At 39.4% G+C, this 144,179-nt stretch overlaps 1 long non-coding RNA gene across 3 annotated transcripts; it reads left to right on the forward strand.

Annotated features, from left to right (window-relative positions):
* Positions 1-14,028: 14,028 nt before the first annotated feature.
* On the forward strand, positions 14,029-105,286 carry LOC105483198 (uncharacterized). Of its 3 annotated transcripts, none has more exons than XR_011609583.1 (4): positions 14,029-14,223; positions 45,100-45,232; positions 98,990-99,080; positions 104,204-105,286. It is a non-coding gene; the product is annotated as an uncharacterized lncRNA (long non-coding RNA). The 3 variants fall into 3 exon arrangements; XR_988102.2 differs by lacking the exons at positions 98,990-99,080; positions 104,204-105,286 and adding exons at positions 45,381-45,523; positions 89,528-90,025; XR_011609584.1 differs by lacking the exons at positions 98,990-99,080; positions 104,204-105,286 and adding an exon at positions 89,528-90,025.
* Positions 105,287-144,179: the final 38,893 nt, after the last annotated feature.

Consider the following 144,179-nt stretch of genomic DNA (forward strand, 5'->3'; position numbering starts at 1 on the left):
TTGGCCCAGGACAACACCTGGAAATCAAACCGCCTCACTTTGAAATATTGGCTGTTCTGCCTGGCAGCAATACACTTAACTTCTCTGTCTCTCTGTATTTTTATCACTAAGAAGAAGATAAAAAATTGCTTTTAATTTCAAAGGATTTCATGAGGATTAACTGTATTAATAAAATGAAAGGACAGAACAATTCTAGAATATAGTAAATGCTTAATAACGATTAACTCTTATTACTATGACTTGAACTTAATTGGTGCTCATTGAATATCTATTGATGGATTACCACAGCTACTTCTGCCAGCTTTTTATGTGTTAAAAAAAAAATCTTGTTTTTTTGGCATGGTTTAGTTAGATCGTTGCCTGAATTACATACTGCCTTGGTGTATAGTCTTTCTTTCTTAAACAGTTGTGTAGTAGATATGCACAAAATACTTCTGGATGTTAAAAGGCAAAATTAAATAACAAAATGTATTTCACAACTCAGGGTGAAAATAGCCTCTGATTGTTAATTGAAGGCACTGAGAGCATTTTGAAGGGCTGGTCCATACTTCTGATTGCCAAGCAAGTAGGGAGGTGACTGTCTCAAAGCTTCGGACGTTTTGAAGCTGGGGCCTGGCTCCGTAGTCTGTGACAATGCACAGTGGTTGATGAGTTAGTTCTGGAGGCTTCTGAATTTTAATGAGGCTGGAGATGATATTGTGTGTCCTTCAGCTTGTTAGAGTGACACCAGCACTCCATAAATCATAATACCTGTGTATTGTAAAATCAATAGCCAAGTGCTATCTCAGCGCTAACCCTTAATAAGTTTTTCACAGCTCTAACAGCTGAAACTTTGCCGTAATGCCATTGGACCTGTAGGTTAGGATCAGAGCATGCTTAATTTGTTTTGTAATAGAGACTTTTCGCTAATGAAGGACCGATTAGTTAAGCTTTGGTTGCCACTCTGGTGATCACTTGGCAGAACAGCCTCTGCAATTAAACTCGTGTATCTCTGTCCTGAAGCAAAAAAGCAGGCTTAAACAGTCAATAAATGTTAATCCAGTCACAACCTGTCTCTGCCTTTGAAGGCTGCCCATGAGGGTTTTTTTCCCCCCACATCACATTTTTTTCATCTTGTTTTAAATGTGGTGGTCCCCATGGAGTCTGGATGTGGCGTACATGACCTCCCACGGTCCTGTAATAAGATCTGGCATGCTAACAACATTGTCTACAGATCTGTCATCTATAGGACTGTCTGTCCCTCCCCCTCCCTCATCTCCTTATCCAAGGTTGAAGAATAAATGAGCAATTGAAGCACATGGGACCTCTAGATGAAATTGGGTAAATATGTATGCAAAGTGGAGGGTGTGCTTTTGTGTTGCTAGGACATATATTATGGTCTCTCCTTCCCACTTTCACTACACACATATGTGGTCAGGATGGTAAAGGAAAGCTGTTTCCTTATTTGCTTTTATTGAGGGAATGTGGCTTGTAATCATCCCTGATGAGTGCTGGGGAGTGAGAACTCAGTGCAGAGCTGGCAAGCAACGTAGAACTTCAGAATAACTCCTGGTGGGGCAGGGGGTAGCGTGGTGGAGAAAAAAAAGGAAGAAGAAAAAACTGAGATTTAAAAAACTTCAAAACTATTTAATACTCCCCTTGCTTGTTATCTGTGTCCTTAAAATTTCAGATACTTTTCTTTTTCTGTTCTTTTTTCTTTCTTTTCTTGCTCTTTCACTTAAGGAAGAGAAGACTGATGGCCAGACAGGAAAGTGGCTAGCTCAGACTGTGGCCCACAGACCTGTGGGTGAATGAAAGAGAGTGATCTGAAAATTGAAATGTCTTCTGTTGGATCCAGGGTCACATGCTTCGGGAGCCTGATGATATTTGTTTCTTTCCTCCCCATAGGAGTGGAGGGGAGGAAAGGGCATGCATGGGAGTTAGCCTGTGTCCCTGACGACAAGATTTAAGCTGTGGGGAAAGGGGGTGCAAAGGAAAGTGAGTGGGTGCGAAGACTGGGAGTGAGTTGTCCAGGAATCACTGGTCTGCAATGGCAGTGCTGAAAAACCAAGAAAACGCTCATCAAAAGAAGGAGGGTTTAGAATTTAATTTGTGGTGAATCTGGGTTTTGTGAACTGTTGTTTAGTTGGCACTTAATTTAGCATACTAGTGTTTTATTATAACATTTCATCATTTAATGTCAGGTAGCAAATTATTACTCAACAGAGTATTACTGACTTAACACAATTAGGCTTTTGAAGCGTTCTGAAGCTGGAGAGCTCTTTCACATCCGTCTTCGTCCTGGAATGCAAATCTGATAGCTATGGAGCGGGCAGGAATTAACCATGTCCCTCTGAACTCATTTATGTTAGAAGAACCCCCAGGAATTTCTCTGCAACTCATTGGTTTTTCAGAGAAAAAAGTTTTCAAAGCAATGCTATGGAATATATTTGCAAGTATATTAAGCCTGCCTTAGTAAAGGCAGATGTTTTCAATGATCCAATTGCTTATTTAATGAATTTTTATTGTATGCCTACTGTGTGCTCCTCACCTGGGCAGGTGCAGAGGAAACAATGAAAAACGTGACATGCTTGGTCTCTGCCCTTGGTCCTGTGCTCACTGTTGAGAAATTTAATATATGCAAAGAAATACATTTAAAGTAAACAAAAAAACAAACACAAACATATTGATCACGAGCACTGAAGGCAAAAAATAATTAGCATTACTCAAGTAAGTTATGATCCTAATGGGCACTGAGCCATGTGCTGCAGGCCTTAAGTCATTCGGTAACAGAGTCTTTCTGAGCTCTGGTTCTATAAAAAGCACCGTGTCACATACTGTTGGCAATTGTCAAGAAAATTAAAGATATTAAGTCCTTGAACCTTATACTTGTATATTTTTTTCCTCAAGAATGTAAGATGGAATATATATCTCAGAAAAACTGAAATCAGTTTGAGAGATATGATATGTGTATTTAGGCTTCATTTCCTCATTTTGCATTATAGATGTTTTGCTGAGCTGTTGACTGTAAGTGGAATCATTTGAAATGCGTGATTTCTAGGAACCCTGCCGTGATTTCTTTTACTAAGCAGAGGAGAACCTTTTTTAACATGGATAAATTACCGTAAATGTTCTTTCCTCTAAATCTGATTTTGGTAAATTGGGTGTTTCCTGAGCAGGCCTAAATGGACAAATGTGTGCATATGCATGTATAATGTACCTTAGTGAATCTGTGTAATCAGAGGCAGGAATTGTGGGTTGACCTTGCCAGGGAATTTTTAAGCAGAACCGACTGTAGCCAGTGGTCAGTGAGGGCCACTTTCTCCTAGACTTTGCATAGCTCCAAACAGCCATAAGCCAAGGGCAGTCATTCTGAGTAAGCAGGAATGGAGAGAAGGAAATCAATATTATCATCAGTGTTGTTTAACATTTCTTTGTTAAGCTTCACAGTCTAACAAATATTTTACAACTCGTTTGTTCCCTAGTCTGGTTAACCAAGAAAAAATCCGGAAGGAAAGGAGCTCTGTTCTCAAGCTTCTGGGAGAGAACTTACTGTTCTCTTTAACCAGTTAAAGGCCATTAAAAGCATGTGGTTTTCCTTTAAGGCTCTTACTTAAATAGACAAAATTCAGGACATTTTTATTGGAGGTACCCCTTACTTCTTTCATTTATGTGTAGATGGCACAAATATCATACCTGTGGCAAGGGCCGTAGCTGGATAGAAGAATGGTGTGTGTTGAAATGGAAAGGCGGGTTAATAGCTAGGGAGATGTCTCTCGAGCCTCTTGGCCCTTACCTGCAACTCCTTCCCGCACCAGGACAGAGATCAGTGGGGCCAAGAGCAAGTCATCTGGCAGAGCAGGGACTCCCCAGGACACTCCCAGCCATTCTTCCCAGTGTATACATATGAATGGACAAAAGGAGATCGCATGAGACATTGGCCTCCAAAGGTGCAAATGCAGCTTGTTCTATAGAGAGGTACAGCTCAGTGGTAAGTTGCAAAAAAAGCATAAAATAACTCTTTCTTAAGTCAGAGGCCTTGAAGTCAAACATACTGGAAGTAAATGTACCTTAGTAAAGAGAGACCCAGTTTCAACTTCTTGTCTGTAAAAGGGCTCACATGGACTTTTATTTATTTATTTATTTATTTATTTATTTACTTATTTATTTTTGAGAAGGAGTCTCGCTCTGTCGCCCACGTTGGAGTGTAGTGGCACGATTTTGGCTCACTACAACCCCCATCTTCTGGGTTCAAGTGATTCTCCTGCCTCAGACTTCAGTAGCTGGGATTACAGGCATGTGCCACAACCCCGGCTAATTTTTGTATTTTCAGTAGAGACGGGGTTTTACCATGTTGGCCAGGCTGACATGGACTTTTAGATGGCCCTTCTCTGGAGTATTCAATGTTGCGTTTAATTCTCTGTTGAGTGGACCTGAGAATCTTGACAGTTTCCTTGGAAGGAGCACTTTGCATTTCTCTGGAAGAGCCTTTCTGATTCTTCATCTTGTTGGGGTTGCCATGAAAGTAGGGCATACTGGAAATCTAACACTCGGAAATTTAGTTCCACTCTCACCATTTTCTTTAAGACTAGAAAGTTCTACCAACTAGAAGCAAGGGTAATTTAAGAGTTACTGTGGGTAGAAACTGAGGAAACGTACCAGGCAATAGTCTTATAATAAATGAACTTAAGGAAGAGAAAGTCGACTTTACAGTAAATGATAACAGAAACAGTACAGTCTTTAGAATCTGACACACTGACTTTGAATATCTGCTTTGTTGATTAATTTTGTGACCACAGGTAAAGTTATTTAACTTCCCAGGACCTTATTTTCATGAGATTGCTCTGAATTTTTATTGAGAACGCACATATTAAGCACCTAAAACACTGGTAGGCATAAGACTAATTGCTCAAGATATATTGGTTTTCCCATCCTTTACCTTCTTTTTGGTTTTTGGCTAAATTTGAATACTCCTGCTGTTTTAATATTTTAAGATAAAATGTCTATAAAGAAGACACAATTATAATTAGCAAGGATAAAATAAATAAAACTAAAGCTAGGGAGATAATGTTTAATTTTATTTGTACATAAGGGTATATAATAGTAAGTATATGAAAATTGTACTTTACCCATTTCCTGTTGCCAAGATGTATAAAATGGAGTTGTCATTTACAAGCACTAATGGATAATGTAAAACACTAGTGTCATCCTAAAGCTTTGCTTTCAGTAAGCCCTACTAGTATTTAGAATTTTACTCTACAATGTGATGGTGGTTAACATGTGCTAATCATGAGAAACCATTAAAATCCCTATGATTCAACGCATCATACACTCTATTTCCAAATCGATTTGAACTAGGTTAAATCTGAAACAAAAGGTTAAATGTGAAATACAACTAGTGTGTGGCAGGCAATAGTTTCTTCTAAGCCCCAATAACTCAAATATTTTTCATTAAAATATACACCAACCTAAAGAGACCTAGACCTGATGCCTGGAAAATGCATTTATTTTTTCCTTTTTTATTTTTAAACAAAGCAAGGAGTTGAAAATGTCAGAAATAATGAAACCAGCATATTTTTATTGCTCTGTTCTTACAAGAACTTATTTTTAATGAAATTTAGTTTAAAACAAAAAATCTTGTTCCTGGATTGAATTTTTTTTTGCGTGGCACATTCCAGCCTGGGGCTATCTTTTATTGGCTAAGTTATAAACCCCAGAAAAGGGGATTTTATAGTGGAAATGCTGACAGAACCCGCATAGTGCTACTGGGTGCCTCTCTAATTAGTCTGAAATCCTGAAAGCTGAATTCCATCATATGTGGCCTGTACTGTAGCAAGATTACAGTGTGGCCAAACCCCCAAGCTTAACTGGGCATTTCATGTGCAATCAGGGTTTCATATGGACTATGGTGGAGCCTTTTACAGTTGTAAAATGCTAGTACTTTTAAGGGAGAGAAAGCTTTATTGGCCCTCTTACTTATTTGAATGTGAAATAGAGCTGTTTGGATATTTCTTTGATAATCTAGGAATCCCTAGCATGAGTGCCCCACTTTGTAGACCATGAGTTTCCACCTGGGTCTGGACACTCAGATTGCTAGAGATTCATTTTAGCATCCATTTAAACGCCTTCCATAAAACCAAATTTCATTTGTGCTCAAGTGCTTGATACCAGCGTTGACAAAGAGTGAAAGACAGAACATGTAGCTTCTCACACACACACACACACACACACACACACACACACACACACACACACACACACAGCTTTCCTGTTTGGTTTGCCTCCTTTGCCCTGCCCCTAGCCTGATTGCCTGGTCTAGGCCCTCTCTTGCCTAGAATGATTATAGGCTCTCACACTTGCTGGGTGCAGGCCTGATAGGGCTGATGTCTCTTGCAGCTGCAGAGTCCAGTCAAAAGATCACTCAGCTTCAGTGCTGGCCTAGAATTAAGCTGGGCAAGCTGTCTCCTCAGGACCTTACAAGAAGAAAAAAGAAAGAAAAGAAAAGAAAAGAAAAGAAGAGAAAAGAAAAGAAGAGGAGGGGTGGGAAGGGAAGGGGAAGGGGAAAGGGGGAAGGAAAGAAGGAAGGAAGGAAGGAAGGAAGGAAGGAAGGAAGGAAGGAAGGAAGGAAGGAAGGAAGGAAGGAGAGAAAAGAGAAAAATACCAGATTCAGTTTACAAAGGGACCCCACGTCAGACAGGCCCACAGCTTACGAAGCTGCTCTTCCCTTGCTCCACTCTGATATTGATTTCCCTCTTATTTCCCCTTCATCTTTTTGTTGCTTGGTTTGCTTTGGCTGTGGGTTTTAAGAGGTTAGGGACACACATTGAACAACATTTCTAAACTTCCCAATGATTGTCCAAGAAGTTCACATCCCCAAAGTAAAAAACCAGGATAGCAAAATGTCAGAAAGACTAGAAGTTCCCACAAACATCCTGGACTGCAATCCTGGCACCTTTTGGCTGAAACTCCACAGGCGTAGGATTGGTCCCACAGAAACCTGTTGGGGAATATTTTCTTGAAATTGTGGCAACCAGGTTACCTTTTTCCTGGAACTTGTCATTTCTCAGCACAATGTTTCTGGTCCAGAAATTACTGCTTAGCAATTTTCAGGGCAAGTAGTATAAAAAGACAACAGAGATCTGTGCTAAAAATAATCTCCTTGTAATAATAATAGTAACAGCAATAGCAAACATAGTTTCTTCTGGTCTTTTTTGTCTTATTGAAGTATACAGTGAAGTGATTAATATGTTTATACTTAGCTAACATGAGTTACAATATAATTTTTAAAATAAATTACATGCTAGTTATAAATAAATAACTAAAAATAATGTACTATTTGCATGCATTTATAAATTGAACATTTCACAGGAGAAAAACCTTTCAGAGAAAAATCTTGAATTTGATCAGCAAAAAATGAGGTTGCCTTTTTTCCCTCCTTTTTGTTTTTTGTTTCCTTCTTCTGAGAGAGAGCTGCCTTTAACATGACACAATGATTAGTCTTATTAAGGTTTAAATGAACATAATTTGGAAAACAACTCATCTTGGATTTCTCAAGGTCTATTTTCATTACAAATATTCTCCTAATTCTAAGACCATAGGTTAAATCGTGCACTCTGCTTTGGGGTTTGGAAAATACATAATTACTTGGCTCACAATTCAACAAGCTCTTCAGAAAGTAGACGATCATTCTTGAGTGGGGTGTGGGTGTATTGAATATCCATATAGTGGGGAGAAAGAGAGAAAACCAAAGAATAACATCAACATTATTTATGCAGCTATATTTATCGTATTGAAAAGAAACTATTTTACGGAAGAAAGTCCTGAGTAAAAGGAATCATGCGTGATTAGTCAACTCCCTAGGATTTGGTGGATTGAACTTGCAACAAAGTGCCATGCAACGAAGGCCATGAAAGCTGCTGGAGCAATGACACTCTGCTGTCCTCATTTTCTGGGAGTAAACTGTGGGTATAAACAGTTCACCCACTAAAAGGGTGGACAGAAGTTGGAGAGCTGATCCTAAAGTTTGCGTGGAAGAGAATAAAAAATAGTCGAGGCAGATCTGAAGATGATTAAAAGGGGAAAGTCATTTTGGAAGATTTTAAAGTTCTTTATAAAGGTATAGGAATTAAGACGTTTGAGTATTGGTTAAAAGGCAGAACAATAGACCAGTGAAAGAACGGAGAGCCCCAAAACAGACATATGGGCATTGGACACTCTGCAAAGAGAGCATGAGATGTTGGTGGATTCATAATTTAAAAACTATTGTTGGGCCAAATGGGTATCTACGTAAATGTGGAGATTACTTGTCTCATACCGTATGCAAAAGAACGTTTCAGTTGTGTAAAAAAGAAAAATTTTTAAACGTTTAGAATTAAATTTTTTGACTTTTAGAATTTTTTTATATACATTTTAATGTATGTAGAAAATGTCTATATAAAAATGGGAAAGAGAAGGATATGTTAAATAAAAGATACAAACCATATTGGAAAATATTGGTGAATTAGATTAAATTAAATGCAAACTGGGAAACAAGCTGCAGACAGGGAGAAGATATTATATTTGCAATGTATATTAATGATCAAAAATATTAAACTGTGTGTATGTATGTGTGTGTACACACACACATTTATATTAGGGCTGGTAGTATAAATCATCCAACCCCTTTGGAAAAAATCTGGCAATATCTAATATGGTTGAAGTTGAGCCTATCTATAACACAGCAATTCCTAGTCTAGGTGCATATAATAAAGAAACATTTGTTCATGTGTATGAGGAGTCCTGTCTAAAGCTATTCACTGCAGTATTGAAATGGTCAAAATTTGGAAACAACATAAATGTCTGTCAATTATGAAATAGAAATATAAATTGAAAATAATAAAATGTAATAATACTATACAGTGGTTAAAATGAATGAATTAGATCTACATGTATTTCCACAGATATGTTTCAGAAACATGTAGTTGATTAAAAAAGAAAATTTGCAAAATATATACACTATATGCACTTTAAAATAATTAATAATTTTTAAAAATCACTAGACACTCTATTTTGTTGTGGGTACATGTATATGCTGAAAAGTATAACGGTAAAGTGATGAAGAACGTATTACATCTTTCCGATAGTTGTTTCCTTGGAGGAACTAGAAGTAGGAATAGTTAAATCTACATAGATTTCTTTTATTTTATTTTTTTAAAGTTCTGAAGCAAATAAGGCAAAATGCTAACTTTTGTTAAATCTGGATAGTGTTACTGTCATAGTATTTTCTGTGCTTTTCAGTATGTTTGAAATATTTTATTATTAAAAGAGAAAAAGGATCATAAATATTAGCTCTTTTAGATCTTTGCTCTCCAAAATTGAGTGTCCACGTTCTAAGACCATCTGTTGGAAATAAGAAATATAAGAATTTCTATTTGTATTTAAAATCTCCTCTTAATATTTCTATTTTTGTGTGTATAATTTATAATGTGTATAGGTTATTAGTATAGTAGAACACATATTATTAATAAAAAGTATATATGTAGGTATACAAAAGTCTCCCTGGTGAGAGTGTGCAATAAAAAGTTCTCAAAAGACAGTCTAAATCTTTAGAAAATGTCACTCATCTATAGTCCCTCAGTCTCAAGATAATTGCTATTTATATTTTTATAAATATATCCTTCCAACTTTTTTCTATGCAAATTCATATGTATACTTAAAAATTGGAGCATATTATGCAAAATGTTTTTGACATACTTTTTTTCTTATCTATAAACAACTTTCTATCTCAGTAAGTCATTTTCTTCAATATTATTTATTCAACTATAACTCTTTTTTGCTAGACTTTTTGCAATATTATTTTTAATAACATTTCTGATTATAAAATCATAGATATTCATCGTAGAAAATATGAAAAATACAAAGAGAAACTTAAATGACTCATAATCCTGCTACTCAAAGAAAACCGAGATTAATATTTTGGTGTGTTTCCTTCCATTCCTGTATGCCCATTCTTGTCTATTTATAGTATATAGACCATAATTTCAATTTTGTAAAACTGTCAAACACTAGCATATGCAATTTTGTCTTCTTTTAACTTAACGTTTTTCATAAGCATTTCTTCATTTCATTAAATGTTCTTTTAAAACTTTAATTTTAATGTTTGTACAGTTTCCATCAAATGGATTGACCACAAGTCACTTAACCAGGCCTATATTGTTGGACATTGCTGATATTTCTAGTTTATTACTATTGTAATAACACTGTAATAAACAGTCATATTGAAATTTTGGTAAGCCTTGGTGATTATGTCCTTATGATAGATGTTGGGTCAAAGGGCAAGAAGCTTTTTGAGGCTCTTAATACATATTGCCAAGTTGTTTTCCAGAAAGAATACGGCAGTATTTTATACTTACACATAAGTGATATGGGGATATATAAAATACATCAAATGTTTTATTTTCATGTAATTTAAATGGGCATATTAATTCATGGAATGAATCTTTCCTTAAATTTGATAGAATAATCTGTGGTTATGATTTAATTTGCTTTGAAATCCACAGGTAAAAGTAGTTCTTAGAAAGATAAAATCTTTTCATAATTGATATATTAGTCATCTAACTTAAAAAATGTCCTTTTAGGGAACACTGGAAACTAAAAGAAAAAAAAATGAATGATTTTTTTGTGGTTAAAAAAACCCTGTAAATACTATAAATTTACATGTAAATTATTAAGACTGCCTCAAAAAATAGAGAAAAAATATACTTGGAAGAGGAAAAGATTCAATGCTTTTTAAATAATATGGGCCATAATTGGAGCTTATTTATAAAACATTTTCATTATTAAAACCAAAACATATGGTTGTTTTTCATGAGAGTTGGCAAGTGTTTTTATTGCTTTATAAAAAATTATTGAATTATGCTCTATAAATCTAATCGGCATATAGAGTTTTAATGGTATATATTCTCTTTCATTAACTTAGAGCTGTTTTCCATAAATACCGAATAGTGGTTAAAACTCAAAATGAGGGAATATAAGGTTAGAGCTAGATGTTTAAAACTTAGACAAATCTAATTTTGAAATATAATTTTAGAACATGTTCTAGGTCCTTAGGATTTTCAGGGCAGGCTTACTAAGGTAATCTCTAAAGTAATACTTTATCCAAACTTCTACTTTGGGGTATAAATACTACCCATAGAAAAACAAAGACGGGTTATTAAGTAGTTTTTAACTTCAGAAGCCAATAAAAGTCAGAACTCGCTGCCCACAAGAATGAGTTTGTTTACGGTGTGCATTCTTTTTAACACCCAGTAGCTATGAAATTTCACAGATAATTTTTGTCAGTCTCAATCCGTGAAGGCAGAGTTGCATGGAGATAAAGACCAAAACTGTCACAATTGCTCTTTAGAATGTGAAAACAAACCAAAGGTAAAATGTATTTTGTTGAAGTTTGGAAGTCAGTTCCAAATAGCTCAGCCCTAAAGGTTCAGTCCATTAAAATAGCTTTTGTTTGTTTATGCCACTTCCTGCCTTTCATGAATGGGTTCTGAGCACCTCCAGAGACAACTGTCCATCAGATTTCTTTGGGAGATGACTGAGGAGGGAGTACTCACATGCTAGGAAGATGGACAATGAATAGGGAGGCAGGAAGTATGATTGCTCTTCTTGGAGCTCCTTATCCCAGCTGCCATGCCCTAGAAGATCAGTGGGTGCCATGAATGTTCCAAGGGTAAAGTAGAGATATTGTAATTGATTGAATTTAAATCATGATGACTTCTATTGTTGGAGTGGGGTAATGGGAAGAAATAGTTTTATGCAGACCCATTGATAGATCCTTAATTGTTGGATCCAAACCCAAAATATATTGAACAATAGTATAGTATGGGAATAAACTCAGATTTTTCTCTGTGTGTGTGTATATATATTTTAATAGCAAACTATATTTTTGTTTCCTTAGAAACTGAAGATGAACTTGTTAATAAATACATATTTATTGATGATGATGTGTCCAGTTATGTTCAAGTGAGAAAAAGAAGTATGAGCCATGGTTTCCTGCATATAAGGAATCTTTTTTTTGAGATAGAGTTTCACTCTTATTGCCCAGGCTGGAGTGCAATGGTGAGATCTCGGCTCACCGCAACCTCCACCTCCCGGGTTCAAGCGATTCTCCTGCCTCAGCCTCCCAAGCAGCTGGGATTACAGGCATGCACCATCATGCCTGGCTAATTTTATATTTTTAGTAGAGACAGGGTTTCTCCATGTTGGTCAGGCTGGTCTCGAACTCCCGATCTCAGGTGATCCACCCACCTCAGCCTCTCAAAGTGCTGGGATTACAGGTGTGAGCCACCGTGCCCAGCCGGAATCTTAATCTATCTGGCAACATTACAACATGGGGAAAAATGAGACCAAAAGATGATAGCCTTCTTTAGAAACTGACATTGCCGTAGGAATTCACTCAGCTGATGATGTCTATGTGTTCTTAGGGTCACTGGATCTTCTCCTATTGACAATTAAGCCAACTAATTCAGACAGTTACGGATTCAAAAGACACAGCTAACACATTCTCAGCAGAGTCAACTGTGGCCTTCCTACTAGGAAAGAGTGGCAAGGCATATCACGTAATGGTCAAGAGCTTTGGCATTGGAGTTACACTAGACCCAAGCTCAAGTACTTCAGTACTTTCCTCACTATATACCTTGGGCAAGTGCCTTAAATATCCTGAGCCACAGTTTTTCTGTCTGTAAAGTGGGGTATGTATTCCATAGCATTGCTGTAAGAATTTTTTTTTTTTAATTTTAACTTTACTTTTGTGGGTACATAGTAGATGCACGTATTTATGGGGTACATGAGATGCTTTGATACAGGCATGCAATGTGTAATAATCACATCATATAAAAATAGTATCCGTCTTCTCTGTTACATGCTGTAAGAAAGAAAAGAGTTGTGCATAAGAGTGCCTAGGACATAAAGAAACATCAGATTTCCTTGAGTCTAAGATGTCATCAATTGGGCAATATGTCTTTGACCAAATAACAACTTTGGAAAAAAGAAGCATTAGATTAAATACAACCATTGAATAAAACCCGCTAACAGTCTTTATTTTTGTATTTTCTTCTTATCACACTCTAAGTTTGCAACTTAACTTTCTCCATATTGAGAATAAGAGTCCTCTGAATCACTTTTGGTAATCAATAGTTATGTATTTAGCAAGGCTGTGCCATGGGGCTTTCATAGCTGACAGTTTTGATCTTGATCTTGTTAGGACTGAAAATAAAATTTTTGAGGGTTATGGAAGAGAACCAGGTTTTATCTGTATTTCCTGTTTGTATTTATCTGTATTTCCACAATAACATGTGGCATTTTTCTCCTTAGCCAAAGGAAATTAAATAGCTTTTCTTGAAATTCAAGTGGAAATTCCTGACAGACAGATATCTGCTGCTTGAGAGACGATCCCTCATGATGCATGAATCAGTCACATCAGCTTCTCTTCTAAAAATTTGCTAGATTTGGCAAGTTCTGCTGCCTCTAGTCACATTGCCAAGCACAAAACAAGCATTCTTCTATGTTCCCAATAACTTTTTATTTAAATGCTAAATCATAATGTAATATTTTTGAAGATATTTTCAAGACAATTAAGGACACACATTTAAATAAATTTCATCTATTTGTGCTATCAATGCAAATAACTTAATTGAGATGATAATCGGATAAGCAGATACTCCTAAGTAAGGCTGATTTCACATATACTCATGCGATTAACCACTTACTTAGAAGAGAACAGTTTTCTTCTGACATCAACTTTGTAAGATTTTCTCCACCTCAAGAACATGAAAATGTGCCTCTTAAGATGAGGGAAATGATCAGGTAGAGAAGGAGAGAGAGGGCCTCTGAGGTAGACGAGGTGGCTTATGCAGCAGCACAGAGATGGGGATGTGGAGCCTGTTCAGTGCAGGGGAGCATAGAGTGTTGGGAAGAAATCACAATGGATTGGAAGGCCGAACCCATCTGTTAGCTGACTAGTTGCCATGGCATTAATTTGGATTTAAATGTTTGAGAGGCCATGAAAGGCTTATAAGCAAAGAAGTGACACAGTCTGAACTTAGAAAAGGCATTTTCGTGACATTGGGCGGAAGACAGAAATGGAGAAGGGAGCCACGTGGATATGTTGAAGGTGTAGTGAGAGAAAATGCAAGCCTCAATTAAATGAGACATTTAGGAGGGGCAATTCATGATTTGGTGACCTTCTGAATGGGATATTCTACTAATTAGGTATGCTGAGTCATCCAGTAATATCTCTAGAAAGAAAATATTTAACTTCTTGGTGTGAAGCAAAGCAAACCAAAATCTAAAATTGCAACAATAATATCTTGCTTTTTCTAGAGTACATGTTTTCAAGGATGGAGAATATAATTTTTTCCTGGTATATTATTCCTTGCAAGTGAGCAGTATGGTTCTTGGCAAGGTCATGGTGACAAATGGGGATTCTGGGGTCAGATTGACTCAGATGGCTTTTCCACATAGCCAAGGAACCACCAGGGCAATTGTGACAGGTCTGCAGAGAGACAGTCCCTATCTTCTTCCATTCATTTAAGTTTGGCAGGGAAGCTTTAGAAAGTAGGACAGGCAACTTGGAATTAGGAAATTGGTATGTAGACCTTAGGTGGGGTATGTAAACAAATACATTTACAGATGTGAAGTTGTAGCATTTAAGGTAGTGATAAGGCATTTAGGAGTTAAAACTTTCTTTTAGCCTGTATTCTAACTGCTAAGTAGGATGCAAAAATAAGAAATAGAGTGTAGTTTTCTTAATACATAGTATGCACTATAAAAATACCCGAGTGATACGTTTGCTTCTGTGTCTCCACCAAATCTCACCTTGAATTGTAATCCCCATAATCCCCATGTGTCAAGGGCGGGACCAGGTGGAGGTAATTGAATCGTGGAAGTGGTTTTCCCCATGCTGTTCTTGTGATAATGAATAAGTCTCATGAGATCTGATGGTTTTATAAGCATCTGGCATTTCCCCCACTGGCACTCTTTCTGTCTCCTGCCCTCCCTGTGAAGAGGTGCCTTCCACCATGATTGCAACTTTCCTGAGGCGTCCCCAGCAATGCAGAACTGTGAGTCAATTAAACCTCTTTCCTTTATATATTACTGTCTCAGGTATTTCTTCATAGTAGTGTGAGAATGGACTAATACAGTAAATTGGTACTGAGGTAGTGGGGCACTGTTGTAAAGATAACTGAAAATGTGAAGTGACTTTGGAACTGAGTAACAGGCAGAGGTTGGAACAGTTTGGAGGGCTCAGAAGAAGACAGGAAGATGTGGGAAAGTTTGGGACTTTCTAGACACTTGTTGAATGACTTTGACCAAAATGCTGATAGTGATATGTAAAATGAAGACCAGGCTGAGGTGGTCTCAGATGGAGATGAGAACCTTGTTGGGAACTGCGGCAAAGGTCATTCCTGCTGTGCTTCAGCGAAGAGACTGGTGGCATTTTTCCCCGCCCTAGAGATCTGTGGAGCTTTGAACTTGAGAAAGATGATTCAGAGTATCCGGTAGAAGAAATTTCTAAGCGGCATAGTGTTCAACAGGAAGCAGAGCATAAAAGTTTGGAATATTCGCAGCCTGATGATGTGATAGAAGAGAAAAACCCATTTTCTAGGGAGAAAGTCAAGCTAGCTGCAGAAATTTGCATAAGTAATGAGGAGCTGAATGTTAATCACCAAGACAATGGGGAAAATGTTTCCAGGGCATGTCAGAGACCTTTGTGGCAGCCCCTCCCATCAGAGGCCCAGAGGCCTAGGAGGGAAAAATGGTTTCATGGGCCTGGCCCAGGGCCACCCCCACCCCACCCACCTTGCAGCCTTGGTACATGGTGTCCTGCATCCCAGCTGATTCAACTCCAGCCTTGGCTAAAAGGGGGCCAAGGTACAGGTTCAGAGGGTGCAAGCCCAAGCCTTGGCCATTTCCACATGGTGTTGACCCTGTGGAAAGTCAAGAACTGAGCTTTGGGAACCTCTGCCTAGATTTCAGAGGATGTATGGAAATACCTGGATGTCCAGGCAGAAGTCTGATCCAGGGATGGAGCTCTCATGGAGAACCTCTGCTAGGGCAGTGCAGAAGAGAAATGTGGGGTTGGACCCCCACACCAAGTCCCTTCTGGGGCACTGCCTAGTGGAGCTGTGAGAAGAGGGCCACCATCCTCTAAACTCCAGAATGGCAGATCTGCTGACAGCTTGCAACATGCACCTGGAAAAGCCACAGACACTCAATGCCAGTTGTGAAAACAGCAGGGAGGAGGACTGTACCCTGCAAAGCCACAGGGGTGGAGCTGCTCAAGGCCATGGGAGCCCACCTCTTGCATCAGTGTGACTTAGATGTGAGACATGGAGTCAAGGGAGATCAGTTTGGAACTTTAAGGTTTAATGACGGCCCTACTGGATTTCAAACTTGCATGGGGCCTGTAATTTCTTTGTTTTGGCTAGTTTCTCTCATTTGGAATGGATGTATTTCCCCAATGCCTGTAACTCTATTGTATCTAGGAAGTAACTAACTTGCTTTTGATTTTACAGGTTTGTAGGTGGAAGGGACTTGCCTGTCTCAGATGAAACTTTGGACTTTGACTTTTGGGTTAATGCTGGAATAAGACTTTGGGGGACTGTTGGAAGGGCATGATTGTGTTTTAAAATATGAGGACATGAGATTTAGTAGGAGCCAGTGGTGGAATGATATGTTTTGGCTCTGTGTCCCCACCCAAATCTCACCTTGAATTGTAATCCGCATTATCCCCATGTTTCAAGGGCACCACCAGGTGGAGGTAACTGAATCATGGGGGCAGGTTCCCCCATGCTATTGTCATGATAGTGAGTGAGTCTCATGAGATCTAATGGTTTTATAAGTGTCTGGCATTTCCCTGGCTGGCACTCATTTTGTCTCCTACTGCCATGTGAAGAGGTACCTTCTGCCATGATTGTAAGTTTCCTGAGGCCTCCCCAGCAATGCAAAACTGTGAGTCAATTAAACTTCTTTTCTTTATAAATTACCCAGTCTAGGGCAGGCGTAGTGGCTCATGCCTGTAATCCCAGCACTTTGAGAGGCCGAGGTGGGTGAATCTGCCTGAGGTCAGGAGTTCGAGACCAGCCTGGCCAACATGGTGAAATCTCACCTTTACCAAAAACACAAAAAATTAGCTGGGCATGGTGGCAGGTGCCTGTAATCCCAGCTACTCAGGAGGCTGAGGCAGGAGAATCACTGGAACTTGAGGCGGAGGTTACAGTGAGCCAAGATTGTTCCACTGCACTCCAGCCTGGGCAACAAGAGTGAAACACCATTTCAAAAACAAAACAAAACAAAACAAAAAAACAAAACAAAAAAAATACCTAGTCTGGGATATTTCTTCATAGCAGCATGAGAACAGACTAATACACCAAGTTAGGATCCTATAGAGCACAGACGTATCCTAAGTCCTCACTATGACAGAAGCATAAAAGTGCTACCTGTGCCACTATAATCCAACTACCTAGTACAGTGTGCAGAGTGTAATCAGAGTGCCTGGCAAGAAGAAAAGGCCTTTATTGGACTTGCCTTGCTATCTTAACCCCATCTCAATGGTAGAAATGTCTCACCTTCCAATAAAAAGAAAGTCAAATAGAGAGAATTTGTTGCCTGCTACATGGACATGAATGTAGTATGAGGAATCACCAATTTGGTAATTTGGGCAAAGCTCAACTGTGAATGAAGTTTTGGTAAAAAAATAAAAAGATTAAAGTTCAAAATGGGAAAGAGAAGAACATTAATGTAGTTGTTCTGCAAAGATGACAGTGGGTTTAATCACTTACCCTGGAACCCTAGATTCCATGTCAGGAAACTTTTTAGTTCCTTTCCAGGGACAATGACTTTGGAATTAAGCTTTTTGTATATATGAGTTTACAAGCTCACCCAGAGTAGTAACAAGGAGACACAAATTTGTAGCATACTTGGGTTTTTCCTGAGTTTTATACCTCTGGAAACAGAAGAGCTATATTTTGGTGTAGTGTTGAGCTGGGAAACGTGTGTGATATTTAAGCAAATATATAAGTGTAATGAAGTGTGTACATACATATCTTCTGAAATGTATTCATAATGTAAAACCATGATGAGTTCTAATTTTACCCTTTCCTAAGCCATTTGTTCTTTATTCTAAAAATATAAACCAATGACACAATCGTAAATATAGATGCTTTGGTGTAACACCTGAAAGAGCAATGATGAAATTATGATTTGCTATTTGAAGAGGAGACAATGTGATGAAAAACAAATAGGTTAAAGAATAAAACAAGAGACTGTAGGACATCAGAATCTCTTTTTAAAAGTTCAATATGTAGAGATATGCATTTTAAAAAGCATACAGTTCTTAAAAGCATCAGAGTAGAGAATGTTTATGAAAGTGCCCATAAAGCACTATACAAGTATGTGATGATTTATATGATTATTATATTTTAGGATAAGAAAGAGAAAATACTTTATAACTAATGTATCACATACATAGTGTGTTCTATTCACAAGCCATTTAGGATCTGTCATAGAGTGATCCTTTAGTGCTCTAAGGGAACTTTTAATTCTTATTGTTTTGATGGCGGATACATTTTTAATTATTACTACTTCTATCATATATCCCTGAGAAAGAGTAAGAACAGCATAAAGTTATGACATGAAGGTGATATGAGAAACATTTTAAAGATGGAAAGGGAAAAGGAAGTTGGAATATACAGGAGAAAAACAAAATTGAGAACATAAAACTAAAATTCAAAATCATTTATCATTCAATTAATTAAATCAACATATATTTATTGAATTAAATGTCAGTTAAATGCCAAGCATTGCTCAGACTTGGGAATACAGAAATGAAAAAATCAAGGAAATTCAATGTTTACTGTTTTCTAGAGTTCCTTGAAGGAAAATGCTTATCTGAAGGAGAAAAAATTGACTATGACTGGCTTAGAGCATCTTGACTAATACCTTTTCTTGTAGAGGGGATTCTTTCAGCTTCATGCATGACCTCAAGACAGCCAGAGGTACTGTTTTCACACAAGATGTGATATGTTGGGTCACTGGTCAAATGGTTGATCATGTGTCAGTAGCAGTACTTAGGTGTAATTTTGCGGCTTTTTTCTCCATCATGTCAAAAAATACACAGTATTGGGGAATACACAACATCATTTATTTTGAAAAATGGACACCCCTACCCCAGTCAATGAGCTGAAGGAGTGGCATCAGGAGTTTAATAGTGGCTTAGTAGGGGACAAGGAGATACGACAGAAGCCATTCATTTATGGGAGCCACAGAACAAATGGCGAGTGGAAAGATGCTGTCATTGGTCTGAGGTTGTGAAACATGTTTAACACAGCCCAGTTGCATTGATAATAACTGAGGAAAGCTTAACTAGCAATTGATCTATATGTTTGGGAAAGAAGATTTTATTCAGTAAAGATATAAATAATCAAATGTTGCCAAGTTCCTGGGTAGCTGAGTTTCAGAAAAACAACTATATGGGGCAAGGGCCTCATAGCTCTGCAAAATGATACAGAGGGAGTGTGTATTTGCTATGGAATGGTGGCTGGTTGGCTTTTAGTAGGTCTCACAATATGATATTCTTTGCTTTAGTGGATTTACGTGGCCCAGAGACTGATCGTCAGTTTTGCAAGCTTAACAACTTGATTTTTATTGGTACATCATGAGTAGATTCACCTCTCAGGACTGAGCTCATGGTAACCAAGTTCATGTGACCAATGTGTAAAACCATAACTGCCAATTTACTAGTTTTATTGATAGTGAAATACATCTGTCTCTAAGATGAATCTATTCCAAGTCTAGAAGATACACTCAATTTTTTCCTTCTAGGCTATCAAATTGTAATCAGAAGGTGACTTGATAAGAGTTGAATCAAAACAAAAGAAATTCAACTAAACAAATATTTAATGATGTCACATTAATGTAACTTGATGCATAAATTTACAATAAAAATGGACCTCCTCAAGAGTTCTGAAAACCTAAAGTGTCCCTGCCATGGATAGTGTCATCTAATTTTTGTCTTTGACATATTCCATTTTCTTTGCTTCCACTGTTAACCAAACCCCTCTGATTTATAATCAGATGGTGGGACATAAACTAGATTTGGAAATTTGTATGAGAATCAAATACAATGTTCTAGAGGAAAGACATTGAATGCCCTGGAAAACACACAGGAACTATTATGTCTTTTGGAGTGATTGTTAGCACTCCCCAATTCCTTGAATTGTTCTGCACAGGTAGATTATACCGCAACTGGAAAATGGACTAGACAGTCATGGTCTAGATTGATATCAACTTCATTGTTATCAATGAAAATCTCTGAATTGTGTGTCCCAAGTGATCATGCCTTCAGTCAGGAAGACATTTATGTTCAAGTTACCAAAAAATTTGAAGGCACAAACTGAGATGGGAAAAGATCACTGAATGAGGAGAATCTGTAATCATTGGTGAAAGGTCAGGAGCTTAGGTAGAAAAAGTATCTTCCAAAGTAATTTTTTTGGGTGTTTTACTTACGCATTTTTTGAACCCTTTTTATCCTCCTCTACCCCTGCCCCTGCAGTTTAGAATCTAAACACAGTGATAAACATCTAGCCTCCTCCATACTGCTCATCCTATTAACTGGGGGAAGCTGATTTGTAAAATGGCTCTTGAAACAAGAACAATAAGATGGTAGGAGAAAGAATGCAAGGGAAAGATGCTAGACTTTCCAAAAAGCTTTTAGGCCAAAACACTCGAGTTCCAGGAAGAAAGTTTTCATCTTGGAAGGTCTTCCTTCATGTGTGTTCACCCTGAAGCCCTTAAGTAGGTCTTCCAGGCACTGCAAGGACGTTAGCCAGCATATTATATCTAATGAATGCTGGCACAGCACAGCAGCAGAGGAGGAGTAGACTCCAGGAATCAGAGAGCAAGTTAAATTAGACCAAATGCTAAGCAGGCCCTATTGCTATTATGTATATGAAGCTTTGGGCTTTGAAATTTCCCTTCCAGAAACATATTTTATTGCATTATCTCCCCAACAGAGCCCAGTTTTGTTGGTTCTTGGACAGCCTTTCTTCAGAAGCACAAACACGAGGGGCTGCTGCCCCGCAGAATGACATGAATTACAGCATGAATGTAGTCAGGCAATGATTGACTCCTATTTGATTGTCTGTAACCTAATATTAATAGGAACTTAGAGGCGAGAAAAAAATTCTTACTAATTTATAATTAATTTTTCTTCCTTTCTTTGGTGCTAGTCAGGCCCTTAGAAATATTAAATTCAATTTTAACTTCTTAATAAAAACAAGATGTGGAAAATTCAAAGGAAGTTCATGAAAGCCTTGATGCAAAAGTGCCTTCCAAGGTGTACAGGAGGCCTGTGTTTCCCAGATTCTTTACTGATGTCAACAGAGCAGCTATTCTTTCAGAGTGACAAGCCTGGAGTCATTTTCAACCTTGTTTTATTTAGCTTTTAATTTCAATCAGCCTGTCTCCAATTTTAGTGAAACTTCATTTCTTTAATTTGGCCGTTGCTGTTCACTTTCCTCTGTCCTGATTATCCCAACTCTAGAAATTACTACAATGGTAATTGAGTCGTGCAATGGTAACTGCCTCTGGTTTCTATACCTCTATCTTTTACCTGAATCTCAACCTCAAAATCATTTTATTATACCAATTTTCTAAAATAGCTCCTTTTTTGGTCTTTGACAATATACATACATTTCTAAGTGTCTCTGCTAATTAAATATTTCACCTTCTTCAAATTTAATTAATAGACATTCTAACCATTTCAGTCTTTGGAAATCATCCTAAGCAACTCACCCTATAGGGAGAACTGCAAATACACTACCAACAAGACTGGAGCATCTCCTAAAAATATTCCCATTAAAAATGAAATAAAAATAAAGATACAGTCTTTTAGTGTATAGAGAAACACTATACACTATGAGGCAGCATGGTGACATCGGTAACATGGAAAAGGGTAGTTAAGTAGAAAAGACTGATAACAAATCGTGTACCGGATTCTCTGATGGCTGGTATAGGCTGATACATCCTCATCTAGAGCCTGGGACAGGGTAATGTATTTTGGTAAAGGGGTTAAGATATTTCTTGAGGACATTCAGTTCCCTTTGCTCCCATTCTGACTATGCTATATGATTTTATGCTAAATAAAATAATAAGAGGCTCATTGTGAACTGGGAACCAATTTACTGATTTTTAGCTGGCACTATAAAGTTGTTGACCTGGGGAAAGCACCTGTTTTGTGCATGGGCCATCACTTCTCAGTGAGCAGATGTACTCAAAGGGTTAGGGTTACAGTCAGTATGAATTGAGCACTTGCAGATGATCAACTTCAGGTGAAGTAAGAAAATAGCACTTCTGAAACCAAAATGGAAAATATTGATCTCAAGACAAACTCCTGACCCAGGAAGACCACATAACTCTAGGCCTAGCAGTATTTCTGGTACAACTCCTTAAGGATCTTTATGATGATTCTAAGCATTTATGTTAATAAAATTCACCTGGGGGGCTTGATAAGAATGTAGACCTTTTGGCCCAACCCCCAGGGATTCTGAGGTAGGTGGTTCACTGTCTTCACTTTGAGAAACATTGCTTGATTGATATAAATCCTTCAATGTAGTTTAAATTGTTTGGTATTTGTCTGTCTACAACTCACTCATTTCTAAGGCCATAGCTTTGCATGTGAATATACATGAACTTAGTGTATGTAGATCAGGCATGGTACCTGTGAGACAGGTACACTGCAGATCTCTCTTACTGGATCCATGACAGACACTTTGAACTTGATTCTAACACTTTTTCCCACCGAATCCAGGTGTGATCTCAGAATCCATCCCAACACCTGTTCTCAGAAGCTGCTACTCATTGATAGGCTTTGGCATGTGATCAAACCAGTTTGCTTACTTCATTCTAGATCAATGCCTCTCAATCTTGGCTCCTGTGAGAAGGACTTGAGGAGACATGAAGGAACCTTCAGCTCTAACCTTGTACACAGAAGGTGTGTGGCATGGTGCCTGGGACAGAGTAGGTATTTAATATTTCTTCTCTTTCTTTCCACATTAGTTAGGAAAGATTCTCAAGACCTCCTAGTCTCTGGTCCACCACCAAATAAATATCTTGATAAAACACAGTGAAGTCCTTCTGGTGTCCGTCTGTCTATATGATTCTGGCCATCCCCAGATGACAGAGAAGAGGGCTCATCAATCATTCATTCTCTATGTGGTAGGATCATTTCCAGGTCAGAAGGATACCTTTGTTTTTGAGGACATGTTAACCTCAGGCTTTTGACTTATATATAATTGGATATATTAGGTAACACCAGAACTGGGACTCAATTAAGGTGCAAGGTTTTGGAAAAAACCCATAGTCCTAAGTTCTAGATTTTTCTCCTATCATTTCCTTTGAACCCTAGGAAAGTGCCTTTGTGGGCGTTTATTCTTCTTTTTAAGTTGATAATAATTTGGAACCATTAGTAGAGAGGGTGATTTTGGTTTTTGAGATGTTCTCAAAATATAGAGACTTTCTGTGGTTGGGAATGTTGGAATTTAATAAATAATTAAAAACACACACTCATTATTATTTTAGAAAAGTTCCATAGTCTGCTTTATTTGTGCCTTAATGGGTCAAGCTATTTGCATTACTTTTCGATTTCTTGCTGGTCATTTAAGTGCCTGACACAGTGCTGGGACACAAAAGGTAAACCTGGCAAATCTTTCATGATTTGCTCATTGATTTCTAGAGATTTTATGTGTTATGAGCTGTAAAGTGGCCTTATACATCCAACGCAGAGTGAGAGAGATTTCTTTCATGATGAGTTGTGATGAAAAGGCAATGTTCTATCCATTAATACCAAATACCTCTGTATAACAAACACACACACACAAGCTCCAACATTATTTTCATATGACAAAGTAGAAACAAATTTCCCCAAAGAAGTTCAGACAGCGGCTGTATTTCTGGTAGTTTTCTTCCCTACCTACAAAAAATTTTTTGTACACAATGGCCATGATTCCACTTGGAATTAAGAATACTCTTTACTGTCTCTGGTTCAGCCTAATTGAATATCTGTGTTTTGGAAGTTTACCTGGTACCAATTTTTTCCTTTAAAAACTCAAAACAGGCCGGGCATGGTGGCTCACACCTGTAATCCCAGAACTTCGGGAGGCTGAGGTGGGAGGATCACGAGGTTAGGAGATCGAGACCACCCTGGCTAAAACGGTGAAACCCTGTCTCTACTAAAAATACAAAAAATTAGCTGGGTGTGGTGTCACGTGCCTGTAGTCCCAGCTACTCAGGAGGCTGAGGCAGGAGAATAGCTTGAACCCGGGAGGCGGAGGTTGCAGTGAGCTGAGATCAGCAGAGCCAGACTCCATCTCAAAACAAAACAAACAAACAAACAAAACCAAACAAGAAACATCACACCAGCCAGCAAAACAATTTGTTAGTGTCTCATTACTAATTCCTAGCCCTAGTTTGTTCTCAGCCTCATCATGAATTTAAGAGGAACCAAAAATGAGAGGAATCAGTATGTAATTCAAAAAATGTTTTGAAATAAAATTTGATTTGTAGAATCAATGAATTATGACATTTCAGACCACGTAGAGATCTTAGGAATTATCTAATTCAACTCGCTCATGTTGTAGTTGTGAAAACTGAGACTCACATTAAGAAGCTCAACAGATGTGACTGGGTGTGGTGGCTCATGCCTGTAATCGCAGCACTTTGGGAGGCCGAGGTGGGCAGATCACAAGGTCATGAGATCGAGACCAGCCTGACCAACATGGTGAAACCCCATCTCTACTAAAAATACAAAAATTAGCTGGGTGTGGTGGTGCGTGCCTGTAGTCTCAGCTACTCAGGAGGCTGGGGCAGGAGAATTGCTTGAACCCAGGAAGTGGAGGCTGCAGTGAGCCGAGATCGCAGCACTACACTCCAGCCTGGTGACGGAGTGAGACTCTGTCTCAAAAAAAAAAGAAACTTGTCAGATGCTCCACAGCTTGTTAGTGTCATGCTCTGAACCACATGGTCTTTCACCCTTATTCCCTTAACATAATTTAACATAAGTACTTAGAATTCTTTTTTTCGCGTTGTCATTGGTTACACTTCTCCACATCCTTAGGAGGCAGATGGGGAAGCCTCAGTGCCTGTCCTCAACTTAATGGATTCAAACTGGGAATTTCTTGATTTTCAGAATGTATAAAACCACAATTAAATGAGATAACATATGCAAGGCAACCAGGACAGCTCTTGGCAAATAGCAGATGCTCAATAAAGATTTTTTTTCCATTTCTCTTTCCGCCTCAGTTCCCATTCAGACATTTGACATTTAATTATTCTTTTCAGTAATTGTACTTTGAAAACAATGCTATCAGAATGATAGATGTATCTTCCCTTTCTGTATCATATTCTTTTGAAGACCATTTGTATCAGACAAAAACAGGTAGCGGGTAGAGGATGAAGTCTGGGACTCATAAGGTTTTGAGCAAGATTCTCCGAGACCCTGTGGCACAAGGGTGTTAGTTTCTCTTGTAGTTGAGAGACTGGGTTATAATTTGTGTTGAAGCTACATGGGTTTTCAGCAGCAGGTTTTGTACATAACAGGGAGTTTCTGGATCTTGTTAGCTCAGGGCAAAAAGTCATGCTTTGGAGCAGTTACCCCAGCAGGAGGAGAAAAGATGATGGTTGGTAATTACATCAGTTTTGCACTGTTGAGCAGATGTTCTTGCAGATAGATTTTGGCTGGCATTTACAGAGTATCACTGGTGATTCTCATGATAGTGTCAGAGCTGCTACAAATGGAGGGAACTGCAGGTCTATAAAACATTGCAAGAAGGAGAATGAAGGAACCAGAAGTCTAGAAGTTAAAAAGCAAGTTTTAAAGAGGGCTCCACCAAGATTTGCTTAGAGATAGTGGTTTTGCTGAATTGGATAATCAGATCTAATATACATCTGGTAACTTATTTTGTTATTTAACTTTGAAAATAATTTGGTCCTCCATCAGTGTTTTAAAAAAGTAGTTTATTTCTTTTTAAAATAAGGAACAATTTAGAAAATAGATGAGGGAGCTAAATGTTGATTAGGACAGAAAATTAACCAGCAAGATCAACACACATAGTGGGGAATTAAAAAGAATGACTAAAAGCTATGTTGACAGGAAGTGTCAATTTTCTAGTTGGCTAGAAAATTCCAGTTAACTTCGTGTCAGACCAAAATTTGGATGGTCAGCAATGAGATACTCCTGGATAACAAAGTGCCTTTTAGGAAGAGGCAGTTCCAACCTCTTGGCTTAAAAATCCTTCCAAATATATCCTGCTCAGTTTCTTAAAGTCTAGACCTATGTCCTCTTCTCTATATGCTCTGGAATATGTAGGTATACTCCTGGCACTAGGTCTTGAAAACTTCCTTGGTTTTGTCATAAGTAATTGTAAAGTCTTCTTTATATAAGGTGATGAAATTTTTTTTTCATTTACTGGCAGGTAAGAAAAAAGAAACTCTTATACTTTCATAATTGTATTGGAATTCATACTGTTCATTTCCCTGGCCACAGAAACACTGACTTTCAACACTGCCACCTTGTTGTCATGAACTCTTCTGTGTCAATGATTCGAGAGAGAGAGAGAGAGATGAAGTGGAAGTCTTCCATTTTCTAAATGAAACATGACTATTCACCTTACCTGTCTCACTACCTTCAAGAGTGAACGTGGGAAATGCAATACTTAGAGTAGACGAGAAGGTGCAAACATGTAGCATGGCTGGCTCCATAGCTGGTATCTAGGATAAATGGCACATAGAATAGATACTCAATAAATGTCAGTTAGGTGAGTGAATGGGTCAAGAGTAGAGGAACAGAATGCTGTGGAGAGGGAAGGCTTCCAGAAGGAATATCTCAGCATAGTCGTTATCTGTTCAGGTTGTTTGACTGCCTCATCATGTACCACAAAAGGAAATGCAGGTACAAGAGAAGATGACAAAGGAAAAGCAGAATCACATTTAAGGCAACAGTAATAACAATATGCAAATTAAATGTACATCTCACCCCTCGGTCTTTAATCTCTAACGCCATGTGAGAAAAGGCTTTTGGAGAACGGTGACCATAAACCACCAGATTTCACTGTCCTGCATATCTTCTAGTGCTGCGTCTCTGGCCTCAGGCTTCCCTATCATCTCACCCAGGCTTTTACTCCCCACCTTTGTAAATCGTAGTCTTCTCTCTTAGACTCCATGTTGAACAAAGTCAGTTTTGTTGAGAGCTTTCTTTTTCCTCATGAGTGCTCAGCTGCAGCCCCTCAGTCTCCTCATTACCTGCTGGTGAACGCCCTTCCTCTCCTCAGACTTGCCATGGCCTCACCTCTCTGCCTGGTCCTGTCCTTTTTATCTGTCATAGGCCAACTGCCATGTGACCTCCAGAAAGTCCTTGATCACTCCTGTCCACTCGAAGTGCATCCTTCTCAGAGCTTCCTGACTTTTTGTAACTTTATGTTGCCTCCAGTTGTTGCTTAAGTCTTTCACAGAAAACATTCAGGTCTGAAAGGGAGGACTTTCTCATTTTTGTTCTTTCTCTTATTCACTCAGCAACTGCTTATTCAGTGATGTCCATATCTCAGGGGCTGTTCTGGACCCTTGCTAGTAAAAAGTGTGGTCTCCCATCCAGCAACATCAGAAGCACCTGGAGTTTGTCAGAAATCTAGACTCTCAGGCCCCAACCCAGACTTCCTGAATTAAAATCTGCATTTCCCAAGATCCTCAAGACTCCCCTGCCCACTGAAGCTGGAGCAGCAGTGGTCTAGGACAGAGGTTGTCGTGGTGAGAAGGAACAGGGAGTGTCTTGCGCTGGTGATCGGTGATTGTCATAGCATCATGGGTCAGAGCCTGAGTGTGAGTTGGAACCCTGCCTCCTTCAATTACTAGTTGCCTAAGTTTGGGTAAATTATTTAACTTTCTGTGCCTGAGTTTTCCCATTTGTGAAATGAGGCTAATAGTTACATCTACTTTGTAGGAACGTTGTATAGATTACGTGAGTCAAATGCATGTAAAGCACTGACCACAGTGCCTGGCACTTAGTGAACAGACAGAAAATTGTTATTTGTGGGTGAAACAAACATTTATCAGAAAATCACAAATAAATATATTCTGTACCTACCACTGATAGACACGGCTAAGCTAATGCTTCTAAAGGCATTACTAAAGATCCACGAGGTTTTGAGGATGTTTAATGGGGAGAGAGGAACTGAGATCTGAAGGAAGAGAGGGTAAGAAAGGTCAGGAGGTGGGAAGAGGCAGGAGGTTATTGCAACATCTGTGCCAAAGAATGCGGCCCTTGGCCTAAGGTGGAACCATAGAGGTGGGATGAAGTAGGTGAATATGGGAGGGCCTGGTATAGCATGCCACATATAGTAGTGCTTAATAACCACTTGAATGGGCTAATGAATGGGTAAATGAAATGATATGAGCTTCTAGGAATGTCACTTCTGAGCACTTAGTTACCTGTTACAGCATTGCTCAAAGAATTCTCTTACACAGAGACCATACACACCTGGGTGTGTGTGCGTGTACATGCGCTATTGTTTTGTAAAAGAAATATTTGGCTTCCGAGTTGATTTACCATAGCAGGAGAGCCACTTTACGCATCCCTGTGACTCTAAAGTGGGGACCCAGCACTCCTTCCTCACACTGTTTCTTGGTTTACCAACAGCTCACATGTGCCTTTTGTGAATTGTAAGTTACTTTCATCCAGCTAACCATTCAGCAATGTTTATTTTCCTTCTTTTCCAGTATCTCTGTTTCTACTTTTCCACAGAATAGGATCACAGGTTATCGTTGTAATGTAACTGGATTTTTTCAATTAACAAAATATCAAATGCATATTTTCATATATTCAATGTTCTCCAATGCTATTTTAACGGCTACACAGAGCATCCCATTGTATAGACCAAACAAACCATAATTCTTGGGCATTTAAGTGTTTTTTTTTTTTTTAAAGTATTTTGTTATTATAAACTATGCTGTGATGAGCAGCCTGTTAGCTAAATTTTTGTCATATCTCTAATTATTTTCTTAAAATAATTTCACAAAAGTGGAATTATGGGATCAAAAGGTGGGATGAATCTCGAATGGCAGCCTTCAAGCACAATAACAAGTGATGAAGGAGACATCTGGGAAACGTCAGGATTTACTGGTGTCCCCCTATAAATGCCATCGAGCTTAGGGATAATTCTAGGCAGAAACAATAGACTGGGGGTAGGGGAGGAAAAGATTGTTTTTCTTCCCATTGCTTCCAATCTCCCTTTTCTCCTCTTTTTTCTCTCCTCAAAAACTCACTTTATCCTTTTTTCCAAAGAACTCAGTGTTTTTCTAAGTTATAAAGTTATAAAACCTATTATAGGAAAGGATTCAATAAATCTACTTATGGTTAGTTGTAAATGATGACTATGGCATTATTTACAGTGACCTCAGGGACTAATCCTCTGTTTTGGTAAGTCAAAAGGATGAATATCCAAGTATGGGATTGAAACATCCACTGCGCAAAGTGACAAAAAGAACCATCTGAATGCCCTAGCATCACACCTCTCAGGCAGACATTCAGTGTGGACAGAGGCAGCTTTGCACATCTCTTGGCTAGGAGGCCACCCTTTGTATAGGACATGCATGTGTTTGGTATCTGTCCTTAATGACTATCTACATATGATGTTGCTGTATGCATACCACCTGTATGAGTCCATTCTCACGCTACTGTGAAGAACTGCCCGAGACTGAGTAATTTATAAACAAAGGAGGTTTAATTGATTCACAGTTCCACATGACTGAGGGGACCTCAGGAAACTTGCAATCATGGTGGAAAGCAAAGCTAAAGCGGGCACCTTCTTCACAGGGCAGCAAAACGGAGTGAGTGCAAGCAGGGGAAATGCCAGATGCTTGTAAAACCATCAGATCTCGTGAGACTGACCATTATCATGAGAACAGCATGGGAGAAACTGCCTCCATGATTCAATTACCTCCACCTGGTCCTGCCCTTGACACTTGGGGATTATGAGGATTATAATTCAAGGTGAGATTTGGGTGGGGACACAGAGCCAAACCACATCACCACTCGTATAGTAAAGGTTCTCATTTAATTCTGGTTCTTACGAATAGCTTTAGTGCTTAGTAAATATATACTCTTGTCAATAATGACGACTCCTAAAATTGAGCTTTCAAGCCAGCACAGAAAGCTGTTGTTATCTAGGGATAACCATTAATAGAAAAAGGCTACTTGCAGTAAATCTATATAAAATGGGGAATCAAATTTCATGGTAGACATGGAAAACTAGCTTAAAAATAAAACAAAAATTATAAAAAACAAATGTATTTTATCCTAAGTTTGGCCACATTTAGATCATAATTGCAACTGTGTGCCTTGTCTAAAAACAAAGGATTGATGAAGGTTGAATCTTTTTGATATAATTTTTCTGATGACATGGTGACAACATGACTCAGCATTCTTGATGGCATGTTTGACCTTTTCAGTATAAATGTGAAGTTGGCAAGTTTACAAAAAATATTCTAGGGTTTCATCCATTTTCCCAAAGGCCTCTTTTTATTCTTTGATACTTAAATCATTGTCTTTTGAAGTGGTTATTATAGCATCAGTTCTTAGCTGGTCTAACTTGACCAAATCCTCATGTGTCAATGATTTTGCTTCATGATTTGAACAGTGCTGGGCTAGTGTTGAGAGGGCATTTATTTTCTGAGAAGTCAGTTAATTAGTGAATTTTTTTCATGTTTCCATGACTTTTCCTTGTCTGCCTCCCCAATCTTATAACCTTAGAGATTCAAATAATTAATAGTTGGTTAATGAGCAACCCTTGTTCTCAATTTCTTGGTTGATATTAAGCATCAGGATATTTGTGTTAAAGAGCAAAGGGTCATTCATCGCATTCTACAGATATGTAAACTGAGGTTTTGTGGCATCAAGTTACACCTTTAAAATGAAAAAAGGAAATTTGGAACAATGTGGGTTGTCTCTCAATTATGTACCCACCAGCAAACCTGGTTCCATTCCTCTATTTTGTGAGCAGTTCCTCATTTTGGAGTGATGTGGCCGGCAAGTGAAAATTTGACCAGTGTGAAAAATAGTATCTTTGTCTTGGCCTATACCGTAATAAACTGAATGAAAGAAAAACAAATGTCACTTATTAGAACATTGAGGTTTACTGTTCAAGTGATTAACTAAGAATCATTTGTATGATTAAATGCTGGAAAATAATTTGCTTTCCCTATGAACCCTATAGCTTAGATCTCATTACACAGAAGTGCTGCATATTAGTTGAAGCAAATTAACATTCAAACACTTTCTGGAGTGGCTGCTAATCACAGGCTGTTAATTACTGTCATTACATTAGGCTGCTGCAGAGACTACCCAAAGAATCATTCTCATGATCTTGGTATTTGAAAGTGATCTTCACCAATAAAAACACATGTCAGACATACAGAAATTGCAAATTGCTGAAATTGCTGACGGGGTTGAAAATTCCGCTGACTATAAGTACCCATCTAGTGATGGATGCATTCTTGACACAGTTTCAGTGTTTGGACTTGGGAAATAATGAGTATCAATGTCCTGGCAAGGGAATATGCAAAGATGAAAGAGCCCTTTTGTATCCTTAATTAAGGAAAGTGGTAGCAGAACTCGTTCACAGATAAGTGACTGTACATAATAATCATGTATTTATGTAAGGGACTGCTATGCTATATTACTGTAGTGGCAATTAGATTTTCACAAAGTCGTTTTAATAAAAGGCATACTTACATAATAAATAAACAAAACCGCTCATTTTCATGGCAGGCTCTCTAATTATACACTGGCTTAAAATAAAATGTTCTGCAATGCTAAGTTAAACATATGGACTCTAGCTGCCTTCTACAATGTGCCCCAAATCTTTTTTTGCCCCACAGACTCAGTTGCCCCAGGAACTCTGATAAACAGTGAAAGAGTATTTGTGCATTTTGCTTGTTCTGTATAAGGAAGGAATCATTGGAGAATTTAGAGGTCAAGGCTTCTGCTGCCTACTGACTTGACTTCCTTATTGACCAGAAAGTTTGTTGCCCATCCTGTGGCTTCCAGTAATTGGGATCAGCTCAGTGCCAGAATGGTGAGAACTCAGGTGACCAGCACATGTGTCAGATTTTTGGGCAAACTGATTCATTGGCAGTGCTACTATGCTAGGGAGGCCGAAGCCATGAGGCTTTGAAGATCCATTTGTAGGTCTAATTCTAGCTTCTCAGTAATTCATTAATTCATTCAACAAACATGAGTTAAATACCTTCCTTGTGGAGGACATTATACTGTGCACTGTGGAAATGTGAAGATGAATTAGACATGAATTTTGCCTTCAAAAAACTTACAGTTTAGTATGGGGCAATCATCTTATCAATGTAAGCCTCTGGCCCCGGAAGAACTGAGTGAGAGATTTTAAATGGATCTGGGTAAAGCTCTCCCTGATCCTGTAACTGTGGAACACCTAAGGGGACTTGCCCTACTATCTCTGAGTGAGGGAACATCAGTACTAAAGGAATCCCTGTCCCTAAGTATGCAGGTAGGACACTGTTTCCTAAGGACGAATTAAAGACACATCCATAGCTCTTTTTCTCCCCTCCCTCCCTCCCTCCCTCCCTCCCTCCCTCCCTCCCTCCCTTCCTTCCTTCCTTCCTTCCTTCCTTCCTTCCTTCCTTCCTTCCTTCCTTCCTTCCTTCCTTCCTTCCTCCCTTCCTTCCTTCCTCCCTTCCTTCCTTCCTTCCTTCCTTTCTTCCTTCCATACTTACTCAGTGTTTACTGTGTGACAGCTTCTGGGTATTTGAAAAGAAACATGACATGTATAATCCTGCACAGAATTTATAATCTAGCGGGGGATATATTAAGGAGACAGGGACCTTCAGGATACATGTCTTCTGGTTGGGATGTATCTAGTATGCAATGAGAGCGCACGAGAAGGACTCACAGACTTGAAGGGGTAGGTTAACTGGGATTTAAAAGAAGTGTAACAGTGAGCAATAAAATTTTAGGCAAGTTCCAGCACGGTATGTTGGAGGAACCAAAGGTCGGTCTGAATAGTCTATAGAAGGCAAGGGGGTAGGATTAATGAAGACTGATGCTGGAGAACTAGGGCTTATCAATAAAAGGAAAAATTGATTTATCTCCATTATTTCCTAAGGAAAGCTACTGATGTTTTAAAACAGGAAATGGCATGATCACTTTTGTGTTTTAAATAGATCACTCTGAATTTGACTGGAGAATGAATTGGAAAGGGGCCAAACTGGGGGCAGAGAAAGCAGTTAGGATGCTATTGAAGTGGTCTAGATGGCTTGGGTGAGGTGGTAGCAGTGGGCTTGGAGACCATTGAGTAGGAAGTAGAGATAACTGACATGGAGCTCGATTAGATATGTATGTGTTTGCGTGTGTGTGTATGTGCATGTGTGTGTGGGTGGTTGTTCTGAGGGAGAAGAAGTCAAGATGACTCTCAAGTTACTGGACTGATGGTTTTCTCATTCCTAAAGTGAGGGACACAGCAGGTTGTGGGGGCTTTGGTGCTGAGTTTGATTTTGAAAGCTGTCTGTGAAGTCTACTTTAAGGACTTTGAAGTGGAAATGTCCAGTAAATCATTGAATTGGAAGACTGAGGCTCAGAAGAAAGAGCCAATGTGAGGAATAGTCTCTGCCATTGTCCTTTTTTTTTTCTTTTTTCTTTCAGTTGCTTGGTTTCGCTATATGTCATCAATAGAGGCAGAGATTAAAGTCAGTGTTTTACTCAAAAGCGTTTTTCTCCCAGCATGCGTGCATACCTTTTAATTATCTTGCTTTATGTATTATTAAATATAGGAAATTGTGCTCAGATATCACAGGCTTAATTTTAACTGACAGAAGCTAAAGACATTACAAATTAAAGTTGCTATGTTTCTCTTTAATGCCTTTAAAGTTTCCGTTTACTAAAAGGAAATATAAAACAGGAAGTAGTTGTGTTCTTTTCTGGAAAAAGTATTTCTAGAATTTATTTAACCTTGAGGCAAGTTCTTGATATGGTGTCAGAAGGAAATGTATAATATACTTTCATTTGACAGGAGAATCTCAGCCCATTTTGTAGGATTGAGGTGGCATTCCACTCTTTCCTTCCTCACTAACCCCTGGTAATATGTGTGGTAGCCACTGGACATTGCTAAGCCACCAGCCTGCTGAAGGACCAGTTTCCATGAACTCAGAGCCCAGGGAATTCTCCATGCAGGGCTCTTGGGCCACTCTATTGTGTGAACCATTCCCTCAACCCCAAGCATTTTTCTAAATAGAGGTGAAGTCTGTCTGAAATGAATATTAAAATCAGCAGCATTCAACTAAATTCAGATGATGGCTGACCAAGGTCTAGGGGTTATTTGTGGGAGATAGAACTCAGTGCTAGGGTCTGTGGAGGGTTAGGGCTCAATAACACATTGAAGGTGACACCTCCAGGAGTGAGAAGACAAGCATTCCCTTCTCAGATTTTCAGGTATTGGGAAAAGAACTTACAGACAAGCAACTTAAAAATTTGAGAACACTCTGGAGACCACTGGGCAGGCCTGGAGTTGTGGCAGGAGGTGACAAAAACAGAAGATTGTAATGGGAGCAGGGCGTGGGTAGAAAAGTGGGAAGATAAACATTATCTGTAGGTGGCAGGTAGCAACTGTGTTGTTGGTGGATACGGTAGACACATATTTACACAAGTTATAACTCAGAATGAATGTCAGATATGAGGGTCTATTTTAATATTAGGAACCTCCTTGCCTTCCTTTTACCATGCTGTTGTCATCATTACACAGCTCCAAAAAAGCTCTTATTTCCCAGAATCCAACACCCAGATCTATCGCTACCATGTGCATTATCCTAATTGGCTTCAGAACTCACCAACAGAGCTACCCAGTCAAAGATAACCAAAGCAAGCAAAGTCTCATCTCAGGCATAATAAGTTTATTTGTTAATAACAAGTGCCATGTGCCTATTTGAATGACAGGCTTCAGTAGGATGTAAATATTAATATGTCTCTAGTTTCTTCTAAACATTATTGAATAATGAGGCATTTGTACTTCAGCACAATTGAAATAGTTTATTAAATCAGAATTACTCTCTGTTGTACTGAAATGTTACCAACACATAGAAATGATAAATACTCAAGGTGACGGGTATTCCAAATAAAATGACTTGATCATTAAACATTCTATGGATGTAATAAATATTCACTGTACCCCATGAATGTATAAAATCTCTTGTCTCAATTAAAAAAAGAATTAATTTTTGTTGCACAAAATTAGAGTAATTAATGTTTCCTTTTATATGAGTATCAATGTAGGTAAATTTATATAATTTCCCCCAAATTAGGATGCTCCAATATCCTACATGCTGGACTTTAGCTAGAATGGCATTAATTTTCATGTCTTCTCATTTCAATTTGCTGAACACTAGTCCTTCCTTTGCAAGTCTTACCCAGTTTCTCATGAGATGCCTGTGTTATGGCATCTTGTCTCCCAATTCACCTTGTCAGGCATGCTTGCCCAACTTTCCTCCAGGGCACCGCTGTACTCTGGCCTGCTTGCAGACCATTGCCCCTACTCTGGTTAAGAATCTTCTTCAGCATTTCCAGTTCTCAGCCTGTCCTTAGGCTGTGTTCCTGCCACTTCAGCAAGGCAACACCTCTCCCTTCTTTCACTCAGGCCTAAGCATGGACAGGAACCTCCTTCCTTGACACTCTTCCCCTTAACACACAGACACACATGCACACACACATGAAAATGGGCTGAATCATGAAACAAGACTTTTCTGAAGCCTCTGGAATAATGGAAGGAAATCACAACCCTTTACAACTTGTTCCTAGATATGTCCACTCCAAAGCCCACAGACTTTTGCTTAATCTCATAGAATTCCTGTAAAAGCTGCTTCTAAGCTCAACTACAGTGCTTCTTCCCTTCGCAGTTAGAGAGGCACTTCTCTGGCCAACCAAGGCACAATTTCCAAGCCCAGCTCATTTCTGGATGGCTCCTGAGGCAAAAAACATATTATTGCCAACATTTAAGAGTGTTTTTTGTATCTAGGCTCCTGTAGTGGCTAAACCATCTACTCTTTCATACTTAAGGAAGAAACATCTTTTCTTGTCTTAGTTTAGGCTGGCCGTCCTAACTATTTTGTGTCCAAGGATTTTCCTTTTTCCAACATGATTGTTAATGGAAATGATCATTCCCTTATATTTGTAGAAAAGCTGCACAGGCAACAACTTTTCTTACCTCTCACTCTTCCAAACTACAGAAAGAAAATATGGCTCCTTTTAGTTTTGCATTCTCAATATTTGGATTATCCCTTTTAAAATAATAACATGTCATACCAGACCAGGTATGTGTGTGTGTGTGCATATATATATATATATATATATATATATATATATATATTTAGGCAGAGTCTTGCTCTGTCACCCAGGCTAGAGTGCAGTGGTAAGATCTCGGCTCACTGCAACCTCCACCTTCCAGGTTTAAGCGATTCTCCTGCCTCAGCCTCCCGAGTAGCTGGAATTACAGGTGCCTGCCACTGCACCTGGCTACTTTTTTTGTATTTTTAGTAGAGATGGGGTTTCACTATCTTGGGCAGGCTGGTCTCAAACTCCTGACCTCGTGATCCACCCACCTCAGCCTCCCAAAGTGCTGGGATTACAGGTGTGCTCATATTTTATGCTGAGGTTATATCCCAGAAAAATGCAAATTGTAAAGTGAAAACTTATAAAGAAGAAGTAATTCTGTTTTAGCTGATTGTAAAATGTCTAGATATATTCCCCGACCAATTATTCAAAACTGTTGCAAATACATTATGTAACATGCATTTAAAAAATGTAAATGGCACAGTTGGTTATTTATTTTTGTATTACTTTGGGTAGTTTTTATTTTCATATAATTTCAATATTACAGAAAAGTTGGAAGACTAGTACAAAGAACATTCATAGCCAAGCAGAGGGTATACGGATGTTAATGTTTTATTAATGTTTCTATCCGTTTGCTTTATCACTTCTCTCCTCTGTTCTCTCTTCCTCCCAACATTCTTCTCTCCTCTCCCTCCCCCTCTACACTGATTGTTTTTGGAGTCATCTGATGGCAAGTTGGAGACATCATGCCTCCTTACCCGTAACTACTTCAGTATTTATTTCCGAAGAACAATGACAGTCCTTTAAATACCAGAGTACAATTATCAAGATGTGAATATTTAACATTAACATAATACTATTATCTAATCTACAGGCCGTAAGGAAATTTTGCCAGTTACACCCCCCTCCCAAATTCTAATCCAGGATCATAAATTGCATTTTGTTGTCATTTCTAAGCTTAGTTTATTTTAATCTGCAACAGTGCCTTAGTCTTTGTCTTTCACAGCCTTGCATTTTTGAAGAGTATAGACCAGGTATTTTGCAGAATCCCCCTCATTGGGTTTATCTGATGTGCCCTCATGATTAGACTCAAGTTATGCATATGGATACCGCAGAGAAAATATTGTCTCTTTCTTAGTGAATCATATCAAGAGTCACAAGATGCCAATTTTTCCCGATATTAATGATGTAAACTGCAATAATTTGATTATTTGCCTGCTGGGTTTCCCCACTGTACAGTTGCTATTTTTCTCTTGGTAATTTATACACAGTTTCTGGGAAGATACTCTCAGACTATTTAAGTAACATACTGTCTGTCATACTTTCAATCACAAATTTTAGCATTTATAATAATTCTTGCTAAAACCTATTATTACTTATGATAGTTGTAAATGGTGATTTTTAACTGAATTATTCTATGTTTAAAAGTTTGTATTCTTCTGTAAATATGAGATTTTCCTTCTCCCCCATTTACTTATGATTCATTTATTCAAATCAATGTGACATCTAGAATCTCATATATTCTATTATTTATTATTTTGATGCTCAAATTATTCCAGATTTGACCATTTAGAACCCCTTAGAGCTAGCTCCTGTAATTTTTCTGACATGTCTGCATTATATTTTGAGCACTTCCTTACTTTCTGTCCCCTGAAATATTATGGGTTTATCTTGTATTTTTTAAAATCCCAGTCATTTCTCTAAGGAACTCCAACCACTTTTAGTGTAAAATCGTACTCAGTAACTAATATCTAGCATACATAAAATTTTAAGTAAATAAAATAAATAGTAAAGAATGAATGTAACTCTTCACGTAATTTTTCTCACCTAAAAACGTTTTGCTTATTGGAATAATTGTGAGGAATTATAGTAACAGCCATAAATACATGCCCCCAAGATAGAGCCAGTTAGTCAGTAAACCCCATTGTGGGGAGGCTAGATGTGGATAGAGGGTGAAAATTGAACGTTTGAGTATCTTACTGCTTCTTTATCCTTTGAAACAGTCAAAAAAGAAAAAAAATCAATAATTTCTATGTGAACTCACTTTTATTCTTCCCCTGACAGTGAAGTTGCTGAACTTACCAAAAGCTAAGCTTAGATTATCTAACAATAGCACAGAAAAATGTGTTCCATTGACATGAGCAACATAAAGAAGAAAATACACATAAACAGTTGATATGTAAGGCAAAGCTCTGAATTTATTCAGTTTGTAGGTGAAGACATTGAGTTTCATGGGGATTATATCACATGGTGAAAATGAGAGAGCTAACCTGAGAGATGAAATTTCAATTCAGATTAGCCAATTCGAAGGTCTCTTATTATGCTGCCTTGCCCAATTTTCAGCATTAAATTAAGGATTACTTTCTTTATATACATTTCTAAGGGCCCTTTGGATTAGAATTGTCCTTGTACCTTCATTCTTTTGTTGTTTAGCTCTGCAGTCTTTGGAATAATAACAATAGCTAAGATTTCTAGAAAGTTTTCCATGTGTTTATATGTATTATCTTATGAAACCTCCAACAACACTATGAAATGACTATCATCATCATCATCATCATCTTTATCTCCCTTTTTATAAATGAGGGCATTGAGGCTTGGAGCAAGTTAAACAGCTTGTCCACGGAGAAAGTTAGTTAGCGGTGGAACTCAAATTGGAGCCTGGTAGTATGGCTCTAAGCCTTCCTTTTCATCCACTGTGTTCCACTGAAACTTATTAAAATGTGTGTGGGTATTATCAGTGGTCCAGTGGCTCCCCAAGACATGCCAATTGGCTATTTCTAGGCTTTCCTGTGACAGTATGCTTCTATTGCTGAACTGAACCATTTTCTCTTCATGTATAGTCAACTCTCAACTAGCCAGGTAAATTGAAGCAGCAGCAGCAAGGTCGCTTACAAATCATGAATACTAATTTGGCATGTATAATCTTTTTCCTAGTATATACTGCCTCTTAAATCTGTTCCTGACAATAATATTCACTTTTATTGAGGGGAAATAACTTATAAAGTTGTTGGTTGGATGGGACGTAGCAAATTAGTATTAAGATGTTGCAGATAGACTTCCAAGTAGGAAGTGCATTTATAGACAATCCAGAGTGTACCACATTTAAGAAATTTAACAAAGACCAAGTCCTCTGACCATGTCCAGCAGGACTTGGGAGATAGGCTAACATTGTAGTTATAAACATGGGCTCTGGAGTTAGACCACTCATGTCTGAGTCCTGGCTTTGCCAATTTCTTGTTGTGTGGTCTTGAGCAAGTTACTTAATCTTTCCTTGCCCCTGTCTCCTTGACATATTTTTCTTTCCCCTGACCCGGCAGGTCAGGATAGGGGTTTGAATAAGAATCTGGGTAAGAAAAGATTAGAGCATGCAGTATCAAAAAGTTATCTAGGAGTTTATGATACTCCCAGCTCTGTCCACCTTCTTCCCACCACCCTATACCTGGATACAAAACTACTAATCTAAAAAATTGCTTGGAAAAACGGTGTATTAGTTATGATGCTAGCTGCTGTAATCAACACATCTGATAATGTATAATAGTTTACATATGATATATGTCTACTTTTTGTCCCTGTAAAGCCCAAACGAGTGTTTCTAATTGGGAGTGATTCCAGAACCCAGGCTCCTTTTGTACTGTGGCTTCACGATCTTCAGTCTTGACTTCCAAGTTCACAGTGCTTGTCTGCACCAAGCTGGTAGAAGGGAAAAGAACATGGAGGATGTATCTGAGAGGGTTTTATGAGCTAGGTTTGGAAGTGGCTTGCACTACTTCTACTCACATCCTATGGGCTGGAGCTGAGCCACAGGACCATATTTAAGTGCAAATAAGATCGAGAACGTAGTCTGCCCAGGAAGAGGAGAAAGTGGGTTTGGCGAAGAGCTAGCTAGACTCTGCTTCTCTGCTATACGCAACACTAACAAAATTAAGGAAAAAAATTAGAGAAAACAAAACAGAACGAAAAACCAATAAGCAGAGCTTCGGACTTGCACTTTGTATTTGCTTTTTTCTTTTTCGACCCTAGAAAAATGAGAAAGGTTGTATTGTTTTTACAAAGTCAATAACACAGTTCTTTTCCTCTTCTGATTCAAGTCCTACAGGTTGCACTTGCTGATTAGTCAGGCCTGATCTGACTCTTCAATTACTGAAATGAAATTTTGCTATGGACATTTTCATAAAGCAAATGTGACATTGTGTAAACTCTGCAAAAAGTTGATCTAATACTTTCAATGGTATAGATAGTATAGATCAGCACATTAACATAATATTACCATTACCCAGAGTGTGCAGAGGCCATTGTGAAAATGCTACTGCACAAACAGCCCATTGAGAGAAGTTAAATTTTGTATACTCCAGTGAGCATAAAATACATGGTTGCATTTGACTCTAACATGTGTTAATTATGAAAATCAGCTTCAAGCAAAGAAAGCCATAATAATTAAAAACCATCTTTTCATCTTAAAAAAGGCTCTCTCCCCAAAGTATTTATGCACTCTAATGAAACAAATAAATATGGTTATGGCAAAACCTAAATAATAACCTCTACTAAAGGAGTGTATACGCTTCATAATATGTAATTTTGTTGCACTTAAACAGCAACAGACATAAGAACAAATCCCTTTAGTGAAGAGCAACAAAATAGATAGTAGATTATGAATGTTGCTACTTCCTTTATTGTTTCTTTCTACATTCTGGTATATGTAAGTTATAAAAAAGTACCACTCTGGCAAGATTCTCATCGTATCTTATGCATACAAAATTTTCAACAGCTGAGATACTGGTCCCAAGGCATAAAATAGGATTTATTTAATATGCTAATTCCACCCAATTGTAGGGGCTGCTTGAAACAATATATGGAGAACTGTGTAGCTCTGTCCAAACTCACCAGGGAGACAGTGCCATGATCAATTACTGATGTCTGCCTAGGCATACGAATAGGAGCAATAGCATTCTTGTCAAATATTTTCCAAGGAGGGTTACATATTCATTAAATAGACTAGAGATAAAAGGAAAAAGAATATAAGCAAAGGTCAATTTGGGCCCTTGCATTGGGACTGAAGTTTATCTACCTAATTTTAGGAACCAATAGGGTAAAGCAGACAAAACCTAGAAAAAAAAGCAACTAGTGGTGGACGAAATTACTTCAGCTGCTTTAATAAACATTGTTCTTTGTCTTCTAGCTTTGTGCCTTCACATGTACTGAGTCATCATAATGTAGCAATTTTTAACAACTTTGAATTGCATATATTTCATTGTTGGTTTCTGTAAATATATGCAAAAACAACCTTATGTATACTACTCAATATCAAGGAGATTTTAGACATTCAAATATTCATTTGTTTAAAGTGTTGAGAAACTAAAAGGAATTAATATATAAGAAACCTAAAATAAACTTGTAATTCAGAGAAAATATTTTAAAAGTGTGAGTTTTTGCTCTTAATTCATTTAGAATCCAAGTTTCTCTTTCCCTTCCTTTAGAATCTAGGCATTTCTAGGGTAGAGCCAGAGGTGGTTTGAGTGCTTCAGGGATTCAGAGGAGACTTGCACCAAAACTCATCTGGCAGAGGGTCCACTCTCCCTTCATCACTTAGAAGCAAGAAGGCATGTGTTTGCTCTTTATGATTTGCTTGTTGTGTTTGTTTGTTTGTTGTTTCGGAGCACTTTGGATGTAATCTTAAATGACGCACATCTTGAACTCCTCACCTTTCAGCCTCCTTCCTTTCATGAATCACCTTTGCCTCGAAGTAAGCTCTTTGCTACAAAACATTTTGACAAATGGCATTTATTCAGACAGTCTCGTTTCTAATATATCTGCACATCCACTGGGCCTAAGATTTGCCTTTCTAAAACAGGTTTCCTTGGCATGTAGCCCTGTGTATTCACTCTACTACTGATCTCCTATTGCCTTAAAACTAAAGCTATGGAAAGTTAAGTTTCATTAACTTTCTTAGTATTTTCATATTCACCATGCTAACGTATCCTAAACTTTATTTCTTTTTGATATATTTTTATTTCCATTTTTCATTTTTTTAGAGATGGGCTGGAATGCAGTGGTATGATCATAGTTTCCTGTAGCCTCAAACTCCTGGATTCAAATGATCATCCCACCTCAGCCTCAAGTAGCTGGGAATACAAGCACATGCCACTACATCCAGCTAATTTTTTTTTTTTTTTTTTTTTTTTTTTTTTGTAGAGACAGGATCTCACCCTGTTGCCCAGGCTGGTCTTGAACTTTCAGGCTCATGTAATCTTCCTGCCTTGGCCTTCCAAAGCACTGGGATTACAGGTGTGAGCTACTATACCCAGTCCAAGCTTTATTTCTAAAAGGAGAAAGTAATTCTTCTTTCCCTCTCAGTTGAACCTACGTTTTAAGTCATGTTTAAACAAATTAGAACTTTAGAAAACAGACACATAATGGTTTCTACACAACCTACTGAAAAGCGGAGATTTTATTGTCACATATTCCTAAGTTTCACTATTCTTTTTAAAATTATTTTTATTTTTTGTGGATACATAATAGTTGTACATATTTCTGGGGCACATATGATCTTTTGATAAAAGCATACAATGGGTAATGATCAAATCAGGGTAGTTGGGGTATCCATAACCTCAAACATTGATCATTTCTTTGTGTTGGGAACATTCCAAATCTACTTCTATTACTTCAAAATATGAAATAAATTATTGTTAACTCTAGTTTCTCTATTGTGATATCAAACACTGGATCTTTTTCCTTCTATTCAACTGTATTTTTGTGCCCATGAACCAACCCTTCTTTATCTCTCCCTCCTCACTGCCCTTCCCAGCCTCTGGTAACCACCATCCTATTCATTACCTTCATGAGATCAAGTTTCGTAACTCCCACATTTAAGTAGAAGATGTAGTATTTGTCTTACTGTGCCTGGTTTACTTCACTTAATAGAATGTCCTCCAGTTCCATCCGTGCTGTTGCAAATGATAGGATTTCATGCTTTTTGTGGTGGAATAATATTCCATTGTGTATATATATCTCATTCTTATAGCTTCAGGGTGATCTACAGAGCTCAGATTCTGAGTTTTCTCAATCTTGCATAGCAGCTGAGATATTCCTTTTCTGTTTTGGAGGAGATGGCCTATGCTAGATTCCCTTTATTCAGCCCTCCGAAGTGGTTTAAATGAATTTTCAAGTTTATCTTCTTCACATGGACAAGTACAAATGATGGTGCTATGAGGAAAGTTTATTGATGATAATTATTAAGGTAATTGAAAGTTTTTGAAAGTTCTGTGAAACTTAAACCTCATTCATCATCAAAATATCAGCCTTCTCCCCACAGCATGACTACAATTGTCTCTTTTTTTCTGCTGCTGCCAGTCACTCAAAGACCAAAAGATAACCAAGAATTCTCAGACCCCTACTAGAAATTTAAGAGCCTAAACCCAGCCAACATGGAGGAAACAGGACTTATAAGAGATCAGTATAGGAGGCCCATTGCCAACACGCTGGTCAAACCCTGGGCAGGGATTTCTCTTGAATGTCCTGATTTGATTCTACTATATAGAGAGAATAAAATATATATTATCAATTTCAATTCACTGCTGAATAAAGCTCCAATTGCCTTTCCATATCAAACCTTCTTTTGAATAATTGATTTTATTTAACTGCTGATTATTTTCCAGTTTGTTTTTTATTGGTAATTCAATTTGTTACAGGAGTAGGGACTTCTGCAAGGCAGGAGGTAGAACCATCTGTGGAAGTGCTAAAGAGAGACCAATTGAAGAGCCAAGGATAAGGCAGAGACCGAACAGCAAATGGTCAGCAGTGAAACAGACAGGAGGCCTTTATCATCTCCAGGCAGTTTCCAAACATACAAATCAATAACAATTAAAGCAGATTATGAAAAGGCAATACTGGATAGTTAAATCTTTGGACTTGATTTAAACTGGGCTAAATGCTTGCACATGGAAATTTACTTCATGGAGAGGGTTCAATGCTTGCCAGAAAGGATAATTCAGGGCTGCAGACAGGGTAAGGCTTAGAAGCATAGGTAATACTTTCTCACAACCAAAAGCTGTATATATGCACATACTGCACATACATATAGATATATATGTTTGTGTATATTTCCGGCGTATGAGAATTGATAGATATATGTCAATATATATATACACACACACACACGTAATACATGTATATGATATATATATGCTATATGTCACATATATGATATGATGCATATGAGGATTGATACACACACACACACACACACACACACACACACACACACACACACACAGAGTTGTCCCTAGGTATCCATGGAGAATTTGTTCCAGGGTTTCCTGCAGATACCAAAATCCATGGGTGTTCAAGTCCCTGATATAAAATGGTGTAGTATTGCATATAACCTGCATACATTCTCCCTCATACTTTACATCATCTCTAGGTTATTTATAATACAATGTAAATGCTATGGAAATGGTTGTTACACTGTATTGTTTAGGGAATAATGACAAGAAAAAATCTGTACGTGTTCAGTACAGATGCAATGTATTTTTTTCAAATATTTTTGATCTGCAGTTGGTTGAATCCACCGATGCAGAACCGGTGGATATGGAGAGCCAACTGTACATATGTGCCAGAAATCTCTGTAACAAGATGATCTGTGTACTGTTTTTCAGGGTACATCTCCATAACAAGATGAACTCTGTACTGTTTTTCAGGTATGCCCTTTCCTGTCCACCCATATGTGATGGTGATTGCTGGGCCCTTGAAGAATGTTGGAGCTGGAACTCAAAACAAATTGCAGGCCTCACAGAAAGTCTCAGGGAAACTGAAAAACAAAGCGAAACGGAGGTGAGTTACTTACCTGGCATGATGTCCTACGACACAATCTGAGCAGTGTAATAAAGATGCACACTGTCCTAAAATACCTTGGCACAACGCCAGGGCTCTTTCCCAGAGATTATGCACATTCAATTTCCTGATATTGTGTAACTTCCAGATCCATCCAAGGTAGCCAAGGTAGAAGAAAACAAAGGATCTGCTAAATCAGTACCTGGGTTGATGGAGTTTGGAACGCTAAGTGGCAGAAACTGCTTATCAAGAGAAGCCAAAAGATTAGAGAAGACCAAGGCAGTTAAAAAGGTGAAAGGTTCACCAAATTTCATCTAGTCATTCTGCATCCTGTCAGAAACAGGAACTCCCAAGGCCAGAGGCAAGAGGGGCAAAGTGATTGTGCACATCTGGGAGAGGCAGATTGTCTCCAAATAGCTCTGGGCCCAGGAGTCAAGCCAGAGTGGTGGAGGGGAGACTGAGAAGGGAAAGCCTTCACTCCACAATGTTGACACACACAGGACTGGCCCAAGGCAACTTTTTCTTTTCTCTTTCCCATTCACTGCCTCCACCCCAGCCTTCCTTACCTCATCATCCCCATCCCTGCTGCCTCTGCCCTACTTTGAGCCTCCATCATTTTGCTGCACTATGGCCCAATTTCACCCCCTACTTCCAGTTTTACGTCCTCCTCATTTTATCCCACACACTGCTGATTTCATGGTCCCTCTGCAAAGTTCCCCTGGGCAGAGGTAGTCTCTTCTGCCCCTATCCATCTGTGGCTCCCAGTGCTTGTTGATCCCAGAGCCCTTATGATACTGCACCACCATTATTTATGTACACACCTGCTCTGGCCACCCACCGGTGAGCTCCAGAGGGGCAGGGGTCACCTCGTATTCAGCTCTGCATCCCCAACACTGCATGCACTCACCACTGGCTTCAAAGCAGCTGTTCCATCCTCCTGTAATCGTTCCCATTTTGGAAAATGCCAATGTCATCCCTCCAGTTACTTAGGCCAAGAACCCAAGAGTCATTCTAGATTACTTTCTTTTTCTCCCAAGGTCCTTCAGGCTTTGGGACAGAATTCAAGATCATCTAGATCAGCATCATCTAAACCAGTGGTTCTCAACCCTGGCTGCAGATTAGAAACACTTCAGAAATTAAATTAAAAAAAATTTAAAATACTGATGCTCTGACCCACACCAGACCAATTAAATCTGAGGGGTGAGGTGCAAGCATGGGTATTTAAAAATAAAACAAACAAATACAAACCCGCAAAAATGACTTAAAAAGATTCCAATGTGCAGCCAGAGTTGAGGAACCTGAACTCTGGTGCTTTTTTGGGAATGTGATTGTCCCCAGCCTTACCTATATCTAGAGACTGTGCCCCTTATTGCCCATGTACCACCTGACCTGCTGTCAGTTGCATCTTCTGTGCTCTTTCCTCTAGTACCTGTGCCCATCCTCATCTGCTGCTGTTTTTAGGTATAGTTACAGAGTGCTTATTATGAACAAGGTACAATGCAAAGCACTGCATCTCATCAAGTCTCCTCAGGAATCCTATGGGGAGGGACTACTATCATACCCACTAATCAGGCAAGGAAACAAGCTTAGAGAAGTAATAGACCCACAATTAAAAAGCTAGGCATGTAGCCTACCTGGGATTTGAAGTCGGGTTGGTTTCTTTCTTGCAGTCTCTCTTCTTAGGTACTGTGCTAACCCAGTCTGACCCATTTGGGGCTTCTAATTTCCATTCCTGGTAACCTGTCCTTTCCAGATGGTTTGTTTTCTTTATTCAGTTAGCTCCCCAACTATTGCTGCTGACTCCCAATGACTCCTTTAATGTACTTCTGAGTATGCATCAAAATAATCCAGATGAAACCCCATCTCTACAAAAAAACACAAAAAAATAGCCAGGTGTGGTGGCAAGCACCTGTAGTCCCAGGTACTCAGGGGGCTGAGGCAGGAGAATGGTGTGAACCCAGGAGGCGGGGCTTGCAGTGAGCAGAGATCATGCCACTGCACTCCAGCCTGGGCAACAAGAGGGAGACTCCGTCTCAAAAAAAAAAAAAAAAAAAAAGAAAGAAAGAAAAAAAACCCAACATCAGCCTCTACGATTTGTAGCTGTTAATTGCACAAAATGAGATGTTATCTTGGCAGTACCCGCCATGATTTCATAATTACTGAGGTGCTTCAAGTCACTTATCTAGACTTGATCCCCTTTGGAGGCTACTCATGGGCTTCTCAAAAAAGGGGCTCTTGGGATAACCTGTTGAAGATGAATTTGAGAAGGCCAAAATGGTATCTTGTACCTCGTCCCTGAGACAACATCTCTTGAGGTTAGAGAGGGAGGCCTTCCCTAACCTTCAGTTTAAATCAGGTGCTTTATGTAAAAGTGAGTTGTTTGGTGCTAAGAAGAGGATTCCTACAGTTGTCATAGTCTTCACTGTGTCCTGTTGTCTCTTGGTGTCAGTGATGAGCACTAACTGCCCCCACAGCACCATGTGTACACCAGACCATCTTTACCCTTACCTTGGAGCTGCTGTGGCCATGGCTGTCCGAGCGGTATGTTCTTCATGGCCCCAGTTCATTTCTGAGATGAAGCTGCTTTTAGCTTTATTTGTTGCTGGCATTGAAAGAAGGTGAAGTGAAACTGTAGAACTGATCCACAAATAACCAAAGCTTTCTTCCCAGGTTCCCAAGGGCAAAGGAATATCAGAATAAAACCAATGCTGGAGAGTTCAACCCAGGTTCATCCCTTTAAAAGGCTCTGGTGGCTTATTGTGTCACCTTCAGATCTAGAGCTCTCCTCCACCCAGTCCCTTTGCCTTTGTCAGGTGGCCTCAGACTTGCACTTCCCAGCCTGTAGAAGCCTTGCTCCTTCCAGCCCAGGCCCAGCCTCTGCTCCTTCCTTTTTCTCTCTGGAAGACTCCTGTAGGGGAGATGTTTGCTCTGGAGTCTGCAATCTGTGAATAGCGGGCTGTGCTGTGTGTGTTAGGAAGGCTGAGCATAAAAAATGTGTGTAAAAAGTCCTGAGACATGTGAGCTTAGTCATGACACTATGGTCTCACTTTGGGCCCCAGATACAAAAAACAGATGGAACTGGGAACGATGACTGTCAGGGAATGAAAAATGCTAGCAGGCCCTCGTGGCTCATCTCCAGGATAGCGCAACATGTGTCTGATTTAGATGCCCCTTTAAGAGCTTCCATAGCTTCCTGTGCCTCTGCCTGTCACAGCATGCATTTAGGTTGGAGACTGCCAGTTCACCAGTTTAAATCAGGTGCTTTACATAAAAGTGAGTTGTTTGGTACTAAGAAGAGGGTTCCTACAGTTTGTCATAGTCCTCACTGTGTCCTGGTGTCTCTTGGTGTCAATCATGAGCACTAACTGCCCCCACAGCACCATGTGTACACCAGACCATCTTTACCCTGGCCCACTTCTCTCCTGGGCCTCTCCCGCCAAGGGTACTCCTTTAGCACCATGAGGACAGGTACTAAGGTTCTCTTCTTCAGAACTCCACCCCAAAGCTCAGAACAGTGCCTAGCAGGTAGAAAGGGCTTAATTAATATATGCAGGTCGAGTGAATGAATGGCAAAGAAATGAGGAAGATAGGATATAATTCCTCCTGACTTCCCAGGTCCCTAAAATGGCCATATTTTAGTTGCACTGTCAAGAGCCCCCTTGGTTTATCCAACCATATTGCTGTTCCAGGATGGGAGATAAAGTTTCCATTCTGTAATTAGCTGTGAATGGTAGAAAGGCAAATGGTCAGGTCAAGGTAAAACATTAGAAATGGCTGGGCGTGGTGGCTCACGCCTGTAATCCCATCCTGGTCAACATGGTGAAAGCCCGTCTCTACTGAAAATAAAAAAATTAGCTGGGCATAGTGGCAGGCACCTGTAATCCCAAATACTTGGGAGGCTGAGGCAGGAGAATTGCTTGAACCCAGGAGGTGGAGATTGCAGTGAGCTGACATCTTGCCACTGCACTCTAGCCTGGTGACAGAGCAAGACTATCTCAAAAAAAAAAAAAAAAAAAAAAAAAAAAAAAAAAAAATCGAAGTGAATTGACTACAGATAAGTGGAAAGTCAGGTTTTTTTTTTTTCCTATTCTGATTTGAGGAGAGAGTATTAAACAGAAGAAGGCACAGGAGTTCTGGACTTGAGGAAGACATGATAGGGATTTATACACAATGAGGCTGACAATATTCATCTTCACTAATGTACTAAAAACAGGAATTGTGGACAGAGGTATTTTATGGATGTGCTACTGTGAAGGCCTTGATTTGGCGAGAATTATATTCATGACTCACTAAATAACCTGGCCCTTAATTTTTGCTGCTAAAGGATTGTGTAGTAGAAAGATAAACTGGATTTGAAATAAAAACGATCTGGCCTTGAATGCCAGTTCTGTGATTTACTTACAAAGTGTAACAGTGAGCACACCTCAGCTCTATAAGTCTCAGTTTCTGCATCTGTGAAATGGCACATAGAAGATGACTAACAAATGTTGCTCGCCAATTGGCTGACTCACTCAATGAATGGATAAATAAATTAGGTAGTTTCGTATTAGTTCCTCAGGGCCACCATAACACATTGCCTCAAACCTCATGGCTTAAAACAACAGAAATGTTCTCTCTCACGGTTTGGGAGACCAGATGTCTAAAGTGACACTCCTTCTGGGGGTTCCAGGGGAGATTCTGCTCCTGGCCTCTTCAAGGTTCTGCTGTCCCCAGAATTCCTGGCTTCTCCACCTCAGTGTCACCGTGCCTTTTGCTCTTGGTTGCGTCGTCTTTCTCTGCCTCACTCTTATAACGGCACTTGTCATTGGACTTAGGATCTACCTGGATTTTCCAGGATGCTCTCATCTTAAGACCTTCAATACGATTAAATTTACAAAGACCTGTTTCCCAGATTAGGTCTCATTCATAGGTTCTGGAGATTAGGGTGTGGGCATATGTTTTTGGGGACTACTAATCAACCCACCATAGGTTCCAAATGCCATTTTTAAAGTTTTCTGTGAAGCCGGTCCTCCAGAACCATCCTGAGAAAGTCATCTCTAGCAGTGCTTCTCAAACTTTGATGTATGTGTCAACACTAAGGATCTTAGGGGAATGGAAGTGGGTTTTGAGGTCTGAGATTCTGCATTTCTGACAGCACTCAGGTACTGCTAGGCTGCTGGGCAGTGACCACACTTTGAGCAGTACACACCTTTCCTGAACAAGCCTCATCTGATCAAGGAGTTGTCTCCTGGGGAGGCAAAGTTAGGATTTACGGTGCCTGGTGCCTATCTGGTTGCTATTCCTCCAAACTTTGCCAAGTACCTGTGTTGGGTAGCTCAAGTGAGATAACTGTCTGTTCATGAGCATGAGTGGAAGATGTACTTCCAGAGAGATTTAATTCAAGCTTTCTGTCTTCTTGGTAGAGACTTGTTATATGTGACCGACTTTTGCCAATGGTCACATTGGCAATCTTCAGATGATGGAGAGAGGTTTAGCTGAAAATCTTTTTGTACGAATGATTATTTTCTCTGTGTAGTGTTTATGTCTTTATGTTGTCTATTAATTTGCAGTCTCCATCCCAGTTGTATTTGGGGCTTAGATTTATGATTTGTTTGACTGCCTACGAAAGATGAGAAATCTTCCTGCAAGGACCAGGACTACAGGGCAAGGGCAGCACCTAGGGTGCAATATTTAAAGAGCTGCTCACTGTCATGGGTGTGCAGGGGTAGGGTAGGCACATTCATGACCCTGAGGGCAAGCATCCCCTTTAATTTGGCCTGTAGGTGCCTCATTTGCCTCACCCTAATCCCAGGTGTGCTCTCTGGCTTCCCAAGCAATTGGCTTTCCATTCACTCACATCGTGGAGTTCTAGTTCTCTGTACTTTTCTTGTATTGTGATTTAATCTTCTCCCTGGTCCGCCTTTCTCCAAAGATTGTATCTTCTTTCCAGTTAATGGTGTTCCCTTTTTAAAATATGTTTACAATCTTAACACGATATACAAGATCTTAGATGATCTGACTCCTAATCACCTGTTCAGCCTCATCTTTTACTACTCGCCTTCTCTCTGGGTCCTGTCCTTACCTTTCACATGTATAATATTCCAAGGAAGTTTTAGTTCCCTGAACATATCATGCAACTTCGTGTTTCTATGCCTTTATTCACATTAGTCACCTGCCTGGAATACTTTCTCCATCTTGTCTCTCTGGCAGTCTCCTGTTCCTCCATTATAAATGTACCCAAGTGTTACCTTTTCTGTGAGGCCTTTAAGATTCTCCCATATGGACTAAAGCATTGTTTCCTCTACGTCTCCAGTCCTTGTGTGCATATGGAACCTGTACACTGAAGTAGAATTGTTTATCTCCCCCACTACTCCTGAGCGCTGGGATGAATGGGCATTTTGTTCATTTCCTGGGGCTACAGTGGTGAGCAGAACAGGCGTCTCCATCCTCCTGGAGCAGATCTTTTCATATGAATCTTCTCAGCCCTTTATAGCACAGCCATGGGACACATTTACTTGTTGAACAAACACATGAATGAATAAAAGTAACAAAAAAAAATTCAACACCAAAGATGAAGTAACAGAACCAGAGTTATCTTCCTGCTTGAAACAAGAACAAAAAGATGAAATATATAAAACAAGTTTTCAAAGTGTGAGACATCATGCAATGAAGAACAGTAATCCCTGAGAGAAGGAAAACAATCGAGGTGAGCCCTGTACTTTCTCCCACTTACTCGTGTGCCTTGGAGAGATTCCAGGCTGTGGTGTGGGCACAGAAAACCCAAGCAAGGCCCAGAGAACACCCTGAGTTGAGGAGACAGCACAGAGTTCAGGAAGACCAAGGTAAGCCAAAAACTCTGATAGAGTACCAATGAGAAGAGAGAGTCCTGGGGAGCTGCAAGGCCCCCCCGCCCCACAAGCATTCAACAGGGTAATCATCAGTGCATGCGGGTGAGGAAACTGCCTGAGGCTGGGGGATAATACATTTAAAAAGACTGAAGGAAACAGTATGTGCGCTGACAGGGCCAGGAATAGTTTCTGTTACCATCAGCCAAAACGGTAAAACTCACAATTAACAGGGAATTAGAATACTGAGAAGAGCTTGCCTCAGTAGCGGGGACTAATTAGCTCTAGACGGACCACTGCTCCAGAACCACGTAACAAATTATAAAAACAAGGCCTGAAAGGATCAAGCTGCTTCCAAATAACCTAAGTGTATCCCAAAATAAAGCTCAGGGCAAAATTTGTGATGTTTGGTGCCTAGTCCATGATTATCAAAAATGTAAAGAGGTAGAATGACATGAACCTTAATTAGAATTTTCAAACCATTGAAAGTAACCCGCAACTGATATAGATGTTACAATTAGCATAATATGACATCAAAACAGTCATTATAACTATTTCCTATATTCAAAAAGTAGATAGAGACATAGAAGATGTAAAAAAGACCCAAACTAAACTTCCAGAGATGAAAACTATGATGTCTGAAATGAAAAGCACATTGAAAGCAATTATCAGTATATAGACATTTTTGAAGAAAAGTCAAGTAAACTTGAATACATAGCAATGGAAACTCCCAAATGAAATATGAAGAGCAAAGAGAATCCAAAAAATTAAAAGAGCAGGCTGAGCGTGGTGGCTCACACCTGTAATCCCAGCACTTTGGGAGGTCAAGGCAGGTGAATCACAAAGTCAGGAGATCGAGACTCTCCTGGCCAACATGGTGAAACCCTGTTCCTACTAAAAATATAAAAATTAGCCAGGTGTGGTGGTGTGTGCTTGCAGTCCCAGCTACTCAGGAGGGTGAGGCAGGAGAATCTCTTGAACCCGGGAGTCAGAGGTTTCAGTGAACCAAGATTGTGCCACTGCACTCCAGCCTGGGCAACAGAGTGAGACTCTGTCTCAGAAAATAAAAAAAGAAAGAAAAATTAAAAGAGCATCAGTAAGCTGTGGGACGACTTCAAGCAGCATAATAAATACAACATTAGATTCTCCAAAGGAGGCCGGGTGTGGTGGCTCATGCCTGTAATCCCAGCACTTTGGGAAGCCGAGGTGGGTGGATCACCTGAGGTCAGGAGTTCAAGATCAGCCTGACGAACATGATGAAACCCTGTCTCTACTAAAAATACAAAAATTAGCCAGATGTACTGGCAGGCGCCTGTAATTCCAACGACTCAAGAGGTTGAGGCAGAATCGCTTGAACCCAGGAGGCGGAGGTTGCAGTGAGCTGAGATTGCACCACTGCGTGCTCTACCGAGGGGAACAAGAGTGAAACTCTATCTCCAAAAAAAAAAAAAAAAAAAAAAAAAAGAATCTCCAAAGGAAAGAAGAAAGGAGAGAAAAAAATATATTTGAGAAAAAAAATGGCTGACAATTTTCCAAATTTGCTGAAAATGACAGGCTTACAGTTCTAAGGAGCTCAACAAGCAACAAGCACAAGAAACAACACTGAGGCACACCACGATCAAATTGCTTAAAAGCATGGATAAAGGGAAACTCTTAAAAGCAGCCAGACGGAAAAACCACTTTTTAGACAGGAACAAATACAAAAATGACAATAGATTTCTTTTCAGAAACAATCCAAATGAGAAAACAGTGGTGCAGCATCTTTAAAATACTGAAAAAAAAAAATATTATCAGCTAGAACGCTACTCAGTAAAAAATCTTTCAAATATAAGAGTGAATTAAGGACGTTTTCAGATACATAAAATCTGAAACAGTTCATCACTAGCAGACCAAGTAAGAAATGTTAAAGAAAGTCCTTCATGCAGAAGAAAAATGATTCCAGATGGAAATATGGATCTATACAAAGAATACCAGAAATGGCAACTACATGGATAAGTATATGAGATACTTATGGCCAGGCGCGGTGGCTCACACCTGCAATCCCAGCACTTTGGGAGGTTGAGGCGGGCAGATCACTTGAGGTCAGGAGTTTAAGACCAGCCTGGGCAACATGATAAAGCCCCATCTCTACTAAAAATATAAAGATTAGCCAGGTGTGGTGGCGGGTGCCTGTAATCTCAGCTACTCGGGAGGCTGAGGCAAGAGAATCACTTGAACATGGGAGATGGAGGTTGCAGTGAGCTGAAATTATGCCACTGCACTCCAGCTTGGGCAACAGAATAAACCTCTGTTTAAAAAAAAAAAAAAGATGCTCATTATCTAAATAATTTCAGTTATTTCAATATCTTTAAAAATTGATCATTTAAGTAAAAAGTAATACAATACATTGCAGGGCTTATTATATATATATATATGTAATATCTAGCATCTATAGTGTAAAGATCAGGAGGGAAGAAATGAAAATGTAGTCTTTTAGTGAATACACTAAAAGCCATCGGGTTGTATACTTTAAATGGGTGAATCATTTGGTATGTGAATCATATCTCAATAAAATTGCTACAAAAAAGATTTTAAAAAGAAATAAGACAAACACAGTACAAACTCCTCTAGAAAACTTAATATAACAGAATGCTTTTCTGTTAGCAAAAATCAAACACTAAGAAATTGATAATAATTAAATATAACAATTACATTTAAAAATTATTAATTAAATAAATGCATAGTAATAAAATAAAATAAAAATAAACTGATAAGAAATCAAAATTACTTGAGATTATTATCCATCATAAACATGCATGTAAAATTTCTGAACAAAGCCTTAGAAAGTCAGATTTAATAATATATAAAAGGCATAATATACCATGATCATAGGGTTTATCCCAGGAATGTAGGGTTGGTTTACCATTGAAAAACCAATCACTATATTAAAAAACTAAAAGAGAAAAACCACATGATCATTTAGATAGAATAAAAAAATTATTCAGCAAAATCCAACATTCATGCCTCAAAAGAGCTCTAAGCAAACTAGAAAAGGATAAGAACTTACTTAACCTGACAAAAGATACCTCCAGAAACCCTATAGATCATATTATACTTAGTGGCAAAAGACTGAATCTTTGTGTCTAAGATCAAGAACAAGAGCAGGATGTCTGCTCTTGCTACTTCTATTCAATAATGTAGTGAAGATTTTAGCTAGTACAATCAGGCAAAAAAAAGAAAAGAAAGAAAAGGAATACAGATTAAATAGAAGAAATAAAATTATCTTTAGTCACAATTTAATTGTTTAAGTAGAAAAGATAATGGAATCTAACATAAAGCTATTAAAACTAAAACTGAATTTGTAAGATTTCTGGATTCAAGTCAATATATAAAAATTAATTGTATTTTTATATACTAACAACAAATAATCAGAAATGGAAACAAAAAGGAATAACAATTTATTTAATTCATTGAAACTGAAAATCAATGACACCTTCAATAAAATAAAAAAATAGAATTAAAAATAGGGGGCCAGGCACAGTGGCTCATGCCTGTAATCCCAGCACTTTGGGTGGCCAAGGCGGGTGAATCACCTGAGGTCAGGAGTTCGAGACCAGCCTGGCCAAAATGGTGAAACCCCGTCTCTAGTAAAAATACAAAAATTAGCTGGGTGTGGGCGTGGTGGTAGGCACCTGTAATCCCAGTTTCTCGGGAGGCTGAGGCTTGAGAATCACTTGACCCTGGGAGGTGGAGGTTGCAGTGAGCCGAGATCGCGCCATTGCACTCCAGCCTAGGGGATAAGAGTGAGACTTTGTCTCAAAAAAAAAAAAAAAAGAAAAAAAAGGGACAAATCTGACAAAAGATGTTGAATCTGTACACTGAAACCTACGAAATATTGCTGAGACAAATAAAAGAAGACTTAATTAAAGAATACTTAAAGAAATGAGAGAATTAAAGAAGACTTAAATAAACAAAGAAGACTTAAATAAATGAAGAGACAATTAAAGAAAACTTAAACAAATGAAGAGAGATACCTTGTCCATGGATTACAAGGCTCAATATTGTTAAAATTTACTTCTATCCAAATTGATGTATAGATCCAATACAACATCAATCAAAATATCAGTTTGTTTTTGTGGGACAAGCTGACTCTAATATACATATGGACGTATAAATGACTTAGAAAATCCAAAATAATTTTGAGAAAGAAAAATATGGCTGGAGAACTAGTGCCACATTTCATCGACCTCTTACAAAGCTATGATAATAAAAGCAGTGTTGTATTGGTATAAAGATAGACAAATAAATCAATGGAACAGAAGAGACTACAGAAATAGAGCTCGTGATATACAGAAAACTTGTTTAGGACAAATGGAAAATATATTTGGACAGTTCACCAAAGAAACTGTAAAGATGGCAAATAAGCACATGAAAAAAAATACTTTATGCCATTAGTTATTAGGAAAGTGAAAATTAAAATCAGAGTGGGATATTGCTGCATGTCTATTAAAATGACTAAAATTAAGCAATTGACCATATTAAATGTTGAGCGGATGTGGAGGAACAGGAACTCTCATACACTGCCGGTGGTGGTAATGTATAAAGGTCCAACCACTTTAGAAAACAGTTTGTCAAAGTAATTCAACCATTGTACTCCAAGGTATTTATCCAACAGAAATAAAATATATGTCCATTCCCAGACTTGTATATGAATGTTCACATTAGTTTTATTTGTGAAAGCCCCAAACCTAAAATAAATCAAATCAAATGTCCATTAACAGGTGTATTAGATAAATAAACAGTGGTATAAGGGATGAATCACTGATACATGGAAGAACATGGATAGATCTCAAAATTATGCCAAGTAATAGAAGGCACACACATCAAAAATGAGTTTGTTCTAAAAGAGTCCATTTGTATAAAATTCTAGAAAATGCAAAAAATCTGTAGTGACAGCATTTGACTCTTTGCCTGGGGAGGGGGAACATGAAGGAGTGGGAGAAAAGGATTACAAATAGGCATAAGAAAAATTTGGGGGTGATGGATATGTTCACTATCTTGATTGTTATAATGGTTTCACAAGTGTATACATGTGTCAGACTTATCAAATTGTGTATCTTAAGTAGTGCATTTTGCTGTGTATCATTTATACCTCAATAAAACTGTTTTTAAAAGCCCAAAAAGTTAGTAGAGTTGATGAAAGAGTAAAAGCAAATGCTCCTTTGACCCTGATTTCCATGACAGATACCCAGGTTACCTGGGATCCCAACTTCCCAGCATCACAGGAAGCCCTGGTTCCTTGCCCCACTGCTGGTGCACAGAGCAGCTCCATTTCAGCTCACTCTGCACTCACTAGTCTGACATTGAAAGGATTTATGAGAGACTGTGAATGAAGGGCCTGTTAAGTGACTCACAAAAGTGATTTGTATAATAATAGTTTCTTGTGAGACAAGGAGGAAGGGGGCAGCAAATTGACTAGTTTCTTGCTTCTGGTCTCAGTTGGGAAGGTCTTGGGAGTTTGGGGATAGCATAGGAAAGCTAGGAAATGTTACATCAAAGCTAACCAGATTAAGATCATATTTACAGCTCACTGTAGTAAATTCATGATCAGGGAGTCAATTGTAGTTTGGAATCAGAGTTCTATCTGCCATGTGTGAATGTCAAAGATTCTCAGAGGGGCAGTCATTTAAAAAAATATATTGTAAGTAATTACAATACTTTCTAATTCAATTTGGACTGTTGTGTCACTTTCTCATTTTAGAGAGTTTTCGATACCATTCCAAGAACTTCTAGCCAAGACTGCTCCACAAACAGCCAGTCACCCTTGCTAAGGAACTTTAAAAGTGAAAACCATAAAAGCAACATTAACTTATAAAAGTCCCTTAACAGCATAGATCTCAGGTACATAAAAAAGTCTGGACTGATTTGGAAATAGAATTAATTACATAAAACCAATCATGACCAATATTTCTTGAGCATACATTTTATTTTTAGCTAGGAAAAATCCAAGTATTCTCATAATATGCCTACTGTTTCCCCTGACCAATTGATTTACATTTTCTTTCTTATTGTTTTAACCAACATGAAAACATCACTAATGTGCTTATTCTGCACAGGGCTCTGTTCTTGCAGCATGCAGTTAAATGCAAGAGCAAGTGTTGCTGCCTGCTGTAGTGCTTACCTTCACTGGGGCTGCCTGGCTATTGTCGAGTCAGTTGAAATGATTCATGGGTCTGACAGATGTCTGGTACAGCTGGATGTGTCCTTGATTATCCCAAAAGTCTGGACAGCACTGTCATTCACCATTGCCCAAATTATCTTTGTATTGACTGTGGAACCCTCTGTGACAGTACTGTAATGGCTAATTACCCAGGATACCTTTGGTACTCACTTCATAATGGTTTAGTGGAAAAGAAAAAGCCTGTAAGGAAATGAGAAAAAACCATACCAATAAAAGTAACATCCTGTTCTTTGCAGAAAACACAGACTCTAGTGTGATACGGAATATATATTTATTTGACATCATGCAGTTTATGCTAATGAAATCCAGGGCCACAATAGTAGAAGCATAGATTTCTCATGAAACACATAAGGAGGAAATAAAATGTAAAGAACCTTGACAGTGATAAATTATGGACAATAGAAGGAGCTATTAGCTGTGAGAGAATTGTATGTATAATATACTTGAGAAACGGATGAGGAGTGGCCATTTGCCTGCCTCATATGTTGCAAGGGGGAAAGAAAGACCGTGTTTTGTTTAGCAAATAACCTCCCCAGAAATAGAAAGGAGGGAGGGAGGAAGGAGGAGATCCTTAGTAAAGCTGCCTGAAAGAACAAGAATTGAAAGCTGAGGTTTCGTTTTTCCCCATAATGCTATAAATTAGCACATTTTGACAAACATAGCTCCCACAAAGCAGATATATATTAGGGAGAAAAAAAGATAAGGGAATAGAGGGTACAAAATCCCATTTTGACTTTTAGTGGAGATGATGAGCTCCCAGGAGGGCAGACAAAGCAGACTGGGAACAGCTTTTCACACAAAGAATACAGTAATTTGCCACATCCTGTCCAGGCTGTGTTTGAATGTCACTCCTGTCTTAATTACCAGACTAACAAAGCGATTCTGTTACTCTGGATTCTCTGCCACAGTTCCTGCAATGCAAGAGAGCAAGCTGGAAGAATTGCTCACGGATCGTTACCAAGCGAGTGGGTGAGGCAGGCAGCTTCATGGGCTGGGAGTTGGGAGGCCACCAAAGGTAGAGGAAGGCAGTAGGTGTAGTTATGGAGACCTGCGGGCTCCCTTGCTCTTAGGTGCAACAGTGATCCACCTGAATTTTGGAGCATGGAGCTTGGCAGATGGAGTGCTTTAGCTTGTGTTGAGATCTGAGACCACGGTGTATGCCCTTTTGGTGAAATAGAGTGAAGATTGTCCCACTTCTCCACCCCTGTAGCTGTGCATCAGCCTCATGTCAAGTAACCTATAGAACATAAGATACAGCCAATCTGTTGGCAAAACACAAGTTACTGACATTCTGACTCAGGGTGGGAGGGTGGTGTGGGTTGAGAAATTGCTTAGTGGGTACAATGTACATTATTTGGGTGATGGATACACTAAAAGCCCAGACTTCACCAGTCTGCAATATATCCATGTACCAAAACTGCACTTGTATCCCTTAAATTCACACAAATTAAAAAGAAAAAGAAATTCTGACTCACTGTTAAATTGTTCCTTTGACTAAAGGTTTTTTCTTTTTTTTTAAAGCCCTTCTCATTCTGATCTCTTGTTGAAAGCATTTCTAAAATATGTCATTCCACCCTTTGTGGCCTTTCTTAGATGATTCTTCATTGTTTCAGAGGTGTTGTTCTGCCCACTAATTCTCATTGATGACCACAGTGGTGAGGGCCATTGAAGACCACAGTGGTTTTGGTGAGGAAGGTGCGGGAGTTTGGACTGAATGTGCCCTGAGCCCTGTGTTTATGCACAGCCTGAAGGGTGACGTTTTCAGATACAGATTAGCAAGTCTGTTTCTATTGTACCAGTCACATCTTTCTTCTTGAAAGCAGTTTGTAGTAAAACAATTCCATTAATCCAGGTCTCCGGTTAGTTGGAATATTTTTGTATTTGAAAAAGAAGCTTCCTGCATTTCAAAAACATTCAGATGACACAATTATGCTTCCTTTTTTATCAGATTTGGGTCTGAAACAGTGATACAGTATAGCAAAAGAAGAGGAAAAATGAAACATAAATCTTTAGTTCCATTTCTATCCTAGCTGCATAGCAATGATCCGTCCTTTATATCCATACCATTAAAGTTGTTAAACGAAGACAAAATTTCCTGATTGCATTTCATCTACAGTAATGAGAATTTTATTTGGAGGAGATGGACATAGCCCTTAAAGTATTTTTAAAACTACATACTGGACTAGTTACATAAAATGCTAGTTAGTCAAGCTCAGTAAGGAAGTAAATTACCCTTATTCCTCCTCTACACATTTAAAGGAGTCTAGGGAATGAAGGAGTTCAAAGCCACATCCTGCCTGGCTTATCTTTCTAGAGAAATGCCATTTGTCCCAAGACAAAGTGTGACAAAAGCTGATAGAATGGCTAATTCTGGGTATAATGTAAAGTTTGTCTTGAAGTTATTTCTCAAAAGGTAATAATGATGTCAGACCCCTGAAATATCTGCCACCAGCCTACATGAATAGGATTTAGATAAGAGATGAAAGGAGGGCCTGAAAATAAAGCAGGTGGCGAAATCTTGAAAAAGCTTACATTTATTGTAAGCAGAACATCTATGGCAATAATCTTATAAGTGGGTTTTAAAAATCAATTAAATAAGCATATTACACATATGTCATGTAGTCATATAATTGTTTATATTTCTGATTCATCCTTACAAATGTGAGGCATAACTTAAAGGCATAATCTTTAAAAATGCCTTCAGTCATAAGTAATTGCCCTGAAAGAATAGAAACTTCAAAATGAAACAAGAAAAAAGTAAAGAACACAGACTGATTTATTGTTATAAAATAAGGGTATTGTCCTATGAATAAAATTATGAAAATATTTATAATGGTCTGCTTAAAACTAATTGTTTTGGATGTGATAGGCACACATGTTTTATTCACTAACTCTAACTGTGACAATGACAGACTAAGAGTCTATAAAGAAAGCAAAAATATCACAAAAGAAAGAAAATAAGAAAAATGGCGGTCATGTATGCTGACTTAACAATGCCATTCAAGGTTGGGCGTGGTGGCTTATGCTTGTAATCCTAGCTCTTTGGGAAACTGAGGCAGGAAGATTGCTTGAAGCTAGGAGTTCGAGACCAGCTTGAGCAACATAGCAAGACCCTGTTTCTACAAAACAAACAAATAAAAACCAATATCATTCAAGATCTGAAAGTGTTTTCTGGGTACGATTATTGTTAGTTACACTTAAAATAAATACCTATGGCAGAGAAATATCTAGGAGCTGCAAACACAGATACTCACGCAGGAAATAATGGGGCTGGAGGGATTTGTCAAACTAGAGTGTGTCCCCACTAAACAGAGCAGCTTCTACCAATTGTTGCCATGTGGAAATGAGAGCTGAGTTTTGCCAGATCCTTGTTTTTTCAGGAAAACCTGAAAATCTAAATGTTTGGATATTATGAGTCCCTGTAAGGGCCTCACAAGACCCTAACCTGTGTGGGTTTACTGAGCATAGGTAAGAGAGCTGGGTTGAGGGGGTTGGGGTGGTTGTCGTGCACCCTGACCTAACGCATTCTGGTTGTTGAATAAACAGTAAGAACCGTAATTTAGAGAATGCTGTTTGACGTTGAGCAATACATGGTTGATTAAGACATTGCACTTACGTGTATATAGCTTAGTTCAGTTAATAGTGCACTTTCTTATGTCTCATATCATCTAATTCATGTGATTAGAAAGATGAAGATCTTCCCACACAGCCCATTTAAGGGTTTCCTCCTCTTATGTTGGTCTCTGCCTAGCCTTTCTTTCCTCCTCTTCTTCACTTGGAGGACTCAGCTCATCTTTCAGGGCTCAGAGAAGACTCCCACCATTCCTGTAACTGGACTGCGACCTTGTGCCATCCTCCCTAGATCTTCCCTTTGCAACATTGTGAGAACTATGAATATGTAATTCTTATTCTCTGTCTTGCCGGCTAGACTCCAGGCTTCATGAGCGCAGAGAACTACATTTGTACTCTCATTACCTACTTCAGTCTGATACATATTTTTAAAATAAATGTTTGCAGAAACAGAAACATTTGAATGAATCACACAGAAATGTGTGGGTGTGTGTATACACTATATATATAATATACATATGTTCAGAGTCTTATTTTGAATAACAAGACTAATCCTGAACATTACATATATATAAAAAAGAATAAAAATACAGTGAGAGTCTAAATGAGCTACTTCCTTTATTCACTGTCAAGTAGACTTGTTACTTATTTCAAAGAGCTCTTTTGAAGTTCCTCTGCAAAACTGGAGACTCCTCAAGTTTTAATTTTTGGGGGTTCCTAATTCTCTTTTTCGGATATATGGAAATAATGGAGGTCTCCTCAAAATGCCTTCTTAAGACAAATGCCGCGCTTCTTCCAGACAATAGAAGAAATGTGGAGATTGTAAAGATGGCCACAAATTATCTACCTTGCTTTATCCATGTCCTTGGTTAGTTCCCTTGCACATGGCTTGGTTTTGTGACTTGTTTGGGCCAATTTACACTAGCAAATATGATGCAAGCAGAGGTGTATGTATTAGGACATGCTTTATCTTGCTGCTTTTGGAAACCCTGTGATCGCCATCATATAAATAAGCCTGGGCTAGCCTGCTGTGGACATGTGGCTCAGTCATCCTCATTACTGCAGGCAACAGCCAGCACTTTCAGACAAACATGTGAGTGAGGTCATTCTAGACCAGTCTCCAGGTGATCTGGTGTCTGGCTGCAGTTGTATGAGTAAGCCCAACTAAACCTAGCAGAAGATGTGCCAGGTTGAGCCCAGCCTCTATTTTCATCCTAACAGAATTGAGAGCTAAGCTTTGGGATGGCTTGTTTTGTAGCAAAAACTAACGTATACACACGTTTTTAGGGCTGTGGTAATTTTTCAACAAGAGCAGACCAGGAAAACTGAATATCAATTCTCTTCCTCCTTGGACCCACCGATGCACCATCGCTCTTAGCTTTATTAAAGCAGAAGCCTATTGATATTGGAAAGCAGCCTGTCAGAGTCTTTCCAGGGAATCTGACTGGAGAGGACAGAGTTCCACTCTGTTCTCCCAAGAGCCCTTCTCCAGATCTCATTAACACCAGAATATGGGCAGCAGACCTGAGATGGAGGAAAGAAGAGGAAGAAAAGGGAAGATGATGGTGAGAGCCAAGATACTGGAAAAGCTCACGCAGAGCCAATGAAAGCACCCAGTGTCCTGACATTATATCACAGTATCCTCATTATAAGAAAAAAAATCCAGCGTCAGTTTCTAGCCTCTGAAGGCTAAAGGATGAAGCCAGGCAAATGTGGGACTTTTCAGTGTATCATTTTAGCATAGAGAAAACACACACATCAGAAGTGTAAGCTTGCCTTTGTTTAAGGCCCTTAAGCCTTTCTTAGCATTTTTAGGAAAATGCACTGAAAGTAAACATTTGTTACTTTCTAAAATGCTGCTCTGAAACTTTTCATATGTTTTTGTGCTGAATCTTAATATAGTAATTTTAAAAAGCAAGAACCACACAAAATGTAGAGTGTTGTTGCAGAGCCAGGGTAGAACAGGGTGGGTGTTTATTGAGTGCTTGCTATTTGCCAGGACCTTACTTCATTTAATCTTTGCAACCATCCTATGAAGTAGCTCTTTTATCTTTATTAAACAAATGAAGAAACTGAGGTTCTGAGAGGTTAAGTAACTTGGCTAAGGGGAACCAGTAGCTAGTAAGGTTGTAAATTACAAACATAGACTTCAAATCTGATTCTACCCAATAAACTTGCAGCCTCAGCAAAATTATACTTTTAACATTAGTAGTAGTAATAATAATTTGTACTGATCCCTTATTATGTAACATATAACTTTTTTTTTTTTTTTTTTTTTTTTTTTTTTTGAGACGGAGTCTCGCTCTGTCGCCCAGGCTGGAGTGCAGTGGCCGGATCTCAGCTCACTGCAAGCTCCGCCTCCCAGGTTTATGCCATTCTCCTGCCTCAGCCTCCCGAGTGGCTGGGACTACAGGCGCCCGCCACCTCGCCCGGCTAGTTTTTTTTTTTTTTTTTTTTTTTTAGTAGAGACGGGGTTTCACCATGTTAGCTAGGATGGTCTCGATCTCCTGACCTCGTGATCCGCCCTTCTCGGCCTCCCAAAGTGCTGGGATTACAGGCTTGAGCCACCGCGCCCGGCCTAACTTTTTATTTAAAATAATAATAGCTGACAATTATTGAGAGCATATATGCTAACAATGTTCTAAGCACTTTACATATAATAAATAATTTCGTATTGAAAAAATTCCCTGTAAGGTAGGTATATTTGTTATCTGTATTTTTGAGGTAATTAAACTGAGGCACAAGGAGGGTAAGTGATTTGCCTGAAGCTGCATAAGTAAGGAATAAAACAGACATTGAATTTAGATCTGTCAAAGCCTGACTTCTATTAAACCACATGTGTTCGTTTTTATGTTTCTTCTAAAATACTTTTGTCATATTTTGAAATTTTAATTATAATGACTGATAGTGTGCTAGGTTTTCACAAAGGAGGGTGATCAGTTGCTATTTAGACATTCTTAAAGAAAGCAAAACCCACTGAAATATATACTCCATGAGGTTAGCCCTGTCTGTCTTGTTCCAGAGACTGAACCACTTTCTTTCTTTCTTTTTTTTTTTCCTACAAAGCAAGTAGAGTCTTGCTTTGTTACCCAGGCTGGAGTGCAGTGGTGTGATCTTGGCTCACTGTAAGCTCCGCCTCCCGGGTTCATGCCATTTTCCTGCCTCAGCCTCCCGAGTACCTGGGACTACAGGAGCCCGCCACCATGCCTGGCTAACTTTTTGTATTTTTAGCAGAGATGGGGTTTCACCGTGTTAGCCAGGATGGTCTCGATCTCCTGACCTCGTGATTTGTCTGCCTTGGCCTCCCAAAGTGCTGGGATTACAGGCGTGAACCACTGTGCCCGGCCTGAACCACTTTCATAGAGCGTGATGCCTGGGACATAGTAGGAGGTTAGTTAATTAATATGTGCTGCCTGAATGAGTCATCAGATATTAATAATTTGGTTCTACTCTACAAGTAGTATTACAAGGATAGATGATGTAATACTATATAGCCCTTTGGGGTTTTTTTGGCAGAAAGATGCTGTATTAGCTTCCTAGAGCTATGGTTAACAAAGTACCACAAACTGTGTGGCTTAAAACAAAAGAAATTTGTTCTCTCACGGTTCTAAAGGCTGGAAGTCCAAAATCAAGCTGTCAGCAAGGCCATACTTGCTCTGAAAGTGTTAAGGGACGATACTTCCTTGCCTCTTCCTAACTTCTGGTGGTTGTTGGCAATCCTTGGCCAACCCTGGCGATGGCTGCATCGCTTCAGTCTCTGCCTCCATCTTCACAAGGCTGTCTTCCCTCTGTGTATATCTGTGTCCACATTTCCTCCTTCTTCTGAGGACACAGTCATATTGGATTTAGGGTCCAACTCTAATCCAATATGGCCTCATCTTAACTTGATTACATCTGCAAATAAGATCATATTCACAAGACACACCTGTACTTGAATTTTTTTGGGGAAACTGTTCAACCCAGTATCAATTCTTTAATCATTTAAAAACATGTTATTACTAATGGGGCCAAACAGAAGAGAAGGCAGGGTAGAACATGCTTGGTTAAAGCTGGGAAGGACCTCCCCACCCCTAACAAAACAAAGCCCCAAATTCCATTTGGCATGGGCTTGATTTTTAAGTTCAAACACTTATGATGGCAAAACACAGTTTACCCTATCAACTGTAATATCTTATTGTGAATACATTTTCTTTCTGTGAGAGCCAATTTGGATGAGAAATGTGGAAAAAAAGCACAAAAGCTAAAGCAAGGAAGTAGGGAGTTGTAGGGAAATGCCACTGGCCAAGAAAAAGGGGAAAGTTGCCAGATGCAGAAAGTCTGGGTGGATCCATGAGAAGATCAAAGAGGCAATAAACTTAGAACAAAAGACAGCTGCAAGAAGAGGCCTTTCTGTTGGACATTTGTGGAGGCATTTGATTATAGGCACCAAGACCTATCACTGGCCAACAAATGGAGCAGAGGTAAGACCTCTGAAGATTTTACAAAATAAGGCAAGAAAGCCATTTGGAATGAGTAGAGTCAGAGACCCAAGTAGGGATAAAGTAACCCTTCAAAAATGTACAGGGCTCCCTAAGAGAAAGATGCTGCCTACATATAAGTTAGTATTTTCCTATTTCTTTCCGCTCAAACACCAGGCACTCATGGGAGAGTCTGCATCCCTGGCAGATCAGACATGGTGCTATCCCTGGGAAGTCTAAGTGGGATGTGGCATAATTCTGTTTGGAACTCCTCCTACTGGAGTGAGGAACCACACGTGGTCACCATACCATGTGGCCAGTGCCATGGGGCAGGGTGCAGTGGGAGAGAAAAGAGGGCATTACTAGCCCTGAGGTAGAGTCTGGGAGGGGCACTGTCTCATGGTTGGTGGTCTCTGCAGGCCTCTCCAGACCACCTCTAGGAGACATCAGGGAGTGACAGAAAGAACATGGATCAGCAGTTGAACTAGCTGCACGGCCTTGGAAGAATTACTTACATGGCCTAATTTCCACTGGAAAAAATGAAATGAAAATATTCATGTAATATCACCATTCTAGGTACATAGTATGTGCTCAAAATGTGTTGTTCTTTCTTGCTTTCATTGATCACCAATTTTATTCTTCAGATAAGCCTGTGCTGTGATCTAAATTTCTTTAGCTGAGTTCAGAAATGTTAATCATAACTTTGTTTGATTTGTAAGAAACTCCTGATTCATCTGGGGCCTAAAGTTTCATTATGGTTTTGATTTAAGGATTTAGATTGGCAGAGGTGGAGCAAAATATGTGTTCCATAGCTGAGCAAATGAGATGCTGCTAGGATTTAAATGTGAATAAATACATAGCTTTCACGTTCTTCCCAGTTCAATTGTGCTCTGCTGTGTATTGTAGGATTTTTTTTAATGCTCCATATTAAAGAGGGGTTTCTCTTTTGTGTTTGGATAGTCTCGTGCAGGAGTGTAGGGTGGTGGGTGAGGATTATCAAACAATCTTCTAGGCAAATTTGGTGATACTGTTAATAAAGCGTTTAAAATGCCAGTTAAGCTCCTTTCTTTCCTCAGGGTGCTTTTACAATAGCAATGATTAAAAGTTGCAAAGGTGTAAACTTCTTTGGGTGGTATTCTTGTTTTCAGTAACACAAATGATCTTTGTAGCTCTTGTAATATCATTTAAAAATGGATTTGATTACTTCTAAGCTTGTAAAAAAATGGAATCATAAATATGTTCATTTCCCACAGTGGAGGGGGGACAGGGAGGAAGAAGAGCAAAAGAATACATCAGATTTTTAAGTAAGCAGTCACAAAAGACCTTTAAATAACTCAACTTCCTACCCTATTTTATTATCTTCTCTCTGTTTTACAGCATTATCTACCATAGAAATGCAGAGAGATTTGTAAAACACTATAGCATTTAAGTCATTACATTTTATAGCTAATTTCTAATGTGGATTTGATTTTTTACGAGCAGGAAAAGAATCTAATTTGCATTAGTGACAGTAACTAGAGAAATTTAACACCTGGCCCTGGTTGTACCAGAAATTGAATATTAGGTACTTGGGTGCTAAAAACCCATTCGGATTTTCAAGGGGGATTTTTCACTTATTTATGTGCTGCTCTCATGTTTACCATTACGAAACTGTTCATATTATGATGGAAGAAAACTCACTGCCTGCAAAAATTCTAGATGTGCGTTTTTCATCCTCTGCAAGAGAAACAGAACTATTTACCCATTAGCAAGAACACACCCTGAAAAAAGCACCACCATTTCATGCATCTAAAAAAAATATCACAGCAGCCCCTGTGAGAAGCGGTTTTATTCCCGCCGCCTCTCCCATCTCCCCCCAGCTCAACCCCAAGCTTCCCTTTATTTTCTCTTCCCCCTCCTCCTCCCAAGCCCCCTCCTTGTGGTTGTTTCCCCAGTAGAAGCTTGAGTGCTGTGTTTCCAAGCAAAATTAAACCTCTGCTAAGAAGATCACATTGTTGTTACAAGAGCAATCCATATGTTTATAAAGTGTAGAAAATTAGGAACTGCAAAAGAGGCGAAGCTGGTGTTAAATGATATGGGAAGTGACACTTTACATAGCCAGTTACAATTAACACATTGATGGCATTTTGCTGGCTCCTTGCAGTGATAATGCTGTTGTCAAATGTGTTTAGTGCACCAAATCTCCTGGAGCCTTCAGCCAGGCAGCGAGCTTTTGACAGATTGAAGGTTCGGAGATAGGCTATCATGACAGATGGAAACTGGCACCGATGTTCAGCTTTCGCCCATCACAGGGGACCTGCCCCCCTTATTCTGCAGGGCTCAGCTCTGCAACCTTCCCCCTTCTGATGAAAGCAGGGGATGGCATTGTTAAATAGTGCATCTGTGTGAGTTAGACTCCTCTGATGAAAGCATAAGGCAGACGCGCTGTGAAGCAAAAGACAGCCTCTGCTCTAACTGCATTTTAGATAGACTTGAGGAAGACCCTAGGGAGCTGGGAGAAAACTTTGGTAAATTTCAGACAAAAAGGGAAAAAAGACCACCCATTAATTTTCTTTCTGCAAGATATAAAAATACACCTCTGATGTAAAATCTGAATTAATGACTTTCACAAATAGTTCCCCAAGCTAGCACTCTTTATGGAATCATGTGGATGTGTTTTTCTTCTATCGTCATTATTTCCTTGTTATTAATCAATTAACTCCTAAACAATCCAGAGAAATCTGTAAAAAGGTGCCCAGGGCAGTTGTGAATCCTCTACTTGTCGGAAGCCAATTCAGTTACTCTGAGATGCTCTTCATGACCCTGGGATAGGTCCTTGAGTCTCGGTTTTAAAATCCAGGGGCAGGGCAGACAGAGCTTTACACAGCTGGGCATAAACGGGAGGATAATATAGTTAATTAACCTTTCACCCGTTCCCCACCAACCCTCTTTTAAAGAAAAACATAAGTCATTTTATTTCAAACGCCCATTTATTTCAAAGGCTTTCACTTCATCTCTTACAGCTCTTTCTTCTTCTTGCTGACAAATTCTTCTTTAATTTCCCTAAACTGGCTGAAGAGTCCTCTTTCTTTGCAGTCTTAATCTTCGATTCTGCTCTCGCCCATACAGGTTGGGAGCAGCAAGTACTGCAGCCCATTTGAGGTATGATAATCAGCTGATTAGCTAGTGGAGTCGTTTTCCCTGAGGCTCTTTTGTGTGCAAAATCCTCACACTCAATTGACATGTGGACATCATAAAGCTGATGAAATGCAATTGTAATGAACAAGAGGGAGCGGCATCTGCAGCCGTCTAAATGAAGGACCCTTTCCTCTCGCCATGCTAATTCAGAAAATCTGCTCTTAACGTGTACTCCCCCTGGATTCCAAATTGAGGCACATCTCCATGAATGCATATTCAAGGAATGAATTAGCCTCTGTGGCAAGCGAGTGCCTAGCCTGGCCAGACTGATTCTAATTTCAAGACAGATTATACTGCATCAACCATAGTAATGATCTGACAGTTCATTTGTGATGAGAGTCCTACAGTCAGGTTTACTGCTCGGACAGACAGGTGCACAGAGAGAGCCAGCAAGACCTCTCAGACAACACCAAAGGCTGCTGTCAAACGATTTCAGCCCAAATAGCCAGATGAAGGAGAAAAGAGGTAATGCATTAAAAAATTAATAAGTTCTCATATGGAAACCCTGGCTGTAATGGCGGTCAATGGATGTTCCCCTACCTATTATAGGTTCATGTACACTCAGCAGTGGTTCAATTAGGAAGAGAGAGGTGAGATTTCCCTCCCACAGCCCTTTTCAGAAAACTACATCACTTGCTAAGAAATTTTCAAGCGAATAAAACTTGGCACACAAGTTTTTTTTTTTTTTTTAAATTAAATTTCACATGAATCAGTTTGTATGAAGAAAAACTGCAGTACTAGGGAGAGAAGCTGTTCATTTCCACTGCCTACTCTGTGACAGTTGCTAATATAATATGACAGGTTTGTTCATCACTATTTTGGATCACCTTCGGGTTTTCTGCATTATTCTTTCTATTAATAAATGTTAATTAATGATGGGAAGGAAAGCTTGCCTTTATATACAAAAACTCAATGCACTTTTCAGACATTGATTTATCTCTGAGAGTTAGAAAGAGGGCAAGTATTAGCACTGTTATTTTTACAGAGGTGGAGATAGAATCATGGTGATAAAGTGACTTGTGCAAGGTCACACTGCAAGCCAGTCCCAGATCTCTGCCTTGAACTAATTTTCACCCCTCTCTACAGCTCTAGACACAGAAAATATTCCAGGGAAATGTATTGTTAATCCAATGTTAAGGAGACTCCTTCATAAGCATTGCCAATAAATATAGCACATGCCTTAAAAGCAAATGAACAAGACAAGCTTAATAAGGACTGTTGTCACTATCGGGCAATCCACCCAGTGTCTTTATAGTTCATACAGAGGTCCTTGTCAAGGACCCCGTTTCTGAGATACAAGAGTTACTCCTTGGCCTCTTTATGCTTCTCTTCAGCCTTCACATTGACCTTGATCTATAGCCTTTCAATTCAATTTAACTCAATAACAGTGTAGTGTGTGCCTGTAGACATGATCATAGATTATTCTGCTTCCTCCAGTGTGTTGAGAGGCAAAACTGGGGACAGCTGATGAGAGCTGTTATTGTATATAGCCCCTTCTCTAGCGATCAGAAGTTTATCAGATCACTGACTCCACTGTGGGCAAAGCAGTGCAGTAGGTACTTTAGGGAGGTAAGAAAAATGAGACAAGTTTATTTCCAAAGACAAATATGCCTAACATTAACACACAGGAAAGACAGATATGCATGTTAGCAAACAAACCTAAAAGTGCAAATCTCATTCCAATGTGCAGAGATATGTATGTAGCTACAATCGACCAACTGGCTATTTTCCAAAATCTGCTTGTGAATCAGTTGTTTCAAACTCACATTGCATTATCCTATGGAAGCTGAGTTTTAAATGGTGGTTAAGTTCTTAGACCAGGTGTTTAAATCATATTTAAGCTACATCTTAGCTGCACAGACTACTAATGGTACCCATACAGGTGTGGCTGAGAGAGTTCCACCGCACTGAAGGGAATGCTTGGGCACTGAGATCAGGCAGCTTGTGTTTAAATCTCATCTCTGCTGCTTACCATTCTAGTATCCTGTAAAGGCAATTTAATCTCTCTGATCCTCCATTTTATCATCTGTGAAAGAGATTGATAACAGTTACCTCATAAAATTGTTGTTAGAGGGGCTGGGTGCGGTGGCTCACGCCTGTAATCCCAGCACTTTGGGAGGCCAAGGCGGGCGGAACATGAGGTCAGGAGATCGAGACCATCCTGGCTAACACAGTGAAACCCCGTCTCTACTAAAAAAATACAAAAAATTAGCTGGGCATGGTGGTGGGCACCTGTAGTCCCAGCTAACCAGGAGGCTGAGGTAGGAGAATGGCGTGAACCCAGGAGGCGGAGCTTGCAGTGAGCCAAGATCGCACCACTGCACTCCAGCCTGGGTGACAGAACAAGACTCCATCTCAAAAAAAAAAACAACATATATATACATATATATACACACATATATATACACACACACACACACACACACACACATATATATAGTTAGAGGGATTAAATGGAATATGACAGAGTCGAATTCTTGGCCTGATAGAAAGTGCTCAATAAATGCCAAACAGAAGTAATAGGATAGTTTACATATTTTATACTTTTCTCATTTGTTTAAGAGAAGGCATTATAACCTAGAGGTTAAGATTCAGATTCCAAAGCCAGAATGGCTTTAAGTTTTGGCCCTGCCACTTACCAGTTGTGTGACCTTGGGCTTGTTACTTAGTCTCTCTGTTTCTCATCTGTAGAATGAGGATACTGTTAGTATCTATTTCATAGGACTGTCCTAAAGATTAAGTTAACATATGCAAAATTCCTGCCTTGAATACAATATAAGTAAATGTAGCTATCATAAGGATACCACGGCCTATTATTGGCAATGACAGATGAGCAGAAAACCAAAGCCCAGTTGGAGATTAATGACTGTCTCAAGGTTACTGTTAGTAAATAATGATCTGAGACTCCAGGTTGGTCTTCTAATCCCTAGTCACATGCTCTTTTGAGGTCACGGTGTTTCCTCCACTATGTCCCTGTGAAGCGCCCTGGAGTGTTGTTCAACATTTATTGAGTACTCACTGGGTGTGCAGCATCGGGCTGGTTCCAGTAGAGTTTGCTTAAAAAAGAGAAGTTGTGCTCCAGACTCTAAACCAAGGATTGGTAAACTATGGCCACTGGCCAAAGCAGATGGCTGTTTTTTTTTTCTATGGCCTGTGAGCTAAGCATGGGTTTAAAATTTTAAAATGTTTGGAAAAATTGAAGATTCGGAAGAATATTTTTGTGACATGTGAAAATCATATGAAATTCAAATTTTTGTCCTGTAAATGAGGTTTCATTGAAACACAGTCACAACTATTTGTTTACATATTGGTTATAGGTGCTTTTATGCCACAACAGCAGAGATGAGTAGTTGTGACCAAGATCCGACGACCCACAATACACCAAATAATTAGTATCTAACCTCTCACAGCAAATGTTTACAGACCTCTAGTCTCGACGCAAGAAGACTGATTCTTTCTGGCTTATCACTGAGAGGGCTCCAGAGGTTCAGTGATCTCACTGAAGGTACACACACTGAACCTAGAGTGGCTGAGATCATATAATTGTCTTCTGCCATTTGAGTACTGTCTTAACATCATGCTCTGAAATACACTGGAGGTACAGGTTTGGAGTTCATAGGAACTAGCCTGTCTGGATCTAATTCCAGTTCTTCCACTTGCTAGTTGTGTGAACTCAGGCAAGTTAATTAGTTTTTCTTTGTGTCTTGGTTTTCTCATCTATAAAATGGGGTTATGGTGAGAATTACGTGGTCTTTTACATAAAAAGCACTTTGAAGACTGCCTTGCACATTGTCAGTACTATGCTAGTGTTAGCCATTATTATTTTTGAAGTCTTACGAGTCTTTGGCGAAAGAGAAGGATACCCTCCTCAGAACAGTGGACAGTATATGCCAAAGCCCCTCCTTCCCCTGGCTCTCCTGATCAAAACGCTGACTCAGCCTTTAGGGTAGCACGGAGGTCTATGTTTTTCCTGTCAAACTTTCCTGGAGTCTGCTTACTTCTTTGTGCTTCTATAGAACATTGCACAGCCCTCCTTTCAAGCCCTTGTACTGAAGGTATTTTTTATAGTGATTGTTAAAAAATTATATAAATTTTTGCCTATATTACATGGTAAGCTCCTGGAATAAAAAGGTTTTCTCACTTCTACTCTCATAGTGCCTGCTATGTAGACTATTTGAAATGTGGTAGTATCGTAGTATCAGTAAATATTTGGTGAATTACAGAATAAATAATAGTCCAGGAAACCCTAGAGTTGAGAACTCTCTAAGAACTTTTCCTTTTTTTCTTTTTAGAGAGAGGGTCTCACTCTGTCACCCAGGCTGGACTGCAGTGTTGTGATCATGGCTCACTGCAGCCTTTAACTTCTGGGCTCAAGTGATCCTCATGTCTTAGCCTCCTGAGTAGCTAAGACTACAGGCATGCACCACCACACCTGGCTAGTTTTCAATTTTTTTTTTAGAGAAAGGGTCTTGCTACATTGCCCAGGCTGGTCTTGAACTCCTGGCCTCAAGTGATCTTCCTGTTGGGATTAAAGGCATGAGCCACCATGCCTGGCCAAGAAGTTTTTTAAAAATGTGGGCAAGTTTTCTAAATATGGTAATACTTTATCCCTAGAAGGTACTAGCTTGCAATGCAATTAGATGGGGTGTTTCGAGGTTTAAAATAAAAGGTAGATACTTCCAATTCCTAAATTTAGAGATCACAGAACAGAAATTCTTGGTCTGAGTAGAGGTTTTGTATGAATTGGTTAAACTACCCACCAACCAGCGATGTGATTTTATGCAGGGCACTTACTGACTTTGGACTTCTGCATTGAATTGAAAAACAAGGAAAACATACAATGCATAATCACTAAGGCCTCTTCCACTCCCCAAACTATGATTTCGGCTTCTCCCAGCAAACTCACAGAATTCTGCTCACCTGTGAGCAGGGCTGCCGCATCATGCTGGTGGGTAGAAGCTTTCTGAACCTGAGTTTGGGAAGTAAAGAGTAAAGTGATTGCTTGGGGTGTCCACATAGGATGAGAGGCAACAAATGACTCTATCAAAGAGGTGGGGGCTGCGTCATGCTAGGCTTTGGGTGCTGTGTGAAGTGAGGAGTACAGATTTGACGTGGACAGCAAAAGCCTATGGGTGTTGTGAAGTAGTGGAGTCCTTTGTGTTTTAGAACAAGAACTCTGGCTGCAGTGTGAAAACTGGGTTGGGGAGGCAGAATGAGAGCCAACATACAGCAGTGCCAGAGGGGTTATGGGTTAGAGAGGTTGTTAAGAGGTTGGACTTTGGGATTTGGGTATTAGGAGAAAGCTGAGCATCTGAGCAAATGAATACCATTTACGTGATGGGCAATAAGAGAAAAAAAATATGTATGGTCAACTTTTATTTCTTCTAATATATTCTTAATTAAGAAAAATTCATGAATTTATATACTTGTGGAATCACATTGGTGCCAATACAGGGTAGTGGCTAAGAGCTCAGGCCTTAGATTTGAATCTTAATTCTTAATTAGCTCTGAGATCTTGGGTAATCACTTCAGTTCTTTAAGCCTTAATTTCCTCAGCTATACCTCCCAAGGTCATAGTGAGAATGAAATAAAATGATGCCTATTAAAGTGCATATCAGAGGGCCTGGTAACCAGCAAGCAGTAGATTAATGTTGGCTATTATTACTAGAGTGCATTGGGTTTGCTTCAGCTGCAATCTCCTGAAGACTTCAACTATGTTCTCATTCTACAAAGATAACATGTGGAAGGCTCAGGCTTTGACTCTTCTGAGCAAACTGGATTTTTGAAAAACTAGATGACTAAAATAAAAGTTTAAAATGTCTATTCCAGTGAGAGTTTAATCTGTGGAAATACTGAAACAACTGAATGGAGCTATTTGGTTAAATTAAATGCAGTTCTTTGGAATCAGTTTAAATGCACAGATTGTTACTCAAAGGTTCCAAAGAACTCCACTTGCCTGCTTGGGAAGCAGCAAGAAAGGTCAGTATTGATAGCTCACGCTTCAGTGAGTGTATCAATTTAAAGCTTCATCAGTGATTCTCACTCATCTGCAGCCCTGAATGGCTGTTGTCTTGTAAGAACGGGGTGACTTACGAACCTATTAAGTAACTTCTTCACTTGTGCTCTAATGAGCCTATTGTTTCTCTGGAAGAACACAAACACCTGAGTACAAGCACAAACTGAAGGCACAAATAAGAGAGTGCGGATTTCAGCCAGGCAGTTTTATTTATTTATTATTTTTTTATTTTTTATTTTTTATTCTCTGCACTTTCCAATTGCTTTGCCAGCCGGGTGGAGTCCTGCCTCCCTCTTTCTGTGGTTCATGTGAGATGGGATGAATGCAGTGATGAAAGCCCTGAGCAGTGCCATTCAGGTCCTCCTGTCCACTTCAAACAGCTCTGGTTATGGCTGCTGCTTCTACCGTGTGGGGTTCCTGTGTGTGACCTTTTAGAATTTTAACATTAGTCCTTGCTTACCTCCTGCCACCAGAAAGAGCCTTCTCAGTGAAGACTGCCATCCTCCCCGTTCCCAGTTCATATGCACAAGTAGGATGACCCTGTGGCATTGGGGAGGGGACACGGAGCCCACCCACAAAGAGGGCCTCCTGGAGATGCCAACCAAGAAGTTCTTGTTGTTCTACCCAGGAAGGCTTTAGTCCTGTTTTTCTGTTTCCATAATTCGTGGTTAGTTTCCATGTCCTCTACACATAACATACACGGTATCATAAGCAAGAGATGAACAGTTGGAAATTCGGACCTTTTAGGATCTGGGGCCAACACCCCTCCATGGAGATACAGTGAGTTAAAAACACACATATTGGGCCGGGCGCGGTGGCTCAAGCCTGTAATCCCAGCACTTTGGGAGGCCGAGACGGGCGGATCACGAGGTCGGGAGATCGAGACCATCCTGGCTAACATGGTGAAACCCCGTCTCTACTAAAAAATACAAAAAAAAAAACTAGCCGGGCGAGGTGGCGGCGCCTGTAGTCCCAGCTACTGGGGAGGCTGAGGCAGGAGAATGGCGGGAACCCGGGGGGCGGAGCTTGCAGTGAGCTGAGATCCGGCCACTGCACTCCAGCCTGGGCGGCAGAGCGAGACTCCGTCTCAAAAAAAAAAAAAAAAAGAAAAAAAAAAAAAGAAAAACACACATACACACAATCCCATCTATCTATCTATTATCTACCTACCTACCTACCATCTATCCTATATATGTATAAGTGTGTGTGTGTGTGTGTGTGTGTGTGTGTATTTACTATTGGCACCAGAGTTCCTCTTAGGAAGGAAACTCTTTAGGAAACAATCTCTAAATATGATTTGAGGGCAGGGGTTGGAAGAATACAGCAAACGCAGATGGCTATACTTTCCTATTTCAGAAACGAAGAGGAATGTGGTGTGGAGAGAGATAGGAGAGGAGAGAGGAAGTGGTGAGAGAACCAGACAACAGACCCATTGTAGGAGGGTGGAGCCTATTCAGAAAGATGGTCATTGACAAGTTTTCTGTGGCAGGGCAACCAGGAGATTTTAAAGAATGTCTAATACTCAATTTTAAGTTGCATAATGCATTTCCCCATTGTTTCAGAAATTATCGTTTGAAGAGTTCAATAGGAAAGTAAGGAAATGGGATGGAGTTCCCTGGAGCTGGGAGGAAGAAGGGTGAGCAGAGAGAAGGGAACAGCCCAAAAGGCAAGAAGTGAGTCAACAGAAGCCAACAGTGACCATGAGAATATAAGCTCCTGGGAATGTTCAGGAATTGTGGGAAGGGAACTTCCACAGGATGTGGGATAGAAAGCTAGAGAGAATTTCATTTACATTTTAAATGCAGAGTAATCTCACCTGGCTTCCACAGACTCTGTAGTGAACAGCATCCATCTGTCACTGACATCTTCTAACCCACTGAGTCTCTGTGTAGATCTTCATATGTCCTGTCTTTAATAAGTATTCTCTGATTATGAAAATCCACATATACTTGGACTTTGAAAAATAATTGGATCGAACAGGACACTGGAAAAGTAGGAACTGTAATAATCAAAATTTCTCAGACATACTGGAAAATCATTTCCTGCGTTGCATTCTCCTGGGGCCACTTCAGGGACAGGAATGAAAACTGCCCCTTGGGGGTAATGAGATTTCCATTGCTGGAGGGTCTAAGCAGAGCGAGTGACCAGTTGACCTGAAGTTGTGCTGGGGATTCATGTGTCAGGTAGAAGCTGGACAGACAGGCTTCCAAGCCCTTCAAATGTTGAGCCCTATACCTGGGGGAGGGCTTAAAACTTTCAGAGAAGTTTAAAATATTCCAAGTGTCTGTGATTGTTTCTAAAGAGTATATATTTGGCCCATCCCACAGCTCTATGTTAATCTGTTCTAGCTTATGCTAATTGTATTCCCATTATTTGGAAGCAAGGAAAGGAGACTTGGACCCTCTCCAAGAGGTGGGGTTGGCATGCAGCTCACCCTGTGGCACTTGTGGGAAGCATCTGTCATGCTGGGGGACCTTCCAAGTTCCCATAGGACTGGGGAGTTGCAAGGGACCCTTCTGGTCTGTACCTGGATCCCACGACAGTGGGGGTTTGTGAAGCCATGTCACACCTGTTTGCAAAGATTTGGATTGGGGTTACTGGGGAAGAACCACACCACTAACATCTGCAGGGGCAGAGATCAGGAAGTCTTGGGACTGAGGAGCCATGGGAGTAAGGGGTGAAGGTGTGATTTCACTGCGGGGGACGTAGCTGGGGCTTCTCCTGGCAATCTGTCATTCCTTTTTTCTCTTAAAACTCGTTGTGAAACTGACCTAATAGTCCCATAGATAGTTTTTTGGATAAACAAGCATAAGACCTTCTGATCTTAAAGCTTGAATCTTACATTTGTTTTATCTGAGTTCTTTCCTTGGGAAACCACCTTCAGGCCTCTCAAAAAAAGTATCAAAGAACTGAAACTCACCAGATCACCACATCCAGACAATGAGATGCTAGACCCCTCATTCATCATGATTGCTTCCTTGCCCCTCCCTATTTCCTATTTTCTTCCTCATTGTTACATTTCTTCCCTGCTATATAAACCCCTAGTCTTAGTCTGTCAGGGAGATGGATTTGAGATGGAACTCCCGTCTCCTTGGCTGCAGCACCTGATTAAAGCTTTTTTCCTTAGCAATAATCGTTGTCTCAGTGATTGACTTTCTGTGCAGCAAGCAGCAGGACCTAGACCAAACCCCTAGTGTTTCTAGACATGGAATCACAGCTTTGCTCACACTGCAAGTCAGATATGCAGAGAAAATTCACTTTCAAAATTTGGCTGACACCTGTAATCCCAGTAACTCTAGAAGCCTAGATGGGAGAATTGCTTGAGGCTGGGAGTTTGAGCCTGCAGGGAGCTATGATCACACCACTGCATTCCAGCCTGGGTGACAGAGTGAGATCCGAGTCACTGATTTATTTCCTGATTTATTTTCTCTGTGAAACCCTCCTCTGAGTATCAGGGAAACATATAAAAAAATATACTTTTTTTTTTTTTTTTTTTTTTTTTTGAGGCCAGGTCTCACCCTGTCACCCAGGCTGGAGTGCAGCGGTTCAAGCACAGGCCACCTCAGCCTCCTGAGTAGCTGGGACTATAGGTGTGTGCCACAACGCCTGGCTAATTTTTGTATTTCTTTTTGTGGAGGGATTTCACCATGTTGTGTAGGCTTGTCTCAAACTCCTGGGCTCAAGCAATCAGCCTGCCTCGGCCTCCCAAAGTGCTAGGATAACAGGCATGAGCCACCATGCCTGGCAAAATATATGTTTCATGGCTCACTCCAGTTTATAGCTTAGTCTGATACAATGATTTGCAAATAAATGTCCCTAACTCTCTGCTATGGTTGGAATGTTTGTGTTCCTCCAAAATTCATATGTTGGAACTTAAACCCCAGGGTGATAGTATTAAGAGGTGGGGTCTTTAGAGGTGATAAGTCATGAGAGTAGAACTCTCATGAATGGGGTTAGTGACCTTGTAAAAGGGATAGGCTAGCCAGGCCCTTTTTTGCCCTTCCACTGCTTCCAACATATGAGGACATAGCATTTGCCCCCTTTGGAGGATGCAGCAACAAGGCAACATCTCGGAAGCAGAAATTAGGTCCTTATCAGACACCAAATCGCCTGGCTCCTTGATCTCGGACTTCCAGCTTTTAGAACCATGACAAAATAAATTACTGCTCTTTACAAATCACCCAGTCTCACATACTTTGTTATAGCAGCACGAACAGACCAACACCCTCACAGATCCCTCCCTGCCTCTGCTTTTCTCCCTGAGATGCTTCTAGATGTAGGGGGAGTATGTGACCTCAGAACAGTTAGGTCTAAGTAGAGTCCTTACCCCATCCACTGGCTCCGGCACAGCAGTGTCCACACAAGTCCCTGGTCGGTGGGCATCTTGTTGACATTGGCAGGTGAGGTCCTTGGCTCATGTAACTTATGGTCTGGACATGCTCCTGGCTTGATGTGAGCATGGTAGTGCCCTGACTAAAGTCTGCTGGCAGCTCTTGGTGAGGCCCATGGAAGGTTGCCAGATTTTGCAAACACAACTACAGGACACCTACTTAAATCTCAGTTGTCTGTCTGAATTTCAGTTAAACAATGAATAATTTTAGTATACGTCCCAAATATTACATGTGATATGATGTGTTATTTCTCTGAAAGTAAAATGTAACTAGATGTCCTGTATTTTATCCAGCAAACCTCATCCCAGACCTGGTGCCCTGGGCAACAAAGACTGTGGCCCCTGATGAGGGAGCCCTTTTGGCAGACTCAGCAGCTGTACCTTCAGGAAACTGCTTGGTCCCTCTACGAGGCATAGGCTAATTTCTGGGCACCTTTTATGCCCTAAGCAGTCAGGGATTTGCTGGGAAAGTTCAACTCATGCCCTTTCTGGCTAAGCAACTGTGCTAGGCTGCCACTGCTTCTCTGATGAGGCCGCCCCACATTGGTGCTGGGAAGTCCTTGAGCCCCAGTGGGCAAGGGGCAGGAGCATCCCTCACCATATACCTTTCCTCTTCTTCACCTTTTGTTTCTTCCTCCTGCTTCTTGCTCAAATCCTCCAGGCCAAAAGCAGTTTCTTTTTTTTCATCTCCCCTACGTTATATCCTTCTTCTACCATTGTACAGCGAGCCTCATGCCTGGCTGCCATAGCAGAAAGAATATCTTCTTTGCATAACAGGAGAACTCAGTGGTCTTCATTCTCCATCCTTGCTTCTGGTTATGTTAAAGATGGAAGAAATAAGGAAATGTAGAAAACCCTATCTCAAGGTAATAATCTGGGTTGCATGACTGTTGTCTTGCTACAAAATCGTATGTTAAATGTCAGATATGTAATGTTTTTTTGTTTTCCTTGCATTCCTTTTACCTACACTGTTCTCACCTTAGATACAAGGATATTGCCAGCTGATTGGAGAGAAGATCATGAGCTCAGAGATGCACAGAGAAAAATCACATTAATAATTTTTTACAACACTTCCTCATTATAATCATGTTCAGAGGCAATCCTGACGTAGATAATTCTACTTTGAGCTGTGTGCCCTCCTTCTCTACTTCTTGTAATATGAACTTCTATTATGAGGGAAGTTGGCTTTGTCGCCTCAAATCTTCAGGAGACAAATTAATTTCTGGGCATAAGATACTTAAGTTTTTTTAAATGGAATTATGAAATTTCTCAAAGACACATAAAGGTAAAGGAAATTAAAGTAGCAGCCTGCATGTTTCTACCATCCAGATAAGAATCTTTACATAGGACCTACGAACTTCAAGTTTATAAAGACATCAAGCAATCTTAAAAGATACAGGCCTGGCACAGTGGCTTACACCTGCAATCCCAGCACTTTGGGAGGCTGAGGTGGGCAGATCACCTGAGTTCAGGAGTTCGAGACCACCCTGGCCAAGATGGTGAAACCCTATCTCTACTGTCTCTAACAAAAATACAAAAATTAGCCAGCATGGTGACGCATGCCTATAACCCCAGCTACTGGAGAGGCTGAGGCATGAGAATCAGTTGAGCCCGGGAGGTGGAGGTTGCAGTGAACTGAGATTGCACCACTGCACTCCAGCCTGGGTGATAGAGCGAGACTCCATCTCAAAACAAACAAACAAACAAACAAACAAACAAACAAATATAAAACACACAAAAAACTTTAAAAGATGTAAAAAATATTTACAGCTTTTTGCTGTCAGCCCAAATATCTTCTCTAAATTCTCCTAGTGTTTTTGGCTTCAGATCGTGCCACTCTAAAGTAAATAATCTAACTACAGTGCTAAAATCAAATTATTTGATAGGACACAATTGGGAGATGCAAAAATCAGGTACACATGATGCATTCTATTGTTGACTTCCTGAAATGCCATTTGTAGACTGAGGATTGGGAAGAAGAATATATAATATAATTCTTTTAGTTTGAAAAGAAAATAATTTTTTACTTCAGTTAATCTGTATCTCTGGCCTCCTTGTCTGACTGAGTGGATCCATTGCTCCTGTATGTGTTATCACAGAAGTGAATTTGTAAGTAAGTGACACTATAGAGTATCATTTATGCATTTTCAATACATGCTTTCATTTTTATTTATTTTTATTTCAATAGTTTTTGGGGAACAGGTGGTATTTGGCTACATGCATAAATTCTTTAGTGGTGATTTCTGAGATTTTGGTGGACCCGTCACCTGAGCAGTGTACACTGTACCCAATATGTAGCCTTTATCCCATACGTGCTTCCTACCCACTCCTTAAGTCCCCAAAGTCCATTATATCATTCTTATGCCTTTGCGTTCTCATAGCTTAGATCCCACTTGTGAGTGACAACATACGATATTTGGTTTTCCATTCTTGAGTTACTTCACTTAGAATAATGGCCTTCAGCTCCAACCAGGTTGCTGCAAAATACATTATTTTGTTCCTTTTTCAATACGTGCTGTTTAACTGCCCATGTTTCACCATTTTTTTGTTGTTGTTGTTTAGTTCAGAGAATGTTTGTGGTAGAAGGTAAATGGAACACAATCCAACGCAATTGCCTCATTCTGTGGATTGAGAGGGGTGAAGTGACCTTTTCTGGAGCCAGTGGGAGGCAGACCTGGGATTCAGAGCCCTTTCCCGCCCGGAGCAGCCTGGTGCTCTTCCCAGAGCCGCCGCCTGGCACCACACCGCCTCTCTTCTGCTGACTAACAGAAATGACCCACCATACATTCTGGTATCAAGAATGTTGTAAAGTTTAAATTGGACTATCTTGTAATTAACTATATTTTAAAGGTTTGGAGGTGGGCTAAGCACTTTGCTTCAGCACATTAACTGCTTCACAAGGAGGAAGAGGAATTTAAACAGAAGACAAAAAGGGAAAACATGTTCTTTATTTGGGAGCAATGAAATCGGTTTCAATGTTATCAGATTATAATGGGCCAATTTTTATCTAGAATCTGTGTCCCTGGAAACACAAACCTCAAAAAAAATTTTTTTCACATATTTTTCAGATTTTCCTCAATAATGATATAGAAAGTTTACCTACTTGTGGCTATTTTTTTTTTAAACATATAGCCTTTTCTAAGAAGCACTTACGTTCTGCATTGTCTTAATAGAAAGAAGACATTTATTTGTCTTAATGGAAAGAAACTTAGAGGTAGAAATACCAGTTGACCCAGCAATCCCATTACTGGGTGTATATCTCCCAAAATATAAATTTTTCTATGATAAAGTACATGATAGTGTATGTTCATCACAGCACTATTCACAATAGCAAAGACGTGGAATCAGCCTAAATGCCCATCAATATCAGACTGGATAAAGAAAATGTAGTACATATACACCAGGGAATATTATGCAGCAATAAAAAGTAACGAGATCATGTCCTTTGTAGGGACATGAATGGAGCTGGAAGTCATTATCCTCAGCAAACTAATGCAGGAACAGAAAACAAAACACTGCATGTTCTCACTTATAAGTGGGAGCTGAATGATAAGGACACATGGGCACATGGTAGGGGAACAACACACACTGGAGCCTGTTGGTGGCAGGGATTGGAGAAGCGAGAGCATCAGGAAGAATAGCTAATGCATGCTGAGCTTAATACCTAGGTGATAGGTTGATCTGTGCAGCAAACCACCATGGCACACCTTTACCTATGTGACAAAACTGCACATCCTGCACATGTACCCCTGAACTTAAAATAAAAGTTGAAGAAAAAAAAAGAAGATCCAAATTTTTTATGTCCAAATTTAAGACACTCCATGATCTAATTATATTTCTAAGTATGAGTACTGTATTACTTCTGTTTTTGCCTCTGATTTTCAAATTGTACCAGCTAACACAGATTCGTTGCTTTTTTTTTTGTGGGGTCGGGGGGCTTGTTTTTTCCACTTTTTTTTAATTGTTAATTTTTTAGAGTACATAGTAGGTGTATATATTTGTGGCATATGTGAGATATTTTGGTATAGGCATGCAATGCATAATAATCACATCATGGAAAAATGGGTCTCCATCCCCTCAAGAATTAATCCTTTATGTTATGAACAGTTCAATTACACTCTTTTAGTTATTTTTAAATATACGATTAAATTATTATTGACTATAGGAGACAGAAGCAGTGACTCAGCACTTTGGGAGGCTGAGGTGGGTGGATTGCTTGAGCCTATGAGTTCAAGAGCAGCCTGCACAACATGACAAAATCCCATCTCTACTAAAAATACAAAAAATTACCCAAGTGGTCATGGTGGCACATGCCTGTAGTCCCAGCTACTGTGGGAGAATCATCTGAGCCAGGGAGGTCGAGGCTGCAGTGAGATTGCACCACTGGATCAGGTAGCACTTCAGCCTGGGCAACTGGAGTGAGATCCTGTCTCAAAAAATACAACTAAAATACAAATTAAAAAATTATTATTGACTATAGTCCTTCTGTTGTGCTATCAAATATTAGACCTTATTCATTCTTTCTATTTTTGTTTTTGGCTTTACTAATTTTTAAAACTTTACTCACACTTCAAAAAGCAGCTCAAATGCTTCTTTCTTCATGAAGCCCTTCCCTATCTGTATTTCTATGTCTACCCTCTACAAAATGAATCTGTACATCCTTAGTGTTCCCATAGTATATTATTTATAATTATAATATGCCAAATAAATAGCTTGTGGAAAACTTGCCACTTTATCAAATATACTCTTACTATTTCACTTAATTGCAGCACTTGCAACATTCTGCATTATTACTTGGGTCAGCATCTTAGCTCTTTCACTGATGTGTAAGAACCTTTATAGTGAGGCACCACTTTCCTGTTTGATTTTGTTCTATCCATTGTTTTATGTTTTGCACATGGCAAGTGTCCCATTTGATATTTATTGGCACTGAATTGATAGTGGAGTCCATACTGACCTGAAGGGATTAAGTTCCTAAATGTAAACAGATTTTTTTTCTTGTCCTTAGATGAAGGCTCTAGGAGTGACCCCAGCTCTAACATTGCCCCGGCCAGCACTGCTAGCCTCAAATTCCACCTCCGACTTTGAAGTCTGGCAGCCACCTCAGAGCCTTAATAGGGAAAGCCGTGACTTGCTGGGTAATAATACACTGCCTTGGAATAATCATTTTCAAATGAATCAACAACAGCAGCTATTTGCCTGATCTAATTAGCATCACCTTTTTTGAGCAGGCAGAAAAAGGTTGGCATATTCTGTATGATGCAACATGCAGCAAATTATATAGACAAGGCAACATCACAGGGTCAGGCACTCACCTCCGTGGCTGAGGGCTTTCTGGCAGTCTTTTTTTTTCCTTCCTCCTTTCTACACTAGCTCAATAAATTGCTTGCATCATTTCAAGTATTATACAACTGCAAGGATATCCTTAATTTGAAACTTAGCCCAAATGTGGTTTCTGTATTTAAGGAGACTTGCTTTGCAGGAGTATTGCAAGAGCAAAGGTGAAATTCTCTTCACATCCAAGAATATTTGAAAGCAATTTAACCTGACTGAGAAATTAACTCTGCTTATTTACCTGGCAGGAATGTCAAGAAAGAACACTGTTACCCTCTTGTTCCTTCTAAGAGGCTTTTGTTTCCAAAGTGGACTTCTGTAGATACTCTGTAAGGAGGAAGGCTTGGAAAGAGAACAGGCAGAAGGGATGAGAATGATTTCCTAAAACTGGAAGGAAGATGCACATACAGCCGATGTTTGAAGGCAGTGTTCCTTCTCACTTAGAGGAGGTAGCAGGACCTTGGAGGGAGGCGTGAATTCTAAGGTAGTGGTGTGCTGGAGCCAGCTTGGCAAAGAACATCTCTTCTCTGACGCAATCATAGTGGAATGAGAACCCAGCCTTTCCCCACATTTTTCAGGACCACGTAAGTGCTTCCTCAACCCCTGACTCTTGTAAGACTCTAAAATAGGGAATGACCACCCTACTGTGACTGAAATCAAATGTTCTATCCGCTCTTGTGAGATTGAGGCCAGATATAATTTGGTTTAAAAAAAATAAAATGTAGGCCAGGTGTGATGGCTCATGCCTGTAATCCAAGCACTTTGGGAGGCTGAGGTGGGTGGATCACCTGAGGTCAGGAGTTCAAGACCAGCTTGGTCAACATGGTAAAAACCCATCTCTATGAAAAAAAAAATTAGCCAGGAGTGGTGGCAGGTGCCTATAATCTCAGCTACTCAGGAGGCTGAGGCAGAAGAATTGCTGGAACCAGGAGGCAGAGGTTGCAGTGAGTCAAGATCATGTCATTGCATTCCAGTCCAGGGGACAACAGTGAGATGTCATCTCAAAAAAAAAACAAAAAACAACAACAACAAAAAAAAAACAACACAAAAAAAAACCAAACATGTGTACTCTAGAGCCAGACTTTCTGTGTTCACAAATCTGGCTCTGCCACTTGCTAGTTGTGTGAGCTTGGGCACATGTCTCAGTTTCCTCCTTTTTTAAATGGAAACATTATTAGGCTGGTATAAAAGTAATTGCGGTTTTTGTCATGACTTTTAATGGCAAAACCAATGCATCAATCTAATATATCATCTTTGATATGGTTTGGGTGTGTCCCCACCCAAATCTCAACTTGAATTGTATCTCCCAGAATTCCCACATGTTGTAGGAGGGACCCAGGGGGAGGTAGTTAAATCACGGGGGCTGGTCTTTCCCGTGCTATTTTCATGATAGTGAATAAGTCTCACAAGATCTGATGGGTTTATTAGGGGTTTCTGCTTTTGCTTCTTCCTCATTTTCTCTTGCTGCCGTCATGTAAGAAGTACCTTTTGCTTCCTGCCATGACTCTGAGGACTCCCCAGCCATGTGAAACTGTAAGTCCAATTAGACCTCTTTTTCTTCCCAGTCTTGGGTATGTCTTTATCAGCAGTGTAAAAACAGACTAATACAGTTAATTGGTACCAGTAGAGTGGGGAATTGCTAAAAAGATACCCAAAAATGTGGAAGCGACTTTGGAACTGGATAACAGGCGGAGGTTGGAACAGTTTGGAGGGCTCAGAAGAAGACAAGAAAATGTGGGAAAGTTTAGAACGCCATAGAGACTTGTTGAATGGTTTTGCCCAAAATGCTGATAGTGATATGGACGATAAGGTCCAGGCTGAGGTGATCTCAGATGGAAATGAGGAACTTGTTGGGAACTGGAGTAAAGGTGACTCTTGTTATGTTTTATCAAAGAGACTGGCAGCATTTTACCTCTGCCCTAGAGATTTCTGAAACTTTGAACTTGAGAAAGATGATTTAGGGTATCTGGCAGAAGAAATTTCTAAGCAGCAAAGAATTCAAGAGGTAACTTGGGTGCTGTTAAAGGCATTGAGTTTTATAAGGGAAGCAGAGCATAAAAGTTTGGAAAATGTGTAGCCTGACTCTGCAATAGAAAAGAAAAACCAATTTTCTGAAATTCAAACTAGCTGCAGAAATTTGCAGAAGTAGCAAGGAGCCTAATGTTAATCCCCAAGACCATGGGGAAAATGTCTCTAGGCCATGTCAGAGACCTTCCTGGCAGCCACTCCCATCACAGGCCTGGAGGCCCAGGAGGAAAAAGTGGTTTTGTGGGCCAGATCCAGGGCCCCTGTGCTGTGTGCAGCCTAGGGACTTGGTGCCTTGTGTCCCAGCCGCTCTAGCTGTGGCTGAAAGGGGCGAACTTACAGCTTGGGCTGTGGCTTCAGAGATTGGAAGCCCCAAGCCTTGGCATATTCTATGTGGTATTGAGCCTGAAGGTGCACAGAAGTGAAGAATTGAGGTTTGGGAACCTCCACCTAGATTTCAGAAGATGTATGGAAATGCATGGATGCCCAGGCAAAAGTTTGCTACAGGCACAGGGCCCTCATGGAGAACATCTGCTAGGGCAGCGTGGAAGGGAGATGTGGGGTAGAAGCCCCCACACAGAATCCCTGCTGGGGCACTGCCTAGTGGAGCTGTGAGAAGAGGGCCACTGTCCTCCAGATGCCAGAAAGGTAGATCCACCTACAGATAGCACTGTGTGCCTGGAAAAGCTGCAGACACTCAATGCCAGCTTGTGAAAACAGCCGGGAGGGAGGATGTACCCTGCAAAGCCACAGGGGTAGAGCTGCCCAAGACCATGGGAACTAACCTCTTGCATCAGCATGATCTGAATGTTAGACATGGAGCAAGGGAGATCCTTTTGGAGCTTTAAGATTTGACTGCCCTACAGGATTTTGGACTTGCATGGGTCTTGTAGTCCCTTTGTTTTGACCAATTTCTCCCATTTGGAATGGCTGTATTTACCCAATGCCTGTACCCCCATTGTATGTAGGAGGTAACTAAGTTGCTTTTGATTTTACAGAATCATAGGTGGAAGGCACTTGCTTTGTCTGGGATGGATGAGACTTTAGGTTGTGGACTTTTGAGTTAATGCTGAAATGAGTTAAGACTTTGGAAGACTGTTGGGAAGCATGACTGATTTTGAAATGTGAGGACATGAGATTTGGGAGGGGCCGGGGTGAAATGATATTGTTTGGCTGTGTCCTCACCCAAATCTCAACTTGAATTTTATCTCCCAGAATTCCCACGTGTTGTGGGAGGGACACAGGGGAGGTAATTGAATCATGGGGGCTGGTCTTTCTGGCACTATTCTCGTGACAGTGAATAACTCTCATGAGATCTGATGGGTTTATTAGGGGTTTATACTTTTGCTTCTTCCTCATTTTCTCTTGCCGCCTCCATATAAGAAGTACCTTTCGCCTCCCGCCATGATTCTGAGGCCTCCTCAGCCATGTGGAACTGTAAGGCCAATTAAACTTCTTTTTCTTCCCAGTCTTGGGTATGTCTTCATCAACAGCATAAAAATGGACTAATACAATCTTCTTTATAAGGCTGCTGAGCCTTGAAAGCAGGGCCTGGCCTATGTGAAGCACCATCTAAGCACTCATCCCACTGTTGCTGCTGGGTGGGGTGGCAGGGCATATTTACATATGCTGAATGAATAGCCCTAGTACCACACGTGTGTCCAGAGGGCAAGTCATTTGAGGGAAGTGTCAATGTCTACATTTTTTTTTATCTTTGCTCTTGCATTGCTTCTGTGCTTTCGTAACACTTCCTGTTACAGTTTGAACATGCACATTTCTTATGTCCACATCTCTGTAGCTCTCCCAGTTCCTGATACATGGTAGGCACACAGCAAACAAGTTTCAGGTTGAGCTGAATTTAGATCTGTTGTAGGGTATTCAGCAACGTGCTCAGGTCTGGTCAAGGGCTTTCTGATGAGACTGATTGAAAAACAATCACAATGATTTATTAAAAGGCCTAAAATAATGTGGTTCCTTGGTCAAAAGGAAAGCAAGGTACAAAGAAAGTCATTACTATAAGGTCACATGGATATTTAGAGGCCGAGTCGACTTCCTGAGGTTTCCTGCTCAAAAGCCTCCAGGTTTGAGGAACCAACTAGAGCTTTCTTCAGAAAGAGCAGCCCAAGGCCAGAAGACCTTTGTCAAAGAATTCAAAGGAAGCCTGGGTTGCCTCTGGCCCAGATGTTGGGGAAGGGGGTCAGCTTTCGCAGTAAGCAGAGATTTCAGCGGGGACTGGATTTGTTAACTAGAATAGCTGATAAACTTTTCTTTTCCTCCTCCAGTCATAGCAAAGCATCTAGCCAAAGATGCTATTCTTCAATTCAGAGGGAAGAATTTCTGCAACTTCATGGCTTAACAGTTAACCGAGTATCCTTGTAACAGCTAAGTACCATTTGCTTAACAAATAAAAAAAATGAAATGTGTTTGGAAGGACAAAAGCTACATAGCAAGAGTCGACTTTCTGGATTAATATTACGACAACATCAGCAACAACCAACATTGATTGGACACTAGGTTCTGTGCTGGATTTGTTCAAGTGTCATTTCACTCAATCCTCACAGGAGTCCAAGGAGACACACTATTATTTTCTTCATCTCACAGATGAGGAAATGAGGATGAAGTTGTCAAGTGACTATTCCAAAGGTATAATAAGGAGTACCCAGCCTTTGAACCCTCCTTTCTGAATGGAAGTTTTTCTGTAATCATCCTTGCTAAATATAGCTTCAAAATTAAAGAATGGCCAAATTTGGCCACAAAGGAGTAGGAGTAAATAAAGATGATGACTGGAGCTAAAATATAGTCACTTATCTCTGAAATAATGGTCACAGTGAGTAAGAAGTTCAAAATCCACACTTTATCTTTTGTTGTTGTTGCTGTTTAGTCTCTATCAAGGTTAAAATTATAGCATTTAAAATGCCAGTGTTAAGAGAAAAAAAAAGGAAAATGCCATGTGAAGTTAGCAAGAGCAAGCGGACCATTAAAACAGCAGGAATGAATAAAACTCAGAAAGCATGAAACAAGATGAGCTCAGTCAGCTCAAGCTTCCCAGTCAGGACTGCAGGGAGAGGCCAAGCTCTATTTCCGCATTTAACTGTAAATCCAGACAAAGTGACAGAGAGAGGTTAGAAGTAAAAGGTAGAGCAAGAGGTTACCTTAAAAATACAAATAAAAGAAGGCCAAGGACATGTTATCATTAATATCATATATTGTCGAAATCAAAGGAAAAACAAAGGGTTAAGCAGAGGACAGTTTTTAAGTGAAGGTTAGAGTCTCCAGTGAAGAGATGACAGGGGGCCCTTATGCACAATAGTAGCAAAACAAACGATTCTCTAGACTAGCCCAGCCTTGGAAACCACAGACCCTGCTGGTTTAGCAACAGTATTTTAGACACTTGGCCAACATATCCTCCTGCCCTGGGGCCCAAGCCCTACAAACGGTTCCAAGGGATTTCTTTATTTGCTTCCTTCCCTAACCCTTCTTGCAACGCCTGTAAATACACTGGACAATTACAAAGTCGAGCAGCCCGCAATATTGGAACAGAGACACCCTGTTAAATCTGTTCCTGACAGCTGCGAGCCCCTTTTATATTTCAATTATAAGATCAACAACTGTAACTCCTGGCAGACCATTACCACCCAGAGTTTGGGGAGTTCTGGGGACAGCACGGCTGTGCCCTGCTCACTGTGGAATCCCCTGAGGGAGGAGGACTGGCTGGGAGGGGCTCCCCATCTCCTCAGCTGGCCAAGCCCTGTGTCACACCTGAAGGACAAGCTCAAGAGTAAACATGAAAGGCTCAAGGCCGCAGCGACTGAGATCATGGGGCTGGAGGCTGCACCAGCAGCCCCACCAGAGCCCTAACTGTGCTTTGGTGTTCTTTCATTTCACCTTGCTCAAACTTGGACACTGAGATTCTCATACTGGATGTTAGGAAAGAAAAAGACATAGTATTCCCTCCTAGTTCTTAATTCAAAAGGACTCTAAAAATTCTGCTGGAAAGGCCAGACCCATGCTCTCCCTGTGTGAAGGCAAAGGGCCTCATGCTGCCGCAGCGGCCATGGCAGCCAGCAATTTCCCCACTCAGTCATGGGTTCTGGTCTGTGGTGTAGGGTCCTGTGGGCCTTCCTCCACAACGTCAGCAAATGGGGATATGCCGCCTGGTTCATGTGAGTCTCCACCTGTGCTCACACCTGCTGGATCATCAGCCAAATGGAGCTCCTGACAGTTCCAAAATAGATAGCGACAAGGCGGGTTTCCATTGAAGGCCTTGCTTCCTAGAACCTCTGTTCCCATCCAAATCGCCCCTGTTCTTTACTTTTAAAACTTAAATTAAACTGACCCTCAACCCAAAAACATTTCACTGAATTTTCTAGTTTAAATGTCATTTGAAATTAAGGCCAGTTAGCAAAGTTATTGAGCTTCTGCAAAGATCTGGTTTCTTCGTCTTCGAGGAGCTTAGAACCAGTAGAAAGAAAATTTACTATCCATTACCTTACCTTTTGGTTATAAAGCACAGATGTATGTATCTTTTTTAGAAATTACACATTCAGAAGTGTTGCTTGCCAAAGGCCTCCTACGATTTCACCCAGAGCTCATTTAGCCATTTGCAGTATTTCCTAAAGAGAACAACCTGCGGTTGCTGCATTCACTTCAAAACCCTGGCCACCCGTATTCATTCCCTTGAGAACTCTGAAAAGCTACATTTCACAGAATAAGACTTTTATAAAGAAGCCCTACTAATTAGCTTGGCTCTCCAAACCTGGGTCCTAAAAAATCAGGCCTAGGAGGAATCAAAAAGTACATGAGATGTTTTTTAAAATCTCACATTCTTTACGGCATTCTTTTTAAAACTAACCATGTCCTTTGTGTACAGAAACACTCAGTGCTAACATTGGTTTTCATGTATGGGATAAACTGAAGAGAATATGGTCAGGGTGGTGTGTGTCTTTGAAATAGATTTGTGGAGAGTGCTTCGTTCGTATAACTTGGATTCTTTTCTTGCCAAATGTATGTTTATGGCAAAACACATGCAAATTTGAGTGTGTGTGTGTGTGTGTGTGGGGGGGGGGGGGGGGTCTTAGTCAGATGCATTATTACAGAGCCCTCCTTCAATGACCCAGGGAAACCTGCACAGTGTGTGAGAATGTGCGTGACACCCTGAGAAAACCATTTATATTCAAAAATCTGCTTTCACAGGAATCAAATATTTAAACCAATATCTTTTAGGTACTTAAATCATTGCCTGGAAAAAAGTGTCTTGTTCCACATACTAAATTCTTATTTGAATCTAGTCTGTATATCAGTATTTTGATGGTGAGCTTTTTTTTTAAAAAAGGAGTTTTTAAGGTAAACTTCTAATTTAAAAAAATTAGAAGTTTGTAAAGTGTTTTGGCAATAAAGATTTGAAATTTGAATTTGATAAAGATAGGTTGGAGAAAGATGATCTTCCACAATAATCAGGAGTTCTTTGTGTATTGGATAAGTAGCTATTAGTAATATAAGTCTGTATTAGTCTGTTCTCACACTGCTAATAAAGACATACCCAAGACCGGTAATTTATAAAGGAGAGAGGTTTAATTGACTCAGAGTTCAGCATGGCTGGGGAAGACTTAGGAAACTTGCAATCATGGTGGAAGGGGAAGGAAACACGTCCTTCTTCACACAGCAGCAGCAAGGAGAAGTGCTGAGCAAAAGGGAGAAAACCCCTTATAAAACCATCAGATCTCGTGAGAACTCACTATCATGAAAACAGCATGAGGGTAACTGTCCCCATGATTAAATTACCTCTCACTGGGTCCCTCCCAGGACGTGTGAGGATAATGGGAACTACAATTCAAGATGAGATTTGGGTGGGGTCACAGCCAAACCATATCAAGGTCCACTACAATTCTAAAACTCCAAAGCCTTAAACTTTTTGGAATGTATTTGGCAGCAAAATCTAAGCTAAACCAACATGACCCTACTTATAGCTTTATTTCTTCTACTTTGTGTAAAGAGTCATGCATTTCACTGCAGAAACATTAAGCGTTGATTCTGGAGTGCTGCCCCACACCCTGTCGGGTGTTACAGAAGTTCGTGCACGACATTACCTTTTTAGGCTCTAAATAATTCTAGATTCTGAAACACATCTGGCCAAAGGTTTCAGATGAATTTCAGTCCTATAAAATCATACTGTAGTGGACACTATTACATTTTTCTGTAGGGTTCTATCTCACTATTTGTTCTTACAGGGAGAGCCCATTTATGCATGGTAGTTACACACAATTTGCGCCTGGTTGCCCTGAGGATGGGGTTTATTTTCTGGAGATATTATTTCCTTACCAGTTTCCTCATCAATTTTCCTCCATCTTTATAACTACTGGGTATTTTACCCACATCTTCAGTTCAGTTCAGCATGTGTTGCTTGCCTGGTCTGTCCAGGCACCATGCTTAGTGCCAGGAGGGATGCAGCCATGAGCAAGATACTGTGAACCATTTAAGAGCAACCTGGTGGCAGTTGTAGACATGAATAACATTCATCTTTTATGAAAGGTTAAATGTTATAAAGGGCAGAATTACAAACAAAATGCTGAGGGATCAAAGAGGAAGAATAATACATGTCAAGGCAGGCTTCATAGAGGAGGTAACATTTGAGCTTAAGCATCCATGCCTTGAATGATCTTGAAATTTTCACATGAGAAGAAGGGAGAAGCCCTGGCCTTTATTATGTTTTTAAGGACACTTACATTAAAAAAGAAAAAGAAAACAGACATTTCAAAGCAGGGCTACAAAAACAGAGATATATTTTAATGTTTACTTTGAATGCTTTTTGCATAGAAAATGCAATGCAATAACATTGTAGTCGTGGCATAATTGGATTACCCCACGGCTATAATATCCCAAGTTGTTGGATTGCAGAAAAAAAATGTTTATGTCAAGTATTCTATAGAGTGATCTGGTTTAAAGTGATATAATGGACCCCATCTTTGAATCCCATCAGTTATCTCTATGACTGTATGTATTGACTTACTTGAAGATGAGATAAATGTCTAAGTTTAAATGTATCATTCAGGATATGCTGACTTATGTTACAAGCGAACTCCAAATTTCAGTGACATAACACAAAGTTTATTTCCTGCTCACATCACATGTCCATTGAAGGCAAAAGAAGGCCTCTGGTACTTGTCATCACCCAGGCATCGGGATGAGGGAGGCTTCATCTTGATGTGTGTTTCCAATGACCACCACAGCAGTGTGGCAAATCACACAATGCTTCTTAAACATCTTGCCCTTTGTCGCTTCCACTCATGTTGTATAGACCAAAGCAATTCACATGGCCACACTTCATTTTAGAGGAGGTAGGAAAGAACAATCCTAGAACAATCCTATTCTGGAAGTTCAGAGGCCAGGATGATCAGGTCAAGAGAACAAATGACAACTTCAGCAGGGAACAGGGAGTCACACAAAGTTCTTTTAAAAACAGAAAACTGGAAACATATGGTTGAGAATACAAATAAGGTGTGAAGGAGCACATAGATTACCTGAAATTGGGTGCTTGGGGAAAGAAAGCTGGGAGACACATCGGACTCACAGAGAGCTAGGAGTTTAGGGATCTCTTAGCAGTCCTTGCATTGAACTGTGCCTTCACATTAAGCAAGATACTTATTCTGGCTTCGCTTCAGTACCTCCAAGGGAAAAAGAGATACAACAATGGTAATGTATACCGCCTTCCTGTTAGTCTGAGGGTTAATGAAAGTTGGGGGATGAGGCACTTAACTCCCCGTTTGCTATTCAATTCTGGAGAGAGCTGCCTCTTAAACAAAACGAGCCTTTTTCTTTGAGTCCATAGTACATTTCCACAGTGACAAATTCTGCCACGCTCACCAAAATTTGAGCTAAACCTGAATAATAAGTTGACCATTTATTTTATGAATTGGATGTGCATCCTGCCAAGTTTTCCAAGTGGTTATGACAACAGAATCCCTCACCTATAATATCCATCCACAGCTCTCATCTATAGCTCCCTTGTTTGTTCTGAAGATAATATATTGATTGTGTCTCTTTCAATGGCATTCCTTGCATGCTTCTCACATGAGGAAGAGTTACTGCTGCTTTCCCCAGGAGACCTAAAATGACTGCATTTTTACATGTGTTATTTACTGTATACATTCTAATATCAAAATGGTCAATTCATTTATAATCTTTTTAACATGCCTTAGAGAATAAAGGGTCTGTTATTATGTTTTGCTTATATGGGGAGCTTTTTTCTTTTTTTGCATGTAAGTTTTACTTTACAACTCATAATTGATCTTGTGCCCATGAATAGTTAACATTAATTATGCACATGATATGTGCATAATTAGCATATGATAATGAATGACACACGTTTCGAGCAAATATTAGACAGCATAATTATGCTGAATATTATTGCGTTCAGCTATGCAGATTCACAAAATATGATGGATGATGTGTTCATCTCTATTGAATCAATTTACCTGGACTAAAGTGATGACTTAAAAATGAACACAGCAGAAAATAAATGCACGTAAGTCAAATACTGCTAAGCACTAAAGAATATTTCCAAGTGGCAAGAGCTGGAGGTCAGTAGACCAATTCTTTTGCTTGCAGCTAGCAGAATATTTTAGATGCACATTGTAGGATTTTGGAGCTCAGTTTAAAAATCCTTCAGAATTCAAGGGTTGTTTTATGTAAAGTGTTCTGACAGGCAAAATGATTCCTTTTTAAACATAATTTACCTCTGCTCTGCCGGCCTCTTGTGGATAACAAAAACATCTATGCAGAGTAACAACTATTTTTGGCATGTGCAGAATTTAAGGTGCTTAAGAAGATGGGAAGCCCTACAACATGATGCCGTTGGTCTAAAAGCACCAGATGAAATCAAGCGAGAGAAATAAGGCTTGGAGAAATCCTCTCACTGGCTAGAATTATCAACAATAGTTTGCCTGTCTTTTCAAGTGTTCTTTCATTATGGCACTTACTTTTTTTTCAAGTAAAAACAGGTAAACAAGTAGGCTGTGATTGAACTTTGACTTTCTAGTTAAGAATTCGCTATTTGAAGAGTCTATTCGCCTCACAAAAATGAGACTTCCTTTATAAAGAACCACAAAAGCCCAAAGTAAAGATAACCTTATATTTCCCAGATTGTGAGCATAGAAAATTATTCCAAGTCGTCACACAAACCAATTTTTGCACCTGGACTTGATCCAGGTACACGGCTGATAGAGGTACACACTCTGCCCTCCTCCTTCTCTCTTTTCTGTGTACTCACATTAACTTTGAGGAACCCATCTTGAGAGCTCTTGGGCTGACTTCTATTTTAAGAACCTATTTCAGCCATTATAATTAGTCCCTAGTTTGTTTGGAATCCTCTCAGGCATTCAAAATGTTCCAAAGATCTTAAACGAGTCATTTTCCAAAAATTTCCACTGGAATATCCCTAACGGCAGAAGAAAGTCAACTTACCTTTGGGGGCCTGGGTCCCTAACTCAAAACGGAAAATGCTGTTGAAGTCCTTTCTTTTGCCATAAAGAAATACAAAGTTCTGTATACACTTTGTGGTTTTCCATATAATAGATCTGAATTGTATTTCATTTTTAAAAACCATTAATATTTTAAATTACTTACCATTGAGTAAAATGGATGGTCCAGGATGACACACTGTGCCTATAGCTTTCAGCAATCCCCAGCACACTGTTGAAGCATGTTCTGAGGTACCAGTTCTCAGAATGGAGGCCTAGTCTGTTTCGTGGAAAATCTTTTCATAAAACAAGCTAATCATTAAATGTTTGCAATTACAAACAATACTGCAAAGCAAGTGTTCATCAATAGGGAACAGATGACATTTTTCATTGTGCCGCATCCAGAGAGTGAATGTCATACAACTGTTTAAAAGGATAAATGCCACCTATTGTATTGTCAAGTAAAGATGTCCATAATGTAGTGTCAACGGAAAAAGTCACAGAACGATATTATAGGGTGATCCCATTAATATATCTGTATAGCGCTTTTGAAGTCTTTGTATGGAGTAGGGTCTGGGAAAATTTCACTCTCTGTGGGAATGCATTAATTATTTTGCAACAACTACGGATTATTGCAAATCTAAAACAATTTATGTAATCCCATTTTGAAAAAAAAGAAAAAGACTTTGCACAGATGGTACCTGTGGTAAACCTAAACAAACAAACTCTCTAGATTCAGCTTTTTTCATGCGAAATTTGTATAATCTTAACACTAGAAGAAAAGACAAATTCTAGTGTTCTGTACAAATTAGGATTTTTTTCTTTTGAGATGGGCTTACTCTGTTGTCCAGACTGGAGTGCATTGGCATCATCATGACTCACTCCTTTGGGGATCAAGTGATCCTCCCACCTCAGCCTCTGGACTAGCTGGGGCCACAGGTGAGTACTACCATCTCTGGCTATTTTTTTTCTTTTAGAAGTTCGGCCTCACTATGTTACCCAGGTTGGTCTTGAACTCCTGGGCTCAAGCAATCCTCCTGCCTTGGCCTCCCAAAGTGTTGGGATTATAGGTGTGAGCCATTGCACCAAAGATAATTCCAGCCAGGAATTCTTTTTGTAGTACTCTTGATGAATTGCTATAAGGATTCATTTTGAATAATTCCATCTGATGCCTTGGTGCACTTTGTGATGGAACACTTAGGCCATGTAGAAGAGGACCAAGAAAAAAACAAAAATTGCCCATATTCCTACCATGCAAAGACAACTTAGAGGTCCTTTCTCACATTGAACCGAATCTGGGCTCCTCTTCTCAATGGTCCTGGTTCTCTGTTCTAAAGATGCATTTTTAAGAATGCATCTGTGCTCCCTCTTCTGGGTAACAGCCTCTGAACAGGTAAAGGCAGATTGTACATTTCTCTTCGGTCTTCTCTAAATTAAGCAGAATTGACCTTCAAATATTCCTCAAAGCACACAGTTTCCTTTTGAGGCTTATAAATTTGACATTGCTCATCTTAAAGCCTGCTTCCAAATGATTGTGACCTTCTAACTAAGGTTTGACCGTCATGGAGAACAGCGATTGTCACTCTATATCTGTGGATCTAACTCAAAATGGAAAATTTCTTGGAAGTCTTATATTTTACCACAAAACTTCATATGCATTTTGTATTAGTCGGTTTAATTTAAAATTACCTAATGTATTAGTCTGTTCTCACACTGCTATAAAGACATACCTGAGACTAGGCAATTTATAAAGGAAAGAAGCTTAATTGACTCACAGTTCACTTCCATGTGGCTTGGGAGGCCTCATGAAACTTATGATCATGGTGGAAGGGGAAGAGGCACATCTTACATGGCAGCAGGTGAGAGAGATCAAGCAAGAGCAGAGAAAACTGCTTAATAAAACCATCAGATCTCATGAGAACTCATTCACTATCACAAGAACAGCATGGGGGGAAACCACCTCCATGATCCAATTGCCTCCCACCTGGTTCCTCCTTCCACACATAGGGATTATGGGGATTACAATCCAAAATGAGATATGGGTGGGGACACAGAGCCAAACCTTATCGCTTACCTAGTAACATGGATGGTTTAGAAAGCCATACTGCACCTATGGTTCTGCATATCCCCTAACAAACTGCCACGATGCCATCCTAAATGGTGTGCTTTCAGAAGCAATTGCCGTAGAATTTTGGCCATATTGTCACTAAAATAAAATTCTCTAAGTACAAATGTCATTCTTGTAATCATCCAGTCATTTAATACATATCAATTCTCTATTGCATACAGCTAGGCACTGGGATACCATGAGAACCTGACCATCTCAGCTTCTGCCTCCACAGATGCTCTTGTCAAGAGAGGGATACAGAAAAGCGAACAGGTAATTAATTACAAGGCAGAGTGTGAGACAGTATGATGGGCTGTAGGGGATCACCCATACACTATGATGATCTTGTAGGGGATCACCCAGTAGGTGCTCAGGGCTCAGAGGCAGCTTCCTGGAGGAAGGGACACCTAAGTTCAGATTTGGAGGTCCAGGAAGAATTAGCCAGATCATTAAGGAGGGTGAGAAACGTGTTTGAGGGTGCTTTAGGTACAGACCAGCATCAGCACAACCCCAAGGGCAAAAGAAAGCATGACATATTCAGGCAACTGAAAGAAATTGAGTGTGATTGAGAGTGGAGCCTGAAGTGAGAAGTGGTAAGGTTTGCTGTTTGAGAGGATAATATTGGGGCCAGATCATGAAGGACCTTGAGAAACCTGGGAATGAGTTTAGACTTTGTTCTAAAGGTCAAGAAAATCCACTAAGGGTATCCAAGCTGGGGAACAGATTGGAGGTGGTCCCCCAGACAGGAGGCAGAAAGGCCAGACTCAGACATTAATTTATTTGGATTTTCTGAGTTTCGATTTTCTCATCTTTGAAATAAGGACAATAGCACATATCTCAAGGACTGTTATGGAACTTAAATAGAATATTAGAAATCAAGAAGCTAAATCAGTGTTTGGCATGTTGGGAGGCCAAGAATATCTCCTGGCCCCTCATAAGTCTATGGTGTTGTATTTTTATTGGTATCTGATTTATTTTGTAACATATGATAATTAATATTGAATTACTGAATGATTCTTAACTATGATCAAAGGCCCACATGTTCGTATGTCCATGCAATGAATGACCATGCCTATCAGCAAAAGGGCAAACAATGTTCTTACAGAAGTTATTGGAATTGTGAACCACATGCTAGCTTTCATGAGTACTGGAAGCCACAATACTGGACATTTAAAAAAAGTCTTTTGTCCTCTTAATTAAGCAAATGTGTTACTCTCTGAAATTTAATTTTCTCTTCAGATTTCATACATTCTGTTTTTAAAATTGCCCAGTTGTTGCTAATACATCAAACCATATTTTTGGTAGAATGGAGAAGGGAGGAAAAGAAGGATTTGGGGAGGAAGAGGGACAGGAAATCGCTGAAGAATGGTACCTTGCTTTGGTTTATGTGACATAGATAACACTTGCTCTTTGGCTATGGAAGGCCTTACACCAGTCAGAAAGTTACACAAAACACTAACCTGTTGATCATTGCAATCTTATTAGCAATATGCATATTTGAAATGTACATTTTAAATGAAATTATCTTTGAGAATGTGATTTTCCCCAGAGCTGTGTAAGTAGATGTCTATTTTCTTCATTATTTTACCAAGTAAGTTTGTTTAGAAAACCCATGCAATAGAAACTGTATTATTCTTGAGTATTACTTTAAGAAAATAATCTGGCTAGGGAATACAGTCTGAAATCCAATGTCAAAGTATTCTAACCAGCCTGGAATTCTGCATAAGGTACCTGTGAAGAGTCATAACAAGATGTCCAGGAACAGAATGAATACTGTCTAATTCCAGTGGGGAAGTGGGGAAAACAGAATAGAAAGAAAATTCTGATATCTTCCTTTCCAAGTAATAGGCAAATTATGTAATAAAAGACTAGAGATTTAGCAGAAACCACCTGGACCTTAAAAACAAACTGATGTACAGAGAAAACTATTACTTTCTGTGTAGCTATAAGGTTAGTGATTGTGATTCAAGAGTTGACATTTATTTTATTTTTCACATTCCATGGGCAGAATTAGTACCATATGGCAACAAACCATTGGGTGGTTAAAAATCACAGGATGATGAATTTCTGCTTTTAAAATGTAAAGTAGATCAAATGTTTTAGGCTTCTTTTTGTTTTTATTTTATTCCACCTTGTTTTTTCCTTTCCTTTTCCTGGAAAGTTCACAATACAGTATCAGTCACCTAGAAAACATTTAATCATAATAACTGATGATGATAAATATTGTATGCATATGTAAGGCATGAGCTTCGGTTACTAGTGGAAGAAGGCCTTCGTGGAAATACTTCTTTATAAGGGATCATCTACTTTTTACTCACTCTCTCAAAACTTTAGCCCAGGAAAACCAAGCATTTATTTACTTTGAGCTTTAATATTTTCTTTATCATTATTAAAAAGTAATAATTCTACTTAAAGGTGCCCAAAATCTCCTATCACTTAGTGCTCCAAGTTAGACTATTAGAGTTTTATTCATTTAGCTGAATGCTAAATGCTTCTTAAAATACAAATATCCCCATAAGAAGGGTAGCAATTAGTCTTTTTGTACCATACTGGGACTTCAAAAATCTGATGTAGGAAAGGAATCTGAGTGCCTCAGTTTATTAGATTCACCACCACAGAAGGAAGATCTGAGTAAAAAAGTGTCAGAAGAGGGAGGCTGTAGCTAACACAGATAAGCTGTGGCCCAGGTGGTTTGGCTAAGCTTGGCTGCAGGTGCAGATGGTTCCAGGGAAGGTGATTCTTCTTATCTCCATGGTGTGACTATTTGTAGGCAACAATTCTGGAAGATCTGCATCTGAGTCCTGGGAGAGTCTTCCAGGCAGCAAGCGGTGGGAAAGCTTGCTTTGGCTGGCCCCCAAACTGACCCAGTGGGTAGTCATGGGTATTGCAGAAAAGTCACAGTGCAATTACTTGCTTGAATGCACTCACACAGAAGCAACAAGAAACACTACTAAAGTAGCAGTAGCAAGAGCAAAAAAAAGTTATTGAATTTGTAGCTGAGGCATAACGTTTAAGCTTTAAGAAAACAACTTTGATTAATAAACCTAAGAAACTCTTTGCGGCTGGGCGCGGTGGCTCATGCCTATAATCCCAGCACTTTGGGAGGCCGAGGCGGGTGGATCACATAAGGTCAGGAGTTTGAGACCAGCCTGGCCAACATGGTGAAATTCCGCCTCTATTAAAAATACAAGAATTAGCCGGGCGTAGTAGCGTGTGCCTGTAATCCCAGCTACCCAGCAAGCTGAAGCAGGAGAATTGCCGGAACCCAGGAGGCAGAGGCTGCAGTGAGCTGCGATCACGCCACTGCACTCCAGCCTGGGCAAAAGAACAACACTCCATCTCAAACAACAGCAACAACAACAACAACAACAAAACAGACAAAAAAGAAACACGCAAAAAAAAATAAACAACTCTTTGCAGCTGAAATCAAAACATAACTGAGGAGAACTCAAAAAACCTAGGTGAATACATTATCCAGCCAGCCCAATCTAAAGACCTCCCTAATACCTAGAGAGGCGGGCTCCAGAGTTAACATTTTACAAGCATATTTTAGTTATCTGTCTACATGAATATTCAAAATGAGGCCAGGTATGGTGACTCACATCTGTAATCCTAGCACTTTGGAAGGCCAAGGTGGGTGGATCACTTGAGGTCAGGAGTTTGAGACCAGGCTGGCCTACATGGAGAAACCCTGTCTCTACTAAAAATACAAAAATTAGCTGGGCATGGTGGCACACACTGTAATCTCAGCTACTCAGGAGGCTGAGGCAGGAGAATCGCTTGAACCCAGGAGGTGGAGGTTGCAGTGAGCCGAGATCACGCCATTGCACTTCAGCATGGGGGACAAGAGCGAAACTCTGTCTTAAAAAAAAAAAAAAAAGATACTGCACGATTATGGCACTGTAGCAGGTATGTAGCAAGTACTTTATTAAGCTTCTCTCCGTTAATTCTCACAACAACCTGGGCATTAAAATTACCCTTATTTTACACAGGAGGACATTGAGGCTTAGAGGTAAGTAGTTTATCCCAAATTTCAGAGATAAGCAATTGTATTTGCTTGCTGGTATTAATGAGCCACAGTCTGACTGGCTTAAACAAGAGAAGTTTATTTCCTCACAGTTCTAGAGTATAGAAGTCCAAGGTCAGCTGGGTTGTTTTTTTCTGAGGCCTCTCTCCTTATTGGCTGTCATTTCCCTGTGTCCTCATATAATATTGCCTGTGTGTGTGTCTGTGTCCTACTCTCCTCTTCTTATAAGGATACTTTAGGGTAGACTAAGGTACACCCTAATAACTTCATTTTACCTTTATTATCATTTTAAAGATCCTCTCTCCAAACACAGTCACATTCTGAGGTACCGGGTTTAGGATTTCAACATACGAATTTCAGGGAGACCCAATTCAATCCATAACAGCAATTCTTTTAAGTTATTTTAGGTAGCTATATATTTATTATAGATAACATGATTAAGTTATAATATTATACTCTTATGTCCGCCAATGAAATGAACTACCCTAGATACCTCGAAACAAGAAATCTGTCAAAAGAAAATAGTTTCACGGGTAGAGAAAGAGTTGAGAAACCCAACAGAAATAATCTAGAGGCAAACGAGTATGGAAATACATTTTTTCCTCTGGGGCTGGTAGGATGAAGAGAGGAAGGAGATGGTGTCACGGGAGTAGCATGTGATTAGAGGCCACCCAGTGGACCTGAACTGCCGTGGACCTGCCCCATGGCACCTGGGGCTGCAAAGGACAGGGCTGTTTGGCAAGACATGAAGCCATGTAGAAAATGGGCACCGAGGAGATGCCACCTGAAACAGAGAGGAGGACCAACACCTTGACCTCTTTCTCTGCCAGAGCCTACCCCCAGTTGATTCTCCGCCAAAACTGCAGGGCCCAGGTACCCCGGAAATGCAGTGCCCTTAGTTCCCTGTGAAAAGGAACAGAGCACGGGAAAGTCAAGACATGGCTCTAGGAGCAAAGATCTGAAAACCAATACCACTAACTTATATAGAGTTCATTTCACAAGTTGGAACACAGTGGTTCTTGACCAGTGGTTTTGTGGGCCTGGTGAAGTCATCAGTTCATTTCCTTTAAGAACCATGGAACAGAAATTCCTGAATTGCTTAGAACTGGTTTAAAGCCAGGATTTGGGTGTTTGCTTGTAGAAACCAGAGAAAACCAAAACCAAAACCAAACAAACAAAAAAGTCCACTTTGTACTGATGAGCTTTGTTTCTTTCACCGCTTTGTTTGGATATGCTTAGCCTCTAAGATTGTTCTCTAAATGAGCAAAGGCTTGTAAGCAGCTTTAAGACTGTAAAAATATGACTTACCTGACAATTGCTTGGTTCACTTGCTACCTGTCTTTTGCATATTTTCTCCTCTCATCTGTAGTTTTTTGAGACAGGAACATGTCTTTGAAGAAATCTGTGTCCCCCCGCAACCTCAGGACTGATGATCATAAAGCATCTGTGGAGCCCTTTGTTGGGAGAGGACCGGGAGAAGACCGGGAGAAGTGGGAGCACGTGTTTCATGTGGCCAGAATCCTCTGCAGCCACCAGCAGAAGAAGGGAGGCATGGGATGTCAGACATGTTAACAGAATCTTTTAGAGCAACTTGTTTTCTATGCAGAGACTTTTTCAAGACCAGGGCTATTTTTGCCACTTAATGTGGTCTACATTTTCTGCAGTCAGATCCCACTGATGGTTAATGACATAAGATCCAGGAAGCTTGGGGATTGCGCCAGTAGACACCAGAGACGGTAACCTTGTCAAAAAAGAAACAGATGACATACTTACAGCATGGTGAGACACTCAGTTCCTAAGCCCCTAAAGCAACTAGGAAGCAAGAGATTTGATGCAGACACACTAATTACACAGCCAGATTTCTCTGAAGACAGCATTTACCAATGCTCTCTCTTAAAAATGCAGATTGACAGAGGGATAATTCCAAGTAATTTAATGAAACAGCAGGTGATAGTGAGAATTATCCTAGGGGTGGGGCAAGCAAGTAGCCGTGTGCAGTCGGGCACATGCTAAGTTGCCTCCCATGCCCACATTCCTAGGCATAAAAGACCCATCAAAAGGATAGCTGGTGAACCACGACAAACAAGGTACATTGATTAGTATGTATCATTCAGCTGTTGGCACGCTGACACACCCATTGAGTGATATTGGACTCATGGGATTGATATCTGTGACTCAAAAAGCATAAGGATTTCAAACAGGTGACTCAGACATCGCATGTGTAGCTCTTTCCTTATTGGTAGCCTAGGCTGGGCAGGTGCTCAGCCTGCATCTCGCAGGTTCCCCTGTCAACTCTTGCTGTCATCATTGACTCTAAGCCACATTTTGGCAGGGTTCTTTCTACATTTGTGATTATTTTATCCTCAGCATTCAGCACATTGCCTGGCACATGGTGAGTCAAATTCATCTCTAGGACGGTCTTTGAGTTTGCACATAAAATGTTGGAAGTATTTTGCCATCGGTTTCAATGACTACTGTTCTTGAAGTTATTTTTTCTTTCTTAGCAAATGAAATCATAAAGTGAATAATCAGCTTCATTAAATCTATTCTCAAATTCTCTCCCAGATTTTTTTTGGGAAAGAGGAATTTAATTATAAACATGAATTTGGGTGAGAGGCTTTAAGATTAGGGTATCTCAGAGCTTTGTGGGGGCCACAGTGCCTTATTTAGGCCACAGTTTAGGACACCTGAGAGTGGTTGGTATTTAAAATGTTTCAAACCTGGCTGTTCATTGGAATCCCCCTGAGGCTTTAAAACCTTCTGATGCCTTGGTCTCAGGATTCTGGAAGAATCAGTCTGAGGTGTACCTTGGGCATTGGAATTTTTTAATCTTCCTGGATGATTCTAATGCGCAGCCAAGGTTGAAAACCAAAGTAAGAATCTTCTCTTACGCCAATGTGGATACTTAATGGTACTGATGATGAGTCTCAAGTGACCCCATGCCTTTATTTTTATCTCTTAAATTACAACACAGGGAAGTAAGTTTCACCCTCCGTGGAAGTCAGTGTCTTTTCCCACAACACCACGTGTGGCAGGGCGGTGACACGGATTCACCCAGCCTGCTTTCATTTCCTCTTTATGATGGACATCTCTCCCTTTCTGCTTTTGGGTTCTCTCTTCCCCTCCCTACTTATCCCTAGCCCTCTATTAGCTTTGGGGTGTAATAGACTCCCCTTTCTATCCCCCTTCTCAAGAATATTTGGTTTTAAGGAGCATCCTACATTATAATCACTGTGAGAAAACTGATATAGAGCAATGCAAACACAGGGAAGTTAGGAAGGTTCCAGAAATTCCTAACCATCTCAATAGTGACAATCTCTGTTTTGTAGCTCATGTCCCTCCTCTGAGCTGGTGACTGGAAAATGTGACCCCCACCCAAACCCTTTCTCTGACTTTCAATTTATTTCTCTCTTAGATAAAGAACATGTAAAGGTTCAGCCACCAAAAACTGCTCACTTCTACCCACTGAGGCATCTGGGCAGATTAACAGGTGGATTCTGATCCTATGTGAGCTATTTGATTTGTCTGAGACCCTCTAGCCTAGGCAGGGATTCCCACTTCACTGCCTTTTATTGTGTTAGCCTGGGCACTTAACCTCTTTAAAAACATTACTTCTATGAAAAAATGTATTTCAAATTGTGACCCACATACAAATAAACTTTTTGGAATTCAACCTGTCTGTAAGTTGGAGATAGCTGATAAATATTATTATAATTCAGTAAATATTATTCAGAAAAAGAAATCACAATATGAATTAATTCATTGTTTTGGTCTTAAGCAATAAAAAGTATAAGCAATAGAAACAAGGTACTGAAAAGTGTCAGAAGGTTTATTATGAGCAGCATTTGCGGTGTTATTGTGTCCTAGCATAAGCCATTGCTGACTGTTCGGGTAATTGTTAATGTCTGAGGAAGTGCCTGATCCTCAGAATTAGCTTAACTTTGGAATAACAATAGTTTACAAGAAGAGATCCCTTACCATAAGTCAAACCCACGCTAAGTATAATTTAATTCCCACAATGACCACATGAATTAGACTCTATTATTACTCACATTCTACAGATGGGTAAACTGAGACATAGAGAAGTTAAATAACTTTCTTACAGCATCCAGCACACAAATGTCTAAGCTATGGTTCTCACTGGGCAATGTGACCTCTGAGTCAGCACACTTAATCATGTGCAATCCGCAAGAGTCAGTAAAGGATATCATCTAAATCATATGTTACACCTAAGGATGAAAAAAAGAAGACATTGTCTTGGCCATAGTGGTAACTTGTATTGACACTGTTGACAGGAGGGAAGTCTTGTGTGTGTGGCATGTACTTGGAAATTTGCATTTTAAACATTTCTGAAGAATTGAGTTTTGAATGCCTTGTTGGTGTGATTTTTCTAACATTAGTCTTGCTTGAACCCGAGGGCCATGTTAGAGAAGCTCTGAGAGCCTACACCTTCTCATGGTCTTGAAAATAACTGATTTTTTTTCGTATTTAAGTATTCATGAGATGCTGTGAACCTTTTATAAATCTCCAAAATCAACTTTAACATTTCCCTCCTCCTCTGTAAAGAACATTCCTTTTAAGAAAAAGATGATCAGAACACTAACATTAACAAAAATTATATTTTGGAAGTATCTGCAATTTTACCTCAAATGAATTGCAAATAAATACTTTATAAGACTCTTGTATAATGAATGCCAGTTTTTAATTTTTGAAGTAGTTTTTATTATTGGTTAAGATTTGGCTATGCCTCTCCTAGGAATAGCTTGTATATTTCCATGGCCTCAGGGTAACTGGAGAATCACTGGTCTATTTAAATAAGTTTCATAAACTAGTGGAGTTTTTCCTGGAGATCAAGGAAAGAAGTGTGAGTAATGTGCACCATAGTGTGAATAAAATATATTAGGGACCAAGAAGTCATGGATTCAAATTTTCACACTTTAAAAAAATTACAGCTCTAACATTTTAATCCACAATTCTATAATCCCAAATCCCTGAAAATAGTAAGCATCTCCATAACTCCTTCAGAAGCCAATTTGACCTGAACCTCTATGATATTATTTGTGGTCCTGAAAACTCCTTTTTGTGTGACTGTTCATGCATTTTAGTGCAGAAATGTTCATGTGTTTGATTATTGAGTTGTGCCCAGGCCCTGATGTAGATGTCATATGATATACAATATGTATAGAGTATTAACTTTCCAAAAATGAAAAAAAATTATGCATTCTGAAAAATTCTAAACTCCGAAATCAGACTTTCAGGATGCAGGTATGATTCAGATAAAATTTTTTTAAAAACAGCATTTGACTGACAAGTAACTTTAGCAAAACACATCAGTCTGCTTTTTAAAATTTGTTCATTGATCCATTTAATTAACAAGTATTTATTGAGTATTAAGGCTGGTGATATAGTTGTGATTGAAACTAGAAACAGTCTAATGGGGACGACAAAACATGAAATTGTCACTCAAATGAATATATACAAACTAAGTTAACTGCTCTAAAGGTATTTTGATATCACTCAGAGTGCAAAATAAATGTTTAATAAACTTTTAAACTGATTGTGCTCGTGTCAAGTCACCACGGTTGTAGAGCTAAAGGATTCTTTCAATGCTTCAGTGTAAATGTATGTGAAACAAGAACATATTTGGCAGCTCAAAACATGAAGTTATGAAACCGTTAATGAAAAAGTCATTTGCTTGAAAGAAAGAGGGCATTTAGGTTAAAGAAAATATACCAAACTCTACCTGTCATGGTTGGTATTTAGAGTACATGTTTATTTAAATATCTAGTTGAGAGAAGGGAAGAAATAACTTGTTTAACCATGATAACAGTCACATAAAATAGGTGATATTATTATTATTATCATCATCATTATAGTAGCCATTTTCTAGATAAAATAATTGAGGCACGGTATAATTGCCCAAGTTGCTTAACCAATCAGTGGCCAAGTCCTAAATTGAACACTATACTTCTCCTGAATGCTAACTGTGCTTAAAAAAGTAAAGCATGAGTCAGTGGGGCCTGAACTGTGGTAGACAGCGTGGTACAGTGAAAAGAACTTTGGGTTTGCAGGCTAGAGAACTGGGCTCACGTTTTGACTTTACAAGTTACATGATTTTGAGCCTTACCTGTAAAACTAGATAATAATTACTTCTGAGGGTGGTTGTTAAGGTTGAATTTACACCCACTAGATTGGCAAAATTATACGTCTGAAAATAATGTGTTGACAAGGATGTCAAATAATGAAAATGCTCTTCATACACTATTGGTGGGAGTGTAAATTGGTACAACCTTGGAAAATAGTTTAGCATTATCTTGCTCAACTGAATAAATATTTACCCCAGGACCAGAAATTTCACACCTAGAGAAAACGTGTGCATATGAACAATAGTATAAATGTACCAGAATATTCTTTGCAGCATTATTTGTATTAGCCCCAAACTGGAAACAAGCCAAATGTCTACAGACAGGAGAATGGATACACCAATTGTGGAATATTCACACCATGGAATATACTAAAATAGTAAAAGTGAATGAATTTCAGCCATGCACAGCAATGTGGTTAAAGTTTAAATGCATCGAGTGGAAAAAAAGCAAGTCTCATGAGAATACATGCAGTGTGATGCCACCATTTTTACAAAGGAATAAAACAAGCAAATTCACAAACATCTTGTTAGAAACAGAGCCATGTGAAGTTAAGTTCGTTTTGAATATTAAGGAAATGATAAAGTCAAAATTCAGAATGTGGTTACTTCTGCGTGGGGCAGGGTGTAGATAGGTGAGGGGGGAGCTTTAATATTATTTATCACATTCTAGTTCTTATATTGGGTCATAGATGTAAAATTTTAGGAAGTGCATGTTACATATAATCTTTTTGTAAGCATCGAATGTTACATAGTAATCATTACAATGCCCTATTTAAGACTACTGTACATTTCTGAGGAATTCCCCTCCTTGCTCCTGTTTCCCTAGCCTTGTGTCCAGAAGTAGACACACATAGTAGATTCCCAGGAAAGTTTTATTAAGGAAATTAACAGTAGTTGGCTAAAAAGAAGATTAAAAGACACAACATTCATGAAGAATACTTTGTAAATGAAAAACCCTATACAAACCATAGGTATTATTATTAAAAGAGAACACTTACTGTAATATGATTTAATTCTCACTCCCTCAAGACTGAATTGCTTTAATTGATGTTCTTGTGAGGAAATGCCTGTCAACACTTTCCACGGTAGATGCATAATGCATTGAATCTCTGCCCTCACACCCACTAGTTTCTGAGAGAGCACCAAAGTAAGAGTTTATTTCCAGGGTGTTTCTTCTTTAGATTTTAAGAGTAATTGTTTTCCTTAGTAGCAGTTGGGTGTTCACAATCCAAGGAACACTTGTCAGTCTGAAAATACTGAAAATGATGAGGAAAGAAAAGAAATGGACACTTGCCTTCAAAAACACTTTTGTACATTCCTACGGGAAAAACCCATGGTGGCTGTTAACGCTATCAACATTTTTAAAGCCAAAGAGGAAAAATATAAATGCGCAGTGTACAAAGGTAAATAACATGTGTTGATAGTTTGTGGTCTGTGCCTAAACTTTCTCTTCACCGCCTACTGCAGAGTGCTCTAAGAAGACGGCCTTGAATCTTTTCACCTTTGGCCCACTCAACCAAACGTTATGTCTTTCACTTAGATTTTAAATGTGTTTTCAATTCGATCTCTTTATTTTTGACAATCTCTTTTCTTATGCATTGAGGCATCATTCCTTTCACAAGAATAAAGGGGAGGAACTAAGATAGAAATTCTTTGTTTAATTATCAAATAACAATTAGAATTCATTGTGTCTGTGCCTTTTAATACTCTACTGTATTTTCCTTCCTCAAAACAGAGGCAGCTCTGAAGTGTGGTTATAAGTCTGTTTACACCACCCAGATATGAAATTGACTTGCTAATGGTAACTCTTACTTGGTATCCATGGGTTACTGTGTCATGTGATTTGACATCAAGTACAGACAGTGCTGATTAGGAGCATCCAGCTCTGTCCATCTCCGTGCATCACTGAACCATCTGGTCATTTATTCACTAATAAGCCCCTAATGGCCCAAATATTCAACGGCCTGTCATTGTGACATGGCATAAAATGCCTACATCTTTCAACTCGCTTTGACATGTTGCTTGTTTCACATCAAAACCCGTCATTTACAGGAAAAGAGCTCAGAGGGGTAAAAACTTGACCTAATCTACAGTGTTAACACAAAGACAGAGGCTTGGTTATCTAGTAGCCTGACTGAAAGCATGTAAATGGGCAGGAATTCATTTTGTACATTTTTTTTCCATTCTCATTTTACAACATTCTTTAAGTTTGGTATCATCCCTAATATGGGATTTTATGTGGGCTCTGCGTTGAAATATCTATCCTGTATCTGTTTAAATAGTAAAGAGCGCTTTAAAAGGAAAAAGCTTCCTGGAGACATGGGGCTTGCCTGTTTACATTTAAATGTGTCGGAAAAAAAATACAATATGGATCCAAAGAGCAGCTCTTCGCAATTCTCGGAAGACTCTTTATGGTTTGTTATTTTAACCCTCTCTCATTCTCTATTCTTCTTTTGCAGCCTAATATGATTTTCCTCCCCATTATATCTGCAGATTATAAAAATTGGAGATTATCCATGTTTGCAGCATTTGATATTATCACCAGAGCAATAATAAAAGGTTGGAATTCCTGTTTTTACTTATAAGCATTGGAAAAGAAAGGCCAAAACTCTGCAAATAGTCATATTGGCATAAGCAGAATTAAAATAATAAAGATTAGAAGGGAATAGGGAGGGGAGAATATAATATTCTATCATATTCAGTGCTGTTGAAATCTTCGTTCTTAAGTGGAATTAAAACATCATGTAACTGAGGGTCATTAATTGGTTTTAGGTGCTTCATATTTTATAGACACTACTGGTGAACATTAGAAAAAAATCTCCCTACCCCATGTGTCTCCTTCTATTGTCTTGGTCTTTCTTAAAAAAAAGATTATAAAAATCACGGCCGGGCGCGGTGGCTCAAGCCTGTAATCCCAGCACTTTGGGAGGCCGAGACGGGCGGATCACGAGGTCAGGAGATCGAGACCATCCTGGCTAACACGGTGAAACCCCGTCTCTACTAAAAAATACAAAAAACTAGCCGGGCGAGGTGGCGGGCGCCTGTAGTCCCAGCTACTCGGGAGGCTGAGGCAGGAGAATGGCGTAAACCCGGGAGGCGGAGCTTGCAGTGAGCCGAGATCGCGCCACTGCACTCCAGCCTGGGTGACAGAGCCAGACTCCGTCTCAAAAAAAAAAAAAAAAAAAAAAAAAAAAAAAAAAAAAAAATCACATGCCGGCATAATTTAGGTTTAGAACTTCATTTTCCTGTTATCTTCCCCTGTGGTTCACCAGGGCCCAGTTCTGATAATTTCTTCTAGCTCCAACCCAGACACCCATGGAAACCAAACAAAAAGATGGTGGTAGCAGATGCAGGGCTTTCCCATTCATAGGTCAGCTCACACACCTGCGGGGCCAGCTGATCTACAGTTGAGCCGAAACCAACATCCTTTTGCTCCTTGTTGCTTCCAATGGGATGAAGCTAGAAATGGAGCCTCCTTTGAAGGATGATGGGCCCCTCTGAAGAATGAGCCTGCTCTGAAGGGTGAACTGCAGGTGAGGTTCACCAAAGTATCTTCCCAAGTACTCTCCTCATTCAGGTTTTCTGATTAATTGATGTTAGAAGAGAGCAGCCCCTTGCTTCAGTGCTGATTTAAAGACAGTCAAAGTTCCCTACTGCCTAAGCAGCAGCTTTATAAACTTTATTTTTTTCTGTATTTAAAAAAAGTCTTCTGTGTTGATCATTAATATCTTCCTTTTCTTGTGACCACTCATTATCCACTTCTAGATGCATAAAAGTTTCAGCACATATACGAGTCAGTCTTTATCACTCCACAGGACTGCATCAAATCCTTGTCTCCTGTGTATGCTGTGAAACTAAATCGCATAAACTTAACAGAAACTCTAAAGTCCCTTGTTTCTTTAGGATCTGATATTCCTGATTTCCAGAATATTCCTCATTTAAAATATTCCTTCCTTTCATGCACTGTCTTGTATGTTTTGTGTTGCTATGAAGGAATATTTGAGGTTAAGTAATTTGTAAAGAAAAAAGGTTTATTTGACTCACAGTTCTGCTGGCTGGAAAACTGGCTTCTGGTAAGGGCCTCAGGCTACTTCCACTTGTGGTAGAAGGCAAAGGGGAGCTGGCCTGTGTAGAGCTCACCTGGTGAAAGAGAGGGAGATGAGGGGAGGTGCCTGGCTCTTTGGACAACCAGCTGTCCTGAGAAGTAATAGAGTGAGAACTCACTCACCCACTTCCCCTAGCGGGAGGGAATTAATCGATTCATAAAGGATCTGCCGCCATTCCCCAGACACCTCCCATTAGGCCCCACCTCCAACACTGGAGATCAAATTTTAACATGAGATTTGGAAGGAACAAACATCTAAGCTATGGCATGCCTTTAATCATACTTGAATCACCACAGCCACATGGCTTGATACTTTGTAGAGAGAACTTACACTTATTTATTCACTCATTCAATTGACAAACGTTAAGTTGAGCAGCAGCAATGTTCCAGACACCAGGGATACAAAGATGATTAAGACATTACCCCAGCCCTTAAGGAGCTTAAAGTCCTTTCAGAATATGGGATTTTGTAGCAGGAGGGCAGAAATCAGCAATTGAGTGTATCGACAAAAATATGCTGAGAATTGCCAAAACTTGGTCATACAAAACAAGAAAAAAGTTGAAGGCAATATACAAATACAAAGGAGTGGGTGTGGTACCTAGGTGTTCTTGTACCATATTCTTCTATTATAAACAAAGACCCACATAACCCACTAAGTCATCTCCTTCTTTCCTCTCCCTCCTATTCATACTGTCTTCTCTTAGCACCAGTAAGGGAAAGGTGCCTCCAAAGTATAAAAATACTCTAGCTTGGAATGGAAAGAGAAAGAAAGACAGAGGGAGAGAGAGAAGAAAAAGAAAAAGGAAGAGGAGGAGCAAAGGGAGGAGGAGAAGGAGAAAAAAGAACACAGAGAGGGAAGAAGAGAGGGAGGGAAAGATACTCTTGGAGTCCCAAGCCTTCCATACCCCAGAGCCTGTAAATTTAATGCCCAAAAGTCCCTGACTTTGTACAGCAATCAGTGGCTTTCCCCACAATGACTCATTGTCCAATTGTATGTTGTGTTCACCAGGAAAGGAGGAAGGCCCAAGGTAGCAAACCAGCTACTCCCTTCTCTGTCTCATGGTATGCACACTTTCATCTCTCCCTGTTATTTTCGGATACCTATGATGTCTTCACTTGTCTTCGTTATGGCTTTTCTTTTTCTCTTTCTCTCTTTCTCTCTTTCTCTCTCTCTCTCTCTCTCTCTCTCTCTCTCTCTCTCTCTCTTTCTCTCTTTCTCTCTTTCTCTCTTTCTCTCTTTCTCTCTTTCTCTCTTTCTCTCTTTCTCTCTTTCTTTCTTTCTTTCTTTCTTTCTCTCCTGCTTCTCATTGTGTGTATTTTGAAGCAGCGATGGGATGGTATTTTACTATTGCTGTAAAGTTTTTTCTCTTACTGTATTATGAAATTTTCCCTCATGTTTTTATGTATTCTTTTGTTGTTGTTGTTTTGTGTTTGCTTTTTTTGTATTTATTTTATTTTATTTTACTTTAAGTTCTGGGATACATGTGCAGAACGTGCAGGTTTGTTACACAGGTATATGTGTACTGTGGTGGTTTGCTACACCCCTCTACCAGTCATCTACGTTTTAAGCCCTGCATGCATTAGCTATTTGTCCTGATGCTCTCATCCCCTCACTCCCCACCCCTCAACAGGCCTCAGTGTGTGATGTTCCCCTCCCTCTGTCCATGTGCTCTCACTGTTCAACTCCCACTTATGAGTGAGAACATTCAGTGTCTGGTTTTCTGTTCCTGTGTTAGTTTGCTGAGGATAATGGCTTCCAGCTTTATCCATGTCCCTGCAAACGACATGATTTTGTTCCTTTTTTATGACTGCATAGTATTCCATGGTGTTTATGTGCCATATTTTCTTTATCCAGTCTATCATTGATGAGCATTTGGATTGGTTCCATGTCTTCACTGTTGTAAATGGTGCCACAATAAAGATATGTGTGCATGTGTCTTTAGAGTAGAATGATTTACATTCCTTTGGGTATATACCCAGTAATGGGGTTGCTGGGTCAAATGGTATTTCTGGTTCTAGGTCCTTGAGGAATTGCCACACTGTCTTCCACAGTGGTTGAACTAATTTACATTCCTACCAACAGTGTAAAAGCATTCCTATTTCTCCACAGCCTCACCAGCATCTGTTGTTTCTTGACATTTTAATAATCACCATTCTGACTGGCATAAGATGGTTTCTGATTGTGGTTTTGATTCATATTTGTCTAATTATCAGTGATGTTGAGCTTTTTTTCATATGTTTGTTGCCTGCATAAATGTCTTCTTTAGAGAGGTGTCTGTTCATATCCTTTGCTCACTTTTTGTTGGGGTTGTTTGTTTTTTTTTCTTGTAAATTTGTTTAAGTTCCTTGTAGATTCTGGACATTAGCCCTTTGTCAGATGAGTAGATTGCAAAAATCTTCTCCCATTGTGTAGGTTGCCTGTTCAGTCTGATGATAGTTTCTTTTAGCTCTTTAGTTTAATTCAATTCCATTTGTCAATTTCAGCTTTTGTTGTAATTGCTTTTGGCATTTTCGTCATGAAATCTTTGCCTGTGCCTATGTCCTGAATGATATTGCCTAGGTTTTCTTCTAGGATTTTTATGATTTTGGGCTTTACATTTAAATCTTTACTCCATCTTGAGTTAATTTTTGTATAAGGTGTAAGGAAGGTATCCACTTTCAGTTTTCTGCATATGGCTAGCCAGTTTTCCCAGCACCATTTATTAAATAGGGAGTCTTTTCCTCATTGCTTGTTTTTGTTAGGTTTGTCGAAGATTAGATGGTTGTAGGTGTGTGGTGTTATTTCTGAGGTCTCTGTTATGTTCCATTGGTCTATATGTCTGTTTTGGTGTCAGTACCATCCTGTTTTGGTTACTGTAGCATTGTAGTATAGTTTGAAGTCAGGTAACTTGTTGCCTACAGCTTTGTTCTTTTTGCTTAGGATTGTCTTGGCTATACAGGCCCTTTTTTTGTTCCATCTGAAATTTAAAGTAGTTTTTTCTAATTCTCTGAAGCATGTCAATGGTAGTTTGATGGGAATAGCATTGAATTTATAAACTACTTTGGGCAGTATGGCCATTTTCGTGATATTGATTCTTCCTATCCATGAGGGTGGAATGTTTTTCTATTTGTTTGTGTCTTCTCTTATTTCCTTGAGCAGTGGTTTGTAGTTCTCCTTGAAGATGTTATGGCTTTTCTTTATCTCCCCTCTGTATTTTCCTCTATGATGTGTTTTCTATCCTTTTCTGAGAGGGAGAGGATGTGGTGAGATGGGTGCCAACAGTATTGGTTTTGTCTTTGACTCTGTTCTCCCAGCCAAGGGAAAGGGTTAGAGAGCCATTTATCTCCATGATTTCAAGATTCTGAAAAGATTGCCAGGGTTATGAAAATGTTTAGTAGAATGCACTCTTAGTTTGTTATTCCTGATATATATGATGGCACATACTGGGAGTCAACTAGTTTTTTTCTGTAATCATCTAAATGTATGATTGTGAGAGGTTGACCATTGGGTCTCACACTGGACTTTCTGGATGCTTGGAAAACAATTACTATAATATTTTAAATTTTTGTTATTTTTAATTTTTATGGGTACATAGTAGGTGTGTATATTTATGGGGTATAGGCATTGCATATCAAAGCATTACATTGATACAGGCATGCAATGCATAATAATCACATCATGGTAAATGGGGTATCCATCCCCTGAAGCATTTATTTGTTGTGTTACAAACAATCCTAGTATGACTCTAGTTACTTTTAAATGTACAATTAAATTACAATGGACTAAAATCAGCCTGTTGTGTTATAAAATACTATATCTTATTTGCTCTTTCTAACTATTTTTTGTACCCATTAATTATCCCCACAACTCCATGTGCCCTTCCCATCCTCTGGTAACTATCCTTCTATTTTCTCTATTCTATGAGTTTGTTTTAATGTTTAGCTACAACAAAATAAGAGAGAACACATAGTTTGTCTTTCTGTGTCTGGCTTGTTTCAGGACACAATGACCTTTAGCTCCACTCATGTTGGTGCAAATGACAGGATCTCATTGTTTTTATGGTTGAATAGTACTCCATTGTATATATGTACCCCATTTTCTTTATCCACTTGTCTGTTGATGGACACTTAGGTTGCTTCCAAATCTTGGCTATTGTAAACAGTGCTGCAACAAACATGGCAGTGCAGATATCTCTTTAATATATTGATTTCCTTTCTTTGGGGTGTATACCCAGCGGTGGTATTGCTGAATCATATGATAGTTCTATTTTCAGTTTTTTGAGGCCCCTCCATACTGTTTTCCACAGTAGTTGCAGTAACTTACATTTCCACCAACAGTATATGAGGATTTCCTTTTCTCCACATCCTCACCAGCATTTGTTATCATCTGTCGTTTGGATACAAGCCATTTTAAGTGGGATGAGATGGTATCTCATTGTAGTTTTGATTTGCATTTTCCTGATGATCAATGATGTTGAGCATCTTTTCATATGCCTGTTTGCCATTTGTATGTCTCCTTTTGAGAAATGTCTATTCAGAACTTTTGCCCACTTTTAAATCACATTATTAGACTTTTTCCTATAGAGTTGTTTGAACTCCTTTTATATTCTGGTTATGAATCACTTGTCAGATGGGTCGTTTGCAAATATTTTCTCCCATCCTATGGGTTGTCTCTTCACTTTGTTGGTTGTTTCCTTTGCATGTAGAAGCTTTTTAACTTGATGTGATTCCATGTGTCCATTTTTGCTTTGGCTGCCTGTGCTTGTTGGGTATTACTTAAGAAATTTTTGCTCAGACCAGTATCGCGGAGAGTTTCCCCAGTGTTTGCTTGTAGTAGTTTTAGTTTGAGGTCTTAGACTTAGTCTTTAATCCGTTTTGAATTGATTATTGTATATGATGAGAGAGAAGGGTCAAGTTTCATTCTTCCGCATATCGATATCCAGTTTCCCGAACATCATTTGTTGAAGAGGTGGTTTTTTCCCCAACGTATGTTCTTGGCACCTTTGTCAACGGTAATTTCACTGTAAGTCCATGAATTTGTTTCTCAATTCTCGATTCTGTTTCATTGGTTTATGTGGCTGTTTTCATGCCAGTACCATTGTGTTTTGTTTACTATAGTTCTGTAATATAATTTGAAGTCAGGTGATGTGATCCCTCCAATTTTCTTTTTTCTCAGGATAGCTTTGGCTATTCTGGGTCTTTTGTAGTTCTGTATACATTTTAGCATTTTGTTTTATTTCTATGAAGAATGTCATTGATTATCCCGGCCTGCGGGATAGTCAGTGTAGGCCCTGGAGGAGGGGGTGGGAATTTGGGGAACAAGAGACACCAGAAATGGAGACAAGACAGTGCTCTGATCAAGTCTCGTTTAATGGCGGTAATGCACTGCCTTATATACACTTGGAAGGGAAGGGGTTGGGCTAAGGCGGAAATGATCTCATTGCTGAGGGCGTGGCCAGGTTAGTTTCGGTTTCTCCGGTCGGACGTCATGTTGCGCTTGCGCTATTAAGTAACAATTTTCCCGGACGCGGGAAAAGTGAGTGAAGAAGAAGCAGGAAGAGCGCCATCTTTAATGAGGTATTAGTACAGGGGAAAAAAGGCAAAGATAGGGAGAAGGTGTGGGGTGGAAGTGAATATAGCTCAGGCGTTTAATCTTTAATTATTATTCGCTATGGCCGGGGCGTGCAGCTCAGGACAATTGATGATTGAATCTGTAGTTTGCTTTGGGTAGTATGGACATTTTACCAATATTGATTCTTCCAATTCATGAACACGGAATATATTGCCATTTTTTTGTGTCCTCTTCAATTTCTTTCATTAGTATTTTATAGTTTTCATTGTAGAGATATTTCACTTCTTTGGTTAAGTTAATTCTTAGTTATTTAATTTTATTGTGGCTATTGTAAATGAGATTACTTTTTAAATTTCTTTTTCAGACTGTTCACTGTTGGCATATAGAAGTGCTACTGATTTTTGTATGTTGATTTTGTATCCTCCGACTTTACTGAATTTGTTTATCAGTTGTAATAGTTTTCTGGTGGAGCCTTTAGGTTTCTCTGAAGATAAGAACATAAAATCTGCAGACAAGTATATTTTAACTTGTTCCTTTCCAATTTGGATGTCCTTTATTTATTTCTCTTGTCTGATTGCCCTAGTTAGGGCTTCCAGTACTATGCTGAATAACAGTAGTGAAAATGGGCATCCTTGTTTTGTTATGGATCTTAGGAGAATGGTTTTCCGTTTTTCCTCATTCAGTATGATACTAGCTGTGGGTCTGTCATATATGGCTTTTATTATGTTGAGGTATATTCCTTCTATACCCAGTTTTTTAAGGGTTTTTATCATGAAGAGATGTTGAATTTTGTCAAATGCTTTTCCAGCATCAGTTGAAATTATCATTTTCTCTTCATTCTGTTGATAAAATGTACCACACTGATTAATTTGTATATGTTGAACCACCCTTGTATCCCTGGGATAAATCCCACTTGGTCATAATGAATGATCTTTTTAATGTATTGTAGAATTAAGTTTGCTCATATTTTGCTGAGGATTTTTGCATAAATATTCATGAGAGATATTGGCCTGTAGTTTCCTTTTTTTGATGTGTCTTTGTCTAGTCTTGGTATCAGGGTAGTACTAGCCTCATAGGGTGAGTTTGGAAGTATTCTCTCCTCCTCTATTTTTCAGAGTAGTTAGAGTAGGATTAGTTCTTCTGCAAATGTTTGGTAGAATTTAGCAATGAAGCCATCAGGTCCTGGGATTTTCTTTACTGGGAGACTTTTTATTACGGCTTTGACCTTGCTAGTTGTTATTATTGACCTGTTCAGGTTTTGAATTTCTTCATGCTTCAATCTTGGTAGGTTGCATTTGTCTAGGAATTTATCGATTTCCTCTAGATTTTCGAATTTATTGGCATATAGTTGCTCATAGTAGCCACTAGTAATCCTTTGAATTTCCACAGTATCAATTACATTGTTTTCTTTTTCATCTCTAATTTTATTTATTTGAATGTTCTTTCTTTTTTTCTTAATTAGTCTGACTCGAGGTTTGTCAATTTTGTTTATCCTTGAAAGAAAACCAATATTTTGTTTCATTGATCTTTTGTATTTTTTGTTTCGATTTTATTTATTTCGGTTCTGATCTTTATTGTTTCTTTACTTCACTAATTTTGGGTTTGGACTTTTGCATCAATATTCATGAGAGATATTGGCCTGTAGTTTTCTTTCTTGATGTGTCTTTTGCCTGGTTTTGGTATCAGGGAAGTACTAGCCTCATAAGATGAGTTTGATTTTCTAGTTTTTTTAAGATTCTGTTATGTTTCTAGTTTTTAAAGATACATCATTAGGTTACTTATTTCAAGTTTTTCTTCTTTTTTGATGTAGGCGCTTATAGCAATAAACTTTCCCCTTAGTACTGCTTTTGCTGTATCGCGTAAGTTTTGGTGTGTCATGTTTCCATTGTCATTTGCTTCAAAACAATTTTTAAATTTCCTTCTTAATTTCTTCATTGACCCACTGGTCATTCAGAAGCATATTAATTTCCTTCTATTTGTATAGTTTCCAAAATTCCTCTTGTTATTGATTTCTGGTTTTATTCTATTGTGGTCAGAGAAGATGCTTGATATTATTTCACTTTTATTGACTGTTTTCAGACTTGTTTTGTGACCTAACATATGATCTATCCTTGAGAATGATCCAAGTGCTGAGTAAAAGATTGTGTATTCTGCAGCTGCTGCATGAAATGTTCTATAAACATCTATTAGGTCCATTTGGTCTAAGTGCAGACTAAGTCCAATGCTTTTTTGTTGATTTTCTATCTGGAAGATCTGTCCAATGCTGAAAGTGGGGTATTAAAGTCTGAACTATTATTGCATTGAGGCCTATCTTTCTTTTTAGCTGCTCTAATAATATTGGCTTTATATATCTGAGTGCTCCAGAGTTTGGTGCATATATATTTACAATTGTTATATCCTCTTGCTAAACTGGCCCCTTTATCATTATATAATGAGCTTCTTACAGTTTTTATCTTGAAATCTATTTTATCTGATATAAGTATAGCTACTTCTACTCTTTGTTGGTTTCCAATAACATGAAGCATCTTTTTCCATCCCTTTATTTTCAGTCTATATGCAGCTTCAGAGGTGAAGCATGTTTCTTGTAGGCAACAGATCACTGGCTTCTCTTTTTTAAAAAAAAAAAAATCATTCAGCCAATCTATGTCTTTGAACTAGAGAGTTTAGTCCATTTATATTCAATGTCATTATTGTTAAGTAAGGACTAACTCCTGCCGTTTTGTTATTTGTTTGCTGGTTATTTTGTAGTGTTCTCTTCCTTCTTTCCTTCCTTTCTTCCTTTTAGTGAAGGTGATTTTCTCTGGTGGTATGATTGAATTTCTTGCTTTCTATTTTTTGTGTATCCATTGTATGTTTGTTGATTTGAGATCACCACAAGGCTTGCAAATACTGTCTTATAACCCATTATTTTAAGCTAATGAAATCACTAATTACATAAACAACTAAAAAGAAAACTAACAAAAACTCTACACTTTAACTTCATCACCCCATTTTTTAACTTTTTCTCTCTTTCTGTCTTATTGTATTATCTGTGTCTTGAAAAGTTGTTGTAGTTGTTATTTTTGATTGATTCATCATTTAGTGTTTCTACTTAAGAGTAGTTTACACACAACAATTACGATGTTATAATATTCTGTGTTTTTCTTTGTGCCTACTAGTACCAGTGAGTTTTGTACCATCAAATAATTTCTTATTGCTCATTAACAACGTTTTCTTTCAGATTGAAGAACTTCCTTTAGCATTTCTTATAGGACAGGTCTGGTGCTGATAAAAATCCCTCAGCTTTTGTTTGTCTGGGAAAGTGTTTATTTCTCCTTCATGCTTGAAGGATATTTTCACCAGATATACTATTCTAGGGCAAAGCTTTTTTCACTCAGCACTTTAAACATGTCATGCTACTCTTTTGTGGTCTGTAAGGTTTCCACTAAATGCTGCCAGACATACTGGAACGCTATTGTATTTCCTTTGTTTATTTTCTCTTGCTGCTTTTAGGATTATTTCTTTATCCTTGACCTTTGGGAGTTTGATTATTAAATGCTTGGAGGTAGTCTTCTTTGGGTTAAATCTGCTTGGTATTGTATAACCTCCTTGTACTTGAATGTTAATATCTTTCTCTAGATTTGGGAAATTCTCTGATATTATCCCTTTGAATAAACTTTCTATTCCTATATCTTTCTCTACTTCCTCTTTAAGGCCAATAACTCTTAGACTTGCCCTTTTAAGCCTGTTTTCTAGATCCTGTAGGTGTATCTTGTTCTTTTTTTTGTCTACTCTGACTGTATATTTTCAAATAGCCTGTCTTTAAGCTCACTAATTTTGTATTCTGCTTGATCAATTCTGCTATTAAGAGATTCTGATGCATTCTTCAATATGTCAGTCGCATTTTCAACTCCAGGATTTCTGCTTGATTCTTTTAAATTATTTCAATCTTAAGTTAGTTATTGATTGAATGAACTTCTTGCAGTTTTTATCTTGAAATCTATTTTCATTGGACTTAGTCTGCACTATAGACCAAATGAACCTAATAGATGTTTATAGACCATTTCATGCAACAGCTGCAGAATACACTAAATACAATAAATTTGTTAAGAATTTAACAAATTCAGGATACAATAAATTTGTTAAATTTATATCATAGAATTCTGAATTACTTCTCCTTGTTATCTTGAATTTCTTTGAGTTTCCTTAAAAGAACTATTTTGCATTCTCTATATAAAAGGTCACATATCTCTGTTTCTCCAGGATTGGTCCTGGTACCTTATTTAGTTTGTTTGTTAAGGTCATGTTTTCCTGGATGGTCTTGATACTTGTGGATGTTCTTTGATGTCTGGACATGGAAGAGTTATGTATTTATTGTGATCTTCACAGTCTGGGCTTGTTTATGCTCATTCTTCTTGGGAAGGCTTTCCAGGTATTCAAGTGGACTTGGGACCCAAGCCTGAGAATGCTGTGGTTCTTGCAGACTCATAGAAGTACTTCCTTGGTGGTCTTGCATAAGATCTGAAAGAATTCTCTGGATTACCAGGCAGAGATTCTTGTTCTTTTCCCTTACTTCCTCCCAAAGAAGTGGGGTCTTTCTCTCTATGTACTGAGCTGCCTAGAGCTGAGGGTGGGGTGTCACAAAAACCCCTGAGGCCACCATCACTAGGACTGTGCTGAGTCAGACCTGAGGCCAATACAGCACTGTGTCTTGCCTATGGCCTACTGTAACTACTGCCTGTCTACTGCCTATGTTCACTCAAGGCCTTAGGGCTCAACAATTAGCAGGTGGTGAAGCCAGCCAGGTTTGTGTTCTTCCCTTCAGGTTGGTGAGTTCCCCAGGCCCCAGGCAGGTCCAGAGATTCTGTTTGGGAACCAATGATTGGAATCAAAAGCCTTAGAAATCTGGTGTTCTATTCTAATGTGGTTAAGTTGGCACTCAAACCACAAAATGAAATCCTTCCCACTCTTTCCTCGCCTTTCCACAGGCAGAAGAGCCTTTCCCCATAGCCACCACCACCAGCAGCCCATGAGGAGTTCTGCCAGGTGCCTGCGACTCACCCTTCAGGTCAGTGGGCTCCCCTCTGGCCCAGGGCAGGTCCAGAAATGCTGTCCAAGTGCCTAGGCCAGAACTTGGGAATCCTAAGAGCCTGCTTGTTACTCTACCTCACTGTGGCCAAGTAGGTACTTAGGGCGGAAGACAAAAAGTCCTTTACTTTTCTCTCTGCTTTTCTCAAGCAGATGGAGTCTTTCACTGTAATCACCACAGTCTGAATGTGCTGAGTATCACCTGAAGCTAGCACATTTCAGAGCCTCACCCAAGGCCCACAGCATACTACCTGGGTATCACTGCTGGTTATTCAGGGTCCAAGGGTTCTTTACTCAGCAAATGGTGAATCCTGCCAGTACTGGGTCCTTTCCTTCAAAGATTCATGTTCCCTTCTCACACAGGATGTGTCTAGAAATGTTGTCTGGGAGCTAGGGCCTTGAGGTGGGGCCTTACATCTCTGCCTGGTGCCTTGTCCTATGTGTCTGAGCTGGCACCCAAGGTGGAAGACAAAGTCCTCTTTATTCTTTGCTCTCCTTTCCTCGAGTGGAAGGATAGAGTCACTTTTGTTGCTGCAAGCTGCACTGCCTGGGGTTGGAAGAGGGGTGACACAAGCCTTAGCTGCCCTTCCTGGTGTCTCCATAGGTTGTGTGCTGCCCTAGTTCACTGACTCTAAGCCCATAGCAATAGGACTTGCCTAGGAATTATAGTCCTTGTGTCCTAAACTGCCTTTCAAGTTTACCTGGGACCCCAGAGCACTTTAGCCCATGGTGGCAAGGCTAGCCAGGAAACTCAAGTTTTGACAACTAGGATGGGTGATTCCCCTCTGGCTAGGTCTGGTCCAAATGCTCCCTCCATGGTCAGGCACCAGCTGAGGCCAGCATAGCTTTGCTCTTTGCTGTGACAGGGCAGCACTGAGTTCAATGCAGATTCCACCAGTTGCTATGCTCTCCCTCCCCAAAGTGCACAGTTTCTCTCTCCATGCCATGTAGCTGCTGCTGGGAGATGGGGAAGGGGTGGAGTCCACAACTCAAGACTGTCTTTCCTACCTGCTTCAGTGCCTTTCAGTTATATGAAGAATATGAAAATAAAACCAGGTACTGTGATTGCTCACCTGATTTTTGGTTCTTATGATGGTGCTATTTTGTGTGAAGTTAGTTGTTAGAATTTGGTGTTGCAGCTGGAGGGACCATGAGTAGAGGCTTTTATTTGACTATTTTGCTCTGCCCTCTCAATTAATATAACATTAATGTGTCACCTATATTTTATTTCAAAAGCCTTACCTAAACAGATAAACTAAAAAATCATAGGTCCACTAAATAAAGTTTTCTAGATAAACCAAAAATCAATGTCTTTGTTTGTTTATTGTGGTAAATATATATAACATAACACTTGCCATTTAAACCAATTTTAAGTATACAATTCAGTGGCATTAGTGACGTGTACAATTTTATAGATCATTACCACTGTCTATTTCTAAAACTTTTTCATCACTTTAAACAGAAACTGTACTTATTAAGTCATAACTTCTCATTATCCTCTCCTCCCAGATTCTGATAACTTTCTATCTTTTTTCTGTCTGGATAAGTTTGCCCATTTTAGATACTTCATATAAATGGAATCATACAATATTCATACTTCTGCATCTAGCTTCTTTCACTTAGCAAAATGTTTTCAAAGTTCATCCATGTTGCGGCATGTATCAGAAATTCATTCCTTTTTTAAGCTAAATAATATTCTATCATATGTATGCATCACATTTTATTTTTCTCCTCATCTGCTGATCGAATCATGGGTTGTTTCCTTCCAATTTCTTTGAGTTTGATTGAAATGTATCAGATTATGCTAATTGAAACTCAGAAAAGAATAGTCATTACCTAATTAGAAACGGAGTATTAGAGTATAATGATGAAGAGCAAAAATTCTAGTGATAGATGTGGGCTCAAATGCCAACTCTGCCTTTTGCTAGTAATTCCACCTTTTCTACCAAATCACCTTCACCTCTCTGAATTTTCATTTCTTTGTCTCTAAAATGGGAGTAACACTGATTTCATTTGGTTCCTGACAGAATTAAACAATAATATAAAGCACTTTGAACATTTCCTACCTATAGTTAGCACTCAAAAAATATAAGCCATTTGTATTTATCAAACAAAATCTGAAAGACAAACATATTTCACAATCTGGGTTTTTTAGGGGGTAGTCAAAGAACAATTTGAAATGGGCATCAGTGATTAAAAGTTTGGGAATCATTGAGATTTGGTGGTCTCTAAGGCTACTTCCAAGCTCTAAAGTTCTATAATTTGATTAAGTTTTCAGCTTACTTCCAGTGATCTACAGGAGGGAAATAAAATGCCTTAGAAGTTGGAAAGGCAGGGATCTGTTCCAGGATGGCCAAACAGGAACAGCTCCAGTCTGCATCTCCCAGCTTGATCGATGCAGAAGACAGTTGATTTCTGCATTTCCAACTGAAGTACCTGGTTCATCTCATTGGAACTAGTTGGACAGTGGGTGCAGCCCATGGAGGGTGAGCCAAAATAGGGCGGGGCATCACCTCACCCAGGAAATGCAAGGGGTCAGGGGATTTCCTTTTCCTAGCCAAGGGAAGCCGTGACAGACTGTAACTGGAAAAACGGAACACTTTCACCCAAATACTGCACTTTTCCCATGGTCTTAGCAACTGGAAGACTAGGAGATTTTCTCCCGTGCCTGGCTTGGCAGGTCCCACACCCATGGAGCCTTGCTCACTGTTAGCGCAGCAGTCTGAGATCAACCTGTGACGCAGCAGCCTGGTGGGGGGAGGGGCATCTGCCATTGCTGAGGCTTGAGTAGGTAAACAAAGCGGCTGGGAAACTTGAACTGGGCAGAGCCCACTGGAGCTCAGCAAGGCCAGCTGCCTCTATGGACTCCACCTCTGTGGGCAGGGCAAAACTGAAAAAAGGCAGCAGAAACTTCCACAGACTTAAACATCCCTGACAGCTCTGAAGAGAGCAGTGTTCTCCCAGCACAGCATTTGAGCTCTGAGAACAGACAGACTGCCTCCTCAAGTGGGTCCCTGACCCCCATGTAGCCTAACTGGGAGACACCTCCCAGTAGGGGTCGACAGACACATCATACAGGAGGGTGCCCCTCTGGGACGAAGCTTCCAGAGGAAGGATCAGGCAGCAATATTTGCTTTTCTGCAATATTTGCTGTTCTGCAGCCTCTGTGGTGATATCCAGGCAAACAGGGTCTGGAGTGGACCTCCAGCAAACTCCAACAGACCTGCAGCTGAGGGACCTGACTGTTAGAAGGAAAACTAGCAAACAGAAAGGAATAACATAAATATCAACAAAAAGAACATCCACACTAAAACCCCATCTGTAGGTCACCAACAGCAAAGACCAAAAGTAGATAAAACCACAAAGATGGGGGGAAACCAGGGCAGAAAAGCTCAAAATTCTAAGAACCAAAGTGCCTCTTCTCCTTCAAAGGATTGCAGCTCCTCGCCAGTAACAGAACAAAGCTGGACGGAGAATGACTTTGATGAGTTGAAGAAGTAGGCTTCAGAAGGTCGGTAATAACAAACTTCTCCGAGCTAAAGGAACATATTCCAACCCATCACAAAGAAGCTAAAAACTTTGAAAAAAGGTTAGATGAATAGCTAACTAGAATAAACAGTGTAAAGAAGATCTTACATGACCTGATGGAGCTGAAAACCATGGTACGAGAACTTTGTGACACATACACAAGCTTCAATAGCTGATTTGATCAAGTGGAAGAAAGGATATCAGTGATTGAAGATCAAATTAATGAAATAAAGCAAGAAGAGAATTTTAGAGAAAAAAGAGTAAAAAGAAATGAACAAAGCCTCCAAGAAATATGGGACTATGTGAAAAGACCAAACCTACATTTGATTGGTGTACCTGTAAGTGATGAGGAGAATGGAACCAAGCTGGAAAACACTCTTTAGGATATTATCCAGGAGAACCTACCCAGCAAGGCAGGCCAACATTCAAATTCAGGAAATACAGAGAACACCACAAAGATACTCCTTGAGAAGAGCAACCCCAAGACACATAATTGTCAGATTCACCAAAGTTGAAATGAAGGGGAAAATGTTAAGGGCAGCCAGAGAGAAAGGTTGGGTTACGCACAAAGGGACGCACAAAGGGAAGCCCATTAGACTAACAGTGGATCTCTTGGCAGAAACCTTACAAGCCAGAAGAGAGTGGGGGCCAATATTCAACATTCTTAAAGAAAAGAATTTTCAACCCAGAATTTCATATCCAGCCAAACTAAGTTTCATAAGTGAAGGAGAAATAAAATCCTTTACAAACAAGTAAATGCTGAGAGATTTTGTCACCACCACACCTGCCTTACAAGAGCTCCTGAAGGAAACCCTAAACATAGAAAGGAACAATCAGTACCAGCCACTGCAAAAACATGCCAAATTGTGAAGACCATCAATGCTAGGAAGAAACTGTATCAATTAATGGGCAAAATGACCAGTGAACATCATTATGACAGGATCAAATTCACACATAACAATATTAACCTTAAATGTAAATGTAAATGGGCTAAATGCCCCAATTAAAAGACACAGACTGGTAAATTGGATAAACAGTCAAGACCCATTGGTATGCTGTAGTCGGGAGACCCATCTCACATGCAGAGACACACATAGGCTCAAAATAAAGGGATAGAGGAAGATCTACCAAGCAAATGGAAAGAATAAAACCAGGGGTTGCAATCCTAGTCTCTGATAAAACAGACATTAAACCAACAGAGATCAAAAGAGACAAAGCCATTACATAATGGTAAAGGGAGCAATGCAACAAGAAGAGCTAAATATATATGCACCCAATACAGGAGCACCCAGATTCATAAAGCAAGTCCTTAGAGACCTACAAAGAGACTTAGACTCCCACACAATAATAATGGGAGACTTTAACACTCAACTGTCAGTATTAGACAGATCAACAAGACAGAAGGTTAACAAGGATATCCTGGACTTGAACTCAGCTCTGTACTAAGCAGACCTAATAGATATCTACAGAACTCTCACCCCAAATCAGCAGAATATACATTCTTCTCAGCACCACATCACACTTCTTCTGAAATTGACCACATAACTGGAAGTAAAGCATGCCTCAGCAAATGTAAAGGAACAGAAATCACAATAAACTTTCTCTCAGACCACAGTGCAATTAAATTAGAACTCAGGATTTAAAAACTCATTCAAAACTGCACAACTACGTGGAAACTGAACAACCTGCTCCTGAATGACTACTGGGTAAATAATGAAATGAAGACAGAAATGAAGATGTTCTTTGAAACCAATGAGAACAAGGCACAATGTACCAGAATCTCTGGGACACATTTAAAGCAGTATGTAGAGGGACATTAATAGCACTAAATGCCCACAAGAGAAAGCAGGAAAGATCTAAAATCAACACTCTTACATCACAATTAAAAGAACTAGAGAAGCAAGAGCAAGCAAATTCAAAAGCTAGCAGAAGGCAAGAAATAACTAAGATCAGAGCAGAACTGAAGGAGATAGAGATAAAAAAAACCTTCAAAAAAAAAATCAATGAATCCAGGAGCTGTTTTTTTGAAAAGATCAACAAAATAGATAGACTGCTAGCCAGACTAATAAAGAAGAAAAGCGGGAACAATCAAATAGACACAATAAAAAATGATAAAGGGGATATCACCACCGATCTCACATAAATACAAACTACCATCAGAGACTACTGTAAACACCTCTACACAAATAAACTAGAAAATCTAGAAAAATGGATAAATTCCTGGACACATACACCCTCCCAAGACTAAACCAGGAACGAGTTGAATCTCTGAATAGACCAATAACAGGCTCTGAAATTGAGGCAATAATTAATAGCCTACCACCCAAAAAAAACTCAGGACCAGACGGATTCACAGCTGAATTCTACCAGAGGTACAAAGAGAGCTTGTACCATTCCTTCTGAAGCTATTCCAATGGATAGAAAAAGAGGGAATCCTGCCTAACTCATTTAATGAGGCCAGCATCATCCTGATATCAAAGCCTGGCAGAGACACAACAAAAAAAGAGAATTTCAGACCAATATCCCTGATGAACATCGATGCAAAAACCCTCAATAAAACACTAGCAAACCAAATCCAGCAGCACATCAAAAAGCTTATCCACCACTATCAAGTTGGCTTCATACCTGGGATGCAAGGCTGGTTAAACATATGCAAATCAATAAATGTAATCCATCACACAAACAGAACCAAAGACAAAAACCATATGATTATCTCAAGGGTTGCAGAAAAGGCCTTTGACAAAATTCAACAGCCCTTCATGCTAAAAACTCTCAATAAATTAGGTATTGATGGAATGTATCTCAAAATAATAAGAGCTATTTATGACAAACTCACAGCCAATATCATGCTGAATAGGCAAAAACTGGAAGCATTCCCTTTGAAAACTGGCACAAGACAAGGATGCCCTCTCTCACCACTCCTATTCAACATAGTGTTGGAAGTTCCGACCAGGGCATCAGGCAAGAGAAAGAAATAAAGGTATTCAATTAGGAAAAGAGGAAGTCAAAGAAAAGAGGATTGTCAAAAAACAATCCCTGTTTGCAGATGACGTGATTGTGTATTTAGAAAACCCATTGTTTCAGCCCAAAATCTCCTTAAGCTGATTAGCAACTTCAGCAAAGTCTCAGGATACAGAATCAATGTGCTAAAATCACAAGCATTCCTATACACCAATAACAGACAGAGAGCCAAATCATGAGTGAACTCCCATTCACAATTGCTTCAAAGAGAATAAAATACCTAGGAATCCAACTTGCAAGGGATGTGAAAGACCTCTTCAAGGAGAACTACAAACCACTGCTCAAAGAAATAAAAGAGGACACAAACAAATGGAAGAACATTCCATGCTCATGGATAGGAAGATAAGTAATTTATAGATTCAATGCCATCCCCATCAAGCTACAAATGACTTTCTTCATAGAATTGGAAAAAACTACTTTAAAGTTCATATAGAACCAAAAAAAAGCCCTCATTGCCAAGACAATCCTAAGGAAAAAGAACAAAGCTGGAGGCTTCAGAGTACCTGACTTCAAACTATACTACAAGGCTACAGTAACCAAAACAGCATGGTACTGGTACCAAAACAGAGATATAGACCAATGGAACAGAACAGAGGCCTCAGAAATAATACCACACATCTACAACCATCTGATCTTTGACAAACCTGACAAAAACAAGAAATGGGGAAAGTATCCCCTATTTAATAAGTGGTGCTGGGAAAACTGGCTAGCCATATGTAGAAAGCTGAAACTGGATTCCTTCCTTACATCTTATACAAAAAGTAACTCAAGATGGTTTAAAGACCTAATTATTAGACCTAAAACCATAAAAATTCTGGAAGAAAACTTAGGCATTACCATTTAGGACATAGGCATGGGCAAGGACTTCATGACTAAAACACCAAAAGGAATGGCAACAAAAATAAAAATAAACAAGTGGGATCTAATTAAACTAAAGAGCCTCTGCACGGCAAAAGAAACTACCATCAGAGTGAACGGGCAACTTACAAAATGGGAGAAGATTTTTGCAAACTACCCATCTGACAAAGGGCTAATATCCAGAAATCTACAAAGAACTTAAACAAATTTACAAGGAGAAAAAAAAAACAAAAAAACAAAATAAACAACCCCATCAAAAATAGGCAAAGGATATGAACAGGCACTTCTCAAAAGAAGACATTTATGCAGCCAACAGACACATGAAAAAAATGCTCTTCATCACTGGTCATCAGAGAAATGCAAATCAAAACCACAATGAGATCCTATCTCATGTCAGCTAGAATGGTGATCATTAAAAAGTCAGGAAACAACAGATGCTGGAGAGGATGTGGAGAAATAGGAACACTTTTACACTATTGGTGGGCATGTAAATTAGTTCAACTATTGTGGAAGACAGTGTGGTGATTCCTCAAGGATCTAGAACTAGAAATTCCAGTTGACCCAGGGATCCCATTACTGGGTATATACCCAAAGGATTATAAATCATGCTACTGTAAAGACACATGCACATATATGTTTATTGCAGCACTATTCACAATAGCAAAGACTTGGAACCAACCCAAATGTCCATCCATGATAGACTGGATAAAGAAAATGTGGCACATATACACCATGGAATACTATGCAGTCATAAAAAGGAACACAGTCATGTCCTTTGCAGGGACGTGGATAAAGCTGGAAGCCATCATCCTCAGCAAACTAACACGGGAACAGAAAACCAGACACTGAATGTTCTCACTCATAAGTGGGAGTTGAACAATGAGAGCACATGGACAGAGAGGAAGGGGAACATCACACACTGAGGCCGGTTGGGGTTGGGGACCTGGGGGAGGGATAGCATTAGGAGAAATACCTAATGTAAATGATGAGTTGATGGGTGCAGCAAAGCAACATGGCACATGTATACCTATGTAACAAACTTGCATGTTGTGCACATGTACCCTAGAATTTGAAGTATAAAAAAAAAGAAAAAAGTTACCTTGGGATAGCCTGATGTGGTGGTTCACACCTGTAATCCCAGCACTTTGGGAGGCTGAGGCGGGCCTGATCATGGGATCAGGAGTTCAAGACCTGCCTGGCCAATATGGTGAAACCCCATCTCTACTAAAAATCTCTACTAAAAATATATACAATATATTTTTTATATATTTATATATATATAAAATATGTGGTGGCACTCTCCTGTAGTCCCAGCTACTCGGAAGGCTGAGGCAGAAGAATCGCTTGAACCCAGAGGCAGAGGTAGCAGTGAACTGAGATCATGCCATTGCACTCCAGCCTTGGCGACAGAGCGAGACTGTGTCTCAAAAAAAAAAAAAATGACCTTGGGATGAAATTTATGGGATTTAAGAGGTAGACCAAGCCATACTTAACCCAAATACATAAATGTGAAATAAAAAAAAAATTGAAATGCATGTTCTATTACATCATCTACAGCTGCCATTTGGGTATGAAGTAGAGGCAGTGGGCAGCAAATTATCTTGGCTTAAAATTAACATCATTAAGATAAATTCATGAGTGCCATCTATTTGTGTAGTTATTCCCACAACACTGTGGATTAAATTAGGAATTTTTAGAGTGCCATAGACTGGAATTCACAAATCAAATCTGTGTTGAATTTGTGAAAGGTTGATTCAAATATGTATTATTATTGCTGGAAATAAGAAATATTCACTAACTAGTGGTAGAATAGATGGCCAACTCTATGAACATCCATCCTTCTCCTTTTATAACACTGTTCCTATGGAGCTGCCCAGTCAGGGACTGCATTTCTCCGCTTCTTGCTGCTAGGAGGGACAATGTGATTAATTCTTTCCAGTGAAATGTGAGCCAAAGTAATATGTAACTTCAAAGCAAGGCAGATAGGAAGAAGGTGGGCCTTCTTTGCCCTCTTCTCTCCAGCTCCTGCCCACCATCTCCCACCCCAATCCCAGTTTTCAGGATATAAAATCGTAGGATAGAATTAGTAAGCAAAGGAAAGTCATCTACCTGCATTGGACTGCTAATTGAGCAAAAAATAAATTTCCATTGTGTTAAGCTGTTGAAATTCTGGGGTTCATCTGTTATGCTGTAACGTTACCCTAACTATAGACTAATAGTCATAGAGAATGATTCAAATGTCAGAGAATCACTGACGGTTGTGAGCAAATTGCTTTCTCATTTTAGAAACTTTTGATTAACCTTCTTTGACATTCAAAGTTCCATTTACTTAATTCTGTACCAATTATTAGAAGTTAGCTCAAAGTCTCTGTTCTAGAAAAACTCATAATCTCACTTGGGTGAGAAAGCATACACAAAGTTAAAGAATAATGCAAAGCAAGATATGATGAAAATCAAATGAGTGGAAAAGAAAATAATTCCTATTGAAATTTAGTGAGAAGAACTTTTTGCTGGGAAAATATTTGAGAAGGATGCAAGGACTTTATGAATACTTTGAAAACAAGGTAGGATTGGAAAGACAGAGATGACAGCTGGATATGGTGGCTCATGCCTGTAATCCCAGCACATTGGGAGGCTGAAGTAGGAGGATCGTTTGAGGCCTGGAGTTTGAGGCCAGACTGGGCAACATAGCGAGACCCTGTCTCTACAAAACAAAAACAAAAACAAAAACCCCAAATTAGCGGGCCATGGTGGTTCATACCTACAGTCCTAGCTACTTGGGAGGCTCAGGCAGGAGGACTGTTTGAGGCCAGGAGTTCAGGGCTACAGTGAGCTATGATCATGTCACTGCATTACAGTGTCAGGGCAACAGACTGAGACCTTGTCTCAAATAGAAGAAAAATAAATTCTGTCTTTCTTTCAGGTCTGGAAAAAATAAAAAAGAGAGATGACAGTAAGAATATTCAAAATAAGGCTAACAGGGTGAAAAAAATGCCTAAAAGTGGGAATGAACGAAAAGATATTTAGAGGACTATAAGGCTAGGGGATTATAACAAGTAAGAGAATAGATACTCCGTCTCAAAAAAAAAAAAATTTATTCAATGTTCATTTACAAAACATTTATTGATCACATGGGTCTGGCACTGAGCTAAGCATTGGAGAGAACAACAGCCCTTACTGCCATAGAATTTATAGCCTTTTGACATAGACAGAACTAAATTCAACTTGTATCTCCATCAATTACTAGTATTTGAACATGGGAAGTCACTTAACTTTTTGTATTTCTTGGTTTTCCTATGTGCATAACGAGGATAACCCTACAACGTTGTTGAGAATTAAACGAAATGATGAATTTGAAGCATTTAACATAGTGCCTCACACATAGTAAACTCTCAATAAATGTTAGCTGCTCTTGTCTGTTGTGACAGTAGTGGTACTGATGATAGTGGTAGTAGCAATAGTGGTGGTGGTGAGTGGTGGTGGTGGTAGTGAGTATAGTACTAGCAATAGCAGTAGTTTATTTGGGCAAGACCAGAGAGATTGTTTGGATGATAATGGGCGCTGACATTGGAAAGAAGTTTTGAGCATTTGTGAAGTCTTTTGAATATCAGGACAAAGATTTTGGATTCCATCCTTAGGCAATGGACAACCATTGAGGTTTTTTGAGTAACATGGCAACACTGAATAGACTAGATTGGACTTAGGAGTTCAGAAAAAAAATGAAGACAAAGAAGCCTTTTAGGGTATCAACTAAAGTGACACTGGACAAGAGTAATGAAATGGAAATTGAGAGAATGTTCAAGGATAACACTAGGTTTTTCAAGTTTGATTAACAGCGTGATAGAGTAGGGTAGAAGAATAACATGTTTGATTTTAGAAATTGTTGAATTTGGATAACTCAAACAACATTCAATTGGAAATATCCAACAGATAGTTGACTATATGGATTTGAAATCTGGAAGAAACTAAGGCTAGGAATATTTTGTGAGTTTCTTAAATAGAAATAATAGCTAAACGGATGCTTCTCCAAAACACGTGTATATGAATAAAAGATAAAAGCCTAATTAATCCTTGCAGAAGGTCCCCAGGTAAGTGTGAGAGGAGAAAGAAGAACTAGCATAAAAATGGTCAATGTAGGAAGAAAACCACCATCATAGACGTCAAGGGAAGATAAACTTTTAGGAAGGTAGAAGTGGGCAATAGTGCCAAATGATGAGAGACGGGTAATCTATTGTATCATAAATACAATAAGAAAAACTTACTGTATTTAGCAAGCAGCATTGCAGTTTTAAGTCCAAAAATGACTGTAGAAAGAAGAGAAGGAGCCAACCATCTGGCTAACATGGTGAAACCCTGTCTCTACTAAAAATACAAAAAATTAGCTGGGCATGGTGTTGGGTGCCTGTAGTCCCAGCTACTCAGGAGGCTGAGGCAGAAGAATGGTGTGAACCTGGGAGGTGGAGCTTCCAGTGAGCAGAGATCGAGCCACTGCACCCCAGCCTGGGCTACAGAGCAAGACTCCATCTCAAAAAAAAAAAAAAAAAAAAAAAAAAGAAAGAAAGAAGAGAAGAAGGAGCCGTCAGGAACTCAGAATTCAGTCAAATGAAGGAGCGTCCAGCTGAAGTCAACGATATAGGCTCTTCTGTCTGGAGGTGCCACTTTCAGAGCTGCCTCTTGTTAATGGTGCTCTAATGAGAAAAACCAAATACGAATAACCATAATTAGGGATGGAGCCTTTGATATAGCCATCTCTACCTTCTGTGAAGGTCTGGATAAGACTGTGAGAGGAGTTGTGCAGACAATACAGAATAAGATTAAAAACAAAACTAAAAAAAAAGGACTTGAGTTGTAAATAAAACTCAGCTTGTGAATTTGAGAATTTCTTAAGAAATGCACATCTATTGTTTTTCCACCATTATGGATATGGTCAGGGCAAATAAACTTTGTATAATGTACATTCAAGAATCTACATTGCCTAACTTGTACCACCTGGGAGCCAGTACTTCATGAATGCGGAACCCTCAGCTGGAAGTAATAGAGAGTCTGTGAATTAGCTTGACTTGGGAGCAGCTATGGGAGCTTGCTGTCTTCATCACTCTTTCTACCCCTTGCTGTGACAAGAAAAGTCAAGTTTACCAAAACGAATTAGCTTTGGGGAGTTGTTCTTAATTTTAGTGTGCATTGTCAAAACACAGATTTTTGAGTCCCACCCACCAAAGTTTCTGACTCAGTAGGTGTGGGGTGAGGCCCAAGAATCTACATTTCCAACAAGTTTCTAGGTGCTATTGTTGCTGCTGCTATTGGTCCTGGGATCAGACTTTGAAAACCACTGACTTAGGTAGAAGAAGGAGACAACATCTATGGCTGCAAAAAAGTCAGGGAGAATGAAGACTAACAAAGAGTCACCCATTGGCTTTAGTAATTGCTTTTTGGTAACTTTTGAGATGAAGTTTACTAGAATTATGAAAATTACAAAAGGCTTTGAGTATGTACCTGGTGAAGAAATAAAAGCAACATGTATATACTATTTTAAAAAAAGAACCAGTTCCACACTGGGAAACATAATCCTAGTAGGAAATAAAAAATGTTATCCTTTGAATAAAATTTGAATATGTAATTCAGTCATTCATTCATTCAACTTATTTATTTGGTATCCTATACATGCCAGGTACTGTGTTAGACTGAGAGATCACAGTAGACACTGTGCCTGATGTCTCACTGAATTTAGAGGGCATTTAGAAAACAAAGTAAACAAGTATAAATGTGTTTAAGTATGGTGATTGGGACGCTCATTGAAGGGACATCCAAAAAGCAAGATTCAGAAAGCTTCCTAGGGTAAGCGATAACTTAATGGCACATTGAAGATAAGTCAGATTATTCAGGTGAAAATTGAGGCAATTGGAGTGGAGAGGATGGCAGAAGGAGTAGCAAGTGCAAAACTCAGAGGTAAAACAGTGGATGCCAAGATTAAGGGGCCCAAAGAAATTCACATGGTAGAAGTGGGGCATGCCATGAATAAGGCTGGGGCTGAGGGTAGATCATTAAGATCATTACAGGCAATGTCAAAAATCTTTTTTATTTTTAATTTTTTATTATACTTTTAAGTTCTAGGGTACATGCGCACAACGTGCAGGTTTGTTACATATGTATACAAGTGCCATGTTGGTGTACTGCACCCATTAACTCATCATTTACATTAGGTATATCTCGTAATGCTATCCCTCCTTCCTCCCCCACCCCACAACAGGCTCCAGTGTGTGATGTTCCCCTTCCTGTGTCCAAGTGTTTTCATTGTTCAATTCCCACCTATGCATGAGAACATGCGGTGTTTGGTTGTTTTGTCCTTGCAATAGTTTGCTAAGAATGATGGTTTCCAGCTTCATCCATGTCCCTACAAAGCACATTAACTCATCCTTTTTTACAGCTGCTTGGTATTCCATGGTGTATATGTGCCACATTTTCTTAATCCAGTCTATCATTGTGGGACATTTGGGTTGGTTCCAAGTCTTTGCTATTGTCAATAGTGCCGCAATAAACATACATGTGCGTGTGTCTTTACAGCAGCAAGATTTATAATCCTTTGGGTATATACCCAGTAATGGGATGGCTGGGTCAAATGGTATTTCTAGTTGTAGATCCCTGAGGAATCGCCACACTGTCTTCCACAATGGTTGAACTAGTTTACAGTCCCACCAACAGTGTAAAAGTGTTCCTGTTTCTCCACATCCTCTCCAGCACCTGCTGTTTCCTGACTTTTTTTTTTTTTTGAGACAGAGTTTCGCTCTGTCTCCCAGGCTGGAGGGCAGCGGCATGATCTCCACTCACTGCAAGCTCTGCCTCCCAGGTTTATGCCATTCTCCTGCCTCAGCCTCCCATGTAGCTGGGACTACAGGCGCCCGCCACCATGCCCCGCTAATTTTTGTGTTTTTAGTAGAGACGGGGTTTCACCGTGTTAGCCAGGATGGTCTCGATCTCCTGACCTCGTGATCCGCCCGTCTTGGCCTCCCAGAGTGCTGGGATTACAGGCGTGAGCCACCATGCCCGGCCGTTTCCTGACTTTTTAATGATAGCCTATCTAACTGGTGTGAGGTGGTATCTCATTGTGGTTTTGATTTGCATTTCTCTGAAGGCCAGTGATGATGAGATGCAATAAAAAAAAGATAAAGGGGATATCACCACCTATCCCATAGAAATACAAACTACCATCAGAGAATACTGTAAACATCTCTACGCAAATAAACTAGAAAATCTAGAAGAAATTGATAAATTCCTCAACACATACACCCTCCCAAGACTAATCCAGGAAGAAGTTGAATCTCTGAATAGACCAATAGGCTCTGAAATTGAGGCAATAATTAATAGCCTACCAACCAAAAAAAGTCCAGGACCAGACGGATTGACAGCCGTATTCTACCAGAGGTACAAGGAGGAGCTGGTACCATTCCTTCTGAAACTATTCCAATCAGTAGAAAAAGAGAGAATCCTCTCTAACTCATTTTATGAGGCCAGCATCATCCTGATACCAAAGCCTGACAGAGACACAATGAAGAAAGAATTTTAGACCAATATCCCTGATGAACATCAGTGCAAAAATCCTCAATAAAATACGGGCAAACTGAATCCAGCAACACATCAAAAAGCTTATCCACCATGATCAAGTGGGCTTCATCCCTGGGATGCAAGGCTGGTTCAACATACACAAATCAATAAACGTAATCCAGCATATAAACAGAACCAAAGACAAAAACCACATGATTATCTCAAGGGTTGCAGAAAAGGCCTTTGACAAAATTCAACAGCCCTTCATGCTAAAAACTCTATAATAAATTAGGTATTGATGGAATGTATCTCAAAATAATAAGAGCTATTTATGACAAACCCACAGCCGATATCATACTGAATGGGCAAAAACTGGAAGCATTCCCTTTGAAAACTGGCACAAGACAGTGATGCCCTCTCTCACCACTCCTATTCAACATAGTGTTGGAAGTTCTGGCTAGGGCAATCAGGCAGGAGAAAGAAATAAAGCTATTCAATTAGGAAAAGAGGAAGTCAAATTGTCCCTGTTTGCAGATGACATGATTGTATATCTAGAAAACCCCATTGTCTCAGCCCAAAATCTCCATAAGCTGATAAGCAACTTCAGCAAAGTCTCAGGATAAAAATCAAGTGTGCAAAAATCACAAGCATTCTTATACACCAATAACAGACAGAGAGCCAAATCATGAGTGAACTCCCATTCACAATTGCTTCAAAGAGAATAAAATACCTAGGAATCCAACTTGCAAGGGATGTGAAAGACCTCTTCAAGGAGAACTACAAACCACTGCTCAATGAAATAAAAGAGGATACAAACAAATGGAAGAACATTCCATGCTCATGGATAGGAAGAATCAATATCGCGAAAATGGCCATACTGCCCAACGTAATTCATAGACTCAATGCCATCTCCACCAAGCTACAAATGACTTTCTTCACAGGATTGGAAAAAACTACCTTAAAGTTCATATGGAACCAAAAAAGAGCCCTCATTACCAAGTCAATCCTAAGCCAAAAGAGCAAAGCTGGAGGCATCACACTACCTGACTTCAAACTATACTACAAGGCTACAGTAACCAAAACAGCATGGTACTGGTACCAAAATAGAGATATAGACCAATGGAACAGAACAGAGTCCTCAGAAATAATACCACACATCTGCAACTATCTGATCTTTGACAAACCTGACAAAAACAAGAAACGGGGAAAGGATTCCCTATTTAACAAATGGTACTGGGAAAACTGGCTAGCCACATGTTGAAAGCTGAAACTAGATCCCTTCCTTACACCTTATATAAAAATTAATTCAAGATGGATTAAAGACTTAAATGTTAGACCTAAAACCATAAAAACCTAAAAGAAAACCTAGGCAATACCGTTCAGGACATAGGCATGGACAAGCACTTCACGTCTAAAACACCAAAAGCAATGGCAACAAAAGCCAAAATTGACAAATGGGATTTAATTAAACTAAAGAGCTTCTGCACAGCAAAAGAAACTACCATCAGCGTGAATGGGCAACCTACAGAATGGGAGAAAATGTTTGCAGTCTACTCATCTGACAAAGGGCTAATATCCAGAATCTACAAAGAACTCAAACAAATTTACAAGAAAAAAAAACAACCCCATCAACAAGTGGACGAAGGATATGAACAGATACTTCTCAAAAGAAGACATTTATGCAGCCAACAGACACATGAAAAAATGCTCATCATCAAAAATCTTTATATGAAGATCATTGAGGAGCCATTGAAGAGGTATTTTTAAAAAATAACTGCTTTATGAAGACATAATTCACATTTCATATAATTCACCTACTTACAAGTACATAATTCAGTGGTTTTTAGTCTGTTCACAGAGTTCTGTAATCATTATCACAATCAATTTTAGAACATTTTTGTAACTCCCAAAAGAAACCGCATTCCCATTAGTAGTCACTCCCATTTCCCTCACTTCTTCTAGCCCTAGGCGGCCACTAATCTATGTGCTGTCTCTATAAATGGAATCATGAAATACGTGGTTTTTCATTAAGGAGTTTTAAGCTAGGAAGTAACACCATTAGATTTCCTTTACAGAAAGATCAATCTGGCTGACATACGTAACCTGGATTGGATGGGAGAGGGGTTGGTCAAAACAGAAGTAGAGAGACCCATTAGGGAGTTGTAGAAAGAGTCAGATGCGAGAATATGGTAGCCTAGACCAGAGTGATGGTTATGAGGATGGAAAGAAGAGGATATGTTAAAGAGATATTTAAGAGGTAGTCTTGGATGGGGCTGGTAATTAACAAGGTGCAGCATATGAATGAGAACGAACTAAGAAGGATGGCTCTCAAGTGTTATCCTTGGCAGTGGGGAGATGATGATGCTTGTCACTGAAGTGGGCTCCCCCACAGGAAGATCAGGCCTGTGATGAGATAAAGAAGATGAGGAGTCAGTATTTACTAGGATATACAACTGCCTGTACTTTGGCTGACATCAGTATGTCGTAATCATGGTGACACAGGTCCTTAGGAAAAGAGAAAGACTGTATTTTTTCCAGTCTCATAAGATCTCAGAAAGACCAAAACAGCATGTATACAGATTTCATAGTGATTCAATACAATTAAAAGTTTATTTAAATTTTAATGAATGTCTATTGGTATCAAAGGGGAACATTTAACTGCATTGCCTTGAATAATTTTACTATGTCAATAATCTGTCACCTTTTAAAATCATAACCAAAGCTCCTTCAGGCCACAAGGGGCTTCCTGAAGTCATAGAGTGCCTGGCACTGCCCCTGGTGAGGAATGAGCCTGAATTAAATCAAAGAAATGGGGATTGATTACAGGGTCAATTTTCAATTACTTGTACTAATAGAGCAGTGGTATGAGTAATCCCAAACTGTGGCTAACCAAAAATCATTTATATTTGCTTTTGGATTGCATTATTTAAGCTATTTATAGCAGGTAGATTTCTAACTACATTTTTCTTTTGTGATTACTAGCATTAGTTTACACCCCCTGACTTCACGCTAATTTTTGGCAAATGGAAGTGGCCCAAATATGCTAAGTGAGAAAGATATCATTTTGGGATTTTATATATCCCACACATCATCTACAAACTTGACAACTCACATATACAGATTTTTAAAACGTCTTCAAGGACAGAGATTACAAATCTCCCTTGATAACTTGCTTCTCCATTTAAGAACGTTTACAATTGGGAAATAATTTTCCAACGCTAATTTCAATCCTTGTTGAAACAGATCTTTCCTTCTTTTCTCAATGGGAAAAATAAATAAATAATCAGGCCCTGTCCTTTATGGACTTAACTCTGATAATGCTGAAAACTCCTCTTGAGTGTTTTCTCTTTCAAGCGGAACCAGTGCCATTTTATTTGTCGTCCTTATTTCCTAGGCAATCATTAGCTGCTCCCACAAATCAAAGATCAGAAAAAAACACAAAGAGCATAGCATTTTCTAAGAAACAAAATAATCTGCACTTTACCCATAAAAACCAAAAAGATTCTGCAGTAAGAAACAAGTTAAAGATTTTTGCCATTTTTTCCCAATTAAGAAGTAATACATGTTCATTATAGAAAATATGAAATATATATACAAAGGAGAAAATTAAATCATTTATGATTCCAGAAGACAGGTGTAACTACTGAATCCTTGAATCACCAGACTTTTACTGTAGCCCTCCATTCCTGGAGGAGCTGGTTAGAGCAGTCACTCTAGGCAAAAACACTCTATTCAGTATTAGAATGCTTAAAAGCTACACACTCATTTTGAACCCTTAGACCTGATGACTTATAAAGAATCACATGGAAATTACAAAGACTCTTTTTGTGCCTTCAGTCCAATACACTAAATGCAAATGCAGCGTCCTCAGTCCATTTCCTCTGTGCACACATCCTCATCTCAGTTCTCAATCTTTGAGACTCCTCTAGGTGTTATTCACAGACCAGCTGTATTGGCATCCCTTGTAAGCTCATCAGAATTGCAGAATCTCAGGGCCCACCACAGATACACTGAATCAGAATCTGTTTCATCAAGTGTTGTGTTTTATCAAGATCCCCAGGAACAAGCTGATACTAATTCATTGGTACTGTTGCTCAGTTGAGATGCATTGCTAGAGTTTATCAATTGGCTGATGAATAAAGGTAAATAATAAACAAAGAAGAGCACAAGGAAGAACAAAACAAAGAGAAGAGAGATTCTTTTCAAGACCTAGAGCTGAACTGCTCCAGGTGGCTCTGGCCTGGGCCTTCCCTGCACAAGGTGCTTCCCATGGAGAAGGCATCTCTGGTCTTACTGCACCAACTGCATGTCAGAAAATGGAGACATAAATTCAAGATTCAGTCATGGTCAGCAGTAATTGTTTTAAACTGTTTCTTCCTTACATTGAAGAACAACTTCCTGGTACCATGGTGTAATCTTCCTACCTTTAATTTAGACTGATTTGAGAGGAGAAATGGTCCTGGGGTATAGAGGGAATCTTGGGCACCAGGTGAACAATGGGGTATATATAATCATTTTTCCCCCTTCAACTTTTATTTTAAGTTCAGGAGTACATGTGCCCTGTAGGTTTGTTACATAGGCAAATGTGTGCCATGGTAGTTTGCTGCACAGATCATCCCCATTACCTAGGTATTAAGCTCAGCATTCATTAGCTATTCTTCCTGATGCTCTCACTTCCCTGACCCCACAGGCTCCAGTGTGTGTTATTAACCCTCCCACCCCATGTGTCCATGTGTTCTTATTATTCAGCTCCCACTTATAAGTGAGAACATGTTGTATTTGGTTTTCTGTACCTGCGTTAGTTTGCTGAGGATACTGACTTCCAACTCCATCCATGTCCCTGCAAAGGACATAGTCTTGTTCCTTTTTATAGATGCATAGTAGTATTCCATGGTGTATATGTACCACATTTTCTTTATCCAGTCTATCATTGATGAACATTTGGGTTGACTCCATGTCTTTGCTATTGTGAATAGTGCTGCAATGGACATACGTGTGCAAGTATCTTTATAATAGAATGATTTATATTCTTTTGGGTATATACCCAATAATGGGATTGCTGGGTCAAATGCTATTTTTGCTTCTAGATCTTTGAGTAATCACCACACTGTCTTACACAATAGTTGAACTAATTTATATTCCCACCAACACTGTAAAAGTGTTCCTTTTTCCCTGCAACCTTGCCAGCATCTGTTTTTTCTGAACTTTTTAATAAGCACTATTCTGATTGGCATGAGATGGTATCTCATTGTGGTTTTGTTTGGCATTTCTCTAATCATCAGTGGTGTTGAGCTTTTTTCATGCTTGTTGGCTGAATGGGTGTCTTCTTTAGAGAAGTGTCTGTTCGTGTTTTTTGCCTACTTTTAAATTTTTTTAAAATTTGTTTAAGTTCCTTGTACACTCTGGATATTAGACTTGTCGATGGATAGATTGCAAAAACTTTCTCCCATTCTGTAGGTTGTCTGTTCACTCTGATGATAGTTTATTTTGTCCTGTAGAAGCTCTTTAGTTTAGGCTTTTGGGTGGCAAAA

This window comes from Macaca nemestrina, chromosome 11 (assembly GCF_043159975.1).
Source record: "Macaca nemestrina isolate mMacNem1 chromosome 11, mMacNem.hap1, whole genome shotgun sequence".
Classification (NCBI taxonomy): Eukaryota; Metazoa; Chordata; class Mammalia; order Primates; family Cercopithecidae; genus Macaca; species Macaca nemestrina.